This window comes from Miniopterus natalensis, chromosome 20, assembly GCF_054644295.1.
Source record: "Miniopterus natalensis isolate mMinNat1 chromosome 20, mMinNat1.hap1, whole genome shotgun sequence".
Taxonomy (NCBI): Eukaryota; Metazoa; Chordata; class Mammalia; order Chiroptera; family Miniopteridae; genus Miniopterus; species Miniopterus natalensis.
In genome coordinates this window covers 14,413,425-14,548,699 of record NC_142100.1, presented here as the reverse complement: position 1 = coordinate 14,548,699, position 135,275 = coordinate 14,413,425, and the positions used below count along the sequence as shown (strand labels likewise).

General features: G+C 50.6%; 2 protein-coding genes, 7 pseudogenes and 3 gene segments (V, D, J or C); all 12 read left to right on the top strand.

Moving 5' to 3' along the window:
• The first annotated feature begins 59,906 nt into the window (after positions 1–59,906).
• LOC107545219 (immunoglobulin lambda-1 light chain-like) lies at positions 59,907–112,350 on the top strand. Its single transcript, XM_087828785.1, has 5 exons — positions 59,907–59,952; positions 60,056–60,274; positions 69,670–69,761; positions 110,702–110,741; positions 112,028–112,350. The coding sequence occupies exons 1-5, from the start codon at positions 59,907–59,909 to the stop codon at positions 112,348–112,350; spliced, it is 720 nt and encodes a 239-aa protein (XP_087684911.1).
• On the top strand, positions 75,366–98,623 carry LOC107545189 (immunoglobulin lambda-1 light chain-like). The gene is given in 4 exon segments (XM_087828511.1): positions 75,366–75,411; positions 75,775–76,088; positions 96,981–97,020; positions 98,301–98,623. Coding segments are annotated over 4 exon segments (723 nt in total).
• LOC107545184 (immunoglobulin lambda constant 3-like) lies at positions 87,718–95,186 on the top strand (annotated as a pseudogene).
• Positions 99,164–102,090, top strand: LOC107545187 (immunoglobulin lambda constant 3-like). The segment is given in 3 exon segments: positions 99,164–99,181; positions 100,425–100,464; positions 101,768–102,090. Coding segments are annotated over 3 exon segments (381 nt in total).
• LOC148090798 (immunoglobulin lambda constant 3 pseudogene) lies at positions 103,749–105,514 on the top strand (annotated as a pseudogene).
• On the top strand, positions 107,146–108,929 carry LOC107545220 (immunoglobulin lambda constant 3 pseudogene; annotated as a pseudogene).
• A 770-nt stretch (positions 112,351–113,120) lies between the features above and the next one.
• LOC148090797 (immunoglobulin lambda constant 3 pseudogene) lies at positions 113,121–115,795 on the top strand (annotated as a pseudogene).
• Positions 115,796–116,983: 1,188 nt separating this feature from the next.
• Positions 116,984–119,241, top strand: LOC107545218 (immunoglobulin lambda constant 3-like). The segment is given in 5 exon segments: positions 116,984–117,024; positions 117,132–117,138; positions 117,343–117,383; positions 117,604–117,638; positions 118,919–119,241. Coding segments are annotated over 5 exon segments (447 nt in total).
• Positions 119,242–119,757: 516 nt separating this feature from the next.
• Positions 119,758–122,645, top strand: LOC148090796 (immunoglobulin lambda constant 3 pseudogene; annotated as a pseudogene).
• Positions 122,646–124,302: 1,657 nt separating this feature from the next.
• On the top strand, positions 124,303–126,108 carry LOC148090795 (immunoglobulin lambda constant 3 pseudogene; annotated as a pseudogene).
• Positions 126,109–127,563: 1,455 nt separating this feature from the next.
• LOC107545217 (immunoglobulin lambda constant 3 pseudogene) lies at positions 127,564–129,547 on the top strand (annotated as a pseudogene).
• A 539-nt stretch (positions 129,548–130,086) lies between these two features.
• Positions 130,087–133,013, top strand: LOC107545216 (immunoglobulin lambda constant 3-like). The segment is given in 3 exon segments: positions 130,087–130,104; positions 131,348–131,387; positions 132,691–133,013. Coding segments are annotated over 3 exon segments (381 nt in total).
• The last annotated feature ends 2,262 nt before the right edge of the window (positions 133,014–135,275 follow it).

Genomic DNA, 135,275 nt, shown 5'->3' with positions numbered 1-135,275 from the left:
AGGAGGGGGGTGGGGTGGGGATGAGGAGGGGGTGGGGATGAGGAGGGGGGTGGGGTGGGGATGAGGAGGGGGGTGGGGTGGGGATGAGGAGGGGGGTGGGGTGGGGATGAGGAGGGGGGTGGGGTGGGGATGAGGAGGGGGGTGGGGTGGGGATGAGGAGGGGGGTGGGGTGGGGATGAGGAGGGGGGTGGGGTGGGGATGAGGAGGGGGGTGGGGTGGGGATGAGGAGGGGGGTGGGGTGGGGATGAGGAGGGGCGTGGGATGGGGATGAGGAGGGGGGTGGGGTGGGGATGAGGAGGGGGTGGGGATGAGGAGGGGGGTGGGGTGGGGATGAGGAGGGGGGTGGGGTGGGGATGAGGAGGGGGGTAGGGATGGGGATGAGGAGGGGGGTAGGGATGGGGTGGGGATGGGGTTGGGAGAAGAGGGAGGCCCGGAGCATCCCTACTCCCAACTTACCCCGCCCCCTCCACCCCGGGTCTGTGTTTCGCACCCTTCCCTCTGCCCCTTTCCCTCTGCGGGGTGTGGGGAGCCAGAGTCACCTCCTGGGTTCCCTGAGCGAGCCCCCCCGCCCGTCTAGAAAAGATGTCCCTGCCCTTGGCTAGGCCAATGTCCTTGCTCCCTGGAGCGGACCATCGTCGTAACCCCTGGGGCAGAGGGGAGCCGGCCACAGTCCGGGAGGCGGCCCTCTCTGGGCGGGAGCTGCTCTCCGCCGCCCCCTCGGGGCTGGTTCCCCGGAGCCTTTTAAGCCCCAGACCCCGCTCCGGCCTTCGCTCTCCTCGCCTCCCCCGATCCTCGAGGCGGATTTCTCTCCTCACCAACAAATGCCTCTGGACGAAGCCACAGCTGGGCCTGAAAACTGAAAATGCGGGCGGGAGGCTCCTGAGCAGGGAGCGGGCGCCACCTCCCGGCGCTGCGCCCGTACCCCCGGGCTCTCGGGAGGGCCACCAGGGGGCACCCGTACGGGCTCTCGGGAGGGCCACCAGGGGCACCCGGGCCCGGAATCCTCCGCGGGTCAGGCTTTGGTGCCCCCTTTTCGCTAGTGTTGTTAGGGGAGAAAAGTGGGGCTTCTGGAGGCCTCCTTCCCGGGTGAGGAGCGAGGGGGAGGTTACGCGCAAAGCGGAGGCCCCAGCCCCGTCTTGTCATTCGAGCGGACGCCTGAGGGGTCTCCTTGGGGTCTTTCGAAATCAGCTACCTCTCTCAGACCTGGGAAATATTCAGCCTTCTCAAACTGTGAGATTTTTTTTTCTGAAAGGGGTAGTGGGCAGTGGGCACTGTGTCCCTCTCATCCAAGTGACCCTGAATCTCTTTGCCACAGGCTATAGGAAGGCCGTGGTGGCTGAGAGTAACAGGCAGGGTGGCAAAGCTGGATATTTTTTGTGGCTCTACCCTGCCATTCCTCCAGACACATCCCCCCTGACTATGAACTAGCAGAGTTTAAGATTTCCAGCTACATAGATGAATGAATGAATGAATGAACGAATGAGTACACATGAGGTCATTGCATTGATCCTCAGTGGATCTGAGACTGTCACCTAGAACAGAGCTGATTAAAACTCAGTTTTTTTTACCTTGGAACTGGAGGTTCAGCCTTCCTCTCCCTCCTTTCCTCTAGACTCATTCTGTAAATATTTGTCCTTGAGTGGCTGCTAATGCAACGCTCAGAGATACACACAGTCTCTCTGTCACAAGGTTTAGGGTGAAAAATAGAAAAAAAGAAACCCACGAAAAAACCCCAAGAAAACAACTGTCTTAAAGCGGCGACTTGGAATTAATTCTCTGAAGAATAGAAAGGGGCTGGTATGGAAAGCTCCAAAGGCAGGCAGACTCCTGTCTGAGGCCTGAGCAAGAAGCAGCCACTGGGGGGCTTGAGAGGATCCTGTTCTGGGCCTGAGGACAGGCCACACAAATCCTGAGAGAGGAAAGTGCTTGGCCAACTTGAGAAGGTAAAAGAGACTGGGGCAGAGGGGAGGGTGGTGAGAGTGACAGGGAGGGAAGCAGCGGATGTGCCTGTGGGATGTGAAATGAAAAGGGAATCCATTTGAAGATTAGCCGTCCTTATTTTCATGCTCTGGCTGCTTGTCATACTCGCTGAGATAGAGACACTAAAAAGATGAGCGCTGTAATATTTGAAAGCAAAATGCAGGTCACCAGACTGGTTATATAATGCAACCCTTTTCATGTAAAATTAAACATGAACTATACCATTGGAATATAACATTATAAAATATAAACATGGAATATAACATTCACTTATTTCATTGCTTCAAGTAATGCTTCACAATGTTTATCATATTCCTGGGCCTGGATATGGGAGAGGGACTGAAAGTTCCAGGGCACCACCCTCCTGGGATATATGTAATTCATATTTGTGAACAGCTTAGATAAACAGGTCAACATGTCCAAAAGATGGTCACTAAAATGATAATGCTGGTTATCGTAAAATACTTTCCTGTATTTTTTAAACGTTTTCTATCATAATTGTTTTTCCTTGGCTAGTGATGAAAATAGAGCTATTTTCATCTTGGAAATATTAAAAAATTCATTCCACCTGCACTGCATTATAGTGATCACCATGGAGACTTTAAAAACCTTCAGAGAGAGAAGAAAGGGAGGGGGGATGCTTTTGAAGGAGTATTTGTGTGTGTGCGCAGCTGAGAGAGGCCGGGTCTCAGCTGACCTGAGAGGGCGAGAGAGAGATGAACTGAAAGAGGAAAAGACATTTTTCTATGATCACCTAAAGTAAGCCTGAAGGAGAAAAAACCTGGATTCTCAGCCTAACCATGCTTGACTTGGGATAAAAGTCACAGAGTGCTTACCAATTAATGGAAACTTAGCCTTTTGATTTTCTAGTGAGACTCATTAAAGTGTGCTGTGAACTTTAATGCTGTCTTAAGTTTTGTTCAAAGGCAGGCAGACTGAGGTGAGAAAGGACAAGCCACTGGTCCAAAGCAGAGTGGACGAATCAGGAAGGAATTTGGGGCTGTGGAGTCCTGGCGTGGGGCTCCTTGCCCCCAGAGTGGGGCTTCTCTGAGTTGTGCTTCCATGACACCCAGTGCACAGTTGGCTTCTGATTTAATAACATGCGCCAGAAATGGCCTCTGGCCCCCCAGTCTGCTGCAGGATTAAGCTGATGTGAAAGGTCTTGGAGAGAATCACGGTGGCTGGTGTGCGCTCCCTAGGCTGTGTGTCCTGATGTGGGTGAAACACCACTTTTGAAAATTCTTTTGGGGTAGCTATGAATGAGCCCAGAAGGAAAGGCAGGAATGCTCAGGCAGCAGGCAGCATCCTTTCATCCCAGATTCAGGCCTCTGAGAGACTGGGCTTGCAGAGGGTAGGACCCTCCCCAGGTGTGTAAGGGTTGGGAAAGAGGCTAGGTGTGTGGAGAGCAGAACGCACCAGAAGGCCAGCTGCTCACTAACAGGTGGTGCTTCCAGAGCTCCAGAACCTTGGACCAGCTTCAAAGCAACTTCTTAGGAAGAAAACTTAGGCTGCCCCACTAGTCCTGCCTGGGACAGGGTGTCTACATGCTCTCCTGGGTGCTAAGCCTCAGACTGTGGAACGAAAGAACTTAGAATCCTCAAAACTCAGGAGCAAATTTGCATGAGTTCCCTCCTGCACCTTAGAACCTGGGGAGGGACAAGAAGGGCTTGAGTGTCCTTTACAAGTGCCAGAGTTTCAGGAGGCAGAGCTCTGAGATGTCTCCACCATGGCCTGGGTTCCACTCCCCTCTTGCTCCTCACTCAGCACAGGTGACAGTCCCCAGGGAAGAGGTGATGTGGGTTCCTGGACTGATTCTTCTCTCTGTCCCTTCCAAGTTCACCTGAGTCATCCCTCTCTGTATTTCTCCCTTTTTTCCAGGTCCTGGGCCCAGCCTGCCCCGACCCAGCTTCTGAGTGTCTGAGGCGAACTGCCACGGTCTCCTGCACTGGAAAAAGCAGCCACATGGGAATTTATAACCCTTCTCCTGGTACCAACTATGTCTGGGAACTACCCCCACACTCCTGATTGATGTTGTCAGTTCTCTGTCCTCAGGGCTTGCAGCTTAATTCTCAGGCTCCAGGTCTGGCGACATAGCCTCATTGACTACCTCTGGACTCCAGCCTGAGGAAGAGGCTGATTATCACTGACTGTCCTGGGACAGTCATGACTTTTACTTACGGTTCTCCAAGTCCACGAGGAACTGAGACAAAACCTGCTGTGGGCCCTCAGTGTCTGGAGCTCCACGCCAGCCAGGCAGTCAGACTGTGGTGTCTGGTGTCCTTTCTGCTCATCGCTCCAGGGGTGTAAGTGCCTTAGGAATGGGATCCCATGCAATTCCTGGTACTCTTTTTTAAGATGTGGGAAAGAGAAATAGTCTCCCAGGGCATATGCTTTTGAAAAATGAAAATAAAAGCTCCTTTTTTCCTCTGTGTGGTGGCCTTGGAATGGGAATTCACTCTCTCCCTTCAGTGGCAAAATGGGGGGAAGAGCAGTGTGCTCAGTTCACCTCAGCACAGGGCCACCTCAACCTAAGATGTCCCACTGTACCTCAGTGTGGGTTCACGTATTCCTGTACTCGGCGGCCCAGGTCTCCCTCTTACCTTGTCCCCACCTGGGTCAAACCAAAGTGACCCAGATGATCCGGGCATTAATTTTCTGTTGCTATGTCACAAATTGCCACAAATACTGTGGTTTTAAACAACCAAGGCTCCATGTTTCTCATCCAGTCTTCTTATTTAAGTTGGTTTTATTTAATGTTTGCTCAGCCTTGAGCCAAGAGCTGCTTCACAAGCAATAACTTTGCACCAAGTCTATGGTGGGACATGCTAAATAGTCCTGAGATGAGCATCTGCGCCTCTGGTGTGGCAGGTGACACATTCCATTCTAGAGGAAGTTAATGGACTAGTAAAGGGAAAGTAAAGGGGAATGGGCTTAGAGGGAAATAGGAGGGATCAGGGGGCCTGGTACTGAGCTGAACGGGGAAGGACAGAAGGTGAGAAGGAAGCAAACGGCGATTTCCTGCTCCCACTCAGCTGCTTTCCAGGGTGCTTGGGATGCACCACCTTAGGCCACCAGGGGGCAGCAAGGGCCTGGGGAACATATTTGCTATGGTTTATGCTATCCCAGGCTGAACTTTGAAGCACTGCTTCCCTCTGAGCCCCTTGTGTCCCAAAACAGTTGTGCCCAATAAATCATATTTTAAAATGGCTAATATGTCTAAGGGCTCAGCATTGGGCTTCAGTCTCAAATCACTGAAGAGACAGGATGGAGCCATGTGGAGGACCATCCTAATTAAGGGAAATAAGGAGTTGAGGGCAATATGCAGTCCCCAGCTCTGCCATCAACACCTGAGAAATGGAGCAATTGGATCTTTGTAGCCAGCCTGGGACCCTGTCCTCACCTCTGCCCATAAAACTCAGAGGGGAAGTCCTGGGATGTCTCACCCCGGAACCACCATGACTCCCACAACAGAAAAGGTAGGTATCCCCCGGGCTGGCTTCATTTCTGCACGCTGTCCTGAGCTCAGCCTGATCTTACTTAGAACATGTTAAAGAGTTTGCTTCTTTTTTTAAAATTTTATTTATTGATTTTAGACAGAGGGGGAGAGAGTGAGGGAGGGAAAGAGAGACATTCATCAATTTGTTGTTTCACTTACTTATGCATTCACTGGTTGATTCTTGGACGTGCATGACGGGATAGAACCCACATTGGCACATTGGGGTGGAGCTCTAACCAGCTAAGATACCTGGCCAGGGCAAGTTTAATTCTTGAGAAAGCTCTTCTTTCCAGGGTTGCAGGTATATCTAGACTCCAGGTCAGGCCAGGGTGGGGTGAGGAGAGGCAGGTGCAGGAAGCAGATTTGCATGGAGGCCACGCCCACCCCTGAGGCAGGGGTGGGGATAAGAGAGGCCTGGGGGAGCCAGGCTCAGGGTTGGGGTCTCAGAAGGCAGCACTCTTGGGGCATCTCTGCTATGGCCTGGGCTCTGCTCCTCCTCACGCTCCTCACTCAGGGCTCAGGTGAGGCCTCCAGGGAAGGGAAATGGGGCGCCTGGGCTGATCCTTTGCCTCCCCCTCAGGCTCACCCGGGGCCCAGCACTGAACTCACCTGAGTGTGTTTTTGCTCTTTCAGGGTCCTGGGCCCAGTCTCCCCTGACTCAGCCTTCCTCCGTGTCTGACACACTTGGAAAGTCAGTCACCATCTCCTGTGCTGGAAGCAGCAATGACATTGGGGGATATAACCGTGTATCCTGGTACCAACAGCGCCCAGGCACAGCCCCTAAACTCCTGATTTATGAGGTAAATAAACGGCCCTCAGGAATCCCTGAGCGCTTCTCTGGCTCCAAGTCTGGCAACACGGCCACCCTGACCATCTCTGGGCTCCAGGCTGACGACGAGGCCGATTATTACTGTTGCTCATATAGGAGTGGTAACACTCTGCACAGTGACTCAAGTTCATGGGGAAGTGAGACCAAAAGCTGCCCTGTGCTCACTGTTGCTCTGAAGATGTTTCTCAACCCTGTGCAGGGGGCTCAGGCACCATGGCCTGGAGAATTCAATCTCTGTCTGCTCCTCTCTCCTCCCCAAAGCTTTGAGGATGCACTTTTGTTGTTTTCAGGGCTTCTCCTCTCCCACATGAAATCCCAAAAGAAACTCTCTCTGGTTTATTGTCCTTGCTTTGTATTGTGGATCCAGAAGGCCACTCATTCGAAACCCTTCATTGTAGCAGCCACGGGGAGGCCCCTGCTCTGCCTGTTGGGCAGATTTCCCACAGTCCCCTGGGAAGTCCCCACTTTAAATCCCGTGGCCTCCACGCCTGGAAGATCCACCTGGGTTCGGTTCTCCACAAATGAGGTGGGAATGAGAATAAAGGACATATTCTTTTCTTTTTTCTTTTCTTTCCTGTTGTGCTCCTAATATTTCCCATAAGCAAGGAAGTTTTGAGGTTGAAACTTGAGATCCTATGCTCTCAGAATTGCCCCCAACTCAGTACCTGAAGGAGTCTCCTGGAAGCGCCCTGCATGGGAGCTGCCATCCCATCACATGGGATCTTTCCAAATGGCTCTTTGGTTCTTCAAGAAACCTGTTGGATGTGGCCCCATTCCTCATGGATCCTCAAAGTATGGGATTTTCATGAAGATCCAAGTCATTTCCACCTGTAATCCCAGTTACAAGGAATCACTAAGTACAAATACAGGCCAGGAATTCTCTGACCAGTGAACGAAGCTGGGCTTAGGTGTTATAAGACCTGGTGCAGTGACCTCCTTAGCCCGGGATACAAGAACTCTCCCCGCTGCAGCCCTGAACATGCCAGGCCTTGGAAAGGACTTCACTCCCTGACAAATCAGGGTGCAGGGCCATCCTACAGGAAGTTCAATCTTTGTTATAATTCTCCACGTTGATGTTATTTGTTCAAAAATTCCCGTAACTGATTTCTTTCCCTGGAACCAGTCAGTACCTTCATGCTTTAATCATCCAGGCTGCAACAGGGACACTGTGGACCCTCCCCAGCTGGGTCACAGCATGGGACCTTTCACATGTGCACAGAATCTCTGTGTCAGGTGGCACTATCTTTATACTGTACCTCTCCTGGATATTTAATCTTTGATTTTCTTACTTTCAATTTTTTAAAGGAATCATTATATTCATTTTGACCTAAAAGCATGGACCTGGGAATAAATATTTGTGTATTTCAATTTATTTGCTTGGCTTTTTTGGTAATTAATTGTAGTTGCAAGTTGTCATTTTGCTTACTGTGGTGGCCGCCTTGATTAGTATTTCTACATCACGCCTTCTCACGTGGGCACACATATACAGAAGGATTTTGAATGGGAATGGGGACCCTGCAGCAGGGGGGCTCTGAGTTGTTCCTGCTACTAACAGAACACGGGACGAGGAAAGGTGGAAGCCAGAGCAGATCAGAGGTTGGCTTCTTGCAGGAAGGATGAGGTCAGTGTTATGGGCCCAGGAGGCCTCTCCATGGTTTTCCAGGAGACAAGGGTCCAGTCTGCTTGATCCACAGGTCCAGCTGATGCCCTTCTGAACAGGTCATTGATTACTGCCATTGCACTGTTACTTCACACTAAATAAGTTATTATCTAACAGGCAGAAGACGAGCCCATAAATGCTCAGAGCACCTGCCCTGAAACAACTGTATCAAATAGAAAATCGTCACCTCCTCCCACATCCCATTTCCTCTCCCCAGTCCCCAGGCTGCCATTAATCTCTGCCCTCCCTTGACCAGGGTGTCACCTCTCTTTGATCTTCAGAATGTCTGTGCTGTGTGTGGTATGAAGGATGACTCTAAAGTCGTTTGCTCAGAGCATTGTGAACCATAGATCTTCCAGTCATTTCATGAGGACATTTCCATTTCTATCTGGCCAGGTTCTATCAGTCCTGATTTGTCTGATCTCCAAGCCCAACTCTTTCCAGAAAAATATACCAGGCCGAGCATCTCTCTGTGGATGAAGCAGATTTTGCCTCAAGAAGTCATGTAGCTCTGAGGTGAGGTCATCTCAATGGACTATGTAGGGGGCACAATGAAGAATATTGTGCTTCCCTTGTGACAGCTGGGGACACTCTGAGGACAAGTCCTGGAGCTGGACGCTTTGCCCATCCTGACTTGTCATCTCCCAGAATCTAAAATACAAGAACCCCTGCTGGTCTCCACTCGGTGGTAATCAGTCCTCCTGAATTCTCGCTCCTTCATGGGAACAGTGACTTTCAACATTGTGGGAAGTCACTCTGTCTTCCCTTGATCCCATTTTTACTTCTGCAATTGATTTCATAGCACATCTAATGTTCCTCATTAGAGGGCCAAGAACTGTCTCAGGAGCACTAACCCTGTGACAAGGCTGCTTAGGGACAAGCATGTGGTCCTAATGGGAGGGTCTGGATTACCTGAGCGGCAGGTGACACTCCATTTTAAACAAAGAGGGATACAAAGATCAATGAGCTCAGGTGGATGTAAGAGATACCTAGGGACCTGGTACTGAGCTGGATGGCAGTGACAAAGGCAAGGACAAGAGATCAGAGCTGATTTTCCCATTCCCACTGAGTGGCTTTCTGGGGTTGAATCATCTGAGGCCACCAGGGGGCAGCGTTGTCTGAAGTTGGGGAAGGTACTTGCTGTGGTTGACCCTGACCTGTAGGAAGCCTTAAGGGTGTTTCCCATGAGATTCTCCTGAGGGGATTGGGAAGGGAGGGCGATGCCCTGTAGCTGTTGCATCCCAATATCTCTGCTTCTAGATGTGGCAATAAATGTTGCTGAGCCTCAGACTCTATAGAGATTGGGGCAAGGGGTACGTGATCCTTCATTTCACCTGTTGAGCAAGGAGAACAGGTTAAGGAGTGAGACGCTCCAGCTTTGCCTGGGGCCCTGGGGGACGGGGCACTCGGGTTTTTCTAGCTAAGCTCAGACCCTGTCCTCAGCCTCGTCCAGCATCTCGGAGGGGAAGTCCCTGTATTCCTCAGCAGAGGACCACCTTGATCCCCACAATAGGAGCACAGGGACACCCAGGGTTGGCTCCAGCTCCTAGGCACCTATGAATGGTCTCAGCGTGTCCTGAGTGAGACTCCTGTCAAACAATTGTCATTCTCTCAGGTGAGCTCTGCTGTGTGTGGTGCAGCAGCAGGGAGGTCAAGGGTGAGGTCAGGGTGGGGTGAGGAGAGGCAGGTGCAGGAAGCAGATTTGCATGGAGGCCACGCCCACCCCTGAGGCAGGGGTGGGGATAAGAGAGGCCTGGGGGAGCCAGGCTCAGGGTTGGGGTCTCAGAAGGCAGCACTCTTGGGGCATCTCTGCTATGGCCTGGGCTCTGCTCCTCCTCACGCTCCTCACTCAGGGCTCAGGTGAGGCCTCCAGGGAAGGGAAATGGGGCGCCTGGGCTGATCCTTTGCCTCCCCCTCAGGCTCACCCGGGGCCCAGCACTGAACTCAACTGAGTGTGTTTTTGCTCTTTCAGGGTCCTGGGCCCAGTCTCCCCTGACTCAGCCTTCCTCCGTGTCTGACTCACTTGGAAAGTCGGTCACCATCTCCTGTGCTGGAAGCAGCAATGACATTGGGGGATATAGTTATGTCTCCTGGTACCAACAGCGCCCAGGCACAGCCCCTAAACTCCTGATTTATTATGTAAATACACGGCCCTCAGGAATCCCTGAGCGCTTCTCTGGCTCCAAGTCTGGCAACACGGCCACCCTGACCATCTCTGGGCTCCAGGCTGACGACGAGGCCGATTATTACTGTAGCTCATATAGGAGTCCTAACACTGTGCACAGTGACTCAAGTTCATGGGGAAGTGAGACCAAAACCTCCTTTGAACTCACTCAAGTCCCTTCACTCTTCAACACAGGCTTTCATTGATTTATCCTTTGTTATTATTTTAATTTTAAATAATTGCAAACTTAAACAAAAATTTAAAGATAATATAAAGAAATCCTATATAACCTTTTCCCTGATTCACTAGTTTGTAACACTGTATACCATATTTGCTTTTCATTATATTTCCTTATTTTTTCATCTGTCTCAGCATATATATTTTTATGTATGTGTATAAGTATAGGTATATACACATACAGAGATCTACATACATAACACATGCAAGCACATAACATACATTTTCTGAATCACTTGAGAGTAAGTGATTCAGCACCACCAGCGCCGATTTTTAATCTTTTTTTCTAGAATTTACATTCAATAACATACATCATTTCAGTGTGTATGATTTAGTGGTTTTTATTATATTCACAAGCACGCTCATCCATTGCCCTCTATAATTCCCCCCGAGGTGACACCTCATTCATTAGCAGTCACCCTGCATTCCCTCTTCTTTCAACTCTATGGATTTGCACATTCTGGACATTGCGCACAGATGGACTCACATACCACGTGGACTTTTGTGTTTGATTTTTATTATTTATCAACACGCTTTCCAGGTCAGTTCTTGTCAAAGCATATACCAGGACTTCATCCCTTATCATGGCCAAATAATATTGCATTGTATGGATATACCTCATTTTATTTATCAATTAATCAACTGATGGAATCCTATTACCTTATCTTTCTCTTCTGTCACAGCCCAAGGGCAGAGTGGTCCTTTCGGGATCTAGCGCATGAAAACTCTAAGTTCACATCACTTCACATGAGGAAATAAAAATATAATACTCATTCTCAGGGAAATCTTTAGGAGGCAGACTAGGCTCATTTTTCTCTCATTCTTAGAGCCCTAAGGATTGCCTGTTGAGGAGCATCTTTCCTTCTTTCGAACTGATTTTTGAACATGTCCTGGATGAACTGGAGAGGCCAGGGAGGGGCCTGGGCCTCAACCTCATCAACTGAACAAGGGGGCTTCATCCTTGTACTGGCTCTTTCTTTCTCTCTTCCAGCGTCTTTGTCGAACGTTCTAGGCAACTTTCTACCACCTCCAAAAGGCTAACAGGACAGGTTTTTCATCTTCTACTTGTGGTTTGTCATAAAAATTTAGTCCTTGTCTGCATTTGCTCTGAGGCTTTGTCTATGGAGCTGAGGAAAGGAAAAGAATTCAGGTATATTTCAGTTTATTTTTCTAAATTCCTTCTATTATAAAATGCATCATTCCCAAAGAAGAGTGTGTGAGATGAACATTCACAATTTAAGCAGGACTAATAAGGTGACATCACATCTACCCACGGCTAGATCTACCCACCCAAAGCATATCCGTCTATCCCGCTCCCCAAAGAGCCACTGTGCTGACTTCGGTGTTAATCCTTCTACTGCTTCACTTGTCTTTCCATCCCTGTATCTTCCTGGAACTGCACCCACAAGCAACGTAGTTTTGAAACAGTGAGGATAAGATACAAACCAGCTGAGTGAGGAAAGGACAATGCATCCATCAGGCGAGGCTCCAGGGTGGATTCACCCCAACAGAGGCTCAAGTTCAGTCTTGGGCAGAGCTCCCCCCAGATTTATTGGAGCCTCTCCCAAAGAGGACAGACACGGCCCCGGAGGAAAGAGAGGGGATCCTAGAGTTGGGTCTGGTCTTGCTAGATGTGAGCCAGGTCTTGGCTCTCTAGTAGGAATATTGGCGGGGGGTTAGGGGCTGCACATTTTCTGTTGCCTAGTTTTAAGCCTGGACTCCAGGGGTAGTCTGAAGCACTCTCTGGGAGGAACAGAAGACATTAATCTTGGCTGGTTGGGACATGGGCAGTGGCTCATGTGAAGACAAGTTTGGCACAGACAAGAAAGTACAAATAAGAATCCAGGCCACACACTCCCAAACATTACAGGATGCCAGAGCCGTTTGCACCTTGGATATGTCAGCTTCCACATCGATGCCTCTTTCCATGTATTGCCCAGTGGGGAAAGGCATGAGTGGGAGATGAGCATTGGAACACGGTGGGCAGAGGAAACAATATTCATGAGGCGCACAGGGTTCTCGTCACGATACCCTCAGACTCAACTCCGCCTGGCCTCTCATCCGGAGAAGTGTGTTCCACCTCTGCCAAGGACAAACTTGTGCAGGGAGGGGCTGGTGGGCAGCGGTCTACCAGCCTCACTAGTAGGAGGGAGAGAGGATTCGGACACCCACCTGCTTCTGTAATAGTTTCCACTTCTTCTAATCTGTCATTTATCTCAGCTCATCACTTCCATACAGCTGATTGAGAATAAAATATGGCATTTGAGGTTGGAACCTTTGCAGACTTGAGACTGGGCTCTGTCAGGTCTAAGTCAGTTACCACTTGTCAACATGCAGCCTGGCTTTCAAGTTTGTGTTGTCATTTTTTTCTCTGTTTTTTGGTCTCCTACATGAAACTCTGACACATGGCAATAATGCTCAATCTAATTTTAGTGGGTTTAGAAAGAGAACTAACAGTGGTATATTCACTCAATTCCACCCACATTCATTGCATTCATTGGTTGCTCCTTGTATGTGCCCTGACTGGAGACTGAATCTGCAACCTTGGAGTATTGGGACAACATGCTAACCAACTGAAATACCCTGCCAGGGCTTCCAATAAGTTCTTTATACAAAGTCCAATAGATGCACCCCAGGGCTCAGCCTCAGGACCAGTGCCCAGGCAAGGGACAGATCAGTGCATAAAAAACCCATCCTATGAGAAGAACCAGGGAGGTTTGAAGAATGAGAAGTCCACAGCTTTGCCTGTGGTCCCTAGAAACTAAGCAACTGAATCTCTTCCAGCCTGCCTCGGACCCTGTCCTCACCTGCATCCCTCAGAGCAAGAAGTGGAAGTCCTAAGATTCCTTAGTCAGGAACCACGGTGACCCTTGCAATAGGAAGAAAGGGACATCCAAGATTGTCTCCATTTCCTAGGCACTGTCATGGGCTCAGCCTATCCTGACTCAGAAAATACAGATCAAAGACTTTTAATCCCTCAGCCCAGCTCTCTGCCCAGCGTGCAGGGTATCTAGACTCAAGCACCAGGTCTTCAGGGGGGGTAGGGAGAGGCAGGTGCAGGAGGCAGATTTGCATGGAGTCCCCTCCCTCCTCTGAGGCAGGGGTGGGGATAAGAGAGGCCTGGGGGAGCCAGGCTCAGGGTTGGGGTCTCAGAAGGCAGCACTCTTGGGGCATCTCTGCTATGGCCTGGGCTCTGCTCCTCCTCACGCTCCTCACTCAGGGCTCAGGTGAGGCCACCGGGGAAGGGACCACAAGGACATCTGGGCTGATCCTTTGTCTCCTCTTTTAGGCTCACCTGAGCCCAGCACTAAACTTACCACAGTGTGTTTTTGCTCTTTCCAGAATCCTGGGCCCAGCCTGCCCTGACTCAGCTTCCATCATTGTCTAGGAATCTGGGAGAGTCGGTCACCATCTCCTGTGCTGGAAGCAGCAATGACATTGGGCGTTATAATTATGTCTCCTGGTACCAACAGCGCCCGGGCGCAGCCCCCAAACTCCTGATTCACCATGTAAATACTCGGCCCTCAGGGATCCCTGAGCGCTTCTCTGGCTTCAAGTCTGGCAACACGGCCACCCTGATCATCTCTGGGCTCCAGGGTGACGACGAGGCTGATTATCACTGTTTCTCATACGTGGGCAGTAACACTTACCACAGTGGTACAAGTTCATGGGGAAGTGAGACCAAAAGCTGTCCTGGGCTCACAGGCTCCCTGGTTGCTCTGAAGATGCTTCTCCACCCTGAGCAGAGGGCTCAGGAAGCATGGCCTAGAGTTCACTTTCCTCTCATCTCTTCTCTCCTGCCATGAAGTTCAAAAGAAAAACACCCATGAATTTTCTGGGTATCATGACAGCTTCCTCTTGCCCTGTGTAAAGTGTCCCCAGAGATAAACCTATCTCTTGATTGTTAGGGGCAGAGGGAGAAGCACACACCTGCTTTGTGCGCCTCCTGCTGTTCTCAGGGAAACCGGACCTTAAATTCCTCCACTCCACAGAGCTACTCACCGCCCTCGATGGATTCAGTTCTCCAGAAATGACTGTCAGATTCAACTCTGCGGCCACCATGCTCTGGTCAGGATAGTTCCCCGGGGTGGGTCTGTTCCCAAAGCAACAGCACCTGAGGGAATATCTGAAGACATTGCTGGGACAATGAGGGCAAACAGAGTATATTTTTCTCTTTATTGTCTCTCATCTTTGACCCATGCCCTTGGGAGCTGAGCTTGGAGAAGTGGAGTAAGAGCTCTGTGGTCTAAGATCTCTGCCCTTAGCCACCCCCACCCCCCAGGTGCCTGAACCACTGTCCTGGATGTTGCTCTGTATGTGGATTGTCTCCCCATTAGAATGGGCTCTTTTTAAAATGAGTTCTTTGTTCCACAAGAGAAGAAATACCAGGCTGTCCTCAGTTCTTCTGGGATCTTCATGTGTGTCCAGTTTCCATGGTGAATCAACCAGGTTTCTACCTGATTCTCACTTACAATGAAAACCTAGGTACACACACCTAACTATCTATGCAAGATTTTGCTTAACTCCTTTGAAAATAGGCTTAAATTTCAGAATGCCTGAGAGGGTGACTCTGTCTTCCCAGTTCTAGAACTTTTCCAGTTTTAACACTCTAAAGTGTCCCCCCCAGGCAATGGCCTCATTCTTGGGCAAACCAGGATGGTTTTATTTTGAATAATTTCTATCAAAAAGCTATGCCTTTATAGTTATAGAAGATTATCTGCAATGGAAAAATGCCATTCATACCACCTAGTGCAGTTATCACTTTTAATAGTTCCATTTGTTGTCTTTATTACCTTCTATTTCTTTCGTGACACTTTCTTTCACTCATTTCGAGAGGGTTTTCTATACGTAGGTCATTTTGGTAATAACAGCTTATTTTTCAGTCTTTTCTCAAGTAATTACATCTGAGTCACCGTGGTTATCAGCCACTGATTGTCTTTCCCTGCAATTGAGGTTATGCCTTTCTTTATATGTCCAGTAACTTAGGATTCTATTCTGCACCTATTTTATATTATGCTGTGAAAACAGTGGATCTTGTTTAAACGTTATGTGGACTTTTTATTTTAGAAGGTAACCTGCCAATTGGGTTTGGCCAACAAGTTCCATCCAGCCATCTGTGGATGGGGTTTAAATGTCAGCTCAATTTTAAATCTTGGCAGCATTATGTGGATCTACAACCAATGTGCACCACTAAGTGGTCCATGTGGGAACTAGGCATTGGGCTACCTCTTAATTCTGTACTGAAATCTGCCCTTGCTCTTTGGGATCCAATCCACGCAAGCACACATCAGAGGTGGCCCCAGGAGTTCATGAGCAATTTGGAAGGTTGCTTTCTCAAGGTTTTTCTTACCGCTTTCTCCCCAGTCCCTAGATCTTGCCCTTAGCTCATTCTGTCCTTGGCCAGGACCTTACCCTTCCTTGCGTTCTTGGACAGAATATTCACACTCCATAAAACTCTTAACCATTTCCTGAGCGGACATTGCTGTTTCCATTCTGGGTAGAATAAGTTAGCCCTGCTTGGAGTCTGTACCCCAAACCCATCTTTTCCTAGAAAAGCATAGCATGTCTGTGTGGATGGAAGAGATGTTGCCTCAGGAAGGGGCACAGCTCTGAGGTGAAGTTGCTTCAATGTGCACAATGCCAACAATGGAAAGAAAGTTTCTTATCCCCTGAGGCAGGCGGACACTCCTTGAAGACAGGTCCCTGAGCTGGGAACCTTGGAGAAATCCTAACCCCACTCTCCTTACCCTCAGGCCCTGGAATTCCACTCCTGCTGTTTATTAGATTGCTTTCAATCCTAGTGAATTTGCTCTTCTCCTTTATGGAATATTTTTTCATCATTTTGAGAAGGCAATCCGTCTTCTCTTCATCTCCTTTATCTCACCTAGCCTTCCTACTGGAGTTGGTATTATTTCACGTCTACTGTTCCCTCAACCCTGAGACATCTGCCTCAGGAGCACCGATTCTGTGTCAAGGTCATCCAGACAAGCCCAGTGGTCCTGAGGGGCTGGGGGTGGGGTCTGGACCATCAGGTATGGGCAGGTTACACATTTCATTCTGGAAGAAGCTGGTGACAAAGTGAAAGGACTATAAAGGGGATTAGAAGTGTTAAAGAACATCATTCCACCGTGAATTTGAAGATCTAGTTGGCTTTATTACATGATTCATGAATTGAGCAGCATCCGATCTAGCAGCTGGAAGGGCTTTCTGAGGGCTGTACAAAATGGAAGGGTTTTATAGGCAGAAAGAGGGTGGGACTAAGACGTTAAAAGAGTAGATTATTTCAGACGGCGACACCTTCCCTCAGGGGAAGGCAGGGGTCTCATCAAGCAGATTATCTCACTAGTGCTGACCAGGAAATCCCAGGCTGCTTGGTTTAAAACTCCACTCCTGGGGCAGCTGAAACTGCAATTAGGTTAGGTATTAAGTTTTGGCTTGGTGATGTAGTTTAGCAAAAGTGAGTCCATTGTGGTCAGTTATTTCTTTTCTTTTCTTTTTTTAACAGAAAGAATCAGGGAGCCTGGTAGTGAGCTGGGATGAGTAAGAAGGAGGCAGGGAGGGCAGCAGAGCAAGGGTTTTCAGCTCTGAGTCAGCTGCCTTCCTGGCGCCACATCTCCAAGTTGGTCACTCCAGTGTTTGCCACCAGGTGGCAGCGAGGGCCTGGATTTGGGACAGGTCATTGCTGTGCTTTGCTCTGGCCTCTATGGGGTCCTAAGATCTGTTTCCAATGGAAATACGTTTAAGGGAGAATTTGGGGTGCAATGTCCCCAGTGTGCATTGCTTCAAAATCCTTTGCAAGGAAGGATCATAAATGTCCCCAGGTCTCAGCTTCGGAGCAGAGCAGAGGCAGGGGACAGGTAGGATGAGGGCCCATCCTGCTGAGGATAGGGAAGGGGTATGGGTGTGGACAACCACAGCTCTGTCCTCAGTGCCTGGGAAGAAAACCAATTTGATTCTTCTACTCCCAGCCATTCCCAACCCTGTCCTCACCCTCCACCCATGCAGACTACAGAGTAAGTACAGGGACTGTTTGGCCAACCGACCATATCCTGACACCCACAGTGGGAAGGATGGGGGCCTCTGAAGCCTGACTACATTTTCTGGGAACTTTCATGGGCTCAGTCTTAGAAAGCCCATGTCAAAGAGATTTAATCTCTCAGATTAGTTCTGCTCTGCATGGATGCAGAGCATCTAGACTCCAGGTCAGGCCAGGGTGGGGTGAGGAGAGGCAGGTGCAGGAAGCAGGTTTGCATGGAGGCCACGCCCACCCCTGAGGCAGGGGTGGGGATAAGAGAGGCCTGGGGGAGCCAGGCTCAGGGTTGGGGTCTCAGAAGGCAGCACTCTTGGGGCATCTCTGCTATGGCCTGGGCTTTGCTCCTCCTCACGCTCCTCACTCAGGGCTCAGGTGAGGCCTCCAGGGAAGGGAAATGGGGCGCCTGGGCTGATCCTTTGCCTCCCCCTCAGGCTCACCCGGGGCCCAGCACTGAACTCACCAGAGTGTGTTTTTGCTCTTTCAGGGTCCTGGGCCCAGTCTCCCCTGACTCAGCCTTCCTCCGTGTCTGACACACTTGGAAAGTCGGTCACCATCTCCTGTGCTGGAAGCAGCAATGACATTGGGAAATATAGCCTCGTATCCTGGTACCAACAACGCCCAGGCACAGCCCCTAAACTCCTGATTTATGGTGTAAATACACGGCCCTCAGGAATCCCTGAGCGCTTCTCTGGCTCCAAGTCTGGCAACACGGCCACCCTGACCATCTCTGGGCTCCAGGCTGAGGACGAGGCTGATTATTACTGTTGCTCACATACCAGCAGTAGCACTTTGCACAGTGACTCAAGTTCATGGGGAAGTGAGACCAAAAGCTGCCCTGTGCTCACAGGCTCCCTGTTGCTCTGAAGATGCTTCTCAACCCTGTGCAGGGGGCTCAGGCACCATGGCCTGGAGAATTCATTCTCTGTCTGCTCCTCTCTGCTCCCCCAAAGCTCTGAGGATGCACATTTGTTGTTTTCAGGGCTTCTCCTCTCTCACATGAAATCCCAAAAGAAACTCTCTCTGGTTTATTTTCCTTGCTTTGTTTTGTGGGCCCAGAAGGCCACTCATTTGAAACCCTTCATTGTAACAGCCAGGGGAGGCCCCCGCTCTGCCTGTTGGGCAGGTTTCCCGCAGTCCCCCGGGGAGTCCCCACTTTAAATCCCGTGGCCTCCAAGCCTGGAAGATCCACCTGGGTTCGGTTCTCCACAAAGGAAGTGGGAATGAGAATAAAGGACATTTTCTTTTCCTTTCTTCTTTCTTTCTTTTCTTTCCTGTTGTGCTCCTAATATTTCCCATAAGCAAGGAAGTTTTGAGGTGGAAACTTGAGATCCTGTGCTCTCAGAATTGCCCCCAACTCAGTACCTGAAGGATTCTCCTATAAGCTCCCTGCATGGGAGCTGCCATCCCATCACATGGGATCTTTCCAAATGGCTCTTTGGTTCTTCAAGATACTTGTTGGATGTGGCCCCCATTCCTCATGGATCCTCAAAGTATGGGATTTTCGTGATGATCCAACTCATTTCCAGCTGTAATCCCAGTTACAAGGAATCACTAAGTACAAATAGACATAACTATCAGGCCAGGAATTCTCTGGCCAGTGAACGAAGCTGGGCTTAGGCGCTCGAAGACCTGATGCAGTGACCTCCTTAGCCCGGGATACAAGAACTCTCCCCGCTGCAGCCCTGAACATGCCAGGCCTTGGAAAGGACTTCACTCCCTGACAAATCAGGGTGCAGGGCCATCCTACTGGAAGTTCAATCTTTGTTATAATTCTCCACGTTGAAGTTATTTGTTCAAATTTTCCCATAACTGATTTCTTTCCCTGGAACCAGTCAGTACCTTCATGCTTTAGTCATCCAGGCTGCAACAGGGACACTGTGGACCCTCCCCAGCTGGGTCACAGCATGCCACCTTTCACATGTGCACAGAATGTCTGTGTCAGGTGGCACTCTCTTTATACTATACCTCTTCTGGATATTTAATCTTTGATATTCTGACTTGCAATTTTTTAAAGGAATCATTATATTCATTTTGACCTAAAAGCATGGACCTGGGAATAAATATTTGTGTATTTTCATTTATTTGCTTGGCTATTTTGGTTATTAATTGTAGTTGCAAGTTGTCATTTTGCTTACTCTGGTGGCCTCCTTGCTTAGTATTTCTATATCATGCCTTCTCACGTGGGCACACATATACAGAAGGATTTTGAATGGGAATGGGGACCCTGCAGCAGAGGGGCTCTGAGTTGTTCTTGCTACTAACAGAACACGGAACGAGGAAAAGTGGAAGCCAGAGCAGATCAGAGGTTGGCTTCTTGCAGGAAGGATGAGGTCAATGCTATGGGCCCAGGGGCCCTCTTCATGGTTTTCCAGGAGACAAGGGTCCAGTCTGCTTGATCCACAGGTCCAGCTGATGCCTTTCTGAACAGGTCATTGATTACTGCCATTGCACTGTGACGTCACACTGAACACGTTATTATCTAACTGACAGGAGAGGAGCACATAAATGCTCAGAGCACCTGCCCTGAAACAACTGTATCAAATAGAAAATCGTCACCTCCTCCCACATCCCATTTCCTCTCCCCAGTCCCCAGGCTGCCATTAATCTCTGCCCTCCCTTGACCAGGGTGTCACCCCTCTTTGATCTTCAGAATGTCTGTGCTGTGTGTGGTATGAGGACGACTCTAAAGTCGTTTGCTCAGAGCATTGTGAACCATAGATCTTCCAGTCATTTCATGAGGACATTTCCATTTCTATCTGGCCAGGTTCTATCAGTCCTGATTTGTCTGATCTCCAAGCCCAACTCTTCCCAGAAAAATATACCAGGCCGAGCATCTCTCTGTGGATGAAGCAGATTTTGCCTCAAGAAGTCAAATAGCTCTGAGGCGAGGTCATCTCAATGGACTATGTAGGGGGCACAATGAAGAATATTGTGCTTCCCTTGTGACAGCTGGGCACAGTCTGAGGACAAGTCCTGGAGCTGGACGCTTTGCCCATCCTGACTTGTCATCTCCCAGAATCTGAAACACAAGAACCCCGCTTCCTGCTGGTCTCTACTCCGTGGTAATCAGTTCTCCTGAATTCTCGCTCCTGCATGGGAACAGTGACTTTCAACATTGTGGGAAGTCACTCTGTCTTCCCTTGATCCCATTTTTGCTTCTGGAATTGATTTCATAGCACATCTAATGTTTCCTCATTAGAGGGCCAAGAAGTGCCTCAGGAGCACTAACCCTGTGACAAGGCTGCTTAGGGACAAGCATGTGGTCCTAATGGGAGTGTCTGGATTACCTGAGTGGCAGGTGACACTCCATTTTAAACAAAGAGGGATACAAAGATCAATGAGCTCAGGTGGATATGAGATATCTAGAGACCTGGTACTGAGCTGGATGGCAGTGACAAAGGCGAGGAGAAGTGAACAGAGCCGATTTTTCCATTCCCACTGATTTGCCTTCTGGGGTTTGAATCATCGGAGTCCACCAGGGGGCAGTGTTGTCCGGAGTTGGGGAAGGTACTTGCTGTGGTTGACCCTGACCTGTAGGAAGCCTTAAGGGTGTTTCCCATGAGATTCTCCTGAGGGGGTTGCGAAGGGAGGGCGACGCCCTGTAGCTGTTGCATCCCAATATCTCTGCTTCTAGATGTGGCAATAAATGTTGCTGAGCCTCAGACTCTATAGAGATCCGGAAAGGGATACGTGATCCTTCATTTCACCTGTTGAGCAAGGAGAAGAGGTTGAGAAGCAGTGAGAAGCTCCAGCTTTGCCTGGGGCCCTGGGGGAGGGGGCACTCGGGTTTTTCTAGCTAAGCTCAGACCCTGTCCTCAGCCTCGTCCAGCATCTCGGAGGGGAAGTCCCTGTATTCCTCAGCAGAGGACCACCTTGATTCCCACAATAGGAGCACAGGGACACCCAGGGTTGGCTCCAGCTCCTAGGCACCTATGAATGGTCTCAGCGTGTCCTGAGTGAGACTCCTGTCAAACAATTGTCATTCTCTCAGGTGAGCTCTGCTGTGTGTGGTGCAGCAGCAGGGAGGTCAAGGGTGAGGTCAGGGTGGGGTGAGGAGAGGCAGGTGCAGGAAGCAGATTTGCATGGAGGCCACGCCCACCCCTGAGGCAGGGGTGGGGATAAGAGAGGCCTGGGGGAGCCAGGCTCAGGGTTGGGGTCTCAGAAGGCAGCACTCTTGGGGCATCTCTGCTATGGCCTGGGCTCTGCTCCTCCTCACGCTCCTCACTCAGGGCTCAGGTGAGGCCTCCAGGGAAGGGAAATGGGGCGCCTGGGCTGATCCTTTGCCTCCCCCTCAGGCTCACCCGGGGCCCAGCACTGAACTCACCAGAGTGTGTTTTTGCTCTTTCAGGGTCCTGGGCCCAGTCTCCCCTGACTCAGCCTTCCTCCGTGTCTGACTCACTTGGAAAGTCGGTCACCATCTCCTGTGCTGGAAGCAGCAATGACATTGGGGGATATAACCTCGTATCCTGGTACCAACAGCGCCCAGGCACAGCCCCTAAACTCCTGATTTATGGTGTAAATACACGGCCCTCAGGAATCCCTGAGCGCTTCTCTGGCTCCAAGTCTGGCAACACGGCCACCCTGACCATCTCTGGGCTCCAGGCTGACGACGAGGCCGATTATTACTGTAGCTCATATAGGAGTCCTAACACTGTGCACAGTGACTCAAGTTCATGGGGAAGTGAGACCAAAACCTCCTTTGAACTCACTCAAGTCCCTTCACTCTTCAACACAGGCTTTCATTGATTTATCCTTTGTTATTATTTTAATTTTAAATAATTGCAAACTTAAACAAAAATTTAAAGATAATATAAAGAAATCCTATATAACCTTTTCCCTGATTCACTAGTTTGTAACACTGTATACCATATTTGCTTTTCATTATATTTCCTTATTTTTTCATCTGTCCCAGCATATATATTTTTATGTATGTGTATAAGTATAGGTATATACACATACAGAGATCTACATACATAACACATGCAAGCACATAACATACATTTTCTGAATCACTTGAGAGTAAGTGATTCAGCACCACCAGCGCCGATTTTTAATCTTTTTTTCTAGAATTTACATTCAATAACATACATCATTTCAGTGTGTATGATTTAGTGGTTTTTATTATATTCACAAGCACGCTCATCCATTGCCCTCTATAATTCCCCCCGAGGTGACACCTCATTCATTAGCAGTCACCCTGCATTCCCTCTTCTTTCAACTCTATGGATTTGCACATTCTGGACATTGCGCACAGATGGACTCACACACCACGTGGTCTTTTGTGTTTGATTTTTATTATTTATCAACACGCTTTCCAGGTCAGTTCTCGTCGAAGCATATACCAGGACTTCATCCCTTATCATGGCCAAATAATATTGCATTGTATGGATCTACCTCATTTTATTTATCAATTAATCAACTGATGGAATCCTATTACCTTATCTTTCTCTTCTGTCACAGCCCAAGGGCAGAGTGGTCCTTTCGGGATCTAGCGCATGAAAACTCTAGGTTCACGTCACTTCACATGAGGAAATAAAAATATAATACTCATTCTCAGGGAAATCTGTAGGAGGCAGACTAGGCTCATTTTTCTCTCATTCTTAGAGCCCTAAGGATTGCCTGTTGAGGAGCATCTTTCCTTCTTTCGAACTGATTTTTGAACATGTCCTGGATGAACCGGAGAGGCCAGGGAGGGGCCTGGGCCTCAACCTCATCAACTGAACAAGGGGGCTTCATCCTTGTACTGGCTCTTTCTTTCTCTCTTCCAGCGTCTTTGTCGAACGTTCTAGGCAACTTTCTACCACCTCCAAAAGGCTAACAGGACAGGTTTTTCATCTTCTACTTGTGGTTTGTCATAAAAATTTAGTCCTTGTCTGCATTTGCTCTGAGGCTTTGTCTATGGAGCTGAGGAAAGGAAAAGAATTCAGGTATATTTCAGTTTATTTTTCTAAATTCCTTCTATTATAAAATGCATCATTCCCAAAGAAGAGTGTGTGAGATGAACATTCACAATTTAAGCAGGACTAATAAGGTGACATCACATCTACCCACGGCTAGATCTACCCACCCAAAGCATATCCGTCTATCCCGCTCCCCAAAGAGCCACTGTGCTGACTTCGGTGTTAATCCTTCTACTGCTTCACTTGTCTTTCCATCCCTGTATCTTCCTGGAACTGCACCCACAAGCAACGTAGTTTTGAAACAGTGAGGATAAGATACAAACCAGCTGAGTGAGGAAAGGACAATGCATCCATCAGGCGAGGCTCCAGGGTGGATTCACCCCAACAGAGGCTCAAGTTCAGTCTTGGGCAGAGCTCCCCCCAGATTTATTGGAGCCTCTCCCAAAGAGGACAGACACGGCCCCGGAGGAAAGAGAAGGGATCCTAGAGTTGGGTCTGGTCTTGCTAGATGTGAGCCAGGTCTTGGCTCTCTAGTAGGAATATTGGCGGGGGGTTAGGGGCTGCACATTTTCTGTTGCCTAGTTTTAAGCCTGGACTCCAGGGGTAGTCTGAAGCACTCTCTGGGAGGAACAGAAGACATTAATCTTGGCTGGTTGGGACATGGGCAGTGGCTCATGTGAAGACAAGTTTGGCACAGACAAGAAAGTACAAATAAGAATCCAGGCCACACACTCCCAAACATTACAGGATGCCAGAGCCGTTTGCACCTTGGATATGTCAGCTTCCACATCGATGCCTCTTTCCATGTATTGCCCAGTGGGGAAAGGCATGAGTGGGAGATGAGCATTGGAACACGGTGGGCAGAGGAAACAATATTCATGAGGCGCACAGGGTTCTCGTCACGATACCCTCAGACTCAACTCCGCCTGGCCTCTCATCCGGAGAAGTGTGTTCCACCTCTGCCAAGGACAAACTTGTGCAGGGAGGGGCTGGTGGGCAGCGGTCTACCAGCCTCACTAGTAGGAGGGAGAGAGGATTCGGACACCCACCTGCTTCTGTAATAGTTTCCACTTCTTCTAATCTGTCATTTATCTCAGCTCATCACTTCCATACAGCTGATTGAGAATAAAATATGGCATTTGAGGTTGGAACCTTTGCAGACTTGAGACTGGGCTCTGTCAGGTCTAAGTCAGTTACCACTTGTCAACATGCAGCCTGGCTTTCAAGTTTGTGTTGTCATTTTTTTCTCTGTTTTTTGGTCTCCTACATGAAACTCTGACATATGGCAATAATGCTCAATCTAATTTTAGTGGGTTTAGAAAGAGAACTAACAGTGGTATATTCACTCAATTCCACCCACATTCATTGCATTCATTGGTTGCTCCTTGTATGTGCCCTGACTGGAGACTGAATCTGCAACCTTGGAGTATTGGGACAACATGCTAACCAACTGAAATACCCTGCCAGGGCTTCCAATAAGTTCTTTATACAAAGTCCAATAGATGCACCCCAGGGCTCAGCCTCAGGACCAGTGCCCAGGCAAGGGACAGATCAGTGCATAAAAAACCCATCCTATGAGAAGAACCAGGGAGGTTTGAAGAATGAGAAGTCCACAGCTTTGCCTGTGGTCCCTAGAAACTAAGCAACTGAATCTCTTCCAGCCTGCCTCGGACCCTGTCCTCACCTGCATCCCTCAGAGCAAGAAGTGGAAGTCCTAAGATTCCTTAGTCAGGAACCACGGTGACCCTTGCAATAGGAAGAAAGGGACATCCAAGATTGTCTCCATTTCCTAGGCACTGTCATGGGCTCAGCCTATCCTGACTCAGAAAATACAGATCAAAGACTTTAATCCCTCAGCCCAGCTCTCTGCCCAGCGTGCAGGGTATCTAGACTCAAGCACCAGGTCTTCAGGGGGGGTAGGGAGAGGCAGGTGCAGGAGGCAGATTTGCATGGAGTCCCCTCCCTCCTCTGAGGCAGGGGTGGGGATAAGAGAGGCCTGGGGGAGCCAGGCTCAGGGTTGGGGTCTCAGAAGGCAGCACTCTTGGGGCATCTCTGCTATGGCCTGGGCTCTGCTCCTCCTCACGCTCCTCACTCAGGGCTCAGGTGAGGCCACCGGGGAAGGGACCACAAGGACATCTGGGCTGATCCTTTGTCTCCTCTTTTAGGCTCACCTGAGCCCAGCACTAAACTTACCACAGTGTGTTTTTGCTCTTTCCAGAATCCTGGGCCCAGCCTGCCCTGACTCAGCTTCCATCATTGTCTAGGAATCTGGGAGAGTTGGTCACCATCTCCTGTGCTGGAAGCAGCAATGACATTGGGCGTTATAATTATGTCTCCTGGTACCAACAGCGCCCGGGCACAGCCCCCAAACTCCTGATTCACCATGTAAATACTCGGCCCTCAGGGATCCCTGAGCGCTTCTCTGGCTTCAAGTCTGGCAACACGGCCACCCTGATCATCTCTGGGCTCCAGGGTGACGACGAGGCTGATTATCACTGTTTCTCATACGTGGGCAGTAACACTTACCACAGTGGTACAAGTTCATGGGGAAGTGAGACCAAAAGCTGTCCTGGGCTCACAGGCTCCCTGGTTGCTCTGAAGGTGCTTCTCCACCCTGAGCAGAGGGCTCAGGAAGCATGGCCTAGAGTTCACTTTCCTCTCATCTCTTCTCTCCTGCCATGAAGTTCAAAAGAAAAACACCCATGAATTTTCTGGGTATCATGACAGCTTCCTCTTGCCCTGTGTAAAGTGTCCCCAGAGATAAACCTATCTCTTGATTGTTAGGGGCAGAGGGAGAAGCACACACCTGCTTTGTGCGCCTCCTGCTGTTCTCAGGGAAACCGGACCTTAAATTCCTCCACTCCACAGAGCTACTCACCGCCCTCGATGGATTCAGTTCTCCAGAAATGACTGTCAGATTCAACTCTGCGGCCACCATGCTCTGGTCAGGATAGTTCCCTGGGGTGGGTCTGTTCCCAAAGCAACAGCACCTGAGGAAATATCTGAAGACATTGCTGGGACAATGAGGACAAACAAAGTATATTTTTCTCTTTATTGTCTCTCATCTTTGACCCATACCCTTGGGAGCTGAGCTTGGAGAAGTGGAGTAACAGCTCTGTGGTCTAAGATCTCTGCCCTTAGCCATCCCCACCCCCCAGGTACTTGAACCACTGTCCTGGATGTTGCTCTGTACGTGGATTGTCTCCCCATTAGAATGGGCTCTTTTTAAAATGAGTTCTTTGTTCCACAAGAGAAGAAATACCAGGCTGTCCTCAGTTCTTCTGGGATCTTCATGTGTGTCCAGTTTCCATGGTGAATCAACCAGGTTTCTACCTGATCCTCACTTACAATGAATCCCTAGGTACACACACCTAACTATCTATGCAAGATTTTGCTTAACTCCTTTGAAAATAGGCTTAAATTTCAGAATGCCTGAGAGGGTGACTCTGTCTTCCCAGTTCTAGAACTTTTCCAGTTTTAACACTCTAAAGTGTCCCCCCCAGGCAATGGCCTCATTCTTGGGCAAACCAGGATGGTTTTATTTTGAATAATTTCTATCAAAAAGCTATGCCTTTATAGTTATAGAAGATTATCTGCAGTGGAAAAATGCCATTCATACCACCTAGTGTAGTTATCACTTTTAATAGTTCCATTTGTTGTCTTTATTACCTTCTATTTCTTTCGTGACACTTTCTTTCACTCATTTCAAGAGGGTTTTCTATACGTAGGTCATTTTTGTAATAACAGCTTATTTTTCAGTCTTTTCTCAAGTAATTACAACATCTGAGTCACCGTGGTTATCATCCACTGATTGTCTTTCCCTGCAATTGAGGTTATACCTTTCTTTATATGTCCAGTAACTTAGGATTCTATTCTGCACCTATTTTATATTATGCTGTGAAAACAGTGGATCTTGTTTAAATGTTATGTGGACTTTTTATTTTAGAAGGTAACCTGCCAATTGGGTTTGGCCAACAAGTTCCATCCAGCCATCTGTGGATGGGGTTTAAATGTCAGCTCAATTTTAAATCTTGGCAGCATTATGTGGATCTACAACCAATGTGCACCACTAAGTGGTCCATGTGGGAACTAGGCATTGGGCTACCTCTTAATTCTGTACTGAAATCTGCCCTTGCTCTTTGGGATCCAATCCACGCAAGCACACATCAGAGGTGGCCCCAGGAGTTCATGAGCAATTTGGAAGGTTGCTTTCTCAAGGTTTTTCTTACCGCTTTCTCCCCAGTCCCTAGATCTTGCCCTTAGCTCATTCTGTCCTTGGCCAGGACCTTACCCTTCCTTGCGTTCTTGGACAGAATATTCACACTCCATAAAACTCTTAACCATTTCCTGAGCGGACATTGCTGTTTCCATTCTGGGTAGAATAAGTTAGCCCTGCTTGGAGTCTGTACCCCAAACCCATCTTTTCCTAGAAAAGCATAGCATGTCTGTGTGGATGGAAGAGATGTTGCCTCAGGAAGGGGCACAGCTCTGAGGTGAAGTTGCTTCAATGTGCACAATGCCAACAATGGAAAGAAAGTTTCTTATCCCCTGAGGCAGGCGGACACTCCTTGAAGACAGGTCCCTGAGCTGGGAACCTTGGAGAAATCCTAACCCCACTCTCCTTACCCTCAGGCCCTGGAATTCCACTCCTGCTGTTTATTAGATTGCTTTCAATCCTAGTGAATTTGCTCTTCTCCTTTATGGAATATTTTTTCATCATTTTGAGAAGGCAATCCGTCTTCTCTTCATCTCCTTTATCTCACCTAGCCTTCCTACTGGAGTTGGTATTATTTCATGTCTACTGTTCCCTCAACCCTGAGACATCTGCCTCAGGAGCACCGATTCTGTGTCAAGGTCATCCAGACAAGCCCAGTGGTCCTGAGGGGCTGGGGGTGGGGTCTGGACCATCGGGTATGGGCAGGTTACACATTTCATTCTGGAAGAAGCTGGTGACAAAGTGAAAGGACTATAAAGGGGATTAGAAGTGTTAAAGAACATCATTCCACCGTGAATTTGAAGATCTAGTTGGCTTTATTACATGATTCATGAATTGAGCAGCATCCGATCTAGCAGCTGGAAGGGCTTTCTGAGGGCTGTACAAAATGGAAGGGTGTTATAGGCAGAAAGAGGGTGGGACTAAGACGTTAAAAGAGTAGATTATTTCAGACGGCGACACCTTCCCTCAGGGGAAGGCAGGGGTCTCATCAAGCAGATTATCTCACTAGTGCTGACCAGGAAATCCCAGGCTGCTTGGTTTAAAACTCCACTCCTGGGGCAGCTGAAACTGCAGTTAGGTTAGGTATTAAGTTTTGGCTTGGTGATGTAGTTTAGCAAAAGTGAGTCCATTGTGGTCAGTTATTTCTTTTCTTTTCTTTTTTTTCTTTTTAACAGAAAGAATCAGGGAGCCTGGTAGTGAGCTGGGATGAGTAAGAAGGAGGCAGGGAGGGCAGCAGAGCAAGGGTTTTCAGCTCTGAGTCAGCTGCCTTCCTGGCGCCACAACTCGAAGTTGGTCACTCCAGTGTTTGCCACCAGGTGGCAGCGAGGGCCTGGATTTGGGACAGGTCATTGCTGTGCTTTGCTCTGGCCTCTATGGGGTCCTAAGATCTGTTTCCAATGGAAATACGTTTAAGGGAGAATTTGGGGTGCAATGTCCCCAGTGTGCATTGCTTCAAAATCCTTTGCAAGGAAGGATCATAAATGTCCCCAGGTCTCAGCTTCGGAGCAGAGCAGAGGCAGGGGACAGGTAGGATGAGGGCCCATCCTGCTGAGGAGGATAGGGAAGGGGTATGGGTGTGGACAACCACAGCTCTGTCCTCAGTGCCTGGGAAGAAAACCAATTTGATTCTTCTACTCCCAGCCATTCCGAACCCTGTCCTCACCCTCCACCCATGCAGACTACAGAGTAAGTACAGGGACTATTTGGCCAACCGACCATATCCTGACACCCACAGTGGGAAGGATGGGGGCCTCTGAAGCCTGACTACATTTTCTGGGAACTTTCATGGGCTCAGTCTTAGAAAGCCCATGTCAAAGAGATTTAATCTCTCAGATTAGTTCTGCTCTGCATGGATGCAGAGCATCTAGACTCAAGGGCCAGGTCAGGGTGGGGTGAGGAGAGGCAGGTGCAGGAAGCAGATTTGCATGGAGGCCACGCCCACCCCTGAGGCAGGGGTGGGGATAAGAGAGGCCTGGGGGAGCCAGGCTCAGGGTTGGGGTCTCAGAAGGCAGCACTCTTGGGGCATCTCTGCTATGGCCTGGGCTCTGCTCCTCCTCACGCTCCTCACTCAGGGCTCAGGTGAGGCCTCCAGGGAAGGGAAATGGGGCGCCTGGGCTGATCCTTTGCCTCCCCCTCAGGCTCACCCGGGGCCCAGCACTGAACTCACCAGAGTGTGTTTTTGCTCTTTCAGGGTCCTGGGCCCAGTCTCCCCTGACTCAGCCTTCCTCCGTGTCTGACTCACTTGGAAAGTCGGTCACCATCTCCTGTGCTGGAAGCAGCAATGACATTGGGAGATATACTGATGTCTCCTGGTACCAACAGCGCCCAGGCACAGCCCCTAAACTCCTGATTTATAATGTAAATACACGGCCCTCAGGAATCCCTGGGCGCTTCTCTGGCTCCAAGTCTGGCAACACGGCCACCCTGACCATCTCTGGGCTCCAGGCTGACGACGAGGCCGATTATTACTGTAGCTCATATAGGAGTCCTAACACTGTGCACAGTGACTCAAGTTCATGGGGAAGTGAGACCAAAAGCTGCCCTGTGCTCACAGGCTCCCTGTTGCTCTGAAGATGCTTCTCAACCCTGTGCAGGGGGCTCAGGCAGCATGGCCTGGAGAATTCATTCTCTGTCTGCTCCTCTCTCCTCCCCAAAGCTCTGAGGATGCACTTTTGTTGTTTTCAGGGCTTCTCCTCTCTCACATGAAATCCCAAAAGAAACTCTCTCTGGTTTATTGTCCTTGCTTTGTTTTGTGGATCCAGAAGGCCTCTCATTTGAAACCCTTCATTGTAACAGCCAGGGGAGGCCTCCGCTCTGCCTGTTGGGCAGGTTTCCCACAGTCCCCTGGGGAGTCCCCACTTTAAGTCCCGTGGCCTCCACGCCTGGAAGATCCACCTGGGTTCGGTTCTCCACAAATGAAGTGGGAATGAGAATAAAGGACATTTTCTTTTCCTTTCTACTTTCTTTCTTTTCTTTCCTGTTGTGCTCCTAATATTGCCCATAAGCAAGGAAGTTTTGAGATGGAAACTTGAGATCCTGTGCTCTCAGAATTGCCCCCAACTCAGTACCTGAAGGATTCTCCTGGAAGCTCCCTGCACGGGAGCTGCCATCCCATCACATGGGACCTTTCCAAATGGCTCTTTGGTTCTTCAAGATACCTGTTGGATGTGGCCCCCATTCCTCATGGATCCTCAAAGTATGGGATTTTCATGAAGATCCAACTCATTTCCAGCTGTAATCCCAGTTACAAGGAATCACTAAGTACAAATAGACATAACTATCAGGCCAGGAATTCTCTGGCCAGTGAACGAAGCTGGGCTAAGGCGCTAGAAGACCTGATGCAGTGACCTCCTTAGCCCGGGATACAAGAACTCTCCCAGCTCCAGCCCTGAACATGCCAGGCCTTGGAAAGGACTTCACTCCCTGACAAATCAGGGTGCAGGGCCATCCTACTGGAGGTTCAATCTTTGTTATAATTCTCCACGTTGAAGTTATTTGTTCAAATTTTCCCATAACTGATTTCTTTCCCTGGAACCAGTCAGTACCTTCATGCTTTAGTCATCCAGGCTGCAACAGGGACACTGTGGACCCTCCCCAGCTGGGTCACAGCATGGCACCTTTCACATGTGCACAGAATGTCTGTGTCAGGTGGCACTCTCTTTATAATATACCTCTTCTGGATATTTAATCTTTGATATTCTGACTTGCAATTTTTTAAAGGAATCATTATATTCATTTTGACCTAAAAGCATGGACTTGGGAATAAATATTTGTGTATTTCAATTTATTTGCTTGGCTTTTTTGGTAATTAATTGTAGTTGCAAGTTGTCATTTTGCTTACTCTGGTGGCCTCCTTGCTTAGTATTTCTACGTCACGCCTTCTCACATGGGCACACATATACAGAAGGATTTTGAATGGGAATGGGGACCCTGCAGCAGAGGGGCTCTGAGTTGTTCTTGCTACTAACAGAACACGGAACGAGGAAAAGTGGAAGCCAGAGCAGATCAGAGGTTGGCTTCTTGCAGGAAGGATGAGGTCAATGTTATGGGCCCAGGGGCCCTCTTCATGGTTTTCCAGGAGACAAGGGTCCAGTCTGCTTGATCCACAGGTCCAGGTGATGCCCTTCTGAACAGGTCATTGATTACTGCCATTGCACTGTGACGTCACACTGAACACGTTATTATCTAACTGACAGGAGAGGAGCACATAAATGCTCAGAGCACCTGCCCTGAAACAACTGTATCAAATAGAAAATCATCACCTCCTCCCACATCCCATTTCCTCTCCCCAGTCCCCAGGTTGCCATTAATCTCTGCCCTCCCTTGACCAGGGTGTCACCCCCGTTTGATCTTCAGAATGTCTGTGCTGTGTGTGGTATGAGGACGACTCTAAAGTCGTTTGCTCAGAGCATTGTGAACCATAGATCTTCCAGTCATTTCATGAGGACATTTCCATTTCTATCTGGCCAGGTTCTATCAGTCCTGATTTGTCTGATCTCCAAGCACAACTCTTTCCAGAAAAATATACCAGGCCGAGCATCTCTCTGTGGATGAAGCAGATTTTGCCTCAAGAAGTCAAGTAGCTCTGAGGCGAGGTCATCTCAATGGACTATGTAGGGGGCACAATGAAGAATATTGTGCTTCCCTTGTGACAGCTGGGCACAGTCTGAGGACAAGTCCTGGAGCTGGACGCTTTGCCCATCCTCACTTGTCATCTCCCAGAATCTGAAACACAAGAACCCCGCTTCCTGCTGGTCTCTACTCCGTGGTAATCAGTTCTCCTGAATTCTCGCTCCTTCATGGGAACAGTAACTTTCAACATTGTGGGAAGTCACTCTGTCTTCCCTTGATCCCATTTTTGCTTCTGGAATTGATTTCATAGCACATCTAATGTTTCTTCATTAGAGGGCCAAGAAGTGCCTCAGGAGCACTAACCCTGTGACAAGGCTGCTTAGGGACAAGCATGTGGTCCTAAGGGGAGGGTCTGGATTACCTGAGTGGCAGGTGACACTCCATTTTAAACAAAGAGGGATACAAAGATCAATGAGCTCAGGTGGATATGAGATATCTAGAGACCTGGTACTGAGCTGGATGGCAGTGACAAAGGCGAGGAGAAGTGAACAGAGCCGATTTTCCCATTCCCACTGATTTGCCTTCTGGGGTTTGAATCATCGGAGTCCACCAGGGGGCAGTGTTGTCCGGAGTTGGGGAAGGTACTTGCTGTGGTTGACCCTGACCTGTAGGAAGCCTTAAGGGTGTGTCCCATGAGATTCTTCTGAGGGTGTCCTTGACTGAGGGCGATGCCCTGTAGCTGTTGCATCCCAATATCTCTGCTTCTAGATGTGGCAATAAATGTTGCTGAGCCTCAGACTCTATAGAGATTGGGGCAAGGGGTACGTGATCCTTCATTTCACCTGTTGAGCAAGGAGAAGAGGTTGAGAAGCAGTGAGAAGCTCCAGCTTTGCCTGGGGCCCTGGGGGACGGGGCACTCGGGTTTTTCTAGCTAAGCTCAGACCTCGTCCTCAGCCTCGTCCAGCATCTGGTCAGGGAAGTCCCTGTATTCCTCAGCAGAGGACCACCTTGATTCCCACAATAGGAGCACAGGGACACCCAGGGTTGGCTCCAGCTCCTAGGCACCTATGAAGGGTCTCAGTGTGTCCTGAGTGAGACTCCTGTCAAACAATTGTCATTCTCTCAGGTGAGCTCTGCTGTGTGTGGTGCAGAAGCAGGGAGGTCAAGGGCCAGGTCAGGGTGGGGTGAGGAGAGGCAGGTGCAGGAAGCAGATTTGCATGGAGGCCACGCCCACCCCTGAGGCAGGGGTGGGGATAAGAGAGGCCTGGGGGAGCCAGGCTCAGGGTTGGGGTCTCAGAAGGCAGCACTCTTGGGGCATCTCTGCTATGGCCTGGGCTCTGCTCCTCCTCACGCTCCTCACTCAGGGCTCAGGTGAGGCCTCCAGGGAAGGGAAATGGGGCGTCTTGGCTGATCCTTTGCCTCCCCCTCAGGCTCACCCGGGGCCCAGCACTGAACTCACCAGAGTGTGTTTTTGCTCTTTCAGGGTCCTGGGCCCAGTCTCCCCTGACTCAGCCTTCCTCCGTGTCTGACACACTTGGAAAGTCGGTCACCATCTCCTGTGCTGGAAGCAGCAATGACATTGGGAGATATAGTTATGTATCCTGGTACCAACAGCGCCCAGGCACAGCCCCTAAACTCCTGATTTATGATGTAAATAAACGGCCCTCAGGAATCCCTGAGCGCTTCTCTGGCTCCAAGTCTGGCAACACGGCCACCCTGACCATCTCTGGGCTCCAGGCTGACGACGAGGCCGATTATTACTGTTGCTCATACACCAGCAGTAGCACTTTGCACAGTGACTCAAGTTCATGGGGAAGTGAGACCAAAAGCTGCCCTGTGCTCACAGGCTCCCTGTTGCTCTGAAGATGCTTCTCAACCCTGTGCAGGGGGCTCAGGCAGCATGGCCTGGAGAATTCATTCTCTGTCTGCTCCTCTCTCCTCCCCAAAGCTTTGAGGATGCACTTTTGTTGTTTTCAAGGCTTCTCCTCTCTCACATGAAATCCCAAAAGAACCTCTCTCTGGTTTATTGTCCTTGCTTTGTATTGTGGATCCAGAAGGCCTCTCATTTGAAACCCTTCATTGTAACAGCCAGGGGAGGCCCCCGCTCTGCCTGTTGGGCAGGTTTCCCACAGTCCCCTGGGGAGTCCCCACTTTAAATCCCATGGCCTCCAAGCCTGGAAGATCCACCTGGGTTCGGTTCTCCACAAAGGAAGTGGGAATAAGAATAAAGGAGATTTTCTTTTCCTTTCTACTTTCTTTTCTTTCCTGTTGTGCTCCTAATATTTCCCATAAGCAAGGAAGTTTTGGGATGGAAACTTGAGATCCTGTGCTCTCAGAATTGCCCCCAACTCAGTACCTGAAGGATTCTCCTGGAAGCTCCCTGCACGGGAGCTGCCATCCCATCACATGGGATCTTTCCAAATGGCTCTTTGGTTCTTCAAGATGCCTGTTGGATGTGGCCCCATTCCTCATGGATCCTCAAAGTATGGGATTTTCATGAAGATTTAACTCATTTCCAGCTGTAATCCCAGATACAAGGAATCACTAAGTAGAAATACACATAACTATCAGGCCAGGAATTCTCTGACTGTTGAACGAAGTTGGGCTTAGGTGTTATAAGACCTGGTGCAGTGACCTCCTTAGCCCGGGATACAAGAACTCTCCCCGCTGCAGCCCTGAACATGCCAGGCCTTGGAAAGGACTTCACTCCCCAACATATCGGGTTGCAGGGTCATCCTACTAGAAGTTCAATCTTTGTTATAATTCTCCACGCTGAAGTTATTTGTTCAAATATTCCCATAACTGATTTCTTTCCCTGGAACCAGTCAGTACCTTCATGCTTTAGTCATCCAGGCTGTAACAGGGACACTGTGGACCCTCCCCAGCTGGGTCACAGCATGGCACCTTTGACATGTGCACAGAATGTCTGTGTCAGGTGGCACTCTCTTTATACTGTACCTCTCCTGGATATTTAATCTTTGATTTTCTTACTTGCAATTTTTTAAAGGAATCATTACATTCATTTTGACCTAAAAGCATGGACCTGGGAATAAATATTTGTGTATTTTCATTTATTTGCTTGGGTTTTTTGGTTATTAATCGTAGTTGCAAGTTGTCATTTTGGTGACTCTGGTGGCCGCCTTGCTTAGTATTTCTACATCATGCCTTCTCACGTGGGCACACGTATACAGAAGGATTTTGAAGGGAATGGGCACCCTGCAGCAGGAGGGCTCTGAGTTGTTCCTGCTACTAACAGAACACGGGACGAGGAAAGGTGGAAGCCAGAGCAGATCAGAGGTTGGCTTCTTGCAGGAAGGATGAGGTCAATGCTATGGGCCCAGGAGGCCTCTCCATGGTTTTCCCGGAGACAAGGGTCCAGTCTGCTTGATCCACAGGTCCAGCTGATGCCCTTCTGAACAGGTCATTGATTACTGCCATTGCACTGTGAGGTCACACTAAACACGTTATTATCTAACAGGCAGAAGACGAGCCCATAAATGCTCAGAGCACCTGCCCTGAAACAACTGTATCAAATAGAAAGTCGTCACCTCCTCCCACATCCCAATTCCTCTCCCCAGTCCCCAGGCTGCCATTAATCTCTGCCCTCCCTTGACCAGGGTGTCACCCCCGTTTGATCTTCAGAATGTCTGTGCTGTGTGTGGTATGAAGGACGACTCTAAAGTCGTTTGCTCAGAGCATTGTGAACCATAGAACTTCCAGTCATTTCATGAGGACATTTCCATTTCTATCTGGCCAGGTTCTATCAGTCCTGATTTGTCTGATCTCCAAGCCCAACTTTTTCCAGAAAAATATACCAGGCCGAGCATCTCTCTGTAGATGAAGCAGATTTTGCCTCAAGAAGTCATGTAGCTCTGAGGCGAGGTCATCTCAATGGGCTATGTAGGGGGCACAATGAAGAATATTGTGCTTCCCTTGTGACAGCTGGGGACACTCTGAGGACAAGTCCTGGAGCTGGACGCTTTGCCCATCCTCACTTGTCATCTCCCAGGATCTAAAATACAAGAACCTGCTTCCTGCTGGTTTCCATTGAGTGGTAAAAATTCCTCCTGAATTCTCGCTCCTGCATGGGAACAGTGACTTTCAACATTGTGGGAAGTCACTCTGTCTTCCCTTGATCCCATTTTTACTTCTGGAATTGATTTCATAGCACATCTAATGTTTCCACATTAGGGGGCCAAGAACTGCCTCAGGAGCACTAACCCTGTGACAATACTGCTTAGGGACAAGCATGTGGTCCTAAGGGGAGGGTCTGGATTACCTGAGCGGCAGGTGACACTCCATTTTAAACAAAGAGGGATACAAAGATCAATGAGCTCAGGTGGATGTAAGGGATACCTAGAGACCTGGTACTGAGCTGGATGGCAGTGACAAAGGCAAGGACAAGAGATCAGAGCTGATTTTCCCATTCCCACCTAGATGCCTTCTGGGGTTGAATCATCTGAGGCCCCCAGGGGGCAGCGTTGTCTGAAGTTGGGGAAGGTACTTGCTGGGGTTGACCCTGACCTGTAGGAAGCCTTAAGGGTGTGTCCCATGAGATTCTCCTGAGGGGGTCGTTGAGGGAGGGCGACGCCCTGTAGCTGTTGCATCCCAATATCTCTGAGTCTAGATGTGGCAATAAATGTTGCTGAGCCTCAGACTCTGTAGAGATCGGGAAAGGGATACGTGATCCTTCATTTCACCTGTTGAGCAAGGAGAAGAGGTTGAGAAGCAGTGAGAAGCTCCAGCTTTGCCTGGGGCCCTGGGGGACGGGGCAGTCGGGTTTTTCTAGCTAAGCTCAGACCCTGTCCTCAGCCTCGTCCAGCATCTGGGAGGGGAAGTCCCTGTATTCCTCAGCAGAGGACCACCTTGATTCCCACAATAGGAGCACAGGGACACCCAGGGTTGGCTCCAGCTCCTAGGCACCTATGAAGGGTCTCAGCGTGTCCTGAGTGAGACTCCTGTCAAACAATTGTCATTCTCTCAGGTGAGCTCTGCTGTGTGTGGTGCAGAAGCAGGGAGGTCAAGGGCCAGGTCAGGGTGGGGTGAGGAGAGGCAGGTGCAGGAAGCAGATTTGCATGGAGGCCACGCCCACCCCTGAGGCAGGGGTGGGGATAAGAGAGGCCTGGGGGAGCCAGGCTCAGGGTTGGGGTCTCAGAAGGCAGCAGTCTTGGGGCATCTCTGCTATGGCCTGGGCTCTGCTCCTCCTCACGCTCCTCACTCAGGGCTCAGGTGAGGCCTCCAGGGAAGGGAAATGGGGCGCCTGGGCTGATCCTTTGCCTCCCCCTCAGGCTCACCCGGGGCCCAGCACTGAACTCACCTGAGTGTGTTTTTGCTCTTTCAGGGTCCTGGGCCCAGTCTCCCCTGACTCAGCCTTCCTCCGTGTCTGACTCACTTGGAAAGTCGGTCACCATCTCCTGTGCTGGAAGCAGCAATGACATTGGGGGATATACTGATGTCTCCTGGTACCAACAGCGCCCAGGCACAGCCCCTAAACTCCTGATTTATGATGTAAATAAACGGCCCTCAGGAATCCCTGGGCGCTTCTCTGGCTCCAAGTCTGGCAACACGGCCACCCTGACCATCTCTGGGCTCCAGGCTGACGACGAGGCCGATTATTACTGTTGCTCATATAGGAGTGGTAACACTCGGCACAGTGACTCAAGTTCATGGGGAAGTGAGACCAAAAGCTGCCCTGTGCTCACAGGCTCCCTGTTGCTCTGAAGATGTTTCTCAACCCTGTGCAGGGGGCTCAGGCACCATGGCCTGGAGAATTCATTCTCTGCCTGCTCCTCTCTGCTCCCCCAAAGCTCTGAGGATGCACATTTGTCGTTTTCAGGGCTTCTCCTCTCTCACATGAAATCCCAAAAGAAACTCTCTCTGGTTTATTTTCCTTGCTTTGTTTTGTGGATCCAGAAGGCCTCTCATTTGAAACCCTTCGCTGTGACAGCCACGGGGAGGCCCCCGCTCTGCCTTTTGGGCAGGTTTCCCGCAGTCCCCTTGGGACCCCCCAGTTTAAATCCCGTGGCTTCCACTCCTGGAAGATCCACCTGGGTTCGGTTCTCCACAAATGAAGTGGGAATGAGAATAAAGGACATTTTCTTTTCCTTTCTTCTTTCTTTCTTTTCTTTCCTGTTGTGCTCCTAATATTTCCCATAAGCAAGGAAGTTTTGAGGTGGAAACTTGAGATCCTGTGCTCTCAGAATTGCCCCCAACTCAGTACCTGAAGGATTCTCCTGGAAGCTCCCTGCACGGGAGCTGCCATCCCATCACATGGGATCTTTCCAAATGGCTCTTTGGTTCTTCAAGGTACTTGTTGGATGTGGCCCCCATTCCTCATGGATCCTCAAAGTATGGGATTTTCGTGATGATCCAAGTCATTTCCTGCTGTAATCCCAGTTACAAGGAATCACTAAGTACAAATAGACATAACTATCAGGCCAGGAATTCTCTGGCCAGTGAACGAAGCTGGGCTTAGGCGCTAGAAGACCTGGTGCAGTGACCTCCTTAGCCCGGGATACAAGAACTCTCCCAGCTCCAGCCCTGAACATGCCAGGCCTTGGAAAGGACTTCACTCCCTGACAAATCAGGGTGCAGGGCCATCCTACTGGAGGTTCAATCTTTGTTATAATTCTCCACGTTGAAGTTATTTGTTCAAATTTTCCCATAACTGATTTCTTTCCCTGGAACCAGTCAGTACCTTCATGCTTTAGTCATCCAGGCTGCAACAGGGACACTGTGGACCCTCCCCAGCTGGGTCACAGCATGGCACCTTTCATATGTGCACAGAATCTCTGTGTCAGGTGGCACTCTCTTTATACTGTACCTCTTCTGGATATTTAATCTTTGATATTCTGACTTGCAATTTTTTAAAGGAATCATTACATTCATTTTGACCTAAAAGCATGGACCTGGGAATAAATATTTGTGTATTTTCATTTATTTGCTTGGTTTTTTTGGTAATTAATTGTAGTTGCAAGTTGTCATTTTTCTGACTCTGGTGGCCTCCTTGCTTAGTATTTCTATATCACGCCTTCTCACGTGGGCACACATATACAGAAGGATTTTGAATGGGAATGGGGACCCTGCAGCAGGGGCCTCTGAGTTGTTCCTGCTACTAAGAGAACACGGGACGAGGAAAGGTGGAAGCCAGAACAGATCAGAGGTTGGCTTCTTGCAGGAAGGATGAGGTCAATACTATGGGCCCAGGGGCCCTCTTCATGGTTTTCCAGGAGACAAGGGTCCAGTGTGCTGGATCCATAGCTGCAGGTGATGCCCTTCTGAACAGGTCATTGATTACTGCCATTGCACTGTGACGTCACACTAAACACGTTATTATCTAACTGACAGGAGAGGAGCACATAAATGCTTAGAGCACCTGCCCTGAAACAACTGTATCAAACAGAAAATCGTCACCTCCTCCCACATCCCATTTCGTCTTCTTAGTCCCCCAGGCTGCCATTAATCTCTGCCCTCCCTTGACCAGGGTGTCACCCCTCTTTGATCTTCAGAATGTCTGTGCTGTGTGTGTGGTATGAAGGACGACTCTAAAGTCGTTTGCTCAGAGCATTGTGAACCATAGGACTTCCAGTCATTTCATGAGGACATTTCCATTTCTATCTGGCCAGGTTCTATCAGTCCTGATTTGTCTGATCTCCAAGCCCAACTCTTCCCAGAAAAATGCACCAGGCTGAGCATCTCTCTGTGGATGAAGCAGATTTTGCCTCAAGAAGTCATGTAGCTCTGAGGCAAGGTCATCTCAATGGACTATGTAGGGGGCACAATGAAGAACATTGTGACAGCTGGGCACAGTCTGAGGACAAGTCCTGGAGCTAGACGCTTTGCCCATCTTCACTTGTCATCTCCCAGAATCTAAAACACAAGAACCCCACTTCCTGCTGGTCTCCACTTGGTGGTAATCAGTCCTCCTGAATTCTCGCTCCTTAATGGGAACAGTGACTTTCAACATTGTGGGAAGTCAGTCTGTCTTACCTTGATCCCATTTTTACTTCTGGAATTGATTTCATAGCACATCTAATGTTTCCTCATTAGAGGGCCAAGAAGTGCCTCAGGAGCACTAACCCTGTGACAAGGCTGCTTAGGGACAAGCATGTGGTCCTAAGGGGAGGGTCTGGATTACCTGAGTGGCAGGTGACACTCCATTTTAAACAAAGAGGGATACAAAGATCAATGAGCTCAGGTGGATATGAGATATCTAGGAACCTGGTACTGAGCTGGATGGCAGTGACAAAGGAGAGGACAAGAGATCAGAGCTGATTTTCCCATTCCCACTGAGTGGCTTTCTGGGGTTGAATCACCTGAGGCCCCCAGGGGGCAGCGTTGTCTGAAGTTGGGGAAGTTACTTGCTGTGGTTGACCCTGACCTGTAGGAAGCCTTAAGGGTGTGTCCCATGAGATTCTCCTGAGGGGGTCGTTGAGGGAGGGCGACACCCTGTATCTGTTGCATCCCAATATCTCTGAGTCTAGATGTGGCAATAAATGTTGCTGAGCCTCAGACTCTGTAGAGATCGGGAAAGGGATACGTGATCCTTCATTTCACCTGTTGAGCAAGGAGAAGAGGTTGAGAAGCAGTGAGAAGCTCCAGCTTTGCCTGGGGCCCTGGGGGACGGGGCAGTCGGGTTTTTCTAGCTAAGCTCAGACCCTGTCCTCAGCCTCGTCCAGCATCTGGGAGGGGAAGTCCCTGTATTCCTCAGCAGAGGACCACCTTGATCCCCACAATAGGAGCACAGGGACACCCAGGGTTGGCTCCAGCTCCTAGGCACCTATGAAGGGTCTCAGCGTGTCCTGAGTGAGACTCCTGTCAAACAATTGTCATTCTCTCAGGTGAGCTCTGCTGTGTGTGGTGCAGAAGCAGGGAGGTCAAGGGCCAGGCCAGGGTGGGGTGAGGAGAGGCAGGTGCAGGAGGCAGATTTGCATGGAGGCCACGCCCACCCCTGAGGCAGGGGTGGGGATAAGAGAGGCCTGGGGGAGCCAGGCTCAGGGTTGGGGTCTCAGAAGGCAGCAGTCTTGGGGCATCTCTGCTATGGCCTGGGCTCTGCTCCTCCTCACGCTCCTCACTCAGGGCTCAGGTGAGGCCTCCAGGGAAGGGAAATGGGGCGCCTGGGCTGATCCTTTGCCTCCCCCTCAGGCTCACCCGGGGCCCAGCACTGAACTCACCAGAGTGTGTTTTTGCTCTTTCAGGGTCCTGGGCCCAGTCTCCCCTGACTCAGCCTTCCTCCGTGTCTGACTCACTTGGAAAGTCGGTCACCATCTCCTGTGCTGGAAGCAGCAATGACATTGGGGGATATAACCGTGTATCCTGGTACCAACAGCGCCCAGGCACAGCCCCTAAACTCCTGATTTATGATGTAAATAAACGGCCCTCAGGAATCCCTGAGCGCTTCTCTGGCTCCAAGTCTGGCAACACGGCCACCCTGACCATCTCTGGGCTCCAGGCTGACGACGAGGCCGATTATTACTGTGGCTCATATAGCAGTGGTGGCACTCGGCACAGTGACTCAAGTTCATGGGGAAGTGAGACCAAAAGCTGCCCTGTGCTCACAGGCTCCCTGTTGCTCTGAAGATGCTTCTCAACCCTGTGCAGGGGGCTCAGGCACCATGGCCTGGAGAATTCATTCTCCGTCTGCTCCTCTCTGCTCCCCCAAAGCTTTGAGGATACACTTTTGTTGTTTTCAGGGCTTCTCCTCTCTCACATGAAATCCCAAAAGAAACTCTCTCTGGTTTATTTTCCTTGCTTTGTTTTGTGGATCCAGAAGGCCACTCATTTGAAACCCTTCGCTGTGACAGCCACGGGGAGGCCCCTGCTCTGCCTTTTGGGCAGGTTTCCCACAGTCCTCCGGGGAGTCCCCACTTTAAGTCCCGTGGCCTCCACGCCTGGAAGATCCACCTGGGTTTGGTTTTCCACAAATGAAGTGGGAATGAGAATAAAGGACATTTTCTTTTCCTTTCTACTTTCTTTCTTTTCTTTCCTGTTGTGCTCCTAATATTTCCCATAAGCAAGGAAGTTTTGAGATGGAAACTTGAGATCCTGTGCTCTCAGAATTGCCCCCAACTCAGTACCTGAAGGATTCTCCTGGAAGCTCCCTGCACGGGAGCTGCCATCCCATCACATGGGACCTTTCCAAATGGCTCTTTGGTTCTTCAAGATACCTGTTGGATGTGGCCCCCATTCCTCATGGATCCTCAAAGTATGGGATTTTCGTGATGATCCAACTCATTTCCAGCTGTAATCCCAGTTACAAGGAATCACTAAGTACAAATAGACATAACTATCAGGCCAGGAATTCTCTGGCCAGTGAACGAAGCTGGGCTTAGGCGCTAGAAGACCTGGTGCAGTGACCTCCTTAGCCCGGGATACAAGAACTCTCCCAGCTCCAGCCCTGAACATGCCAGGCCTTGGAAAGGACTTCACTCCCTGACAAATCAGGGTGCAGGGCCATCCTACTGGAGGTTCAATCTTTGTTATAATTCTCCACATTGAAGTTATTTGTTCAAATTTTCCCATAACTGATTTCTTTCCCTGGAACCAGTCAGTACCTTCATGCTTTAGTCATCCAGGCTGCAACAGGGACACTGTGGACCCTCCCCAGCTGGGTCACAGCATGGCACCTTTGACATGTGCACAGAATCTCTGTGTCAGGTGGCACTCTCTTTATACTATACCTCTTCTGGATATTTAATCTTTGATATTCTGACTTGCAATTTTTTAAAGGAATCATTACATTCATTTTGACCTAAAAGCATGGACCTGGGAATAAATATTTGTGTATTTTCATTTATTTGCTTGGTTTTTTTGGTAATTAATTGTAGTTGCAAGTTGTCATTTTTCTGACTCTGGTGGCCTCCTTGCTTAGTATTTCTATATCACGCCTTCTCACGTGGGCACACATATACAGAAGGATTTTGAATGGGAATGGGGACCCTGCAGCAGGGGCCTCTGAGTTGTTCCTGCTACTAAGAGAACACGGGACGAGGAAAGGTGGAAGCCAGAACAGATCAGAGGTTGGCTTCTTGCAGGAAGGATGAGGTCAATACTATGGGCCCAGGGGCCCTCTTCATGGTTTTCCAGGAGACAAGGGTCCAGTGTGCTGGATCCATAGCTGCAGGTGATGCCCTTCTGAACAGGTCATTGATTACTGCCATTGCACTGTGACGTCACACTAAACACGTTATTATCTAACTGACAGGAGAGGAGCACATAAATGCTTAGAGCACCTGCCCTGAAACAACTGTATCAAACAGAAAATCGTCACCTCCTCCCACATCCCATTTCGTCTTCTTAGTCCCCCAGGCTGCCATTAATCTCTGCCCTCCCTTGACCAGGGTGTCACCCCTCTTTGATCTTCAGAATGTCTGTGCTGTGTGTGTGGTATGAAGGACGACTCTAAAGTCGTTTGCTCAGAGCATTGTGAACCATAGGACTTCCAGTCATTTCATGAGGACATTTCCATTTCTATCTGGCCAGGTTCTATCAGTCCTGATTTGTCTGATCTCCAAGCCCAACTCTTCCCAGAAAAATGCACCAGGCTGAGCATCTCTCTGTGGATGAAGCAGATTTTGCCTCAAGAAGTCATGTAGCTCTGAGGCAAGGTCATCTCAATGGACTATGTAGGGGGCACAATGAAGAACATTGTGACAGCTGGGCACAGTCTGAGGACAAGTCCTGGAGCTAGACGCTTTGCCCATCTTCACTTGTCATCTCCCAGAATCTAAAACACAAGAACCCCACTTCCTGCTGGTCTCCACTTGGTGGTAATCAGTCCTCCTGAATTCTCGCTCCTTAATGGGAACAGTGACTTTCAACATTGTGGGAAGTCAGTCTGTCTTACCTTGATCCCATTTTTACTTCTGGAATTGATTTCATAGCACATCTAATGTTTCCTCATTAGAGGGCCAAGAAGTGCCTCAGGAGCACTAACCCTGTGACAAGGCTGCTTAGGGACAAGCATGTGGTCCTAAGGGGAGGGTCTGGATTACCTGAGTGGCAGGTGACACTCCATTTTAAACAAAGAGGGATACAAAGATCAATGAGCTCAGGTGGATATGAGATATCTAGGAACCTGGTACTGAGCTGGATGGCAGTGACAAAGGAGAGGACAAGAGATCAGAGCTGATTTTCCCATTCCCACTGAGTGGCTTTCTGGGGTTGAATCACCTGAGGCCCCCAGGGGGCAGCGTTGTCTGAAGTTGGGGAAGTTACTTGCTGTGGTTGACCCTGACCTGTAGGAAGCCTTAAGGGTGTGTCCCATGAGATTCTCCTGAGGGGGTCGTTGAGGGAGGGCGACACCCTGTATCTGTTGCATCCCAATATCTCTGAGTCTAGATGTGGCAATAAATGTTGCTGAGCCTCAGACTCTGTAGAGATCGGGAAAGGGATACGTGATCCTTCATTTCACCTGTTGAGCAAGGAGAAGAGGTTGAGAAGCAGTGAGAAGCTCCAGCTTTGCCTGGGGCCCTGGGGGACGGGGCAGTCGGGTTTTTCTAGCTAAGCTCAGACCCTGTCCTCAGCCTCGTCCAGCATCTGGGAGGGGAAGTCCCTGTATTCCTCAGCAGAGGACCACCTTGATCCCCACAATAGGAGCACAGGGACACCCAGGGTTGGCTCCAGCTCCTAGGCACCTATGAAGGGTCTCAGCGTGTCCTGAGTGAGACTCCTGTCAAACAATTGTCATTCTCTCAGGTGAGCTCTGCTGTGTGTGGTGCAGAAGCAGGGAGGTCAAGGGCCAGGCCAGGGTGGGGTGAGGAGAGGCAGGTGCAGGAGGCAGATTTGCATGGAGGCCACGCCCACCCCTGAGGCAGGGGTGGGGATAAGAGAGGCCTGGGGGAGCCAGGCTCAGGGTTGGGGTCTCAGAAGGCAGCAGTCTTGGGGCATCTCTGCTATGGCCTGGGCTCTGCTCCTCCTCACGCTCCTCACTCAGGGCTCAGGTGAGGCCTCCAGGGAAGGGAAATGGGGCGCCTGGGCTGATCCTTTGCCTCCCCCTCAGGCTCACCCGGGGCCCAGCACTGAACTCACCAGAGTGTGTTTTTGCTCTTTCAGGGTCCTGGGCCCAGTCTCCCCTGACTCAGCCTTCCTCCGTGTCTGACTCACTTGGAAAGTCGGTCACCATCTCCTGTGCTGGAAGCAGCAATGACATTGGGGGATATAACCGTGTATCCTGGTACCAACAGCGCCCAGGCACAGCCCCTAAACTCCTGATTTATGATGTAAATAAACGGCCCTCAGGAATCCCTGAGCGCTTCTCTGGCTCCAAGTCTGGCAACACGGCCACCCTGACCATCTCTGGGCTCCAGGCTGACGACGAGGCCGATTATTACTGTGGCTCATATAGCAGTGGTGGCACTCGGCACAGTGACTCAAGTTCATGGGGAAGTGAGACCAAAAGCTGCCCTGTGCTCACAGGCTCCCTGTTGCTCTGAAGATGCTTCTCAACCCTGTGCAGGGGGCTCAGGCACCATGGCCTGGAGAATTCATTCTCCGTCTGCTCCTCTCTGCTCCCCCAAAGCTTTGAGGATACACTTTTGTTGTTTTCAGGGCTTCTCCTCTCTCACATGAAATCCCAAAAGAAACTCTCTCTGGTTTATTTTCCTTGCTTTGTTTTGTGGATCCAGAAGGCCACTCATTTGAAACCCTTCGCTGTGACAGCCACGGGGAGGCCCCTGCTCTGCCTTTTGGGCAGGTTTCCCACAGTCCTCCGGGGAGTCCCCACTTTAAGTCCCGTGGCCTCCACGCCTGGAAGATCCACCTGGGTTTGGTTTTCCACAAATGAAGTGGGAATGAGAATAAAGGACATTTTCTTTTCCTTTCTACTTTCTTTCTTTTCTTTCCTGTTGTGCTCCTAATATTTCCCATAAGCAAGGAAGTTTTGAGATGGAAACTTGAGATCCTGTGCTCTCAGAATTGCCCCCAACTCAGTACCTGAAGGATTCTCCTGGAAGCTCCCTGCACGGGAGCTGCCATCCCATCACATGGGACCTTTCCAAATGGCTCTTTGGTTCTTCAAGATACCTGTTGGATGTGGCCCCCATTCCTCATGGATCCTCAAAGTATGGGATTTTCGTGATGATCCAACTCATTTCCAGCTGTAATCCCAGTTACAAGGAATCACTAAGTACAAATAGACATAACTATCAGGCCAGGAATTCTCTGGCCAGTGAACGAAGCTGGGCTTAGGCGCTAGAAGACCTGGTGCAGTGACCTCCTTAGCCCGGGATACAAGAACTCTCCCAGCTCCAGCCCTGAACATGCCAGGCCTTGGAAAGGACTTCACTCCCTGACAAATCAGGGTGCAGGGCCATCCTACTGGAGGTTCAATCTTTGTTATAATTCTCCACATTGAAGTTATTTGTTCAAATTTTCCCATAACTGATTTCTTTCCCTGGAACCAGTCAGTACCTTCATGCTTTAGTCATCCAGGCTGCAACAGGGACACTGTGGACCCTCCCCAGCTGGGTCACAGCATGGCACCTTTGACATGTGCACAGAATCTCTGTGTCAGGTGGCACTCTCTTTATACTATACCTCTTCTGGATATTTAATCTTTGATATTCTGACTTGCAATTTTTTAAAGGAATCATTATATTCATTTTGACCTAAAAGCATGGACCTGGGAATAAATATTTGTGTATTTTCATTTATTTGCTTGGCTATTTTGGTTATTAATCGTAGTTGCAAGTTGTCATTTTTCTGACTCTGGTGGCCTCCTTGCTTAGTATTTCTATATCATGCCTTCTCACGTGGGCACACATATACAGAAGGATTTTGAATGGGAATGGGGACCCTGCAGCAGAGGGGCTCTGAGTTGTTCTTGCTACTAACAGAACACGGAACGAGGAAAGGTGGAAGCCAGAGCAGATCAGAGGTTGGCTTCTTGCAGGAAGGATGAGGTCAATGCTATGGGCCCAGGGGCCCTCTTCATGGTTTTCCAGGAGACAAGGGTCCAGTGTGCTGGATCCATAGCTGCAGGTGATGCCCTTCTGAATAGGTCATTGATTACTGCCATTGCACTCTGACGTCACACTGAACACGTTATTATCTAACTGACAGGAGAGGAGCACATAAATGCTCAGAGCACCTGCCCTGAAACAACTGTATCAAATAGAAAATCGTCACTTCCTCCCACATCCCATTTCCTCTCCCCAGTCCCCAGGCTGCCATTAATCTCTGCCCTCCCTTGACCAGGGTGTCACCCCTCTTTGATCTTCAGAATGTCTGTGCTGTGTGTGGTATGAGGACGACTCTAAAGTCGTTTGCTCAGAGCATTGTGAACCATAGATCTTCCAGTCATTTCATGAGGACATTTCCATTTCTATCTGGCCAGGTTCTATCAGTCCTGATTTGTCTGATCTCCAAGCACAACTCTTTCCAGAAAAATATACCAGGCCGAGCATCTCTCTGTGGATGAAGCAGATTTTGCCTCAAGAAGTCATGTAGCTCTGAGGCAAGGCCATCTCAATGGACTATGTAGGGGGCACAATGAAGAATATTGTGCTTCCCTTGTGACAGCTGGGCACAGTCTGAGGACAAGTCCTGGAGCTAGACGCTTTGCCCATCCTGACTTGTCATCTCCCAGAATCTGAAACACAAGAACCCCGCTTCCTGCTGGTCTCCACTCAGTGGTAATCAGTCCTCCTGAAGTCTTGTTCCTTCATGGGAACAGTGACTTTCAACATTGTGGGAAGTCACTCTGTCTTCCCTTGATCCCATTTTTACTTCTGCAATTGATTTCATAGCACATCTAATGTTTCCTCATTAGAGGGCCAAGAAGTGCCTCAGGAGCACTAACCCTGTGACAAGGCTGCTTAGGGACAAGCATGTGGTCCTAAGGGGAGGGTCTGGATTACCTGAGTGGCAGGTGACACTCCATTTTAAACAAAGAGGGATACAAAGATCAATGAGCTCAGGTGGATATGAGATATCTAGGAACCTGGTACTGAGCTGGATGGCAGTGACAAAGGCGAGGAGAAGTGAACAGAGCCGATTTTCCCATTCCCACTGATTTGCCTTCTGGGGTTTGAATCATTGGAGTCCACCAGGGGGCAGTGTTGTCCGAAGTTGGGGAAGGTACTTGCTGTGGTTGACCCTGACCTGTAGGAAGCCTTAAGGGTGTTGCCCATGAGATTCTCCTGAGGGAGTCGGTGACGGAGGGCGATGCCCTGTAGCTGTTGCATCCCAATATCTCTGCTTCTAGATGTGGCAATAAATGTTGCTGAGCCTCAGACTCTATAGAGATTGGGGCAAGGGGTACGTGATCCTTCATTTCACCTGTTGAGCAAGAACGGGTTATGGAGTGAGACACTCCAGCTTTGCCTGTGGCCTTGGGGGAGGGGGCACTCGGATTTTTCTAGCTAAGCTCAGACCCTGTCCTCAGCCTCGTCCAGCATCTGGTCAGGGAAGTCCCTGTATTCCTCAGCAGAGGACCACCTTGATTCCCACAATAGGAGCACAGGGACACCCAGGGTTGGCTCCAGCTCCTAGGCACCTATGAAGGGTCTCAGCGTGTCCTGAGTGAGACTCCTGTCAAACAATTGTCATTCTCTCAGGTGAGCTCTGCTGTGTGTGGTGCAGAAGCAGGGAGGTCAAGGGCCAGGTCAGGGTGGGGTGAGGAGAGGCAGGTGCAGGAAGCAGATTTGCATGGAGGCCACGCCCACCCCTGAGGCAGGGGTGGGGATAAGAGAGGCCTGGGGGAGCCAGGCTCAGGGTTGGGGTCTCAGAAGGCAGCAGTCTTGGGGCATCTCTGCTATGGCCTGGGCTCTGCTCCTCCTCACGCTCCTCACTCAGGGCTCAGGTGAGGCCTCCAGGGAAGGGAAATGGGGCGTCTTGGCTGATCCTTTGCCTCCCCCTCAGGCTCACCCGGAGCCCAGCACTGAACTCACCAGAATGTGTTTTTGCTCTTTCAGGGTCCTGGGCCCAGTCTCCCCTGACTCAGCCTTCCTCCGTGTCTGACTCACTTGGAAAGTCAGTCACCATCTCCTGTGCTGGAAGCAGCAATGACATTGGAGGAACTAGTTATGTCTCCTGGTACCAACAGCGCCCAGGCACAGCCCCTAAACTCCTGATTTATTACGTAAATAGACGGCCCTCAGGAATCCCTGAGCGCTTCTCTGGCTCCAAGTCTGGCAACACGGCCACCCTGACCATCTCTGGGCTCCAGGCTGACGACGAGGCCGATTATTACTGTTGCTCATATAGCAGTGGTAGCACTCGGCACAGTGACTCAAGTTCATGGGGAAGTGAGACCAAAAGCTGCCCTGTGCTCACAGGCTCCGTGTTGCTCTGAAGATGCTTCCCCATCCTTCACACACAGCTTCCTGGAGAATCATCCTCTCAGTGCCTTTTTCCTCTCTCACTGTAACATGCAAAGTCCCTCTCTGGTTAGTGTTTTGGGACCATGACAGTTTCCTTTCTGCCTGTGTGCCTTAATCCCACAATATGCAACTGTTTCCAGCTCCCCAGTTGCAGTAATAGAGAGGGGAGGAGATTCATTCTTGGGGCAGCTTTACAGCCCTCTGGAGAATCTTCCCTTTCAAGCCTTCGTGTCCACACCAGAGCAGACCGTGTTGCATTTCGTTCTACAGAAATGACATTGTCTTAGTCTGTTCCATATCCCCCATGCTCTCTTGTCAGGATGGCCCTCCTCAGTGGCTTCTTCCTCTACACATCTGTTGTTGATAGAAGAGCAACTGAGAAACGGTGACGATGTTGCTGGGGGACTGAGGCCAAAGAGGTAGAAGCTCCTTTTCTTTTAGGGTGCCTCATTTTGACACCATGTCCAAGGAAGCTGAACAGTGAGGGATTTGAGTTGTAATTCTCTTTTATGTAGAATTTCCACTCCTTTCGATCAATGAACTCCTGATCCTGAGGCAGCTCTGCACAGTGCTCACCTCGCCGTCAGCCTGGGCTCTTCCCAAAATGCCTCCTTTTTTCAAGGGAAGAGATATCCGGTGGGTGTGTCCCCCCTTTTCCAAGAATCCTCAGTGTATCTGTTTTCTATGATGAGCCAATCCAGTTTCTACCTGGCACACATATATTTCTGGTGTGCATATACAATGCCAAGAATTGTTTGAACATCTCAGTGAACCTAAGCTTAGGCAGAAAAACTAGACTGTGACCAACTTTCCCCATTTTGTCAGAATTTTCCCAGGTTAACACTACAAGTGCTTAGCAAGGTCCTCCTCATCAGGCAAATTAGGAGAGATGTTCACTGTGATGATTAGTTTTAGGGTTAACTTGAGTGGGCTACTGGGTGCCCAGATTAAACAGTATTTCTGGGTGTGCCTGTGAGGGTGTTCCTGGATGAGACTAGCATTTGAACTGGGGGACTCAATATAGTAGACAGATTGCCCTCCCCATGAGATTGGGCTCATACAGCCCACTGAAGGCCTGAGTAGAACAAAAGGCAAAGGAAGTAGGAATCCACCGCTGTTTTTGTCTCACTGATTGAATGGGGACATCTCATGTCATCTTCCCCTGCCCTCACAGAGAAATTTACATTATCAGCTCCCCTGGTTCTCAGTCTTTGGACTGAAACTGAATTGCAACACCAGCTTTACTGGCTCTCTAGCTTGCAGATAGCAGATTTAATATGGATTTGGGTACCCAGAGTCATTCTAAAGAAATAGAATTTTAATGATGAGTTTTCTGTCTTGATTCAGAGGTTTCTTCTGAAGTGGCTGTTTAATCTGATTAGATTTAATGATGTTAATGGCTCTAGTTCCCTTAGTAAAGAGAGCCCTGATAGTTCATGTCTTGAACTGTTTATAAACATAAGCAATATATCTGCACTGGCTATCTCTAATCAACCACTTATAAGAAACATGGAGCCAAACGATTCTGTATACGATGCTTTCAAACATTGTTGGGACACGAAGGAACATCACGACGTTGGTTGCTTGCCCCTAATGTTGCTGGACAAAGTAGTGAGAGAAGAAGATGAGCTTGGGGATTTTAATTCCCAGCTCAAGAGGCCTATAAATGACTTCAGAGCTTCTAGGTATGCCACAAAGGAAAGCCTCAGCTCATGTAACAGCTGGACTGAAATTGCTGAAAATCAAATGCAGAACCTTATCTTTTGATTGGCTAAAGTACAACACAAGATAAACTTTCAGATTTGCTAAGTGTCTCCTGTTCAAGTGAGAACACTGACTTGGGTAGCATGGGATCCTACAGGTCGGGATGGGGACGTGTGGGGAGACCCTGATGAAGCTGGGAACACTGAGCCCTCACTTCTGAGTCTTCTTTGCCAGTGGAAGAGGTCCCCTCTCTTCAGTGGAAGTAACCTCTTCACACCCAGTGGTATAGCTCTTCCCATTTCTGTCCGAGGGCATTAACTCTGCATTACCTGAATAGGTATGACCTCTCTGAGGTAGTCACTATGCAAGGCAATGCTGATTATCCTCAAGACCCGCTCACACCACCCTCTTTGCTACTAGATCCGTAATTAGACACAAGTCCCAGCAGGTCCCTCCAAAGGTGAGGTACAGAGTGTGACCCACAAGGAGGTACATTACACTCCAAAAAGACTACTTGATTCTTGTAATTTATACAGTCAGAAATCCTAAGAGCATGTGTGGGAATGGATGCTAAGGGTGTGGGATAATGGTGGGAGGAGCAAAAAGTTGGATCAGGTTGAATTTATTGATATTTTATGCAGAATCAGGGAGTTAGAAAGAGCTCTAACAGTTTGGTTGGTTGCCTGGAACATAGACCAAAGAAGATGGCTCATAGTGAATTGGAAAAGCCAGACCTGCCTTGGTTTAGGGTCACTCCACCAGGTCAGGAACCATAAACCACTGAGGTGCTTATTGATGGCAAAGGAATATAGAACAGGTAGTAAAAGAAGGTAGTTATAAATACCAGCTATGACCACATGACCGGTTATAGAAATGAGGGCTGTAACTTTCATAAGTATGTTCTCTTTGTTATGAATATATTTGTGTATATATAGACATATATTAAGCAAGCAACTCTGCTTTTCCCCTCTCTTATTCCCTTATCATGTAACTGAAAGTCATTGTCACTTCTTGAGGAGTGCTTGGGTTCCATTTAGGGTTCAAACCTTCAGGAGGCAAGTAATCCCGAGACTGATTGGTGCCTCAGCCTTTCAGGTTCCAAATCCCTGAAGCTGACTGAGCTGCAGTACAGTGTGGAGGCCACCAGCTAATTGAATGGAAGAGAGCACTGACTTATCTAAAATATCCAACGCAGTCCCAAAAAACAGGGCCACACCCACCACTCCACCCTCCTTCCTTCAGTTGCTCCCCTGAAGATTGGAAAGAGTCTTATAAACACTCAACGTCAAGTTCCAGGTTCACTGATTCCTCTAGTCCATAAATGACCAGGCTTCTGGTGGGTCAAATAAAGTCTCCAAATGACCACATGCACCCCTTTCTGTCAGAAGGCACCACGGGACACAGATGGTATTTGATACAGTGTCCGGCTGGGCTCTAGGACTTCCAAGCTCAGGTAGACCCAGCGAGGGCAATTTGGACTTGAAATGAAACAGCTTTACTTGGAGGCGTTCAAAAAAGGGCTGAGATTTGTTTTAGAAGAAATCAGTCAGAGATCCAAAGTTGACTCTGTCGGGCCTGAGTATCTTTCAGGAAAGGAGACTTTTGGATGTGCGAGAAGCAGGGGACACTGTGGGCCTATGTCTCTGTTTGTGGGGAGCTGGGCCCAGCTGTGAAGTTTTTCAACTGACAGCATTTGCATTTTCTATCGGTGCTCACCAAGCATGACCCTCACACTCAGGGAGGACAGGGGACAGGAGACCAGAAGAAGGAAAACAGAAACAAGCCCTCATCACCCCTCCCCCCTTTCCAGCCACCCTTTACCTAGCAGGGCGTTTACCCAGCTGGGACTCAGCCCTGGCCCAAGGAGAAAACTGGCGGGGGATTTGCATGAAGACCACTCTTCATTGAAGAGATGAAGAAGGTAGGGAATTAAAGTTGAAGGAGTCCAGCCCCAGCTGCAAGGTCCTCAGGAAGCAGTGTCTGCAGGAGCATCACCAGCATGTCCTGGACCACTGTCCTCGTCCTGAGCTTCTGCACAGGTCCTGCACACCTCCCTCACAGTGATGCCTGGACTCTCAGCCACCCTCACCTGCTCTGTGAGTACGAGGCCTGTCACTACTGAGAATGCTCCAGGATGGTACCTGAGGAAGCCTGGCCAAGTTCCTCTGCAGCTCATATACCAGGTGGACAAACGCCTGGCATCCGTCCCCCACCGCTTTTCAGGCTCCATCCTCGGGGGCCGAGCTGCCCTCACCGTCGCCGGGCACAGCCTGAGGCTGAGGCCGGGTACTTCTGTATAGCCTGGTACACAGTGCCAGCTTTGAACGGGGAGCTGCCTCAAAACCATCAACCTGGGTGCTGCTCGGCCTGGAGTAGCAGCGCTGTGAGCAGAGAGAAAACTCCCCCCACCCTGAGCAAGGGCTGAAACCCACCCAAAGCCCAGCTCTGCTCGCTCGGCCAGTGGTCGGATGGGACAGAGGGTTCTTGGGGCAAATGCGTCTCCTCCAGAGCGCTGTGGATGCTGCCTCGCTGCTCTGTTCTCATTCCGTGCAAAAGGGAAGAGGTGTGAAGGTGGCCTGGTTTTCATTCTTTTGGGTCACAGGACTTTTGTTTGGGGAATTCTTTAGAATAAATTTAATTCACTTGAATTTGAACACTAGATCATGTATGCACATCAACAGAACATTTTCCATTGGTACCAGTAGTGGATGCTATTGGCGCTGTACGTGACTCGGGGTGCCCATCTCCCAGCAACAGAGGGTGCTCTGGCTAGTGGCTCACACAGTGCGTGACTCGGGGTGCCCATCTCCCAGCAACAGAGGGTGCTCTGGCTAGTGGCTCACACAGTGCGTGACTCGGGGTGCCCATCTCCCAGCAATAGAGGGTGCTCTGGCCAGTGGCTCACAGCCAGCCTCCTCTGAAGATGTGCATGTGAGCCTCTGAAGACGGAAGCTTCCTTGGAGAGAGGTGCCTAGAAGCTCCCCACTCCCTTCTGTAGCCAATGACTAACGGGTGCAGGGGTGCACAGGCCCCAATCCCTTCACCTTAAAGGGGCCCCACCTCCTGGAGTGCAACTTCTGTTCCAGAGCTCCCGATAGGCTTAGGCAGAGGCCAGATGTACCTTCACACCTTCCCTACCCAGCTCCCCAGTCTCCCTCTTTGGCTTCTCTTAAGAATACTCTTCAATAAATCACATGGGCCCTCAGTCCTCTCTCAGGCTCTGCCTCCAAGGAGCCCACATCAGGCTTTACAGAGGGTAGAGTGCCCTGGTTCTCCATGTCAAAGACTATCACATGTAGCATGTCTTGCAAATCCTTCCAGAAAGAGCTGAGGCCAATATCGCTGCCCCCATTCTCTATAAGGCTGCAGAGTATCCCACACTAGAGTTTTAGCCAACTGGATCCCAATGATCATCACCAAGACTTTGACCTTCCAAATAACGCTGAAACAAATCAACGTGAACACACCTTTGGGTTCCTGTGGGAAAATGACCATAGGATACATTTTTAGCAGTACAATCGCTTGGTAAAAGAGACATGTGTTTGTAATGCCCATCTGTTATCGGCAGGCTCTCCTCCACAGGGGTTGTGTTGATTCACAAAGCCAGAGACAAATATTTGATGCTTGCCAAACCTTAGATGAAAAATGACATCTAGGTATAGTTTTATTTTATATTTCTCCTGTTATTTTGAGGTTGAGTATCTTCTCAAATATTTCAAGGTTCTTTATATCTTAAGAGTTGGTGCTTTTTCTTAAGGGACCAGGGAGTAAGTATTTTAGGTGTTGTGGCCTGAGAGTAAAATTTGAGGATATTATGTAGGTACTTATAAAGCAATTTAAAATGTAACTATTTAAAAGTAAAACAAACAAACAAAACCCAAAATATTCTCTGCTTGAAAACCATACAAAAACAGGTGAAGGGTCAGGGCTGGCTCACAGGATGTGATTTAATGATTCCTGTTTTATAGGATTATTTGAAGTTTGAAAGTCCTGCCAGCCTATGTTCTCAGTGCAGATCTCTTTGCTAGAAAGGCTGTATTTTACCTCATACAGTGGCTAGAGGTGTTTCTTTGGGTAAGGAAGCACTGTTACCATTTATTTGATTAGATTTTGGGTCTGTCTAAGATAGCCCTATGCCACAATCTCATAGATTTTATGTCTGTCCTTTTGCCCTGAGTTTTGGAAATATTTCAGTATCATAAGCAGGCTCCTCCTGGATGAAAATTAGATGGAGGGAAAGGGGCAAATGGGCAAGGTAAGCTTGTACCAAAATCTGGAATAGTCGAGTGTAGGCTCAGAACTGTCCCTAAGAAGAGAGTCACAATGTCAGAATTGTTCCTGAGGCCGAAATTGAACTAGATCACTGAAGTTTGGAGGAATTATTTAAAACATAAAAAGTAAGTTTTCAGTGCATTGGATATTTATGTAAACAATGGAAATTCTAAAACTTGGAACTTAACATGGGACTGAAGAAGAGAGCTTGAGACTGTAAACTATGAAGATGCCCCCCAAAACAAGTCGCCAGTAAAAGAACAGGAGGCTGTTAGTAGAAATGTGTTTATATCGCAAATGATTCTTTTCTGTAAATGTTGAAACATTTCCTTTCTCTGAGGTATAGGGAAACATCTCACAGAACGGCCTCTTCCCTAGGGTCAAGAACACCCCCTCCCTGCAAGAGCACCTGATGTCAAGTACGGAAAATGTGCACTGTTGTGGAATGATTGGAACGTTCCTTTATTTGTACATCAAAATGTTGATGCCAGATTGCTAAAATTGAAAGTTAATGTGCACCCAAGAGATTAATTTTCTTTTCACTATACCGTTTCTGTCTATGATTTATCAGAGTTAATTGGGAGATATTCTGCTCTTAAAGCAATTCGACTTTTTGGTATTCTTGTTTTATTTTCTGTAGCAACTATAGTTTTTCCCCCAAACGCAGCCAAAGACATCACATGATACTGATTATTAAATCCAATTGTATGGGCATTTAAATGACGGATTTAAATTATTTTAAGAGTGGACAGAAATAATCTCCCTCATATCTAACTCACAAATGCTGTTTATGCTCTTGGGCTCCATCTCTCTGAATCTTGGCAGGCAAAGTGGGAGATATGAATTTCCTGGGCACCCAGATGATAACAAGAAAGGGGAAGAGAAACTCCCTAAAGCTCTTATTTTTAAAGACCTAATGGGTTTCAGTGAGGTGTCTGCCTCAGTGTGACAGGTCATGGCCCTGGGAGAAATTCTCAGTACAGCATTAGAGGGAATGCTTTCTCCTCACTAGTGAATTAAAGTGACTTTTTAACATTGGGAGTGTTTGTTTCAGTGGTTGGGAGACATATTCTGTTTTTCTTTGGGATGAAAATATTTAAAAGTGGAGGAAACATATTATAATGCATTTAATGACATGATTTATAATAAATCGAGCTGTACATGTCAGTTACCATGACATAAAAGAATCCCAAGAATCAATGGCTCAAAGAATAATTATTGCAAGGCAGCTTCCAGAATGGTGGCACGAGGAGCTCTGCTCACCCTCTACTCGGTGAAACAACCCCAAATGGCAAAAATAATTTTAAAATAACCACCCCAAAACCACTTAAAGTTTCCAGAAATTAGTGTAAAACAGTATATGTAAATATTATTTTATAATAGAAACACAAAGTAAGTGAGTGGGGCAAAGCTCGATTGCAGTAGTGTCCTGCTATAGAAATGACACAAGACAGTCACTCCAAATTGAAGGAACAAATGAAAAGAATCATAAATGGTGAAAAACAGAAGGTAACTAGAACCGAGTCCATGGATAGGTATTTACTGTCCTTTTTTCTCTCACATTCTTCAAAAGACATAAAATTACACAAAGTAATGACAGAAACAATGCATGGTTGAGTTTGTAACCTACATGGACGTAAGGTTGATAGCAATATAATGTCATCTTAACAAGACAGGAAAAAAGAAGAATATAGGAGTTACGCTTCTGTACCTCACTATAATTACGTTTATATAAATCTAAAGTAGGTTTTATTATGTTAAGGTACTGCTAATAAAATAACTAAAAATAGTGAAAAGAATCTTTAAAAAGTTGAAGTGATAAACTAGAAAACTTTCACTTAGTGCAAAAGAAAGTAGAGAGGAGTAAAGGAGGAACCGAAAATCATAAAAACCATGAGATGTAGAAATCAGAAGTAAGACGGTAGATGTAGATTCAACTAGAGCAAAAACAACGTTAATGTCACTGAATTAAGCGATCCAATTAAAATGTAGGGATTGGCCCGGCTGGGTGTGGCACAGCGGTGGAGCATCAACCTAGGATCCAGGAGATGGAGGTTTGATTCCTGGTCAGGGCACATGCCTGGGTTGCGGGTTCGATCCCCAGTCGGGGGCGTGCAGGAGGCAGCCGATCAATGACTCTCTCATCATCGATGCTTCTCTCTCTCTCCCTTCCTCTCCCTGAAATCAATAAAGATATATTTAAATAAAATAAAATAAAACATAGAGATTGTCAAACTGGATCACAAATAGACAATTATATGTTGTCTAGAAAAAATACACTTTAGATTCAAATCTACAAATTAGTGGAAAGTAAAAGGAAGAAAATATATATCATGCAAACAGCAATCATAAGACTTTAAAACAAAAAAATGTTACTAGAGATAAGGGGGGACATTTTATAATTATCAAAGAGTCAAGCTATAGGAAAGATTTAACAAGTTTAAACATATATGCACTTAACAACAGAGTCCCAATATACGTGATGCAAAAACAGACAGAATTGAAGGAAATCATTTTAAATAATGATATTTAAAATAGTACTTAGAGACTTCATATGCTACATTCAGTAATGGTGAAACAATATACCTAAGATTAACAAGAAAATAGAAGATGTGCACACTATAGAACAACTGGACATAACAGGCACCTCTAGAACATCCAACAACATCAGAGTATAGAGTCTTCTCAAATCCACAAGAGACAGTCTTCAGAACAGATCAATTACCCACCATAAACTATGGGTCAATAAATTTACAAAGATGGAAATATGTAAAATATGTTCTCTGAACACATAATATTAAAGTAGAACTTAATAGCAGAAACAACTCTGAACAATTTATAAATATGTGGAAATTTTAAAAAATTCTTCTAAATGGCCAATGGGTCAATGAAGAAATCGAAAGTAAATTAGAGGGTAATTTGGGACAGATGACAATGAAGGCACAACATACTAGGACTTATGAGATCCTTCTATCAGTGCTGGGTGCAAAACTTAGAACTCACGTACATACGCATATAAATTGTTTAAATATTTATTTAAACTCTAATTAATAAATATTATAAAGTATATAAATACACATTTTTCAACTCAATTCAATAACCTAATCTTTCATCTTAAGACAAAATTAAAAATTAAAAAAAGCAAACAGGACCTGAAACAAGCAGAAAGAAGGAACTTATAAATATTAGAGTGGAAATTAACAAATAAGAAAAGAAAAACTTTACCGAAAATCATCAAAACAAAATGTGCTTTTTAAAAAAAGTATTTATTGATTTTAGAGAGAGGAAGGGAGAGGGAGAAAGAGAAATAGAAACACCAGTGATGAGAGTCATTGATCGGCTGCCTCTTGCACGCCCCCTTCTGGGGATCGAGCCCGCTACCCGGGCCTGTGCCCTGACCGAGAACTGAACAGTGATCGCCTGGATCCTAGGTCGATGGTCAACTGCTGACCATGCTGGTGGGACAAAATGTGCTTCTTTTAAATCATCAGCAAAATTAACAAAGTTTTAGTTAGATTGACCAAAATAACTTATTAAATCAAGAATTAACAAGGGGCCATTACCACTAACATTAAACAAAAAGTACTAAAAGGAAATACTGTGAACAAGTGCATTCCAAAATAAGAAAAAAAATAGATTAGATGGTACAAACTACTCACTCAAGAACAAATAGAAAACCTGATTAAACCTATAACAAGTAAAGGGGTTAAATTAGTAGCCAAAAAGTCCCACCAAGTTCTGTGCACAGAGAGACCATGTATCACTGGAAAATGCAGATTCCAACACTGTGAAGAAGGGACACAGTGAGGACAGAACACCTGGGAACAGAAGATAGGGTGGGGACTCAGGGACTCAGGAGGCCTGGGATGGGGGAGGAAGGAGGGCATGGGGCATGGAGAGGTGAGGGCAGGGCGGGGACTGAAAGGTCAGGCTCTGAGATCAGTCTCCTGGACTGGAGTCCTGATACAACATCACTGTCTTGGGGACTTTGGAAAAATTATTAACCTAGCAATGATGGCTCCTTCCTCATTAGACGGTGCCTTTAGCACAGGGATCATGTTGGATTACTGTGATGTGCGGTGAGGGTGTGCATGCAAAACACTCCCCGAGGGTCTGGCATCTATTAAGGGCTCAAAAATGGTCGCTAGGTTGAATTAGCTCCACACGGAGGATGACATTCACCCTTTGGGCACCAGAGGGCCCTGTGGATCTTGCCTCCGGAACTCTGATAGGTCTAATTCCCCTGGGCTGTGCTCAGTGCAAAGGGTGTTCTTTTTGGTAAAATTAACCCTCCACTCTGAAACCAACACCTGGACCCTCTTCTGATCTCAGGAGATTACCATCAGGAGGCCCTTAGGCTCAAAGTTGAGATAGGAGCTGAGACAGACAAGTGGGGAACAGAGACCAGATTTGCATTCAAGCTCCTCCCCTTGAGCTGCAAGAGGGACAATAAGACAGGAGCTGGGACAGGCCAGTGCCAGCTGGGCAGCCTCAGGACACAGCTCCCAGAGCGCCTCCCACCATGGACAGGCTTCCCTTCTACCTCCTGCCCCTGGTTTTCTCCACAGGTCAGTTTGTCCCTGGGCACGCAGGGGGCCTGCCCCTGATATTTCCCTCCAGGCGCAGTCCAGGCTGGGTGCACTCAGGTCGTCCTGTGTTTTCTGTTTGCAGGGCTCTGTGCTCTGCCTGTGCTGACCCAGCCCCCATCTGCTTCTGCCTCCCTGGGAGCCTCGGCCAAGCTCACCTGCACCCTGAGCAGTGAGCACAGCACCTACACCATTGCGTGGTATCAGCAACAGCCCGGGAAGGCCCCTCGGTATTTGATGTACGTTAGGAGTGATGGAAGCCACGGCAAGGGGGCCGGGATCCCCGATCGCTTCTCAGGCTCCAGCTCTGGGGCTGACCGTTATGTAACCATCTCCAACCTCCAGCCTGAGGACGAGGCGGAGTATATCTGTGGTGAGAAACATATAATTGATGGGCAGGTCGGTAAGCCACAGTGACACAGACAAAGGGGAATTGAGACTGAAGCCTCCCTTCCCCTGTCCCCAACTCCCCACAGGTCTGAATGATGTGCTCCCTGCCCGTCCCCAGAACCCTAAGATCATGACTCTTTTCCTTGCAAATCCCATCATCACACACCTCCTCCTGGTGATACAACTAAAAAGAGACAGATGCAGGTCATAATTTAGGTCATTTTGGTAAGACAACATTCTGTTTCTTCAATCATAGGCCTGTGGGAACAAAGTTGGGAAAGACACACCTAGCCAAGAAGGGAAAACATCCTGAGAGAGTGGCTGGGCTGAAATGACTGTGTCCCCAAGCGCCATCAGGCCTGTGATCCAATTTGGGGCTCTTGTCAGGGAAGAAACCTAGATCTTGGGGTTCCAATGGTGACTATGGAAGACATAGCAGTGAACGTCTTCACTCTGGGTGCAGCACAGTCTATGACGGGTCCTGTCAGGACTGAGGTTCAGCAGGAAACAGTTGGCTCTCAGGGAGGGCAGGACAGAGTTTGAAAGGGGTGCAGAGCTGGATCCAGTAGGGAGGTGGGTGCATGTTAGGAGGTCTGTGCAGGATCAACATGGAGCACAGCCCGAGGTAGATTCTCAGCTTGTGGTGCCAAGAAAAGCTCCACATCTGCGCACAGAACTTTTCTAGGGACAGACCAGGACCATGTCCACTGGGACAGCAGCAAGGCATGGGGGACAGTGGAGACTCACGTGGAAAACATGTGGACTCCTTTCCACTGGCGTCTCAAATACATTTTAAGGGAAAAACAGATTAGTGCACAGGTTGATTTTCTGCCAAGCTATTCTGGAATCTGAAATACCAGCAGCTTTCACACATGCCCATACCACTGAGTCAACATGGAGCAGCTGTATTCACCAACGAACCCGGACGCCTGGGCACTGGCATGACCAGGGTGGGAAGGACCTCAGGGCTGGTCCCCGGTAACTGATTCTGAGATGAAAGTCCTGGAGCTGACTGTGACCTGTGTGATTCCCAAGGGGACAGGAAAGAAGGAAGACACTGGTGTCTAGGGATGAAGGGACAGGGAGAGAGACTGACTCAGGGCTCGGACCTGCAGTGACCTCTGTCAGCCAAGGCAGCTGAAGTCACAGGGTCACAGGGCCATCGCCGCCCTGCCCACTCCAGTGAAGGGGTGTTCTCTACAGGGGCTGCAGAGACTTCGTCCCAAACACGGCTCCGCGGGCCCCTCTAGTGGGAGTTTCCTCCACCACTTACACTGCAGGAAAGGGCGTCGGGAGGACTGTAGGGAATTAGACCCAACCTCAGTGAGGACCACACCTTCCCCATGTCACCCGGGGCCTGTGGTGCCAGTAACGTGGAAGAAAGTCAGCAGTGGCCTCAGATGGACAGACAGAGGGACCACGTGTGTCAGTGAGGACACTGAGTGGAAGGGAGCAGATGCAGGTCATCCCTGCTGTGCTTAGATGCTGACCAGCCCGTGAGGGCGCTGCCACCACACATCCCAGGGCGCAGAGGGACCAAGGGACCAAGGGACAAGGATGAACCATTTCTTGAGGTCAGGGTTATGACAGGGTCAGGGTCTCAGTGACACCCCTGTCAGCGCTATCTCGTGAAAAGAGACTAATGAACCGTGTGAAGAACCATCCCTTACATTGTCTGTTTCTCACCTGTGGCTTTGGCGTCACAGCTACCAGGTGATCCTGAGACTAGAAAGTAAAGTTTACAGCAAAAGTTCTTGTGTGATATCGCTGGACCCCAATCTAGCTGGTAGAAGAAAAAGTAGTGCTTGTCTTGCCTGTGGCCTCAGCAGAGCCTCCAGAAGCAGCGGCTGAAGCAGGTCACAGGACCTGCCCACCAGGCCAGATGCAGCTGATGTGGCTGCGCATGGGACAGGGAGGCGGGGCAGGGCCCAGTGCCCTGAGGAGGTTGTGGGCCCCCTGCCTCCCTCTGCATCTCCCTCCCTCTCCCTCTGCATCTCCCTCCCTCCCTCCCTCCCTCCCTCCCTCCCTCCCTCCCTCCCTCCCTCCCTCCCTCCTTCCCTCCCTCCCTCCCTTCTCTCCCTCCCTCTCCTTCCCTCTCCTTCCCTCTCCCTCCATCTCTCTCTCTGGATTTTCTATTCTTACTGTCCCATTTAATCCTTCAGTTTATCTCTGTCGTCTGCTCTGTGTTTCTTTCTCATTAAGTCTGCCTTTAATTTTCGTCTTCACGGCATGTTTGTGAGAGTATCTGGCTCAATGTGATTTTATCCCAGGGGTAGGTTCATGTATCCACAACAGCGTCACGACACAAAAATCGTCCATCGCCACAAGGGCCCCTCGCCTTGTCCTGCTATATTTATAACAACACCCACCTCCTCCCTCTGAGGTGCCCGTTCCTGCCCCTAACCCCTGGCACCACTAATTAATTCCCCCTTTTGAAAACGTATTCTTTGCAGAAATGATCTACTGAAATAAAAAATGGAATCCTGCAGTCTGCAGCCCCTGGGACATGCTCTGGGGCGTATATATGTTCATGGCGTTGCCCGAAGAGCCTCTTCCTTCCCACCGCCGAGCAGATTGCCGACCCCGGGGCTCAGGGCCTAAGCGTCCCCCGGGAAGGGCATCTGGATGGTTCTACCTTTGCAGTGTCGTGCACGCGGTGCCGCGAACACGTCTGCGCAGTTTCTCTGCGCACATACGTTTTCACTTGTCTGAAATAAATGCCCAAGAGCGCAATTGCTGGGGCACATGTGTAACCACTGGTTTAGCTCCTTAAGAAGCCGCCAAACCCTTCCCCGAGCGTCTGTACCGTTTCAATCCCCATCAGTGATGCGCCAGCGCCCCTGTCCCTCCATGTCCTTGCCGTCACTGGGGGTGTCGCTCTGTTTCCTCTAGCCATTCTGACAGGTGCGTGACCATATCTCCTCGTTACTTCAACTTCCGTTTCCCTGATGGTTACTGAGGGACATCGTTCTGTGCCCTTCTTGCCATCTCTCTGGCCTCTTCCAGGGCATGTCTCTTCTTGCCCAATCTCCATTTTCTACACGCACTCTTTTACTTTTGTTATCCTTTTACCCTTTGGTGTTGAGAGTTCTTTTTCTATTTCAAGAGTAATGTTTCACTTGCTATTCAGTTTGCAAATCATTCCTCCCAGTCTACTGCCTGCTCTCGGCGTCCCCTTTAGACAGTTTCCCGAAGCAAAATATTAAGTTTAGTGTGGCCCAGTGTGGTCTAATTAATATTTCCCGTTAGGAATGATGTGCCTGGTGTCAGCAAGATTTTTTGCATCACTCTAGATGCCCATAAACCTTCTATGGGTTTTACTTTGCCCCCGAAAGAGAATGGAAAAAAATACAACTCCTGAGATGTCCATGACCGATTTCAGTGCGACTGACAGTGGAATCTGGCCTCTCACACACCAGCATGACCACTGTCCACTGACCTATAAGCACGCCCACCCCCATGGATGAGCGGGTCACCAGAGCAGGGCTGAGGGTTCTCCCCGAGCCCAGAGAGGCCCAGGGCTCAGCCTGAGGTGCGTGTGCAGCTGCTGGGTCAGGGTCAGCCCTGGCTCACTCGACACCACAGACAGTTCTGGGGAACCTGGGCACAGGCCTGGAGGGAGGACCCCGATTTGAATTCTCCATAAGCCCAGCTGTTCTCTGCTCAGCTGGAGCCAGTCAACAAGGTCACAGCAGGAAGGAGGAGATTTGCATGAGGAGCCCCTTGCAGAGGATAAGAGAGGCCCAGAGACCACATCCCCAGCTGTGGGCTCAGAGGCAGAACCTGGGGCATCTCCACCATGGCCTGGACCCCTCTCCTGCTCCCCCTGCTCACTTTCTGCACAGGTGCTGCCCCTAGGCCCTGCCTGTAGGCTCAGCCCCCACTGGAGCCTGAGCTGGACCTGCACAGACCCTGAGCACAGTCCAGGCACAGCCTTGGGATGGAGCCTACTAGGCTTGAGACCTTATGCTCAAGCCCCCTCTCCTCTCCTCTCTTCTCTTACAGGCTCTGTGGCCTCCTATGAGCTGACCCAGTCACCTTCTTTGTCAGTGGCCCCGGGAGAGACGGCCAGCATCAGCTGCACTGGAGATTTACTGGATAAAGAATATACTTACTGGTACCAGCAGAAGCCAGGCCAGGTCCCTGTGCTGGTCATTAGAAAGGACAGCGAGCGGCCTTCGGGGATCCCTGACCGATTCTCTGGCTCCAGCTCAGGGAAGACAAACACCCTGACCATCAGCGGGGTCCTAGCTGAGGACGAGGCTGACTATTACTGTCAGTCATGGGACAGCAGTGGTAATGCTCACAGTGACACAGACAGATGGGGAAGTGAGACACAAACCCCCTGCGCCTTCTGTTTCACACTTTCCTCCAGCCCTAGGTGGACTATACCCGAAGCCAGGAGCAGGTCTGTCCAGGTCCCCAGGTCTGGGATGCCCAGCCTGCCCCCTCCTCCAGCCCTAGGTGGACTATACCCGAAGCCAGGAGCAGGTCTGTCCAGGTCCCCAGGTCTGGGATGCCCAGCCTGCCCCCTCCTCCAGCCCTAGGTGGACTATACCCGAAGCCAGGAGCAGGTCTGTCCAGGTCCCCAGGTCTGGGATGCCCAGCCTGCCCCCTCCTCCAGCCCTAGGTGGACTATACCCGAAGCCAGGAGCAGGTCTGTCCAGGTGCCCAGGTCTCGGATGCCCAGCCTGCCCCCTCCTGCAGCCTCAGGCAGCTCTGCAGAGGGTGGCTCAGGAATGGGTTCAGTCCACACGACAGGCTGTCCTGCTATTCCCTGGGCCTGGGTATGAGTTGGAGACAGAGGGCCTCAGTGGAAGGACACACAGAGGGAGACGTACAAACAGTGGTAATGGACCCTGAATGTCCTTTTAATGTTCACTGGGCCACACGTTGGTCAAATGTCCTGAATTTCTCCCGAGATCTACCCAGATCATCTGAGCTCATGAAGCCCCAGGATCTTGGCAGCCTGGGTTCTGAACAGACCAAGGCCAGGCACTGGACACTGAGGAGCCCTCCCAGCTCCCTCCTCAGGGCTCGCCCCTCCCATGCTTGGTGGGACCTGGCAGCTCACGGCTGTGCCCTCCCTGGGAGGTGCTGCTGTGGTAGAGGACTGCCTGCCCCAAGGCCATGCCCCTGTCAGAGTGAAGCTCAGGCCTAATGACCACCTGAGGCCAGGATCCCAAACCCCTACCTCAGCTCAGGATGACCTTGCAGGTCTTTCCAGCTGAGTCCTCAATTGTCACAACATGGCAGGTCACCCATTCCTGCCTCTCACATTTACTTCCAGAGAGATCACTCCCAAAGCCTCCTGCATGCAATTCTTCACCTCCCAGTTGTTTTTTGGGAACTGCAAATTTGATCACCACATTGTGGGAGCAAGATCCCCGGGGCCAAAAAAGAACCAAAAGTGTTCTAATTTCCATGAAACCTGGGATCCCACAGATCCAACAACCTCAACAAATCCCCCCTCCCACAAAAACATACAGGAGACATCAACACAGTCATAATCAAATTCCTTAAGTCCAGCCTGGGAGAGAAAATCATAAAAGCATCTGAGAGAAGAGACACGTTCTCTAGAGGGAAAGAAACAGCAACATTAGGGCAGGTCTCTCCTCAAAAGCAACACACACGAGGGGAGAGTGGAGCGATGTCCTTAGAAAACTAAAAGGAAAGACAAAGTAACAAAACCCGTCCACTTTCAAGTCTATACCCAGTGAAAATGTCTTTCAAAAGAGAAGGAGAAGAAAAGTTTCTCAGACACACGAAACTGAGAGAATCGATCAGCTGCAGACCCTCAGGGTGGGAATGAACAAGGACAGGCCTCAGACGGGAAGGGAATCCAGGCAAAGAAGTGCTAACTACGTGGATGAGTATAGAAACTTTCATCAGATTAAACCCTATAGACAATATCACTGTTAAAGCGGAAAACACAATAACAAGGCATGTTGTGGTTTATAATGCAGGTCAGGGCCAAGGGAGGACAGCGGGCCCTCACAGGATTGAGAGGAAGAACCTGTTCTGATAAACAGAGGTGTCCATCACTCAAAAGGATGTCGGGTCCAACGTGAGCTTTTCTCCCAAGTTCACAATTTAGGGAGCAGGAGCGCCCTGCTGTCAGAATTCCCCGAGTCACACAGAGGCTCCTGGGCGCCTTGCTGTGCAAACCCGCAGGGAAGCAGCAGCCCCTGTGCACAGACAGTCCTGAGGCTCCCCTGCTTGCTCACCTCACTGACCCAGGACAGCGGCCACATCGCAGGGCCTCCACCTTCCCCTGGGCCCTCCTCCAGCTCCTCTGACTCCCGGGCCCGTGTGTGTTCAGTGGGGCGCCAAACCCTGTGCCACATCCCTTCACGTTGTAAGTTTGCACCACAGGGGACCTGAACTGGTTTAGGATCACAAGCCCCTTAGCTTCTCCCTGCCCTTCATCCACAGACAAACCAGACCCTCCCCACAGGGCACTGACTCTGCTGGCCCCAAACTCACTTCCTGTTGCTGGTTCCATCCCCCCACCCCGAGGGCAGCGTCAGGGTCACCTCAGGAGAGGCCGCCTCCCTCTCCCCATGTGTGAGCACTCGCCCAGTCTCAGCTAATTATCAGCACAGCACCAACAGCTGCACAAGAGCTTCCCTCGAATTATTTTCATTGATCGATGGATTGATTTGTGCTGATTATTTCCCTCCCTAGTCTGGAATTTTTAAATGCAAGTCATACACGTGACAGTCAGGGGCATGAACAGACAGGGGCCAATGATTCTCCTACAGCAGGAAGTCTGGGCTCACATGGTTGTTCCCCAGATGCTCACACATCCCAGATCTTTCTGTTTCTGTTCCTCCATCCCCACTCTAGAGGCTCCACTTGCACTCTCCCATCCAAGTACTAACCAGGCCCGATCCACTTGCATTCTTGTTGCAGACACACCTCCGATGGCTGCTGCAGCTCCAGCTGTCACAGCCAGGTTCAAGAGGACAGACACCGCATAAGCCCAGTCTGTGTTTTTCCTTCAGAAGAGAGAAAGTTCCTCGGGGATAAGCCCAGCTGGGTGACACACCCATGGGCCAATGCTGTGCCACAAGGTCAATTCTGGCCAAGGGGGACCTGAGAATAGCGATTGTCAGGCTTTCAAATAAGTATAGAGAAGAAGATACAGCTAGAGGATGGTGATGAACATCTGCAGTGTCGCCAGTGCAAGTGTGTTCACTATGTTGCCACCCACAGGATGGAAACTCTGAGACGGGGATGGTGTCTGGTTCACACTGGTTTCCCAGGATGGGATGTCGGCCAGGCAAGGTGGGCCTGAGTCAGTGTGTGTTGGGTGAATGTTCTCCTGTCTTGGTCTCTGGAGCAGTATCTCCCATGTTCTGTTTTGACCCTGAACCAGCAGCCAGCACAGGGAGAGTCAGTCCCTGAGTCCTGTGTCCCCCAGTCCAAGCCACAGAACCCACCACCCCAGAGATGTCTGCCGTGATGCTTCAGGTGGCCACTGCCCCTCCTCCAAATGAATCTGTTGGGATTATCCGAGGTGCTCTGAGGCTCTTGTGCCAGGTCTTGAGGCAGGCAGTGCAGTGGCCATGTGGGGAACAGCAGTTGTTCCCTGGGACCAGCAGTTCATGGATCATGGAGTTACCACCTAAGTAGTGGGTTCAGAATCTGCACCTGGACAGAGGACACACCTGCACCTCCAGCAGCCACTGTTGACAGCCACCAGGGGGCAGCAGAGACCACCTGGCCAAGCCTCCTGGAGACTGGGTGGGCCTGGAGCGTGAGCTACTCTAACATTCACGGAGATAGCTCACCACCACCCCACAAAAAGTCGTAGGTTTTCTGCGGTATCACCTTTGACCCGATGTGACACTCCGACTGTCTCTCTCAGCCTTGGTTCTTGTAGAATTTGCCTAATTCTCTAGCACAGGTCCAGGTACTTCATTCCTCTGCAGACCACTTCATTTCTGCTAAAACAATGTAACTGTCACACCTTTCCAGGCACTGAATCTGTCCTTGGAACTAGCACACACTGGGGACACTTAGACACAGCATCTCTGACCTGCCCCGGAGCTCTCACCAAGCATAGAAACACACAGCACCTCAGTGGGTCCTATAGACTGTGGCTCAATAAAAAAATGAGTAAAAGACAGGCTAAAAACACCATGTGCCATTAGCAAGGTGGGAATTTTCTTCAGGTCCGATGCTCACAACCAGGGACTGGGTGGGACACTGCCCTGCCCTCAGGCTCCCGTGCTCACCTCTCCAGGTAACATTCTCTAGTGTGTGCAGAACATGCAGACAGACCACCTCTGAGCTCTGCTGTGGATAGGCCAGGCCAGCCCAGGAGTGAGGCCATGAACAGCCTGGGGTGGACAGGTCTGCCCCACATAGGGCACCAGAATGAATCAGAATCCCCACAGCTGAGGGTGGACCTCCAGGGCCTCCCCTCCCCTCCCCTCCCCTCCCCTCCCCTCCCCTCCCCTCCCCTCCCCTCCCCTCCCCTCCCCTCCCCTCCCCTCCCCTCCCCTCCCCTCCCCTCCCCTTCCCTCCCTGTGTCCCTTGAGACTGAGTCTTTCTCTGACCACAAAGCCCCTCAGGCAGGCCCTGCACCCTGGCTGATTTGCATCCCCGCAGCTCTCTCCACTAGAGGATAAGAGAGGCCTGGGAGGAAACCTGCCCAGCCTCGGCCTCAGGGAGCAGAATCGGGCACCCCTACCATGGCCTGGACCCCTCTCCTCCTGGGCCTCCTGGCTCACTGCACAGGTGCCGCACCCAGGCTCACACCCACCCCAGCCCAGGGCCCTGGACAAGCCTGGCCCTGACTCTGAGCTCAGCAGGGCGCTGCCTGTGGGGGCAGGATGCTCCTGACCCTGCTGCTGGCTGTGGGGCTGGTGGGGTGAACCCCCACTGTGCTCACTGGCTCTGAGGGAGCCTGAGGCACAGGGGTTTTCGCCTTGTTCAGTGGGGCCATCCACCAGCCAGGCCCACAGGCTGCTGAGGCTGAGACTGATGAGAGGGCTGCCCTGAGGACAGAGACTGCCTGGAGCTCAGGCCAGGCCAGGCAGGGGGGTTTCCTAGACATGAGCCCCTCAGCCACAATCTAACCTCTCCTGCCCCCTCTTGCAGGCTCTGTGGCCTCCTATGAGCTGACACAGCCATCCTCGGTCTCCGTGAGCCTCGGGGAGACGGCCAGGATCTCCTGCGGTGGAAACAGCATTGGAAGTAAAAGTGTTCACTGGTACCAGCAGAAGCCAGGCCAGGCCCCCGTGCTGGTCATCTATAATGATAACAACCGGCCCTCGGGGATCCCTGACCGATTCTCAGGCTCCAACTCGGGGAACACGGCCACCCTGACCATCAGCGGGGTGCAGGCCCAGGACGAGGCCGACTATTACTGTCAGGTGTGGGATAGCAGTGCTAAAGCTCACAGTGACACAGGCAGATGTGGAAGTGAGACAAAAACCTCCTTCTCTGTCACACTCTCCTTCAGCCCCAGGGGACAGAGACAAAGCCATGAATAGGCTCTGCCCAGGTCCCATTTCTGAGGTCTCTGAGCTGTCCCCTCCTTCAGCCTCAGGCAGCTCTGCAGAGGGTGGGACAAAACTGCATTCAGGGCTGGCGGGACTGAGGTTCCTGGAGTGTCTGGGCCGCAGTGTCATTTCTGGAAAGAGGGCCTGAATAAAGGACCGACTGACGGAATTCCGAGTCCATAAGCAACAGCCCTTGAATTTCTACACAACGGTGACTGGGCCCCTCCTTGGAAGAGTTTTCTGGATTAATCCCCAGAAACTCCCAGCTCAGCTGAGCTCCTCGGGCCCAGGCTCCATGGCAGCCCAGCACTCTGCATGGAGCAAACTAGCGTCTGACACCCCCTCCCACAGCTGCTGGGTCCCCTGGTGATCCCAGCTGTGCCCTCACTGGGAGGTACCATTGAGCCTGAGAATTGCCTCCCGCAACATTATGCCCTTTCCCTGAGAGTGACTGAGGCCCAGTGACAGCCTGCTGCCCACCCAGATGCCAAGGCCCTGCCTCAGTTCACAGTGACCTTGCAGCCTCTAGTCGAGTCCTCAATTGCCACCACATTGCCGGTCTGCCCAGTGTTGCCTCCCAAGCTTCCTTGCAGAGAGATCACCCCAAAGCTTCTTGCACGTGGCTCTCCAAGTCGCGGTGTGCTTCCAAGGGAACCAAAGACAAAAGAAAAGTCTAGAAGGCAGAGATCGAAGAGGCCAGAGCTGCACACAGAGCTCTCTGGGGGTCTGCAAATGTTCCTAAAAGGACTGATGAACACATGTGGGAGGAAACCATGTGAGAATGGGGAAAAAACCACCCAGGACATTAGAGGGAACATTCCACAGAGTCAACACACTATCACATCGCCAGTGTGCCCCAGTCGGAGGGGAGAAGCTCCTCATTAAGGTCAGTGAGTCAGGAGAGCTTTCCTCAGTGGCTGGAAAACTAGCCCCAGACTAGAATCTGCTCTGGTGCCATGGAAAAGAGTAACAGTAAGTTGAGGAAGAATAGAAAGGTGTCCAAGTAACTTCATTGAATCCAAAAATGAAAACAAGCAAAAGTATCACAACACCTGGAAACCTATCAAAAATTTCCTACAAAGAATCAGCAAAACATGAGCCATTACAATGACAAAACTCAGTTCATCCAACCTGGCCCTGAAATTGCCCCTGGGATGTAATTTGCAGACACGGGTACAAGGATGTTATTTATAAGTATACATCACTTGTTCATGAGGGTAGAGGAAACACTGAGCATGTTAAATGGAGACACGGAACATTAAAAAGCCATACAGATTTAAACTTCTACAAACAAAAACTACCATATCTGAGATTCAAAAACACACCGTTTGAGGTTCACAGCAGATTAGATGCTGCAGAGGAAAAGATTAGTGAACTTGACAAAATGCGATGGAAGATACTCAACATGAAACACAAAGATAAAATGACAGAAAAACAACCTGAACATCTTTGAGTTATAGGACAACATCAAATGGCCCGAATGTGTATAATTTGGGGCACTGAACGGGAAAAGTTGTGGGGTGTGGCGGGATGACTAGAAACACTATTTGAAGCAATAAAGAACACAATATTCCATACTGGATAAACTATAAATTCACACACCCACGAACCTCACAAAGTCAAGCATGGAAAAGAGAGAGAGAGAGAAAGAGGGAAGACCAAGACATTTCATTGTAAGATTGCTTGAAGGGAAGACGATCTTTCAAGCAGCCAGGGAGAAACTGCCGAGGAGCAGACGGAGTGGGGAGAGGAGATTGCTCGTGTAAACCAGTGCAAGCAAGAGGCGCGGGAAATATCTTTCAAATGATAACAGAAAAGAACCCTGAGTTCCTTGTGCAGGTCAAATCTCTCTCAGAGTTGAACTTGAAAACAACAGCAACTGTCTCAGACATAAAACTCACAGAATTAATCACCCACAGACATTTGCCACTGAAAATAGTCAGACACTGTCAGACGGAAGGAAAATGACCCAGCCAGATGGAAAGGGTCAGCCAAGAAGGAAAGGAAGAGCCTCAGATATGGGACCTATGTGGGTAAAGGTTGACATAGAAGATAGGATATCAAAAGTGAGGAAAAAGAAGGTGGAATATAGATAGAAATATGTATTTCTAGAGATCAAAATATAACCGACCTAGAATATATTGAACCACATTATAGAGCAATCAGAACGCAGACAGACAAAACAGCCCCTTAATAGCAGAATCCACATCCTCAAGGACACACGGAACGTTCCCCAAGATACATCATATTCTACGACATAAAAAAGATCAATACATTGAAAAAGATAGATAGAAATAACACAACGTATTTTCTCCGAACAAAATGGAATAAAATTAGAAATCAATTTAAAAATTTAGAGCCCTGGCCGGTGTGGTCAGTGGTTAGAGAGCCGGCCTGCTCGCCAATGGTCTGGGGCTTCTGTTCCAGGGCAGGGGCGCCAACCTGGGCTGTAGGCTCGGTCCCTAGTCCGGGGGCCAGGGGGCAGCCGATCGATGGTTTCCTCTCCCATTGTTCCTTCTCTCTCCCTCTCCCTTCCTCTATCTCTAAAAAAAAAAAAGTCAATTAAAAAATAATTATTTTATTATTTTATTATTTTATTTTATTTTATTTTAAATATGTCTTTATTGATTTCAGAGAGAGGAAGGGAGAGAGAGGGAGAGAAACATCCATGATGAGAGTCACTGATCGGCCGCCTCCTGCACGCCCCCCACTGGGGATGGAGCCCCCAGCCCGGGCATGTGCCCCGACTGGGAATCGGACCCTGACCTCCTGGATCATAAGCCGATGCTCATCTGCTGAGCCACAGTGGCCGGGCAAAATTTGTTTACTTTTATCTGCCAGTGGACAGCAAATTTTCACTTTAGTCAGATGATTTTTTAAAAATTAGTTTTTGTGCAAACATAAAGGTAGCAATTATGTGATTTTGCACAGTCAAGTTTTTAGATTAGTGGTAAAAAGTATTAGAAAACAAATTGATCAACTATAAAGGTTACTTAGAACTCAATACATTTGATGTAGTTATCACACAGTTTAATATGTAGCAAAAATGTACGCTTGATATTTCTGAACTGTTGTTAATTTTTCTCCTGTGTTCTACCAACTAAAACAACGTTAGAAATGCATCTTTATAAATGGGCACTAATTGATCTTCGAAATAGCTTAGTAAGGGACTATATAGAATGTTTATAATAAAGCCATATGTTTATGTGTGGATTTAAAATTTTTAAACAATCATTTAATGACTCATTTTATTTTACCTTGGTGGATATAAACTGCTCTTTCAGTTATACAAATCAGATCTGAGGTATGGCAAGAGAGATTCCGTTGAACTGTTGTGCTGAACTGTGGGGAAATGTAAATCTTTTCCACGGTGTCTATCAATGTGAAATAAAATTTAATTCTGGAAAAAAAAAGAATGGTTTCAGTGCAAGAACACACATAAGACCATCAGAGGCAAGAACAGGCAGGGGCCTCTCTTCATCCTGCAGCAATAAGTCGGGTCAGAGGGCTGCTCCCGGACACTCCCCAGTTCCTTGAGCTCCCAGGTCTTTCTCACTTTCTGTTTCACCATCCCTACCGTTGAGGTTTTGCTTCCTTCCTCTTAACACCTCCCAATGGCCATGGCAGCTCCAACTGTCACACTCACATTCAAGAGGGAAGGAGCTGCACGCATCCACTCTGTTTCTTTCCTTCACTAGAAAATTAATTTCTTGAAAGAAATCACCCAACAGAACCTTACACCCCTTGGGCCACGGCTGGGTCACATGGTCAACCCGCCACCCTGGGAACTGGAAAGGGTGTCCAGCTTTTCAATAAGTAGAGGGGGCAATGCACAGGTGGAAGGTGGTGGGAACTGCCTACTGTGACTGCAAACCCAGCGTGTCACTGAACTGCCCCACCCACAGGAAAGGGACTCCATTCAAGCAGGGACTGTGTCTTTTCATGCTGAACTCCCAGGACAAAATGTGTCGGCCCAAGTGGGTCTGAATAAGCATTTGCTGGATGGACGTTCTCCTGTCTCTGTCTTTGGTGGAGTAGCCACAGCTGCCCCGCGTTAGCCCTGTGCCCTCAGCCGGCACCAAGAAGACCCATCCCAAGTTCCGTGTCCCCAGTGCCAAGTCCCAGGATCCCCCTGATGACTACCCAGGACCCTCAGGTACCTGCAGATTGCCTCAGGTGAACCCTGCCCTTGTACTGAAGTGCCTGACATTAAGCGTTTCCTTACCGAGGCATCCATTTCTGAAGACTTCCACCTCGAATACACATTACCAGCTGTGTGACCCAGCTACTCGCAAAACCACCAGAGGAGCTCCTAGCAGAGCAACCCAGCCACGAAGGCCCCTCTTTCAGAAAGCCCTGGGTAACCTAGATGACTGCCAGTTTAAGTGACCCTGCTTCTCCCTTCCTTAGCCCTAATTCCTGCTTTTCTGCTTCAGTTTAGCCAATAACAGTGAACCCCCAAAAACCTGGGCACCCCACCCTGGGACTCTAATAAAGAGCCCCAGGTTCTCTCTTCTCTCACCCTCCCCCCCCCCCCCATGACCTCACTGTGTGTGTGCCCTCCAGGACTTGTGAGAACTAATACATCTTGTTCCAGAAAGTTCCCTGGTGGTTTTTGCTGAAGTGCGTCCTGAAAACATAAGAACCACAGGGCCTGTCCAGCGACAACAGTGATCCTGGTGGGGGAAATGTCTCTGCTGGATCCTACAAGTAATATGGGCTGGGCAAGGCCTCAGGGTCTCCTGGCTCATGGCATCGCCATCCATAGGCTGGACCCACACAGCCCCCCTCCTCCCAACGGGCAGGTTCAGGTTTCCATGAGTGCTCTGAGCCCCTTGTGCGTGGTCAGGGACAGGCAGGAGTCACAGAGAGAAGAGCAGGTCCTCCCCTGGGCCAGCAGTCCACGGATGAGGGAATCGCCTGAGCAGTGGGCTCGGAATCTACCCCTGGACACGGGATGATGCCCCTGAGCCTCCAGTGTGGAGGGACCACCAGGGGGCAGCAGAGAGTCACCCGCCAAAAGCATGGCCATCAAGGTTTTTAGAGCAGTCCTGGAGATTGTCACATGCAGGCAGCGTTAACCTTGTTGCTGGAACCAGGACGTAGCACCTGAAGGAAAAAATGTCACTATGTCACTGTCCCGATCTAAGATTCATAGTGTCACATGTAGAATGGCTTCAGAAAATGCAGAAAGACTTGACCCCTGAGGTCTGCTGTGACCAGCCCAGGAGTAAGGAGAGAACATAGTCTGGGGTGCAGATGTCGGCCCCAGGCTATTGGACCCACAGAAGAGAGAGGATCCCCTGGAGGGAGGGCGGGGCCAAGGGCCCATGGGGCTGAGTTCTTCTCTGAAACCACAAAGCCCCTCAGGCAGGCCCTGCACCCTGGCTGATTTGCATCCCCTCTGCTCTCTCCACTAGAGGATAAGAGAGGCCTGGGAGGAAACCTGCCCAGCCTCGGCCTCAGGGAGCAGAATCGGGCACCCCCACCATGGCCTGGACCCCTCTCCTCCTGGGCCTCCTGGCTCACTGCACAGGTGCCGCACCCAGGCTCACACCCACCCCAGCCCAGGGCCCTGGACTAGCCTGGCCCTGACTCTGAGCTCAGCAGGGCGCTGCCTGTGGGGGCTGGATGCTCCTGACCCTGCTGCTGGCTGTGGGGCTGGTGGGGTGAACCCCCACTGTGCTCACTGGCTCTGAGGGAGCCTGAGGCACAGGGGTTTTCGCCTTGTTCAGTGGGGCCATCCACCAGCCAGGCCCACAGGCTGCTGAGGCTGAGACTGATGAGAGGGCTGCCCTGAGGACAGAGACTGCCTGGAGCTCAGGCCAGGCCAGGCAGGGGGGTTTCCTAGACATGAGCCCCTCAGCCACAATCTAACCTCTCCTGCCCCCTCTTGCAGGCTCTGTGGCCTCCTATGAGCTGACACAGCCATCCTCGGTCTCCGTGAGCCTCGGACAGACGGCCAGGATCTCCTGCGGTGGAAACAGCATTGGAAATAAAAATGCTCACTGGTACCAGCAGAAGCCAGGCCAGGCCCCCGTGCTGGTCATCTATAATGATAAAAACCGGCCCTCGGGGATCCCTGACCGATTCTCAGGCTCCAACTCGGGGAACACGGCCACCCTGACCATCAGCGGGGTGCAGGCCCAGGACGAGGCCGACTATTACTGTCAGGTGTGGGATAGCAGTGGGAGCAGCTGGCATTGACTCACAGTGACACAGGCAGATGTGGAAGTGAGACAAAAACCTCCTTCTCTGTCACACTCTCCTTCAGCCCCAGGGGACAGAGACAAAGCCATGAATAGGCTCTGCCCAGGTCCCATTTCTGAGGTCTCTGAGCTGTCCCCTCCTTCAGCCTCAGGCAGCTCTGCAGAGGGTGGGACAAAACTGCATTCAGTGCTGGCGGGACTGAGGTTCCTGGAGTGTCTGGGCCGCAGTGTCATTTCTGGAAAGAGGGCCTGAATAAAGGACCGACTGACGGAATTCCGAGTCCATAAGCAACAGCCCTTGAATTTCTACACAATGGTGACTGGGACCCTCCTTCGAAGAGTTTCCTGGATTAATCCCCAGAAACTCCCAGCTCAGCTGAGCTCCTCGGGCCCAGGCTCCATGGCAGCCCAGCACTCTGCATGGAGCAAACTAGCGTCTGACACCCCCTCCCACAGCTGCTGGGTCCCCTGGTGATCCCAGCTGTGCCCTCACTGGGAGGTACCATTGAGCCTGAGAATTGCCTCCCGCAACATTATGCCCTTTCCCTGAGAGTGACTGAGGCCCAGTGACAGCCTGCTGCCCACCCAGATGCCAAGGCCCTGCCTCAGTTCACAGTGACCTTGCAGCCTCTAGTCGAGTCCTCAATTGCCACCACATTGCCGGTCTGCCCAGTGTTGCCTCCCAAGCTTCCTTGCAGAGAGGTCACCCCAAAGCTTCTTGCACGTGGCTCTCCAAGTCGCGGTGTGCTTCCAAGGGAACCAAAGACAAAAGAAAAGTCTAGAAGGCAGAGATCGAAGAGGCCAGAGCTGCACACAGAGCTCTCTGGGGGTCTGCAAATGTTCCTAAAAGGACTGATGAACACATGTGGGAGGAAACCATGTGAGAATGGGGAAAAAACCACCCAGGACATTAGAGGGAACATTCCACAGAGTCAACACACTATCACATCGCCAGTGTGCCCCAGTCGGAGGGGAGAAGCTCCTGATGAAGGTCAATGAGTCAGGAGAGCTTTCCTCAGTGGCTGGAAAACTAGCCCCAGACTAGAATCTGCTCTGGTGCCATGGAAAAGAGTAACAGTAAGTTGAGGAAGAATAGAAAGGTGTCCAAGTAACTTCATTGAATCCAAAAATGAAAACAAGCAAAAGTATCACAACACCTGGAAACCTATCAAAAATTTCCTACAAAGAATCAGCAAAACATGAGCCATTACAATGACAAAACTCAGTTCATCCAACCTGGCCCTGAAATTGCCCCTGGGATGTAATTTGCAGACACGGGTACAAGGATGTTATTTATAACTATACATCACTTGTTCATGAGGGTAGAGGAAACACTGAACATGTTAAATGGAGACACGGAACATTAAAAAGCCATACAGATTTAAACTTCTACAAACAAAAACTACCATATCTGAGATTCAAAAACACTCCGTTTGAGGTTCACAGCAGATTAGATGCTGCAGAGGAAAAGATTAGTGAACTTGATAAAATGCGATGGAAGATACTCAACATGAAACACAAAGATAAAATGACAGAAAAACGACCTGAACATCTTTGAGTTATAGGACAACTTCAAATGGCCCGAATGTGTATAATTTGGGGCACTGAACGGGAAAAGTTGTGGGGTGTGGGGGTGTGACTAGAAACACTATTTGAAGCAATAAAGAACACAATATTCCATACTGGATAAACTATAAATTCACACACCCACGAACCTCACAAAGTCAAGCATGGAAAAGAGAGAGAGAGAAAGAGGCAAGACCAAGACACTTCATAGTAAGATTGCTTGAAGGGAAGACGATCTTTCAAGCAGCCAGGGAGAAACTGCCGAGGAGCAGACGGAGTGGGGAGAGGAGATTGCTCGTGTAAACCAGTGCAAGCAAGAGGCGCGGGAAATATCTTTCAAATGATAACAGAAAAGAACCCCGAGTTCCTTGTGCAGGTCAAATCTCTCTCAGAGTTGAACTTGAAAACAGCAACTGTCTCAGACATAAAACTCACAGAATGAATCACCCACAGACATTCGCCACTGAAAATAGTCAGACACTGTCAGACGGAAGGAAAATGACCCAGCCAGATGGAAAGGGTCAGCCAAGAAAGAAAGGAAGAGCCTCAGATATGGGACCTATGTGGGTAAAGGTTGACATAGAAGATAGGATATCAAAAGTGAGGAAAAAGAAGGTGGAATATAAATAGAAATATGTATTTCTAGAGATCAAAATATAACCGATCTAGAATATATTGAACCACATTATAGAGCAATCAGAACGCAGACAGACAAAACAGCCCCTAATAGCAGAATCCACATCCTCAAGGACACACGGAACGTTCCCCAAATTACATCATATTCTATGACATAAAAAAGAGCAATACATTGAAAAAGATAGATAGAAATAACACAACGTACTTTCTCTGAACAAAATGGAATAAAATTAGAAATCAATTTAAAAATTTTGAGCCCTGGCTGGTGTGGTCAGCGGTTAGAGAGCCGGCCTGCTCGCCAATGGTCTGGGGCTTCTGTTCCAGGGCAGGGGCGCCAACCTGGGCTGCAGGCTCGGTCCCTAGTCGGGGGGCCAGGGGGCAGCCGATCGATGGTTTCCTCTCCCATTGTTCCTTCTCTCTCCCTCTCCCTTCCTCTATCTCTAAAAAAAAAAAAAAAATCAATTAAAAAATAATTATTTTATTATTTTATTATTTTATTTTATTTTATTTTAAATATGTCTTTATTGATTTCAGAGAGAGGAAGGGAGAGAGAGGGAGAGAAACATCCATGATGAGAGTCACTGATCGGCCGCCTCCTGCACGCCCCCCACTGGGGATGAAGCCCCCAGCCGAGACATGTGCCCCGACTGGGAATCGGACCCTGACCTCCTGGATCATAAGCCGATGGTCATCTCTGAGCCACACTGGCCGGGCAAAATTTGTTTACTTTTATCTGCCAGTGGACAGCAAATTTTCACTTTAGTCAGATGATTTTTTAAAAATTAGTTTTTGTGCAAACATAAAGGTAGCAATTATGTGATTTTGCACAGTCAAGTTTTTAGATTAGTGGTAAAAACTATTAGAAAACAAATTGATCAACTATAAAGGTTACTTAGAACTCAATACATTTGATGTAGTTATCACACATTTTAATATGTAGCAAAAATATACGCTTGATATTTCTGAACTGTTGTTAATTTTTCTCCTGTGTTCCCAGCAACTAAAACAACATTAGAAATGCATCTTTATAAATGGGCACTAATTGATCTTGGAAATAGCTTAGTAAAGGACTATATAGAATGTTAATAATGAAGCCACATGTTTATGTGTGGATTTAAAAATTTTAAACAATCATTTAATGACTCATTTTGTTTTACCTTGGTGGATATAAACTGCTCTTTCAGTTATACAAATCAGCAAGATCTGAAGTATGACAAGAGAGATTCCGTTGAACTGTTGTGCTGAACTGTGGGGAAATGTAAATCTTTTCCACGGTGTCTATCAATGTGAAATAAAATTTAATTCTGGAAAAGAAAAAGAATGCTTTCTGTGCAAAAACACACATAAGACCATCAGAGGCAAGAACAGGCAGGAGCCTCTCTTCATCCTGCAGCAATAAGTCGGGTCAGAGGGCTGCTCCCGGACACTCCCCAGTTCCTTGAGCTCCCAGGTCTTTCTCACTTTCTGTTTCACCATCCCTACCGCTGAGGTTTTGCTTCCTTCCTCTTAACACCTCCCAATGGCCATGGCAGCTCCAACTATCACACTCAGATTCAAGAGGGAAGGAGCTGCACGCGTCCAGTCTGTTTCTTTCCTTCACTAGAAAATTAATTTCTTGAAAGAAATCACCCAACAGAACCTTACACCCCTTGGGCCACGGCTGGGTCACATGGTCAACCCGCCACCCTGGGAACTGGAAAGGGTGTCCAGCTTTTCAATAAGTAGAGGGGGCAATGCACAGGTGGAAGGTGGTGGGAACTGCCTACAGTGACTGCAAACCCAGCGTGTCACTGAACTGCCCCACCCACAGGAAAGGGACTCCATTCAAGCAGGGACTGTGTCTTTTCATGCTGAACTCCCAGGACAAAATGTGTCGGCCCAAGTGGCTCTGAATAAGCATTTGCTGGATGGACGTTCTCCTGTCTCTGTCTTTGGTGGAGTAGCCACAGCTGCCCCGAGTTAGCCCTGTGCCCTCAGCCGGCACCAAGAAGACCCATCCCCTGAGTTCCGTGTCCCCAGTGCCAAGTCCCAGGATCCCCCTGATGACTACCCAGGACCCTCAGGTACCTGCAGATTGCCTCAGGTGAACCCTGCCCCTGTACTGAAGTGCCTGACATTAAGCCTTTCCTTACCGAGGCATCCATTTCTGAAGACTTCCACCTCGAATAAACATTACCAGCTGTGTGACCCAGCTACTCGCAAAACCACCAGAGGAGCTCCTAGCAGAGCAACCCAGCCACGAAGGCCCCTCTTTCAGAAAGCCCTGGGTAACCTAGATGACTGCCAGTTTAAGTGACCCTGCTTCTCCCTTCCTTAGCCCTAATTCCTGCTTTTCTGCTTCAGTTTAGCCAATAACAGTGAACCCCCAAAAACCTGGGCACCTCACCCTGGGACTCTAATAAAGAGCCCCAGGTTCTCTCTTCTCTCTCTCCCCCCCCCCCGGCCGCCCCCCATGACCTCACTGTGTGTGTGCCCTCCAGGGCTTGTGAGAACTAATACATCTTGTTCCAGAAAGTTCCCTGGTGGTTTTTGCTGAAGTGCGTCCTGAAAACATAAGAACCACAGGGCCTGTCCAGCGACAACAGTGATCCTGGTGGGGGAAATGTCTCTGCTGGATCCTACAAGTAATATGGGCTGGGCAAGGCCTCAGGGTCTCCTAGCTCATGGCATTGCCATCCATAGGCTGGACCCACACAGCCCCCCTCCTCCCAACGGGCAGGTTCAGGTTTCCATGAGTGCTCTGAGCCCCTTGTGCGTGGTCAGGGACAGGCAGGGGTCACAGAGAGAAGAGCAGGTCCTCCCCTGGGCCAGCAGTCCACGGATGAGGGAATCGCCTGAGCAGTGGGCTCGGAATCTACCCCTGGACACGGGATGATGCCCCCGAGCCGCAAGTGTGGAGGGACCACCAGGGGGCAGCAGAGTGTCACCCGCCAAAAGCATGGCCATCAAGGTTTTTAGAGCAGTCCTGGAGATTGTCACATGCAGGCAGCTTTAACCATGTTGCTGGAACCAGGACGGAGCACCTAAAGGAAAAAATGTCACTATGTCACTGTCCCGATCTAAGATTCATAGTGTCACATGTAGAATGGCTTCAGAAAATGCAGAAAAACTTGACCCCCGAGGTCTGCTGTGACCAGCCCAGGAGTAAGGAGAGAACATAGTCTGGGGTGCAGATGTCGGCCCCAGGCTATTGGACCCACAGAAGAGAGAGGATCCCCTGGAGGGAGGGCGGGGCCAAGGGCCCATGGGGCTGAGTTCTTCTCTGAAACCACAAAGCCCCTCAGGCAGGCCCTGCACCCTGGCTGATTTGCATCCCCTCTGCTCTCTCCACTAGAGGATAAGAGAGGCCTGGGAGGAAACCTGCCCAGCCTCGGGCCGCACGGAGCAGAATCGGGCACCCCTACCATGGCCTGGACCCCTCTCCTCCTGGGCCTCCTGGCTCACTGCACAGGTGCCGCACCCAGGCTCACACCCACCCCAGCCCAGGGCCCTGGACAAGCCTGGCCCTGACTCTGAGCTCAGCAGGGCACTGCCTGTGGGGGCTGGATGCTCCTGACCCTGCTGCTGGCTGTGGGGCTGGTGGGGTGAACCCCCACTGTGCTCACTGGCTCTGAGGGAGCCTGAGGCACAGGGGTTTTCGCCTTGTTCAGTGGGGCCATCCACCAGCCAGGCCCACAGGCTGCTGAGGCTGAGGCTGATGAGAGGGCTGCCCTGAGGACAGAGACTGCCTGGAGCTCAGGCCAGGCCAGGCAGGGGGGTTTCCTAGACATGAGCCCCTCAGCCACAATCTAACCTCTCCTGCCCCCTCTTGCAGGCTCTGTGGCCTCCTATGAGCTGACACAGCCATCCTCGGTCTCCGTGAGCCTCGGACAGACGGCCAGGATCTCCTGCGGTGGAAACGGCATTGGAAGTAAATATTCTTACTGGTACCAGCAGAAGCCAGGCCAGGCCCCCGTGCTGGTCATCTATAGTGATAACAACCGGCCCTCGGGGATCCCTGACCGATTCTCAGGCTCCAACTCGGGGAACACGGCCACCCTGACCATCAGCGGGGTGCAGGCCGAGGACGAGGCCGACTATTACTGTGCAGTAGGTGATGGCAGTGGGAGCAGCTGGCATTGACTCACAGTGACACAGAGAGATGGGGAAGTGCGACATAAACCTCCTCACCCCGGCCTGGTGCTCACTCTCGCCTGCTGTCTGAGCAGCTGTGGGCCAGGCCTCAGGGTCTGTCATCGCCTGGCCCTGGCCGGGCCCCTCCAGGGCTGGGAGACGCTGAGCAGGTTCTGTCCTCCCAGCACCTCTGTTTATCCAGCTGAGAAATGTCAGGTGGGATCTCCTCTGAGTTAGGGAGACTGTTGTCAGCACTGGTGGATCCAGAGGTCCCCCTGCTAACTGAGCTGGGGGACAGTCGTATCCCCTCTCCAGGCTCAGCTCCTTCACTCCCTTCTCTCAGAAGTGGTGAGAAGTTTCGAGATGCCAAAAGGCAAGTGCCCGGCCGGAGCTGGCCCCTGACCCGTGGCGGCCATTCTTGCTGTTGGTTTATAACCTCCCTGTGCCAGAGACACTCGGCCAGCTGGTGAGGAGGGGGAGCGGGCGCAGCCAAGGCCTGGCCGCCACCACCAGCCTCCCTCTAAAAGACCTGGGGTTCGCCAGGGCCCACGCGGCCTTGTAAGGTGACATCTGTCATAACATCACTCCTTTACATATATGAAATGGAAGCGAATGCATCGTGGTCTTTCTCTGACATCAAACATCTGGGAGTTTTCCTCTGTCTTCTCCTTGAACTGTTTCCATTCCATGTCCCTTACAAAGCCAATCTGCTCATATATTTTTAGACCTGAAAGACCTCTTATTTGTTATCCTGTCATCCATCTCTGTTGTAAAAATATACACTAAATTTACATTTTAAACTTGAAATTTGACTTTGTTATATGATTTTCTTCCATCATTCGTGGCAATATTTGATCAAAACAACATACATGTATTAAAATGTTCATAAGTAATTTTTAAACAGTGTTGACTCAAGGATCCATCAATGAACACCACTTACTGCTAGAATGAAGCCTTGTCCTGGGTCAACTCTGTTCTTTCACTTTTATGTGAAACAGAGAAAGTTTGGTCATAAATAGAAGTTTTGTAATGCAGTGTCACTCACTGATCTGAACTCCTTTGTAGTTATATATCAACAATCACTAGTGATTGATTGTCAAAAAATTATTTTTTAGTGATTTATCAGCCGACAGTTCTATCTCATACTCTTTTAATTTTGGGGGGAAGCAAAGAGTCGGAGACCACCTGACATAAGAGGATTCGTTTGATGGACTGTTTTCTACACCATCTTCTGGAATAAAAGGCTTGTGGCCCCATCTGCTGGGTGTGATGCCTGCAGACAGCTCTGCCCTCATCTATCAGCTCCCTTGATGGAGACACCTCACCCTGTGCGTGCTCCTGCCCTGGGCAGCTGGCCTCTGAAGCCTGATCAACGTGAGGGTCCGAAGGCCTGGCCCCTCAGCCCACCAGGGGGAGCTGGGAAGGGCCATTCCAGCAGCAGGGCTCCCCGAGGAGTCACTGAGAGTGAGCCTGTGCTGCAACTGGTTCCTCCCTATGCCCATCGCTTGCACAGGAGTTGGTCCCAAGCACTCTCCCTAATGAACCTACAAGCTGACTCCTTCCTCGAGTCAGCTTCTTGGGGAACCACCTTCCGAGAGGTGTCACCCAGTCATTTGTGATCAACCTTCTCAGTTTCTGGGATAGGCACCCAGAAGGCCTGACCAGAACTTATTAGCTAAATTTGCTACTCCTCCACAGAAGCCCCTGTGTAAGGCATATATTTAAAAGATTGGGAAAAATTAGAATATCTATAATTACAGTGCATCATTGCCAATACAATATCTCTCAAGAAAAGTGCTTTTATCCCATAATGAGCTTTAACTATATTTTTCCTCCAGAACTTGGGACTGCCGATTTGTGTCACTCAATCTATGGAAAAGTCCCACTGTGTAACCTAACTGGCAAATCCAGTCTACACTGTCAAAGATACTGTTCAGGTACATTTCTGTTAGAACCTGTCTGACTCTATTTTTCAATACAAGTTAACATGTTAATGGGCATTTTGAGGACTATCATTAAAATCACTGAAAATTAAAGGCATTTCTGGTGAGATCAACATTAAAATAAGGCGACTTTATGTGATCATTTATTTATTTTATATTTACTTTTTAAAAAACAAGGTAAGTCACTAGACTGTTTGCAATCATTTAATTTGCAACATGCAATACAATAGTACTGTATGCCACGTACAGTTCTAAATAGACGTGAAGGCGTGTGGGCTTTTTGCAATAATAAAATAAGAATTTAATAGAAATCACGTTGGCTTTGGCAATCGAAGCGCTTCCTGTGAGTGGAATAAGGGAGACTGGACCACCGGGGGCCCCAGTTAGGTATCACTAGGCTGATTGCTGCTGGTGGAACAGCTAAAGGAGCTGTGGCTGCTAGAAAGCCACCACCTGCCGGGCAGTCTCCTCATGATGGGCCTGTGCCCTTCCCAGGTGTCAATCAAGCATTTGGCAAGGGCCTGGAAAATAAGGTTCAGCTACGCAAATGAAAGCCACCTGGTCAGGTGGAGCAGGATCTGCAGGGTGCTGACCACACCCATTCCAGCAGCACCCCCTATCCCCCCCAAGCTGGAAATAGCAGGTGTCCTGAGTTCCAGACCCAGCCAGGACTAGAGTGAGGCATGAGGCGAGTAAGACATTGTCCTTGCATGCGAAATTTAAGGCAGTGTCTCAAAACTCACTAATCAACATAAATAATAGTTAATGCAAAATTTTTTGAAATCAAAATTAATACAAAAAATATTCTATAATGAATGAAATATCGAAACTGTTAAGTAAAGTCAGGATCCCACCCTAGGCAGGCACAGGTCGCCTCACTTGCCTCTCCAAGACCTGGTGCTGGTTTGGGTTCCAGTTCCAGGGGTGAGGTGGGTGCCGGGGAAGATGCAGGACCAGAGTCCTGATCCAGCTCCGGCCCCCTCCAGTGGAGCCCTCACCTGGTCTCCCGGCTGCCTTCCCCTTGGAGCTCCAGTCCTTTCTGGGGCGTTGCCTCCCTCTACTGCTGGTCTCTGCTGTCCCCTACTGGACTCTTTCCTTCCGGCTGCACTCCAGGCAGCTGGACTGGGAGAATTAGAAGTTAAAGCACTGAAATTTCCCAAAGCTCCCCAGTTCCAGGCTGGCCCTACCCCATGTCCAAAAAGGCTGGTCCTCCCAGGTCTCGCTGGTCCTGGTAAGGCCCAGGATATGGTCTTTACCCCAAGTTGCAGTGTGTCTTAGGAAAGAAACTCTCCCTCTCTGTGCCCGTTTCTCATCAGTAGAAGGAGCTGGAAGATACCCACCAGGGTGGTGAGTCTGTGTTATCTGGAGAACCAGCAGTATTCTCTCCCCATCTGCTAGAGAGGGCTATACTCCCAGGATCACCAGAGGAGCCAGGGTCTTCAGGGTTCCTGGAGACCCCTCAGAGGGACTCAGGAGCTGCAGAGCCAGACCCTGGCTCTAAGGACTCTGAGAGAGTCCAGAACCCTTATTATATCCCTAGGTGGATACTTTGTCACCCTCTGCCTCGGACCTCCCTTCCTCCCATAGGAAAGACAATGAAATGCTCAAGATGAGATGAGAAGGACCAGTGGCTTGAGTTTGGGAATGGAGGGGAATGAAGAGTTGGGGAGACCTGGGCCAGGGGAGAGGAGTCCATGCCTCGGGCAGGGTCTCTCGGGCCTGTGGGATGGAGAGTGGGCAGGAGACTGATCAGCGGTAGGCAGGGGGTGCCTTCTGACACAGGGAGCAGGGCAGAAGTGACTGGGCAGGGTTACACCCCTCCACTCCAGGAAAGGGCAGGGGCGGGATGCAGAGGAGCCAGAAACCCTGAGCCTCTAATCATCCAGACAGCTGGGCCCAGACTCCTTTGGCCCACCCTGAATCCAGCCCTCAGCACATCTGAGACTAGGGAGGGGGTGGGGAGCAGGCCTGGATGGGCCAGAGCTGCAGCTGTATCAGCTGGAAGGCCCAGCCCATCCCACAAGGGTCCCCAGGGTCCAGCCAGACCCAGATTTCCAACCGCAGCCACCACAGGAGGATGTGGCCTGTGGTGGTGTCTGCCCAGAGGTCTTGTCGGTGCAGGGCTGGGGGAGGAGGGCCCTGAGGATGCTGCATTGGGGGCAGCTCCCCTTCTTCCCAAGACCTGGGGCTGTCCCTGGGAGAAGCGCACCTTCTGGGTCCTGGGCAGGGGGTGAGTGTCACACCCACAGAGGGGTGATGAGAGAGGAGCAGCTTCAGCCTGAATCCCTGGGCCAGACTCTGTCCCAACCCCCAAGGTACCAGGAGCCCAAGGTCAGAGGCTGGAGTGGGCCAAGCACCCCAATGGGGAGAAGCTGGACTGGATCAGGAGCCCCCAGGGCACCCATAGTTTGTTACTCTTCAGGGCCTTGACTGTCCCCAAGGCCAGGGGTGTGTATGTTGTGTAATCCAGCCCTCAGCACTCGATATTCGATCTTTTCCCTCAGAAGTTGCCTAAGCAGTGTTTGTGGGGTGGGAAGATCCGGCTGGAGAGCCTTGGAAGCTACTCTGATAAGTTTGGTCAAGCCATTAAGTCCTGACCACCATCATCAGCTTCCCTCTTTCTTCCTGCTCTTTATGGTCATTGTCAAGAACAGCAGAGGGTCTGAGAATTTTCACTCTACTTGCAAGCTGAGAAGTAAACCTGCCACAGACTCCTGGGTGCTGGCAGGAGACACAAGACTCCTGGATCAGAGGCAAAGGTATAGATCACGCCCCCCAGGACCCTTGGCTAGCTGAGGAGCTGAGTGAGGAGCTGACCAAACCTACCGGGCTTGACCAAACCAGCCACGTAGGGGCCAGGCTTGACTGGCAGGAGTGGAGTGCGCAGGGACCCAGCCTGGGGCCCAGCCTGGGGCCCTGGTCAGAAAAGGACCCCCAGGCCCACCCCTAGAGAACTTAATTCCTCATCCAGTGGGAGCTTGGCTGCCCTCCACAGCCCCACCAGGCCCCAGGGAAATGCTCCACATACCACAGGCACCCTTGGGGACCTGGGGAAAGAAGGCAGGAGTGGGTGTGCCCCACCCAGCGTCCAGGGGGTGGGGCCAGCTGGGGTTGTGGTGGGGGATGGTTGAGCTCTGGATCCCAACCACAGCAGGGCAGGTGGCAGATGCCACTCTAAGGGGTAACAACCCTGGAGAGGACCAGGCACTGGGGACAGGCACCAGAGAAGGCCCAGGCAGAAGATGGGGCCATTCAGTCCAGGGCATACTGGGATGGCCACTCAGTGAGGACCAGGGGCACCTGCCAACAGCACTCGCCCCACCAGGGAGCTCACGCTGAAGGTCAGGCTGGAGGTGCCTTTGACCCTGAAGGCAGATGAGGCCCAGGACGGGCCAAGTGGGCCACGAGGACTCCGCGGGGCAGAGCCCTGGCTCCAAGCAGTGCTGGCCCCTGATGCTGCTGGACCTGGCCATGGCCTGCTGTCCTTGGCAGCAGCGCTTCAGAGCAGGGCTCCAGGCCCCCAAGACCCAGCAGGAAGCAGCCGTCGGAGCCTGAAGGACAGGTAAGGAGCCCAGCGTCGTGGGGGGAAGATGTGGAAGAAGGGCGAGTCAGCAGGAGAGCAGGCCTGGGCAGACATTAGCTTTATTTAAAGAGGTGGCATTTCTGTCCATTGTGGATTTATTTGCATTGATTTTTACCTTTAATATTTTATTAAAATATTTTTATCTTTATGACTGAGCTTCTGCACCCCTTAAATTTTTGCACCTAAGACTTGCCTCACTCTCTTCACCCTGCTCCTCTGGGTAGGGCAGAAAAAAGGAGGCAGGGGTAAGATGTACCTACCCAGCAGGTAGTAATCAATTTAGGGGCAGACCCTCCCTCTCTGGGTCCCCATAAGGTCTTGGTGTCATCCCCGTCTTACAGACAGGGATAGAGGCCCAGAGAGGTGGCCACAGCCCTAGGACTGGAAGAAGTCCCAGGACTGAGCCCTGTGACCTCAGCAGGGTGTCCTGTGTTTTAGAAAAATGGTCCAGGAGAGGGGAGTGAGGGCTTGGCTCGGTCTCCCCCAAGGCTCTGGCTCCCCAACTCGTTCATAAATGTTTACTGGGATGCAGCGCGGGTGGACCTGAACCCAGGCTGACACGTCCAGTCCGGGGGACAGACCAATGGACACATTAGGAGCAGTAAGGTGGGAGGAGGGATGCCCAAGCTGGCCTTACATATGGAGGGGCAATGGCCAGTGATGGGAGCGCTCAAGGCTGGGCACTGCAAGAATGAAAACATGGGACACTTGACTATTCAGTCAGGGGCACTGGCCTCTTTTCCCTGAGAGTGTCAAGTTTAAAAAATCACAACAGCCGACACAGCAGTAGCCGTCCAGTGGGAATGGTCCAAAAATTGTACCTACTTTTGTGCGTGTCAGATCGTGATGAAAAACACTTTCTGGCGTGCTGCGGAATTTGAGCAGTTAGCTCTCGGGCCAGGAGGTGAAATGTTGGAAATCGCTGCGAGAATGAAGTGCGCGGGCCGCAGGGCCTGGGGCCGAGCTGCTGGGGGGACCAGCCGCGTCCTGCGCTCCAGCCTTTTGTCTTGGGGTCCGGGAGGAGCTGCTGAGAGATTTCAGCAGGGGGCTGTCAGGGCAGGTTCGCGGTTTGGAAAAAGGGCTTCAGATCAGAGACGTGTGCGAAGGCCATTTAGATGGAGCGGGGCAGCCGCCAAAGCCCGCGCCTTGGGGATGCGGAGGGCGCTGGGGTCCGCGCCGCCACCGGGACCCAAACCTCCGGGACTCTGGCAAGTGAACTGGAAGTTGGGTTGATGGGGAGGAAAGGGCACTCTCAGGGACTCTTCAGAGGAGTCTGCAGTGTACAGTGTACAGTGTTCTAGCGATATATGTCATAAAAGAAAGTGTATTTATTTAAATTGCGTAATTCCACTTCTAGGAATTCATCCTCTGGTGGTGGTGGTGGTGGGGAATAATCTAAGATATAACCAAAGGTTTGCAAACAAAAATGCTTAGCCCCACATTATTCCTATGGGAGAGAACTGGAAATCACCCAAACATCCCACAGAAAGGGTGTGAATAGCTATAGCACAGAACACCCATCAGGAAGGATCTTACACAAACCTCCAAAATTACGTTTCTGAAGCATCTTGAGCAATACAGCAAATCCCAGTTGTAAAAGGGTGTGTAAGGTGCCAAATACACAGAATGCTTCCAGTTGGGCTTTTTAATATGTGTGCATTTTCAAAAGCTTGTCAGAAAATATAGAAAATTGTCAATGATATGTCTCTAGCTGGTGGGATTTCATCTAATTTTAATTTTTCTTTAATAATTACCTGTAGTAATGAAAATATTCAGAAAAAGATTCATTTCATTTTTATCTTCTAAAATAATTTTAATACAAGACTAACATGTTGTAAAAAAGATTAAGCACAGAATTAGATAATGGGCGTTTCTGCCTATCATTTCTCTACTTCTTACCCTAAAACCCAATAGACGGCCACTGTCAGGCTGGTCTGTACGCTTCCAGCCCTTCTCCTGTGTGTGTATGTCCCTGAAAACCCACGCAGACACATCCAGTAGGCTTGGGGGATTTTGTTTTTCAAGAACGGAATCATACTCTGCATGTTAGCCTGCAACCAGTTTTTTCAACAACCTGTTATTGACATTTTCTATATCAATCCATAGGGATGTCCCATGGTCTCATCATGGCTTTGTAACACTTCCAAGTTTGGATAAACTGGATCATATTCAAGCATTCCCCTGTGAATGGACATTTAGGTTGTTTTCCACTTAAAAATATACATTACAAGCAATGCCCTGTTGACATCCCACATGCATGTACATGTGCTATGTGTGTGTACAAGGTATTTCCAGAGGATAGAGGCCTGAAAGTGGAATTGCTGGATCAGAGAGAATTTTCATAGGTAATGGTGCCCAGTTGTCTTCCCAAAAAGCTGCTCCAACGTACATTGACTATAGTGATGACGGTGCCCTTTCCTCTGCATCTCTGCCAAGAATGTGATCTTGTGGATCTTTTTCTATTTTATCCCATCTGATGAGCAAAAATGAGAGTATGTCTGTTGTTTGTTTATTTGATCAATGATAAAACTTATTTTCCTTTGCTATTTTTATGGACTGGTTTTATTTCTTTTGTGAATTTACCGATCATGATTTTGTCTGTTTTTTCCTTTAGTTGGTTGTGTTTTCTTATAGATCTATAGACACTCCTCATATGTTTTAGATATCACCCCCTTTCCCTGATCTGTTTTAATGCCTTTTGTTAATGGGGTCTTTTGCCATAAAGCCATTTTAATTTTTATTTGTTAGATTGGTTTAATTTTTTTTATGGTTTCTGCGATCTGTGATAAACATGGGAGAGACATTTTAATTTCAATATTATAAGGTCCTTTTTCCATTTTATTCTGGTGTTTTCATTGTTTTGGTGTTTGTTTGCTCGTTTTCACTTCTCCTGGAGTTTATTTTTGTACAGGCAAGGATATAAACCTTATTTATTTTCCAAATGGAGAGCCAGTTGTCACATATTTGTTGAATATAAACGAGACTTCTATCAAAACTAAATTATTCATTTATCACATTCTCGCTATGGTTCTAATGAGCTAATGATCTTGTCCTGTATGTGTTCCACCTGGTTTTAATTGTTTTAGCTTTACAGTATGTTTTGGTATCTGCTAGAGAAAGAAACATATCATTATAACTTTTTTTTCCAAAATAGCTCTCTATTCTCTGTCATCATTTACCGTTGGACTTCAGAATCAATTTATTCATGTTCATAAATCAGTTTTTGGCATCTGTTTGTAATTTCATGGACTAAATGGATTAATTTGAGAAGAACCAACATCTTTGCAGAGCTCAGCATTCTCCTCAAGGAACTCAATTGGCCCCCTACTCACCCACTTTCCTATTATGTCTCTTAGCCAACTTGTTTCATATTTTACCCCTGCAAAACCTGCACATTTTCTGTTTAAGTTTATTCCTAGGGGTTTTTAATATAATTTTTATTGAAGCTGTAAAATTTTCCCCAATTTCATGTCCTAAATGGTTATTGCTTTTGTAGAAGGGAAAGCTACTGATTTTTGCATGTTTCTCTTGTATTTAGTCACTTCATTTAACTCATATTAGTTCTAATGGTTCTTCAGCTGACTGTCTTGGGCTTTTTAAAAAAAGTAGACTATCATATCATCTACAAAGAACAACGTTCTCTCTTTGTTCCTATTACTTACACCTTTCCCCATCTCATCTCATTTCATTGGTTGAGTCTGCAGAATGTGTTGAAAAATAAAAGTGAGAGTGGGTAACCTGGCCCTTAAGAAGCTTTTGCCTTTAAATGTGAAGGTTACTGTAAATTTGGGGAGACACACTTTCTTGAGTTGAGGATGTTTACTTAGATAATTAACCTAATGACAGGCTGGGTGTGTGCTTTCTTGAAATCAGAAACAAGTGTTGAATTTATATTAATATTATATTAAATTTTGTTTCAAAAATCTTATGTGCACATCTTAAATACACCCATGACCAAATGACCCTGCTGCTCAGGTGAAAAATATTGGCTCCGATCAAGTAGGTTAGCTTCCAAGTTAGATCAACCATATTGGGAGATAAAATCAGTTTAGGCAAAGCTGGAGGATTCTTGCCATCATAAACTCGTAAAGTGTGACTTGGGTGTTTCTGTTTATTTGTGTAAATATTTTAATGGTCTTTTTGCTTTATGGTAGGATATCTAAAACATAGAGGATGATTCAATGAAGGGAAAGCATTCTGAGATGACTTTAGGTCTCTGCTTGGAGAGAAATCTGCTGAGTGTGGGGGAAGTGTGAGGAGTTTCTATGGGGCCTGTTGAGTGTGAGTGCCTGTAGGGCACCCAAGAAGAGTTCAGGAGGCAGAGTGCATCTGAATCTAGAGCCAAAAAGAGAGCTCAGGGCTGTAAATAGGGATGGGAGGGCCTTGAACAATCATCAGAGTGCATAGTGTGTGGGTCAGAGGCAAAGAGAGAGGGAGAAGACAGGCAAAACAGGATTCTGGGGGTCTAGGGGGTCAACAGTCATGGGAGAAAGGGGGAGCGAGAGCGGGTAGTGTCAGAAGTCAAGGGGCAGGTAGACATCAGAAAGAGGAACCTCTTGCAAAGATGTCAAGGAACTGAGGATGGACCTTGGATTTGATCAGGATGAGGGTCAGGGAAAGATGGGGTGAAAACCAGAAGGGTCCCCATAATGTCCCAGCACATGAAACAGTTGGGAGCCATTGTTGGATAGATGAACAGATGATGGTTGGATGGATGGACAGAAAATGGATGTGTTGGTGAATTGATGGATGGACGGATGGATGGATGGATGGATGGACGGACGGACGGACGGACGGACGGACGGACGGATGGATGGATGGACTGATGAAAAGACAGTAGTCTGAGAGATCAGAAAATGCTTCGTGAAAGAGGTGGAACTAAACTTTGTCTCAGTGTGTGGAGACAAAGGAGAGGGGATCGCCACATGAAAGCACCATTAGTCAGGAATGAGCTGGTGCCCATAGGCTCAGGGATAGGTTCACCTGGCTGAAAGATGGGAAACTGTGAGAAGGAACACCCAGAGGCCCCAGGATGAGGCCAGGAGAGGTCAGGCAGGTCTGAGCTACACCACACAGCTGCTCAAGGGGCCAAGGCGCTCAGAATCTTTGTTAGCACTGAGGATTGGATGGTGACCGGGAAAGCCTTAGGGGGAAGGGGAACATACTGGATCACTCCAATGTACGAGTGGCACCTGTCCTGGATGGGGGGGCTGGGCACAGGATGCCTCTGGGCAATGGACCCACCAGGGATGCCCCAGCCTCTGGGTGGCTGACTGCCCACCCACCCCACCCCAGAACACAGCTGCAGCCCTGCATCAGTCATGCCCGGCAGGTTCCAGATTGGCCCCCGGGGGACAGGACCCAGGTGCTGGCCCAGCCGGTTTTAGTCCGAGCATCAGTCACCGTGGTATGTTTTCGGCGGCGGGACCTACCTCACCGTCCTAGGTAAGTGGCTCTCACCACCTTTTCCAATCCATCCCACTCCTCTGCTATCTTGGGAAAGTCATTCTTCTCTCTGGGGGCTGCTTCCCTCTGCTCTGCCAGCCTTGCAGACCGACCTCCACTTTTTCCATGGGGTCTGGGGAAGGCAGGTTGGTCTCCGGGCAGCCAGCAGGAAGGACCCCAATAGCCACTCCAGAGTCTGACAGTCAGACATGACCAAATCCTAGAGGCCTGGGCTGGGGTGTTGGCCTAGGAAAGGGGCTCCTTACCCTCTCCCAGGGCAGATGCTCGCATAGGGACCAGAGACCAGTTCTGACAAGGATCCCTGGGGCAGCCTTAGAGACAGTCCCAAGTGCCGAGGGTCTGGGCCGAGGGCTAGATGCCCATCCAACCTGGGAGAGTCACAGGGGGTGGGGGCAAGGCCAGGGCTATGACCCAGCCTTCGGGGACACAAAGTGCAGCCAGAGCAGAAGCCCATGGACAGGGGAGAGAAGGGTTGGCTCACTCTAGGCTGAAGCTCTCAGAGCCTCTGCTGGGCCTTGAAAATGTGGGGTCACAGAGACACAGGTGAGATGGGGCTAGCTAGCCAGAAGCCTGACAGTCTCAGAACAGTGGTCAGGAAAGAACAGGTCCCATGGGCAGAGACTCATCTGACCCTGGAGCTGTGTAACTCCAGGGGCCCAGGTATCTCATCTGTCCAAGGGCCAGCCTCCTGCAGGGTGTTAGACTCAGGAGATGATGAAGGGGGAGGTGAACGGGGAACTCAGAGCTATTGGGCTGCTGTGTAAATCTTGGGTCATCAGAGGTACTGAGGTGGTGGTGGGGCCTCTGTGCTCATCATCTGGGGGAGCAGTGCCAAGAACACAGAGAGATTAAGGGTACTGGAATCAGGGCATGAGGTACAGGGAGACAGGCAGAGCCAGAAGGAGCCCTCAGGCTTTGGCTACAAGGACCGAGCCTTCCCTGGAGAGCTGAGGCCTGACTGGGGCAAAGGCAGGTGCCGAGGGGAGACAGGGGGCCCCAGGCCCAACTGTGTGTTGGCTCAGGCTTGGGTCCTCTCCACACGCTCTCAGGACTATCCTGGCTGGTTGGGTGCCCGACCTCAGGTCACAGAGGAGGCACCAGGCTCCAGAGGAATGCAGTGAGGTGGGGCCTGATGCTGGGCTGAGGCCTGGGAGGTCAGGGGCAGACTGCACTCAGACTCTGGAGACCAGGAGGAGGGAGGCCCTGGTTACACTTGAGGAAACTGAGGCTACAGGTAGAAGGGCTTGGTCAGGTCACCTGGGAGAGGTGACTAGGAAGGGCTTCTGGTGGGGTGGGGACTGTCTGATGTTCAGAGGCTGAGTAGAAAGATTGAGCAAAGACGGAAGGAGGGTCCCCTGGGTGAAAAAACACAAACAGCACAAGATGGGTCACAAAGGCTTTAGATTAGTGGGGGGGCTGCACCAACACCTGGACTCTCCTCTGAATCTCACACCCCTTCCCTGTCCTCACAGGTCAGCCCAAGTCCGCACCTTCAGTCACCCTGTTCCCGCCATCCAGTGAGGAGCTTGACAAGAACAAGGCCACACTGGTGTGTCTGGTCAGTGACTTCTACCCCGGCAGCGTGACAGTGGCCTGGAAGGCAAATGGCAAGCCTGTCACCCAGGGCGTGGAGACCACCAAGGCCTCGAAACAGAGCAACAACAAGTACGCGGCCAGCAGCTACCTGAGCCTGCGCTCGAAAGCAGAGTGGAGCTCTGTCAGCAGCTTCAGCTGCCAGGTCACGCACGACGGCAACACTGTGGAGAAGACAGTGGTCCCCTCAGAGTGTTCGTAGGACCCTGAGTCCCCCACGTCGGGGGGCTCCCCTCAGCCGGACACTCCATTCCCCGGCTCTCCCTCTGCCCTGAGACCCCTGCCTGGTCTGCTCAGACTGGGCAGGTCTTGCTCCCTCCCCGTTTCTACTTCTCCTAAATAAATTCTAATCATTTATCATCTGACATTTCTCATGTGTGTGCTGTGTTCTGGAAGGGTCTCTAGGTTAAAGGTCAGTAACAAAGGACAGGAGAGCAGTGACATGGGATGGATCTACCTCTGGTCCCCTCAGCCTGATTCAGGGTCAATGTTTGTGGGAGCCTTGACTCAGAGCAAGAACCTTTGCTGGGGTGACTCATGGGACACAGTTTCAGCTGGAAAGGGACAAGGGCTGAGTAAGAGACATCCAAGCCCTTCGGAGAAATCAGGGAAAAATGGAGAGGGTCTAAGGAGGACACCAGTGGCTACACATGAAAATATTGGGAAAGAAAACACTGAGCCAAGGCCAAGGTCTTTGGGAAGGACATTGAACTTCCCTGTTCCATTAAGGAACCCAATGGGGAGTCGCATTACCAGGTGAGGGGTGTGTGGTTGTCCCGTCACCTTGGAGCCCTGAAAAGCTTTGAACAATGCATCCCATAGTATATTTGTCAAACTTTGACACTGCATGTCAGCTAAGTCATGACACTAAGACTGGGAGGAGAGAAACTATTTAATATCTTACAGCCTAAAAATTGTTCACATCCCTGAGCAACTCAGGAAGCCTGGAACAGTCTTTGAGACATGGCTAATGGTGCTGGGAACATGGGGTGAGGCTGAGGCACAAAGACACTCACTTTCTGTTCTCATAGGCCTGGGCAAGGTCAGGCTCATAGTGACCCTAAAATTGGTCTGGGACTTTCATCATTAAGAACCTCAACAAGTGAAGTCAGGTCAGGGTGAGACATTTTATGGTTGATTTATGGATGGAGCAGGTGATGTCAGCCCCCAGGATGTGAAGGACAGTGGAGGGAACTTGATGACTTGGAGAACACTGCGACCTGGACACACAATAGGCATCCAGTGATGTCTCAGGGAGGGCATGTCAACTGGATTTCAGGAGTAAAGTAAGGGCAGGTCAGACTAGCTCAGAGCAGGGTGAGTGTGGCCTGTGGGTTATAGCAAGGTCATGCTTCCCTGGTGACACAGCACACACAGACCACTCTACCCATGGCAGGGATGGCAGGTTATATTCCCAAAGTCACCTTAAAGTAAATGCTGGCAGTTCATAAACGACCACCCTGACATCACCCAGTATAGACCCAAACTAGACTGTCCCTGGGGAAGATAAGCCTGGGCCCCTGATTCCATCCTTTAGGACACAGGTAGGTACCAGTGACTCGGTAACCTGGCCAGCCTGCCTCTCCCTGGAAAGGGAGGGCCTGGGAGCTTAGGGAATACAAGCTGTCCCACCTTCATGCTCTCACCGAAGTTAGGGTTGTTAGGATATAAGAGAGGAGTGGCTTCCATTTCCATGGAGGCTCAGTGTCAATAACACAAATGCCCTCTAAACTGAACCCAAATCCCAGGAGACAATAGGAGATTTATGGATGGAGTGAGCTTGGGGAAAATTGCTTCCCACAATCCTGTTGCTGTACAAAGCTCTGTGTCATCTATCCTGTAATCTGGGGGGTGGGGACAGTGAGTGTGCCCCTTGTAGGGCAGACATCACATTTGGGCACTTACCCAGGCTTCCTCCATCACAGCTGCAGGAGGGGGGCTCAGGGGTGGGGCAGGGCCTCCCAGAGACAGGTTTTTGTATGAGCCTGTGTCACAGTGTGCTGTGTTCGGCGGAGGGACCCAGCTGACCGTCCTAGGTGAGTCTCTCCTTCCCCTCCTTCCCTGCTCTTTCAGACATCCTGGAAATTTTCTGCTAATTTGCTCTTTTTCTGGGTCTTGTCTCAGCTGTGGCTGAGCTTTCACCGAGAAACCCAGCCCTTGGGGCCATGAGCGCTTTCCATGTCTGATCTTACTGTCCTTTTGCCTCTGCTGGTCACCATAAGCCCTTTGCCTCTGGCCCCAGGGAAGGAGGAATGGACAGGGTGACCTATGAACTCTTCTGTCTGTCTGCCTGGGTCAGGCTGGATGCTGGACAGATTCTGCTCTGTCTCCCCTTATGGGCTCTTATGGGGCCAGATTTCTTTCTGGGGGTAACTAGTGGCCCCCACCCTAAGGGGAAGAGGGGTAAGAAGCAGTGAGGGGGTCACCATGAGAATATTTTAAAGTGACCTAAACTTTCTGGTCCAGGATAGAGATGCCCGGGTCAGAGTGCAGGGAAGGTCTCAGGACCTTGGGGCTCATGAGCAAGCACCAGGAGTGTGCAGGGTGGAGGGACCCCGGGGCCTGCATAGAGCTCCATGCAGAGTCCTGAGCCAGCCTGGGCCCAGGGAGCCCTGCAGGAGGAAGTCACAGGGGAGGAGATGGGGCTAGAGGAAGGGTCAGGGAAGGACAGGGCATAAGGACAAGGGGAGCTCCTGGGTCTCTGCAGGAAAAACATCCTCAACAGGGAGATGCAGAGTGTATGGCATGAAAGCTCTAGTGATGATATTTTGAGGGGATGGCATTAACTGTGGAGTGAGAGAAATAGAAGGACAAACAGACAGACTTGTGTTGATCATCAAAACCCTATCCAGTTCGAGATGGTTCAGGAGAGATAGATTTGGCAGGGGGGGACTGACCCCTTAAGTCTAATAAACTACAGCCAAGAGCACAAATGGGTCACTTCAAAAATGTTCATAGATTTCCCCAATAGCAGGTCAGAGAGCTCAGATCATCCTCTGTTGGGACAAACAGAGAAGACAAGAACAGACCCTGTCAGAATACCAGGTAGAGGCAGAGCCTAAAGGATGACAGTCAGCTATGTGTGGCTGAAAGGGGTCCAAAAGGAGAGGGGATGGCAGGTGTTTCTCAGGAAAATAGAGAGGTGCTTTTGGAACACCCCAAATTGTACTTCATGGCATGGCTTTTAGACCCAGAGTGGTCCCTGACCTAGGGATCCTGACAGGATCAGGACGCTGCACCCACATTGAGACTGAGGTCAGGGGCTTTCAGGGCGGATACTGAGCCTCTGACCTCCTTTCCCTCCCGCACCCCACAGGTCAGCCCAAGTCCGCACCCTCAGTCACCCTGTTCCCGCCATCCAGTGAGGAGCTTGACAAGAACAAGGCCACACTGGTGTGTCTGGTCAGTGACTTCTACCCCGGCAGCGTGACGGTGGCCTGGAAGGCAAATGGCAAGCCTGTCACCCAGGGCGTGGAGACCACCAAGGCCTCGAAACAGAGCAACAACAAGTACGCGGCCAGCAGCTACCTGAGCCTGCGCTCGAAAGCAGAGTGGAGCTCTGTCAGCAGCTTCAGCTGCCAGGTCACGCACGACGGCAACACTGTGGAGAAGACAGTGGTCCCCTCAGAGTGTTCGTAGGACCCTGAGTCCCCCACGTCTGGGGGCTCCCCTCAGCCGGACACTCCATTCCCTGGCTCTCCCTCTGCCCTGAGACCCCTGCCTGGTCTGCTCAGACTGGGCAGGTCTTGCTCCCTCCCCGTTTCTACTTCTCCTAAATAAATTCTAATCATTTATCATCTGACATTTCTCATGTGTGTGCTGTGTTCTGGAAGGGTCTCTAGGGTAAAGGTCAGTAACGAAGGGCAGGAGAGCAGTGACATGGGATGGATCTACCTCTGGTCCCCTCAGCCTGAATCAGGGCCAATGCCAGTGGGAGCCGAGACCCAGAGCAGGAACCTCTGCTGGGCTGAACCTTGGGACACAGTTCATTTCAGCTGGGAAGGGACAAGGGCTGACTAAGCGGCATCCGGAGCCCGGCGGCAAATGAGGGAACAATGAAGAGGCTCCCAGGAGGGCACCAGTGGCTACACATGGAAATAATGGGCCAGGAAAACATTGAGTCAAGACCGTGGTCTTGGGGAACAGACATTGAACTTCCCTGTTTCATCAAGGAACCCAATGGGGCCCCATTACCAGGTGAGGGTCTTGTGGTTGCCCCTCACCTCAGAGACCTAGAATGTTCTGAACAGTGCATCCCATACTACATTTTTCAAACTCTGACAATGCATGTTTGCTAAGTGAAGAACCTGACAAGTCTTTAAGCAGAGAAAATGTTTATTATCACATAGCCTAACAATTCCCTGTCATGTTCACGCCCCTGAGCAACCCAGGGAGCCTGGAGCACTTTATCACATGGTTAATTGTGCCAGCAACATGGGGTGAGGCTGAGCCACAAGGACACTCAGTTTCTGTTCCGATAGACCTGGTCATAGTCAGGGTCAAGGTGACCCTAGCAGTGGCCTGGGACCTCCATCACAAAGAATCTCAGCACCGGAAGTCAGGACCGGGTGAGACCATTTTTGGTTGGTTTATGGATGGAGCAGGTGATGTCAGCCCCCAGGGTAAGAAGGACATGAGAGTGAACTTGATGAATTAGAAAGGCCGCCATTCTGGGCATAGAATGGGCCTCCAGTGATGTCTGGGTTGGGGGAGCATATCAGCGGGATTTCAGGAGTAAGTTAAGGGCAGGTCACACTAGTTCACAACAGAGGAGTGTGGCCTGTGGGTTCAAGCAAGGTCATGCTTCCCTGGTGACACAGCACCCCCAGACCACTCTACCCATGAGAGGGGTGGCACTCCACCCATGGTCACCCTACAGTACATGCTGGTAATTCGTATAGGACCACCCTGACAACAGACCCCAACTAGGCTCTCACTGGGGAAGATAAGCCTGGACCCTGATTTGATTTTTTAGGACGTAGGAAGTTGCCAATGGTCTGTACACAGGCCAGCCTGCGTCCCCCTGGAAGGGGCAGGGGGGTCAGGGAGTACATGCTGCCCTCTCCTATGATTTCACCGAGGAGATGGAGTTGTTTGGACATACAGGAAGCATCATATCCATTTCCATGGACCCTCACTTGCAGTGACACAAATGCCCTCCAAACTCATCCCAAATCCCAGGAGACAAGAGTACAAGCAGCATATCAGACACCAAATTCCTTTGGGAAATTTGCTTCCCACAATCCCGTTGCTGCACAAAGCCCTGTGTCATCTATCCTGCAATCTGCTGGGGGGCGGGGCCAGTGAGTGTGTCCCCTGCAGGGCCTTTGCCAGCCTGGGAAATTGGCCCAGGCTCCCACCATCACAGCTGCAGGTGGAGGGGCTCAGGGGTGGGGCAAGACCTCCCAGAGACAAGTTTTTGTAAGAGCTTGTGTCACAGTGTTATCCTTTCGGTGGAGGGACCCAGCTGACCGTCCTAGGTGAGTCTCTCCTTCCCCTTCCTTTCCTACTCTGCCAGCTGTTGGGGCAACTTTCTGCTATTTTTGCTCTTTTTCTGGGTTTTGGGTCAGCTTATAGCCTAGTTTTCACCTGGGATCCCAGATTTTGGGACCCCAAGGTCTTCTCCCTCTTAATGTCCAATTTGCCTCTGCTGGTCAACATCAAGCCTTCACCTCTGACCTCAGACACAAAGGCATGAACAGGTTCACCTGTGGACTCTTCTGTCTGTCTGCCTGGGTCATGCTGGATTCTAGACAATTCTGTTCTGTCTTCCCTTATGGGCTCCTGTGGGACCAGATTTATTTCAAGGGGTCACTCGTGGCTCCTATCCTAAGGGGAAGAGAGGAAAGGGGGCACTGAGTGGGTGACCATGTGAATATTTTGTAGTGACCCAGAACCCTCTGGGCCAAGGCTAGAGACGCATGGGTCAGAGTTCAGGAAGGTCTTGGGACTGTGGGGCTCATGACCAAGGACCAGGAACTTTGCAGGGCGCAAGGGTTCCCCGGGGACTGCATAGAGCTGCCATGCAGAGTCCTGAGCCAGCCTGAGACACAGGGAACCCTGCAGGAGAAAGGGCACAGGGGGAGGAGATGGTGCTAGAAGGAGGGCCAGGGAAGGACAGGGTATGAGGACAAGGTGCACTCCTGGGTCTCTGCAGGACAAACATCCTCACACAAGGAAACAGGATCTATGGCAAAAAGCTCTAGTGATATGACAAATTTGCAGGGATGGCATTAATTGTAGAAATGAGAGAGACCCAAGGACAGACAGGCAGACTTCTGTTTGCTCAGCACAAAAGGTACCCAGTTAAGGACAGTGCAGGAGAAATAGACTTGGGGGTGTAGGGAAAAACTTACCGATTAGGGCAAAGACCCTAAAGCCCCCAGCACAATAGGATCAGGTCAGAAATGTCCTATATTCACCCAACAGGAAGGCAGAGAGCTCAGATCATCCTTTGTGGGGAGAAAGAGACAGACAGACAAACACAGACCTTGTCAGAATACAAGGAAAAGGCAGAGCCAAGAGGGTGGCAGTCAGATGTGTGTGTGGGTCCAAAAGGACAGGTGATGGCAGGTGTCCAGGCTCAGGGTTTCTCAGGAAAATAGGGAGGTGCTTTTGGAACACTCCAAATTGCACTTCATGGCATGGCTTTTAGACCCAGAGTGGTCCCTGACCTAGGGATCCTGACAGGATCAGGACGCTGCACCCACACTGAGACTGAGGTCAGGGGCTTTCAGGGCGGATACTGAGCCTCTGACCTCCTTTCCCTCCCGCACCACACAGGTCAGCCCAAGTCCGCACCCTCAGTCACTCTGTTCCCGCCATCCAGTGAGGAGCTTGACAAGAACAAGGCCACACTGGTGTGTCTGGTCAGTGACTTCTACCCCGGCAGCGTGACAGTGGCCTGGAAGGCAAATGGCAAGCCTGTCACCCAGGGCGTGGAGACCACCAAGGCCTCGAAACAGAGCAACAACAAGTACGCGGCCAGCAGCTACCTGAGCCTGCGCTCGAAAGCAGAGTGGAGCTCTGTCAGCAGCTTCAGCTGCCAGGTCACGCACGACGGCAACACTGTGGAGAAGACAGTGGTCCCCTCAGAGTGTTCGTAGGACCCTGAGTCCCCCACGTCTGGGGGCTCCCCTCAGCCGGACACTCCATTCCCCGGCTCTCCCTCTGCCCTGAGACCCCTGCCTGGTCTGCTCAGACTGGGCAGGTCTTGCTCCCTCCCCGTTTCTACTTCTCCTAAATAAATTCTAATCATTTATCATCTGACATTTCTCATGTGTGTGCTGTGTTCTGGAAGGGTCTCTAGGGTAAAGGTCAGTAACGAAGGGCAGGAGAGCAGTGACATGGGATGGATCTACCTCTGGTCCCCTCAGCCTGAATCAGGGCCAATGCCAGTGGGAGCCGAGACCCAGAGCAGGAACCTCTGCTGGGCTGAACCTTGGGACACATTTCATTTCAGCTGGGAAGGGACAAGGGCTGACTAAGTGGGATCCAGAGACCTGAGGGGAAATCAGGGAACAATGAAGAGCCTCCCAGGGGGTACCAGGAGGTTTCCAGTGGCTACACATGGAAATAATGGGCCAGGAAAACACTGAGCCAAGGCCATGGTCTTGGGGAACAGACATTGAACTTCCCTGTTTCATCAAGGAACCCAATGGGGTCCCATTACCAGGTGAGGGTCTTGTGGTTGCCCCTCACCTCAGAGACCTAGAATGTTCTTAACAGTGCATCCCATACTACATTTGTCAAGCTCTGACAATGCATGTTTGCTAAGTGAAGAACCTGACAAGTCTTTAAGCAGAGAAAATGTTTATTATCACATAGCCTAACAATCCCCTGTCATGTTCACGCCCCTGAGCAACTCAGGGAGCCTGAAGCACTTTATGACATGGCTAATCGTGCCAGCCACATGGGATGAGGCTGAGCCACAAAGAAGCTCTGTTTATGTTGTGATAGACCTGGGTCAGGGTCAGACTCAAGGTGACATTAGCAGGGGTCTTGGGCTTTCATCGTGAAGAGTCTTAACACCAGAAGTCGGAAAGGATGAGACATTTTTATGGTTGGTTTATGGATTGAGCAGGTGATGTCAGCCCCCAGGATGTGAAGGACAGGGGAGAGACCTGATGAATTAAAGCTGGCACTTTTTTGGGCACACAATGGGCATCCAGTGATATCTCAAGGAGCGCATATCAACTGGAATTCTGGAGTTAAGTAAGGGCAGGGCAGGCTAGCTCGGAGCAGGATGAGTGTGGCCTGTGGGTTCCAGCAAGGTCATGCTTCCCTGGTGACACAGCACCCCAAGACCACTCTACCCATGGGTGGGATGGCAGTGGGTATTCTTATGGTCACCTGAAAGTCTGGTTGGCAATCCGTACACGACCACCCTGTAATCAGCCAGTACAGGCCCAAACTAGGCAGTCACTGGGGAAGATAAGCCTGAGCCCCTGACCGGATCCTTTCCAACAGGAAGCTGACAGTGACTCCATACACGAGAAACCTGCCTCTCCCTGGAAGGGGGGAGTGGGGGGGAAATACATGGCGCCCTCCCCTCCTGGTCTTACCAAGGAGTTAGGGTTGTTTGGACATAAGAGAGGTGTGCCTTCCATTTCACAGAACCTCAGTGGCAGTGACACAAGTGCCCTCCAAACTCATCCCAAATCCCAGGACACAGTAGTAGAAACAGCACATCAGGCAGCAAACGCCTTGTATCACAGTCTGTGTCTTCTACCTTGTAATCTGCTGGGGTGGGTGAGCAGTGAGCATGCCCCTTGCAGACCTCAAACAGCCAGAGGCCATGCCCAGGCTTCCCCATCACAGCTGCAGGTGGGGGCTCAGGGGTGGGGCAGGGCCTCCCAGAGACAGGTTTTTGTATGAGCCTGTGTCACAGTGTCGGGTGTTCGGCGGAGGGACCCAGCTGACCGTCCTAGGTGAGTCTCTCCTTCCCCCTCCTTCCCTGCTCTCCCAGACATTCTGGCCATTTTCTGCTAATTTGGTCTTTTTCTGGGTCTTGCCTCAGCTGTGGCTAAGCTTCCACCCAGGATCCAAGCCCTTGGGACCCTGAGCTCTTCCCATGTCTGATCTTACTGTCCTTTTGTTCTGCTGGTCACCATAAGCCCTTTGTCTCTGACCCCAGGGAAGGAGGAATGGACAGGGTGACCTATGAACTCTTCTGTCTGTCTGCCTGGGTCAGGCTGGATGCTGGACAGATTCTGCTCTGTCTCCCCTTATGGGCTCTTCTGGGACCAGATTTCTTTCTGCGGGTCACTAGTGGCCCTGACCCTAAGGCGAAGAGGAGTAAGGAACAGCGAGGGGGTCACCGAGAGAATATTTTAAAGTGACCTAAACTTTCTGGTCCAGGATAGAGATGCCCGGGTCAGAGTGCAGGGAAGGTCCAAGGACCGTGGGGCTCATGAGCAAGCACCAGGAGTGTGCAGGGTGGAGGGACCCCGGGGCCTGCATAGAGCTCCATGCAGAGTCCTGAGCCAGCCTGGGCCCAGGGAGCCCTGCAGGAGGAAGTCACAGGGGAGGAGATGGGGCTAGAGGAAGGGTCAGGGAAGGACAGGGCATGAGGACAAGGGGAGCTCCTGGGTCTCTGCAGGAAAAACATCCTCCCTCAAGGAAACGCAGAATCTATGGCATGAAAGCTCTAGTGATGACCAGTCTGGGGAGATGCCATTAACTGTACAGTGAGAGAACCAAAGACAGACAGACAGACTTCTCCAGTCAGCAAAAATCCTACCAGTTAGAGAGGGTGCAGGAGAGTTGGATATGTGGGGGCGACCCTTTAAGGAAAATACTCAAAACCCTGTAGCACAAATGGATCAGCACAGAAATGCCCACAGATTGACCGAATAAGTAGTTACAGAGCTCAGATGATCCTTTGTGGGAACAAACAGACAAATAGACAAAGACAGACCCTGTCAGAATACCAGGTAGAGGCAGAGCCTAAAGGGTGACAGTCAGGTGTGTGAGACTGAAGGGGGCCGAAAAGGAGAGGGGATGGCAGGTGTTTCTCAGGAAAATAGGGAGGTGCTTTTGGAACACCCCAAATTGCACTTCATGGCATGGCTTCTTAGACCCAGAGTGGTCCCTGACCTAGGGATCCTGACAGGATCAGGACGCTGCACCCACACTGAGACTGAGGTCAGGGGCTTTCAGGGCGGATACTGAGCCTCTGACCTCCTTTCCCTCCCACACCCCACAGGTCAGCCCAAGTCCGCACCCTCAGTCACCCTGTTCCCGCCATCCAGTGAGGAGCTTGACAAGAACAAGGCCACACTGGTGTGTCTGGTCAGTGACTTCTACCCCGGCAGCGTGACGGTGGCCTGGAAGGCAAATGGCAAGCCTGTCACCCAGGGCGTGGAGACCACCAAGGCCTCGAAACAGAGCAACAACAAGTACGCGGCCAGCAGCTACCTGAGCCTGCGCTCGAAAGCAGAGTGGAGCTCTGTCAGCAGCTTCAGCTGCCAGGTCACGCACGACGGCAACACTGTGGAGAAGACAGTGGTCCCCTCAGAGTGTTCGTAGGACCCTGAGTCCCCCACGTCTGGGGGCTCCCCTCAGCCGGACACTCCATTCCCCGGCTCTCCCTCTGCCCTGAGACCCCTGCCTGGTCTGCTCAGACTGGGCAGGTCTTGCTCCCTCCCCGTTTCTACTTCTCCAAATAAATTCTAATCATTTATCATCTGACATTTCTCATGTGTGTGCTGTGTTCTGGAAGGGTCTCTAGGGTAAAGGTCAGTAACAAAGGACAGGAGAGCAGTGACATGGGATGGATCTACCTCTGGTCCCCTCAGCCTGATTCAGGGTCAATGTTTGTGGGAGCCTTGACTCAGAGCAAGAACCTTTGCTGGGGTGACTCATGGGACACAGTTTCAGCTGGGAAGGGACAAGGGCTGAGTAAGAGACATCCAAGCCCTTCGGAGAAATCAGGGAAAAATGGAGAGGGTCTAAGAAGGACACCAGAGGCTACACATGAAAATATTGGGAAAGAAAACACTGAGCCAAGGCCAAGGTCTTTGGGAAGGACATTGAACTTCCCTGTTCCATTAAGGAACCCAATGGGGAGTCGCATTACCAGGTGAGGGGTGTGTGGTTGTCCCGTCACCTTGGAGCCCTGAAAAGCTTTGAACAATGCATCCCATAGTACATTTGTCAGACTTTGACACTGCATGTCAGCTAAGTCATGACACTGAGACCAGGAGCAGAGAAACTATTTAATATCTTACAGCCTAAAAATTGTTCACATCCCTGAGGAACTCAGGGAGCCTGGAACACTCTTTGAGACATGGCTAATGGTGTTGGGAACATGGGGTGAGGCTGAGGCAAAAAGACACTCACTTTCTGTTCTCATAGGCCCGGGCAAGGTCAGGGTCCTAGTGAACTAGCAGTGCCCAGAGACTTTCATCCTGAAGAGTCTCAACACCTGAAGTCAGGTCAGGGTGAGACATTTTATGGTTGGTTTTGGATGGAGCAGGTGATGTCAGCCCCCAGGATGTGAAGGACAGTGGAGGGAACTTGATGACTTGGAGAGGACCGTGACCTGGACACACAATAGGCATCCAGGGAGGGCATATCAACTGGATTTCAGGAGTAAAGTAAGGGCAGGTCAGGCTAGCTCAGAGCAGGGTGAGTGTGGCCTGTGGGTTATAGCAAGGTCATGCTTCCCTGGTGACACAACACACCCAGACCACTCTACCCATCGCAGGGATGGCAGGTTATATTGCCAAGGTCACCCTAAAGTACATGCTGGCAGTTCATAAACGATCACCCTGACATCACCCAGTATAGACCCAAACTAGACTGTCCCTGGGGAAGATAAGCCTGGGCCCCTGATTCCATCCTTTAGGACACAGTGACTTGGTAACCTGGCCAGCCTGCTTCTCCCTGGAAAGGGAGAGCCTGGGGGCTTAGGGAATACAAGCTGTCCCACCTTCATGCTCTCACCGAAGTTAGGGTTGTTTGGACATTAGAGAGGAGTGCCTTCCATTTCCATGGAGGCTCAGTGGCAATGACACAAATGCCCTCCAAACTGACCCCAAATCCCAGGAGACAATAGGAGAAACAGCATATCTGACATCTAATCCCTTGGGGAAAATTGCTTTTCACAAACTTGTTGCTGTACAGAGCTCTGTGTCATCTATCCTGTAATCTGGGGGATGGGGACAGTGAGTGTGGCCCTTCCAGGGCCTACCCCAGATTTGGGCAGTTACCCAGGCTTCCCCCATCACAGCTGCAAGTGGGGGCTCAGGGGTGGGGCAGGACCTCCCAGAGACAGGTTTTTGTATGAGCCTGTGTCACAGTGTGGTGTGTTCGGCGGAGGGACCCAGCTGACCGTCCTAGGTGAGTCTCTCCTTCCCCCTCCTTCCCTGCTCTCCCAAACATCCTGGAAATTTTCTGCTAATTTGCTCTTTTTCTGGGTCTTGCCTCAGCTGTGGCTAAGCTTTCACTGAGAAACCCAGCCCTTGGGGCCATGAACTCTTCCCATGTCTGATCTTATTGTCCTTTTGATCTGCTGGTCACAATAAGCCCTTTGCCTCTGACTCCAGGGAAGAGGAATGGACAGGGTGACCTATGAACTCTTCTGTCTGTCTGCCTGGGTCAGGCTGGATGCTGGACAGATTCTGCTCTGTCTCCCCTTATGGGCTCTTCTGGGACCAGATTTATATCTGCGGGTCACTAGTGGCCCTGACCCTAAGGGGAAGAGGGGTAAGGAGCAGCGAGGGGTCACCACGAGAATATTTTAAAGTGACCCTAAACTTTCTGGTCCAGGCTAGAGATGCCCAGGTCAGAGTGCAGGGAAGGTCCCAGGACCGTGGGGCTCATGAGCAAGCACCAGGAGTGTGCAGGGTAGAGGGACCCCCGGGGCCTGCATAGAGCTCCATGGAGAATCCTGATCCAGCCTGGGCCCAGGGAGCCCTGCAGGAGGAAGTCACAGGGGAGGAGATGGGGCTAGAGGAAGGGTCAGGGAAGGACAGGGCATGAGGACAAGGGGAGCTCCTGGGTCTCTGCAGGAAAAACATCCTCCCTCAAGGAAACGCAGAATCTATGGCATGAAAACTCTAGTGATGACCAGTCTGGGGAGATGCCATTAACTGTACAGTGAGAGAACCAAAGACAGACAGACAGACTTCTCCAGTCAGCAAAAATCCTACCAGTTAGAGAGGGTGCAGGAGAGTTGGATATGTGGGGGCGACCCTTTAAGGAAAATACTCAAAACCCTGTAGCACAAATGGATCAGCACAGAAATGTCCACAGATTGACCGAATAAGTAGTTACAGAGCTCAGATGATCCTTTGTGGGGACAAACAGACAAATAGACAAGGACAAACCCTGTCAGAATACCAGGTAGAGGGAGAGCATAAAGGGTGACAGTCAGGTGTGTGAGACTGAAGGGGGTCCAAAAGGAGAGGGGATGGCAGGTGTTTCTCAGGAAATTACGGAGGTGCTTTTGGAACACCCCAAATTGCACTTCATGGCATGGATTCTTAGACCCAGAGTGGTCCCTGACCTAGGGATCCTGACAGGATCAGGACGCTGCACCCACATTGAGACTGAGGTCAGGGGCTTTCAGGGCGGATACTGAGCCTCTGACCTCCTTTCCCTCCCACACCCCACAGGTCAGCCCAAGTCCGCACCCTCAGTCACCCTGTTCCCGCCATCCAGTGAGGAGCTTGACAAGAACAAGGCCACACTGGTGTGTCTGGTCAGTGACTTCTACCCCGGCAGCGTGACGGTGGCCTGGAAGGCAAATGGCAAGCCTGTCACCCAGGGCGTGGAGACCACCAAGGCCTCGAAACAGAGCAACAACAAGTACGCGGCCAGCAGCTACCTGAGCCTGCGCTCGAAAGCAGAGTGGAGCTCTGTCAGCAGCTTCAGCTGCCAGGTCACGCACGACGGCAACACTGTGGAGAAGACAGTGGTCCCCTCAGAGTGTTCGTAGGACCCTGAGTCCCCCACGTCTGGGGGCTCCCCTCAGCCGGACACTCCATTCCCCGGCTCTCCCTCTGCCCTGAGACCCCTGCCTGGTCTGCTCAGACTGGGCAGGTCTTGCTCCCTCCCCGTTTCTACTTCTCCAAATAAATTCTAATCATTTATCATCTGACATTTCTCATGTGTGTGCTGTGTTCTGGAAGGGTCTCTAGGGTAAAGGTCAGTAACGAAGGGCAAGAGAGCAGTGACATGGGATGGATCTACCTCTGGTCCCCTCAGCCTGAATCAGGGCCAATGCCAGTGGGAGCTTTGCCCCAGAGCATGAACTTTTCCTGGGGTGACCCCTGGGACACAGTTCATTTCAGCTGGGAAGGGACAAGGGCTGACTAAGTGGCATCCGAAGCCCGGCGGCAAATGAGGGAACAATGAAGAGGCTCCCAGGAGGGCACCAGTGGCTACACATGGAAATAATGGGCCAGGAAAACATTGAGTCAAGACCGTGGTCTTGGGGAACAGACATTGAACTTCCCTGTTTCATCAAGGAACCCAATGGGGCCCCATTACCAGGTGAGGGTCTTGTGGTTGCCCCTCACCTCAGAGACCTAGAATGTTCTGAACAGTGCATCCCATACTACATTTTTCAAACTCTGACAATGCATGTTTGCTAAGTGAAGAACCTGACAAGTCTTTAAGCAGAGAAAATGTTTATTATCATATAGCCTAACAATCCCCTGTCATGTTCACGCCCCTGAGCAACTCAGGGATCCTGGAGCACTTTATCACATGGCTAATCGTGCCAGCAACATGGGATGAGGCTGAGCCACAAAGAAGCTCTGTTTATGTTGTGATAGACCTGGGTCAGGGTCAGACTCAAGGTGACAGTAGCAGGGGCCTGGGGCTTTCATCGTGAAGAGTCTTAACACATGAAATTGGAAAGGGTGAGAGATTTTATGGCTTGTTTATGGATTGAGCAGGTGATGTCAGCCCCCAGGGTGTGAAGGACAGGGGACTGACCTGACGAATTAGAGAGAGCTCTCCTCTGGGCACAGAATGGGTATCCAGTGATGGCTCAGGGAGGGCATATCAACTGGAATTGTGGAGTTAAGTAAGGGCAGGTAAGGCTAGCTCAGAGCAGGATGAGTGTGGCCTGTGGGTTCCAGCAAGGTCATGCTTCCCTGGTGACACAGCACCCCAAGACCACTCTACCCATGGGTGGGATGGCAGTGGGTATTCTTATGGTTACCTGAAAGTCTGGTTGGCAATCCGTACACGACCACCCTGTAATCAGCCAGTATAGGCCCAAACTAGGCAGTCACTGGGGAAGATAAGCCTGAGCCCCTGATCGGATCCTTTCCAACAGAAAGCTGACAGTGACTCCATACACGAGAAACCTGCCTCTCCCTGGAAGGGGGGAGTGGGGGGGAAATACATGGCGCCCTCCCCTCCTGGTCTTACCAAGGAGTTAGGGTTGTTTGGACATAAGAGAGGTGTGCCTTCCATTTCACAGAACCTCAGTGACAGTGACACAAATGCCCTCCAAACTCATCCCAAATCCCAGGACACAGTAGTAGAAACATCACATCAGGCAGCAAATTCCTTGTTTCACAGTCTGTGTCTTCTACCTTGTAATCTGCTGGGGTGGGTGAGCAGTGAGCATGCCCCTTGCAGACCTCAAACAGCCAGAGGCCATGCCCAGGCTTCCCCCATCACAGCTGCAGGTGGGGGCTCAGGGGTGGGGCAGGGCCTCCCAGAGACAGGTTTTTGTATGAGCCTGTATCACAGTGTTGGGTGTTCGGCGGCGGGACCCAGCTGACCGTCCTAGGTGAGTCTCTCCTTCCCCCTCCTTCCCTGCTCTTCCAGGCATCCTGGTCATTTTCTGCTAATTTGCTCTTTTTCTGGGTCTTGTCTCAGCTGTGGCTAAGCTTCCACCCAGGATCCTAGCTCTTGGGAACCTGAGCTCTTCCCATGTCTGATCTTACTGTCCTTTTGTTCTGCTGGTCACCATAAGCCCTTTACCTCTGACCCAGGGAAGGAGGAATGGACAGGGTGACCTATGAACTCCTCTGTCTGTCTGCCTGGGTCAGGCTGGATGCTGGACAGATTCTGTTCTGTCTTCCCTTATGGGCTTTTGTGGGACCAGATTTCTTTCTAGGGGTCACTAGTTATCCCCTTTTTTAAGGGGAAGAAACAATAAGGGTGCACTGAGAGGGGAACCACCTGAATATTTTGGAAGGACGCAGAGCTTTGGGCCAAGGCTAGAGATGCGTGTGTCAGAATTCAGGGAAGCTCCTGGGGAACTTGGCGGTCATGAACAGAGACAGGAATGTTGCAGGAGTGGAGGGACCCCCGGGGCCTGCATAGAGCTCCATGCAGAGTCCTGAGCCAGCCTGGGACCCAAGGGATGTTGCAGGAGGAAGGACACAGGGAGGGGAGGAGATGGTGCTAGAGGAAGGGTCAGGGAAGGACAGGGCATGAGGACAAGGGGAGCTCCTGGGTCTCTGAAGGAAGAACATCCTCCCCCAAGGAAACACAGAATCTATGGCATGAAAGCTCTAATGATGACCAATTTGGGGAGATGTCATTAACTGTAGAATGAGAGACCCAAGGACAGACATATAAACTTCTCCCATCAGCAAAAATCCTAACCAGTTAGAGAGGGTGCAGGAGAGTTAGATATGTGCGGGCGACCGTTTAAGGAAAATACTCTAAACCCTGTAGCACCAATGGATCAGGTCAGAAATGTCCACAGATTGACCCAGTAAGTTGTTAGAGAGGTCAGATGATCCTTTGTGGGGACAAACAGACAAACAGACAAAGACAAACCCTGTCAGAATACCAGGTAGAGGCAGAGCCACGAGAGTGACAGTCAAGTGTGTGACTGAAGGGGGTCCAAAAGGAGAGGGGATGGCAGGTGTTTCTCAGGAAAATAGAGAGGTGCTTTTGGAACACCCCAAATTGCACTTCATGGCATGGTTTTTAGACCCAGAGTGGTCCCTGACCTAGGGATCCTGACAGGATCAGGACGCTGCACCCACATTGAGACTGAGGTCAGGGGCTTTCAGGGCGGATACTGAGCCTCTGACCTCCTTTCCCTCCCACACCCCACAGGTCAGCCCAAGTCCGCACCCTCAGTCACCCTGTTCCCGCCATCCAGTGAGGAGCTTGACAAGAACAAGGCCACACTGGTGTGTCTGGTCAGTGACTTCTACCCCGGCAGCGTGACGGTGGCCTGGAAGGCAAATGGCAAGCCTGTCACCCAGGGCGTGGAGACCACCAAGGCCTCGAAACAGAGCAACAACAAGTACGCGGCCAGCAGCTACCTGAGCCTGCGCTCGAAAGCAGAGTGGAGCTCTGTCAGCAGCTTCAGCTGCCAGGTCACGCACGACGGCAACACTGTGGAGAAGACAGTGGTCCCCTCAGAGTGTTCGTAGGACCCTGAGTCCCCCACGTCTGGGGGCTCCCCTCAGCCGGACACTCCATTCCCCGGCTCTCCCTCTGCCCTGAGACCCCTGCCTGGTCTGCTCAGACTGGGCAGGTCTTGCTCCCTCCCCGTTTCTACTTCTCCAAATAAATTCTAATCATTTATCATCTGACATTTCTCATGTGTGTGCTGTGTTCTGGAAGGGTCTCTAGGGTAAAGGTCAGTAACAAAGGACAGGAGAGCAGTGACATGGGATGGATCTACCTCTGGTCCCCTCAGCCTGATTCAGGGTCAATGTTTCTGGGAGCCTTGACTCAGAGCAAGAACCTTTGCTGGGGTGACTCATGGGACACAGTTTCAGCTGGGAAGGGACAAGGGCTGAGTAAGAGACATCCAAGCCCTTCGGGGAAATCGGGGAAAAATGGAGAGGGTGTCAGGGGGGCACCAATGGCTACACATGAAAATATTGGGAAAGAAAACACTGAGCCAAGGCCAAGGTCTTTGGGAAGGACATTGAACTTCCCTGTTCCATTAAGGAACCCAATGGGAAGTCGCATTACCAGGTGAGGGGTGTGTGGTTGGCCCGTCACCTTGGAGCCCTGAAAAGCTTTAAACAATGCATCCCATAGTACATTTATCAAACTTTGACAATGCATGTCACCTAAGTCATGACATTGAGAAGACTGGGAACAGAGATACTGTTTAATATCTTACAGCCTAAAAATTGTTCATATCCCTGGGCAATTCAGGGAGCCTGGACCACTGTTTGAGATATGGCTAATGGTGCTGGGAACATGGGGTGAGGCTGAGGCACAAAGACACTCACTTTCTGTTCTCATAGGCCTGGACAAGGTCAGGGTCCTAGTGACCCTAGCGTGCCCGGAGATTTTCATCCTGAAGAGTCTCAACACCTGAAGTCAGGTCAGGGTGAGACATTTTATGGTTGATTTATGGATGGAGCAGGTGATGTCAGCCCCCAGAATGTGAAGGCCTATGGAGGGAACTTGATGACTTGGAGAGGACTGCGACCTGCACACACAATAGGCATCCAGTGATGCCTCAGGGAGGGCATGTCAACTGGATTTCAGGAGTAAAGTAAGGGCAGGTCAGACTAGCTCAGAGCAGGGTGAGTGTGGCCTGTGGGTTATAGCAAGGTCATGCTTCCCTGGTGACACAGCACACACAGACCACTCTACCCATCGCAGGGATGGAAGATTATATTTCCAAGGTCACCCTAAAGTAAATGCTGGCAGTTCATAAACGACCACCCCGACATCACCTAGTATAGACCCAAACTAGACTGTCCCTGGGGAAGATAAGCCTGGGCCCCTGATTCCATCCTTTAGGACACAGGTAGGTACCAGTGACTTGGTAACCTGGCCAGCCTGCCTCTCCCTGGAAAGGGAGGGCCTGGGGGCTTAGGGAATACAAGCTGTCCCACCTTCATGCTCTCACCGAACTTAGGGTTGTTTGGACATTAGAGAGGAGTGCCTTCCATTTCCATGGAGGCTCAGTGGCAATGACACAAATGCCCTCCAAACTGACCCCAAATCCCAGGAGACAATAGAAGAAACAGCATATCTGACATCTGATCCCTTGAGGAAAATTGCTTCCCACAATCCTGTTGCTGTACAAAGCTCTGTGTCATCTATCCTGTAATCTGGGGGATGGGGACAGTGAGTGTGGCCCTTGCAGGGCAGACATCAGATTTGGGCAGTTACCCAGGCTTCCCCCATCACAGCTGCAGGAGGGGGGCTCAGGGGTGGGGCAGGGCCTCCCAGAGACAGGTTTTTGTATGAGCTTGTGTCACAGTGTATTGTGTTCGGCGGAGGGACCCAGCTGACCGTCCTAGGTGAGTCTCTCCTTCCCCCTCCTTCCCTGCTCTTTCAGACATCCTGGAAATTTTCTGCTAATTTGCTCTTTTTCTGGGTCTTGCCTCAGCTGTGGCTAAGCTTTCACTGAGAAACCCAGCCCTTGGGACCCTGAGCTCTTCCCATGTCTGATCTTACTGTCCTTTTGCCTCTGCTGGTCTCCATAAGCCCTTTACCTCTGACCCCAGGGAAAAGGAATGGACAGGGTGACCTATGAACTCTTCTGTCTGTCTGCCTGGGTCAGGCTGGATACTGGACAAATTCTGCTCTGTCTCCCCTTATGGGCTCTTGTGGGACCAGATTTATATCTGCGGGTCACAAGTGGCCCTGACCCTAAGGGGAAGAGGAGTAAGGAGCAGCAAGGGGGTCACCGCGAGAATATTTTAAAGTGACCCTAAACTTTCTGGTCCAGGCTAGAGATGCCCAGGTCAGAGTGCAGGGAAGGTCCCAGGACCGTGGGGCTCATGAGCTAGCACCAGGAGTGTGCAGGGTGGAGGGACCCCCGGGGCCTGCATAGAGCTCCATGCAGAGTCCTGAGCCAGGCTGGGCCCAGGGAGCCCTGCAGGAGGAAGTCACAGGGGAGGAGATGGGGCTAGAGGATGGGTCAGGGAAGGACAGGGCATGGGGACAAGGGTAACTCCTGGGTCTCTGCAGGAAAAACATCCTCCCTCAAAGAAATGCAGAGTGTATGGCATGAAAGCTCTAGTGATGACCAATTTGGGGAGATGCCATTAACTGTAGAGTGAGAGAACCAAAGACAGTCAGATAGACTTCTCCAGTCAGCAAAAATCCTAACCAGTTAGAGAGGGTGCAGGAGAGATGGATTTTTGGCAGCGACCCTGTAAGGAAAATACTCTAAACCCTGTAGCACAAATGGATCAGCACAGAAATTTCCACAGATTGACCCAGTAAGTCCTTACAGAGCTCAGATGATCCTTTGTGGGGACAAACAGACAAATAGACAAAGACAGACCCTGTCAGAATACCAGGTAGAGGCAGAGCCTAAAGGGTGACAGTTAGGTGTTTGAGACTGAAGGGGGTCCAAAAGGAGGAGGGATGGCAGGTGTTTCTCAGGAAAATAGGGAGGTGCTTCTGGAACACCCCAAACTGCACTTCATGGCATGGCTTCTTAGACCCAGAGTGGTCCCTGACCTAGGGATCCTGACAGGATCAGGACGCTGCACCCACACTGAGACTGAGGTCAGGGGCTTTCAGGGCGGATACTGAGCCTCTGACCTCCTTTCCCTCCCGCACCCCACAGGTCAGCCCAAGTCCGCACCCTCAGTCACTCTGTTCCCGCCATCCAGTGAGGAGCTTGACAAGAACAAGGCCACACTGGTGTGTCTGGTCAGTGACTTCTACCCCGGCAGCGTGACGGTGGCCTGGAAGGCAAATGGCAAGCCTGTCACCCAGGGCGTGGAGACCACCAAGGCCTCGAAACAGAGCAACAACAAGTACGCGGCCAGCAGCTACCTGAGCCTGCGCTCGAAAGCAGAGTGGAGCTCTGTCAGCAGCTTCAGCTGCCAGGTCACGCACGACGGCAACACTGTGGAGAAGACAGTGGTCCCCTCAGAGTGTTCGTAGGACCCTGAGTCCCCCACGTCTGGGGGCTCCCCTCAGCCGGACACTCCATTCCCCGGCTCTCCCTCTGCCCTGAGACCCCTGCCTGGTCTGCTCAGACTGGGCAGGTCTTGCTCCCTCCCCGTTTCTACTTCTCCAAATAAATTCTAATCATTTATCATCTGACATTTCTCATGTGTGTGCTGTGTTCTGGAAGGGTCTCTAGGGTAAAGGTCAGTAACGAAGGGCAGGAGAGCAGTGACATGGGATGGATCTACCTCTGGTTCCCTCAGCCTGAATCAGGGTCAATGTTTGTGGGAGCCGAGACCCAGAGCAGGAACCTTTGCTGGGGTGACTCATGGGACACAGTTTGTTTCAGCCGGGAAGGGACAAGGGTGAGTAAGAGACATCCAAGCCCTTCGGGGAATTCGGGGAACAATGAAGAGGGTCTCAAGAGGGCACCAGAGGCTACACATGAAAATATTGGGAAAGAAAACACTGAGCCAAGGCGAAGGTCTTTGGGAAAGGCATTGAACTTCCCTGTTCCATTAAGGAACCCAATGGGGCCCCATTACCTCGTGATGGGTACCTGGTTGGCCCGTCATCTTGGATCCTTGAAAAGCTTTGAACAATGCATCCCATAGTACATTTGTTAAACTTTGACACTGCATGTCAGCTAAGTCATGACACTGAGAAGACCAGGAGCAGAGAAACTGTTCAATATCTTACAGCCTAAAAATTGTTCACATCCCTGAGCAACTCAGGGAGCCTGGAACACTCTTTGAGACATGGCTAATGGTGCTGGGAACATGGGGTGAAGCTGAGGCACAAAGACACTCACTTTCTGTTCTCATAGGCCTGGGCAAGGTCAGGGTCTTAGTGAACTAGCAGTGCCCAGAGACTTTCATCCTGAAGAGCCTCAACACCTGAAGTCGGGTCAGGGTGAGACATTTTATGGTTGATTTTGGATGGAGCAGGTGATGTCAGCCCCCAGGATGTGAAGGCCTATGGAGGGAACTTGATGACTTGGAGAGGACTGCGACCTGCACATACAATAGGCATCCAGTGATGCCTCAGGGAGGGCATATCAACTGGATTTCAGGAGTAAAGTAAGGGCAGGTCAGACTAGCTCAGAGCAGGGTGAGTGTGGCCTGTGGGTTATAGCAAGGTCATGCTTCCCTGGTGACACAGCACACACAGACCACTCTACCCATGGCAGGGATGGAAGATTATATTCCCAAGGTCACCCTAAAGTAAATGCTGGCAGTTCATAAACGACCACCCCGACATCACCCAGTATAGACCCAAACTAGACTGTCCCTGGGGAAGATAAGCCTGGGCCCCTGATTCCATCCTTTAGGACACAGGTAGGTACCAGTGACTCGGTAACCTGGCCAGCCTGCCTCTCCCTGGAAAGGGAGGGCCTGGGGGCTTAGGGAATACAAGCTGTCCCACCTTCATGCTCTCACCGAAGTTAGGGTTGTTTGGACATTAGAGAGGAGTGGCTTCCATTTCCATGGAGGCTCAGTGGCAATGACACAAATGCCCTCCAAACTGACCCCAAATCCCAGGAGACAATAGGAGAAACAGCATATCTGACATCTAATCCCTTGAGGAAAATTGCTTTTCACAATCCTGTTGCTGTACAAAACTCTGTGTCATCTATCCTGTAATCTGGGGGATGGGGACAATGAATGTGGCCCTTGCAGGGCAGACATCAGATTTGGGCAGTTACCCAGGCTTCCCCCATCACAGCTGCAGGTGGGGGGGCTCAGGGGTGGGGCAGGGCCTCCCAGAGACAGGTTTTTGTATGAGCCTGTGTCACAGTGTGCTGTGTTCGGCGGAGGGACCCAGCTGACCGTCCTAGGTGAGTCTCTCCTTCCCCCTCCTTCCCTGCTCTCCCAGACATCCTGGCCATTTTCTGCTAATTTGCTCTTTTTCTGGGTCTTGCCTCAGCTGTGGCTAAGCTTTCACTGAGAAACCCAGCCCTTGGGGCCATGAGCTCTTCCCATGTCTGATCTTACTGTCCTTTTGATCTGCTGGTCACCATAAGCCCTTTACCTCTGACCCCAGGGAAGGAGGAATGGACAGGGTGACCTATGAACTCTTCTGTCTGTCTGCCTGGGCCAGGCTGGATGCTGGACAGACTCTGCTCTGTCTCCCCTTATGGGCTCTTGTGGGGCCAGATTTCTTTCTACGGGTCACTAATGGCCCCCACCCTAAGGGGAAGAGGGGTAAGAACCAGTGAGGGGGTCACCACGAGAATATTTTAAAATGACCCTAAACTTTCTGGTCCAGGCTAGAGATGCCCAGGTCAGAGTGCAGGGAAGGTCTCAGGACCGTGGGGCTCATGAGCAAGCACCAGGAGTGTGCAGGGTGGAGGGACCCCCAGGGCCTGCATAGAGCTCCATGCAGAGTCCTGAGCCAGCCTGGGCCCAGGGAGCCCTGCAGGAGGAAGTCACAGGGGAGGAGATGGGGCTAGAGGAAGGGTCAGGGAAGGACAGGGCATGAGGACAAGGGGAGCTCCTGGGTCTCTGCAGGAAAAACATCCTCTCTCAAGGAAACGCAGAATGTATGGCATGAAAGCTCTAGTGATGACCAGCCTGGGGAGATGCCATTAACTGTACAGTGAGAGAACCAAAGACAGTCAGATAGACTTCTCCAGTCAGCAAAAATCCTAACCAGTTAGAGAGGGTGCAGGAAAGATGGATTTGTGGAGGCGATCCTTTAAGAAAAATACTCTAAACCCTGTAGCACAAATGGATCAGGGAAGAAAGGTCCACAGATTGACCCAATAAGTAGTTAGAGAGCTTAGATGATCCTTTGTGGGGACAAACAGACAAATAGACAAAAACAGACAATGTCAGAATACCAGGTAGAGGCAGAGCCACAAGGGTGACAGTCAGGTGTGTGAGACTGAAGGGGGTCCAAAAGGAGAGGGGATGGCAGGTGTTTCTCAGGAAAATAGGAAGGTGCTTTTGGAACACCCCAAATTGCACTTCATGGCATGGATTCTCAGCCCCAGAGTGGTCCCTGACCTAGGGATCCTGACAGGATCAGGACGCTGCACCCACATTGAGACTGAGGTCAGGAGCTTTCAGGGCGGATACTGAGCCTCTGACCTCCTTTCCCTCCCGCACCCCACAGGTCAGCCCAAGTCCGCACCCTCAGTCACCCTGTTCCCGCCATCCAGTGAGGAGCTTGACAAGAACAAGGCCACACTGGTGTGTCTGGTCAGTGACTTCTACCCCGGCAGCGTGACGGTGGCCTGGAAGGCAAATGGCAAGCCTGTCACCCAGGGCGTGGAGACCACCAAGGCCTCGAAACAGAGCAACAACAAGTACGCGGCCAGCAGCTACCTGAGCCTGCGCTCGAAAGCAGAGTGGAGCTCTGTCAGCAGCTTCAGCTGCCAGGTCACGCACGACGGCAACACTGTGGAGAAGACAGTGGTCCCCTCAGAGTGTTCGTAGGACCCTGAGTCCCCCACGTCTGGGGGCTCCCCTCAGCCGGACACTCCATTCCCTGGCTCTCCCTCTGCCCTGAGACCCCTGCCTGGTCTGCTCAGACTGGGCAGGTCTTGCTCCCTCCCCGTTTCTACTTCTCCTAAATAAATTCTAATCATTTATCATCTGACATTTCTCATGTGTGTGCTGTGTTCTGGAAGGGTCTCTAGGGTAAAGGTCAGTAACGAAGGGCAGGAGAGCAGTGACATGGGATGGATCTACCTCTGGTCCCCTCAGCCTGAATCAGGTCTCACTGCCAGTGGGAGCCGAGACCCAGAGCAGGAACCTCTGTTGGGCTGACCCCTGGGACACAGTTCATTTCAGCTGGGAAGGGACAAGGGCTGACTAAGTGGGATCCGGAGCCCGGAGGCAAATGAGGGAAAAATGAAGAGGTTCCAAGGAGGTAAGCAGGGGCTACAGATGGAACCAAGGCCAAGGTCTTTGGGAAAGACATTGAACTTCCCTGTTTAATCAAGGAACCCAATGGGGCCCCATTACCAGGTGAGGGGTTTGTGGTTGCCCCTCACCTTAGAGACATGGAAATTTCTGAACAATGCATTTCAAAGTACATTTGTCAAACTCTGACAGGCATGTTTGCTAAGTAATGGACCTGACAGTCCTAGAGCAGAAAAACTGTTATCACATAGCCTAACAATTCCCCTATAACGGTCACACCCTTGAGCTACCTAGGGAGCCTGGAGCACTTTATCACATGGATACGGTTGCTGGGTACGTGGCCGAGGTTGAGGCACAAAGAATCTCTGTTTATGTTCAGATAGCCCTGGGTCAGGGTCAGACTCAAGGTGACAATAGCAGGGGCCTGGGGCTTTCATCATGAAGTGCCTTAACACCAGAAGTTGGAAAGGATGAGACATTTTTATGGTTGGTTTATGGATTGAGCAGGTGATGTCAGCCCCCAGGATGTGAAGGACAGGGGAGTGACCTGATGAATTAAAGTTGGCACTTTTTTTGGCACAGAATGGGCATCCAGTGATATCTCAAGGAGCGCATATCAACTGGAATTCTGGAGTTAAGTAAGGGTAGGTCAGACTAGCTCGGAGCAGGATGAGTGTGACCTGTTGGTGACAGCAAAGTCATGCTTCCCTGGTGACACAGCACCCCAAGACCACTCTACCCATGGGTGGGATGGCAGTGGGTATTCTTATGGTCACCTGAAAGTCTGGTTGGCAATCCGTACAGGACCACCCTGAAATCAGCCAGTACAGGCCCAAACTAGGCAGTCACTGGGGAAGATAAGCCTGAGCCCCTGACCGGATCCTTTCCAACAGGAAGCTGACAGTGACTCCATACACGAGAAACCTGCCTCTCCCTGGAAGGGCCGGGGGGGGGGGGGGGGGGGAGAAATACATGGCGCCCTCCCCTCCTGGTCTTACCAAGGAGTTAGGGTTGTTTGGACATAAGAGAGGTGTGCCTTCCATTTCACAGAACCTCAGTGACAGTGACACAAATGCCCTCCAAACTCATCCCAAATCCCAGGACACAATAGTAGAAACAGCACATCAGGCAGCAAATTCCTTGTTTCACAGTCTGTGTCTTCTACCTTGTAATCTGCTGGGGTGGGTGAGCAGTGAGCATGCCCCTTGCAGACCTCAAACAGCCAGAGGCCGTGCCCAGGCTTCCCCCATCACAGCTGCAGGTGGGGGCTCAGGGGTGGGGCAGGGCCTCCCAGAGACAGGTTTTTGTATGAGCCTGTATCACAGTGTTGGGTGTTCGGCGGCGGGACCCAGCTGACCGTCCTAGGTGAGTCTCTCCTTCCCCCTCCTTCCCTGCTGTCCCAGAATTTTGGGCAATTTTCTGCTATTTTTGCTCTTTTTCTGGGTCTTGTCTGAGTCTGTGGCCAAATTTCAACCAAGGGTCCTAGCCCTTGGGACCCTGAGTTCTTTCTATCCCTCTTCTTACTGTCCTACTTCCTCCACTGGTCACTATTATTCCTCCACTGGTCACCTCTGATCAAGAGATAGAGGATTGGACACGACCTACTATCTGTCTGCTGGGTCATGCTGGATTCTAGACGTGCTCTGTGCTGTCTTTCCCTATAGGCTCCTGTGGGACCAGATTTAATTCTGGGGGTCACTAGTTACCCCCTTTTTAAGGGGAAGAGACGATAAGGGTGCACTCGGGAGGGGGAAGACCTGAATATTTTGGAGGGACCCAGAGCTTTGGGCCAAGGCTAGAGATGCACGTGTTAGAGTTCAGGGAAGGTCCTGGGGACTTTGGGGCTCATGAACAAGGACCAGGAATGTTGCAGGAGTGGAGGGACCCCGGGGCCTGCATAGAGCTGCCATGCAGAGTCCTGAGCCAGCCTGGGACCCAGGGAATGTTGCAAGAGAAAGGACTCGGGGGGCGGGGGAGATGGGACTATTGGAAGGGTCAGGGAAAGACAGGGCATGAGGACAAGGGGAGCTCCTGGGTCTCTGAAGGAAGAACATCCTCCCTCAAGGAAATGCAGAATCTATGGCCTGAAAGCTCTACTGATGACCAGTTTGGGAAGATGCCATTAACTGTAGAGTGAGAGACCCAAGGACAGACAGACAGACTTCTCCCGTTAGCAAAAAATCCTAAACAGTTAGAGAGGGTACAGAAGAGTTGGATATTGGGGGCGACACTTTAAGGAAAATACTCTAAATCATGTAGCACAAATGGATCAGGTCAGAAATGTCCACAGATTGACCCAATAGGTCATTAGAGAGCTCAGATGATCCTTTGTGGGGACAAACAGACAAATAGACAAAAACAGACAATGTCAGAATACCAGGTAGAGGCAGGGCCTAAAGGGTGACAGTTAGGTGTTTGAGACTGAAGGGGGTCCAAAAGGAGGAGGGATGGCAGGTGTTTCTCAGGAAAATAGGGAGGTGCTTCTGGAACACCCCAAACTGCACTTCATGGCATGGCTTCTTAGACCCAGAGTGGTCCCTGACCTAGGGATCCTGACAGGATCAGGACGCTGCACCCACACTGAGACTGAGGTCAGGGGCTTTCAGGGCGGATACTGAGCCTCTGACCTCCTTTCCCTCCCGCACCCCACAGGTCAGCCCAAGTCCGCACCCTCAGTCACTCTGTTCCCGCCATCCAGTGAGGAGCTTGACAAGAACAAGGCCACACTGGTGTGTCTGGTCAGTGACTTCTACCCCGGCAGCGTGACGGTGGCCTGGAAGGCAAATGGCAAGCCTGTCACCCAGGGCGTGGAGACCACCAAGGCCTCGAAACAGAGCAACAACAAGTACGCGGCCAGCAGCTACCTGAGCCTGCGCTCGAAAGCAGAGTGGAGCTCTGTCAGCAGCTTCAGCTGCCAGGTCACGCACGACGGCAACACTGTGGAGAAGACAGTGGTCCCCTCAGAGTGTTCGTAGGACCCTGAGTCCCCCACGTCTGGGGGCTCTCCTCAGCCGGACACTCCATTCCCCGGCTCTCCCTCTGCCCTGAGACCCCTGCCTGGTCTGCTCAGACTGGGCAGGTCTTGCTCCCTCCCCATTTCTACTTCTCCAAATAAATTCTAATCATTTATCATCTGACATTTCTCATGTGTGTGCTGTGTTCTGGAAGGGTCTCTAGGGTAAAGGTCAGTAACGAAGGGCAGGAGAGCAGTGACATGGGATGGATCTACCTCTGGTCCCCTCAGCCTGAATCAGGGCCAATGCCAGTGGGAGCTTTGCCCCAGAGCACGAACTTTTCCTGGGGTGACCCCTGGGACACAGTTCATTTCAGCTGGGAGGGGACAAGGGCTGAGGAAGAGACATCCAGAGCCCTGAGGGAAAATCAGGGAACAATGAAGAGGGTCTCAGGAGAGCACCAGTGGCTAGAGATGAAAATATTGGGAATAAAAACATTGACCCAAGGCCAAGGTCTTTGGGAAAGACATTGACCTTCCCTGTTCCATTAAGGAAACCAATGGGGCCCCATTACCAGGTGAGGGGTGCATGTTTGGCCCGTCACCTTGGAGACATGGAAAGCTTTGAACAATGCATCCCATAGTACATTTGTCAAACTTTGACACTGCATGTCAGCTAAGTCATGACACTGAGAAGACCGGGAACAGAGAAACTGTTTAATATCTTACAGACTAAGAATTGCTCACATCACTGAGCAACTCAGGGAGCCTGGAACACTCTTTGAGACATGGCTAATGGTGGTGGGAACATGGGGTGAGGCTGAGGCACAAAGACACTCACTTTCTGTTCTCATAAATTGGGGTAAGGTCATGCTCATAGTGACCCTAGCAGTGGCCTGGGACTTTCATCATCAAGAACCTCAACAAGTGAAGTCAGGTCAGGGTGAGACATATTATGGTTGATTTATGGATGGAGCAGGTGATGTCAGCCCCCAGGATGTGAAGGACAGTGGAGGGAACTTGATGACTTGGAGAGGACCGTGACCTGGACACACAATAGGCATCCAGTGATGCCTCAGGGAGGGCATGTCAACTGGATTTCAGGAGTAAAGTAAGGGCAGGTCAGACTAGCTCAGAGCAGGGTGAGTGTGGCCTGTGGGTTATAGCAAGGTCATGCTTCCCTGGTGACACAGCACACACAGACCACTCTACCCATCGCAGGGATGGAAGATTATATTTCCAAGGTCACCCTAAAGTAAATGCTGGCAGTTCATAAACGACCACCCTGACATCACTCAGTATAGACCCAAACTAGACTGTCCCTGGGGAAGATAAGCCTGGGCCCCTGATTCCATCCTTTAGGACACAGGTAGGTACCAGTGACTCAGTAACCTGGCCAGCCTGCTTCTCCCTGGAAAGGGAGAGCCTGGGGGCTTAGGGAATACTGTCCCACCTTCATGCTCTCACCGAAGTTAGGGTTGTATGGACATAAGAGAGGAGTGCCTTCCATTTCCATGGAGGCTCAGTGGCAATAACACAAATGCCCTCCAAACTGACCCCAAATCCCAGGAGACAATAGGAAAAACAGCATATCTGACATCTAATCCCTTGGGGAAAATTGCTTTTCACAAACTTGTTGCTGTACAAAGCTCTGTGTCATCTATCCTGTAATCTGGGGGATGGGGACAGTGAGTGTGGCCCTTCCAGGACCTACCCCAGATTTGAGCAGTTACCCAGGCTTCCCCCATCACAGCTGCAGGTGGGGGGCTCAGGGGTGGGGCAGGGCTTCCCAGAGACAGGTTTTTGTATGAGCCTGTGTCACAGTGTTTATGTGTTCGGCGGCGGGACCAAGCTGACCGTCCTAGGTGAGTCTCTCCTTCCCCTCCTTCCCTGCTCTCCCAGACATCCTGGCCATTTTCTGCTAATTTGCTCTTTTTCTGTGTCTTGCCTCAGCTGTGGCTAAGCTTTCACTGAGAAACCCAGCCCTTGGGACCCTGAGCTCTTCCCATGTCTGATTTTACTCTCCTTTTGCCTCTGCTGGTCACCATAGGCCCTTTGCCTCTGACCCCAGGGAAGGAGGAATGGACAGGGTGACCTATGAACTCTTCTGTCTGTCTGCCTGGGTCAGGCTGGATGCTGGACAGATTTTGCTCTGTCTCCCCTTATGGGCTCTTGTGGGACGAGATTTCTTTCTGCGGGTCACTAGTGGCCCCCACCCTAAGGGGAAGAGGGTTAAGAACCAGTGAGGGGGTTACCATGTGAATATTTTAAAGTGACCCTAAACTTTCTGGGCAAGGCTAGAGATGCCCGGGTCAGAGTGCAGGGAAGGTCTCAGGACCTTGGGGCTCATGAGCAAGCACCAGGAGTGTGCAGGGTGGAGGGACCCCGGGGCCTGCATAGAGCTCCATGCAGAGTCCTGAGCCAGCCTGGGCCCAGGGAGCCCTGCAGGAGGAAGTCACAGGGGAGGAGATGGGGCTAGAGGAAGGGTCAGGGAAGGACAGGGCATGAGGACAAGGGGAGCTCCTGGGTCTCTGCAGGAAAAACATCCTCACACAGGGAGATGCAGAGTGTATGGCATGAAAGCTCTAGTGATGATATTTTGACGGGATGGCATTAACTGTGGAGAGAGAGAAATAGATGGACAAACAGATAAACTTCTGTTGATCATCAAAACCCTATCCTGTTAAAGACGGTGCAGGAGAGATAGATTTGGCAGAGGGGGGACTGACCCCTTAAGCCAAATAATCTACAGCCCCCAGCACAAATGGGTGAGGTCAGAAATGTCCATGGATTGGCCAAAAAGGAGGTCAGAGACCTCAGATGATCCTTTGTGGGGACAAACAGAGAAGACAAGAACAGACCCTGTTAGAATAATAGGTAGACGCAGAGCCACAGGGGTGACCGTCAGGTGTGTGTGGCTGAAGGGGGTCCAAAAGGAGAGGGGATGGCAGGTGTCCAGGCTCAGGGTTTCTCAGAAAAATAGGAAGGTGCTTTTGGAACACTCCAAATTGCACTTCATGGCATGGCTTCTTAGACCCAGAGTGGTCCCTGACCTAGGGATCCTGACAGGATCAGGACGCTGCACCCACACTGAGACTGAGGTCAGGGGCTTTCAGGGCAGATACTGAGCCTCTGACCTCCTTTCCCTCCCGCACCCCACAGGTCAGCCCAAGTCCGCACCCTCAGTCACTCTGTTCCCGCCATCCAGTGAGGAGCTTGACAAGAACAAGGCCACACTGGTGTGTCTGGTCAGTGACTTCTACCCCGGCAGCGTGACAGTGGCCTGGAAGGCAAATGGCAAGCCTGTCACCCAGGGCGTGGAGACCACCAAGGCCTCGAAACAGAGCAACAACAAGTACGCGGCCAGCAGCTACCTGAGCCTGCGCTCGAAAGCAGAGTGGAGCTCTGTCAGCAGCTTCAGCTGCCAGGTCACGCACGACGGCAACACTGTGGAGAAGACAGTGGTCCCCTCAGAGTGTTCGTAGGACCCTGAGTCCCCCACGTCTGGGGGCTCTCCTCAGCCGGACACTCCATTCCCCGGCTCTCCCTCTGCCCTGAGACCCCTGCCGGGTCTGCTCAGACTGGGCAGGTCTTGCTCCCTCCCCGTTTCTACTTCTCCTAAATAAATTCTAATCATTTATCATCTGACATTTCTCATGTGTGTGCTGTGTTCTGGAAGGGTCTCTAGGGTAAAGGTCAGTAACGAAGGGCAGGAGAGCAGTGACATGGGATGGATCTACCTCTGGTCCCCTCAGCCTGAATCAGGGCCAATGCCAGTGGGAGCTTTGCCCCAGAGCATGAACTTTTCCTGGGGTGACCCCTGGGACACAGTTCGTTTCAGCTGGGAGGGGACAAGGACTGAGGAAGAGACATCCAGAGCCCTGAGGGAAAATCAGGGAACAATGAAGAGGGTCTCAGGAGAGCACCAGTGGCTAGAGATGAAAATATTGGGAATAAAAACATTGACCCAAGGCCAAGGTCTTTGGGAAAGACATTGACCTTCCCTGTTCCATTAAGGGGCCCCATTACCAGGTGAGGGGTGCATGTTTGGCCCGTCACCTTGGAGACATGGAAAACTTTGAACAATGCATCCCATAGTACATTTGTCAAACTTTGACACTGCATGTCAGCTAAGTCATGACACTGAGAAGACCGGGAACAGAGAAACTGTTTAATATCTTACAGACTAAGAATTGCTCACATCACTGAGCAACTCAGGGAGCCTGGAACACTCTTTGAGACATGGCTAATGGTGGTGGGAACATGGGGTGAGGCTGAGGCACAAAGACACTCACTTTCTGTTCTCATAAATTGGGGTAAGGTCATGCTCATAGTGACCCTAGCAGTGGCCTGGGACTTTCATCATTAAGAACCTCAACAAGTGAAGTCAGGTCAGGGTGAGACATATTATGGTTGATTTATGGATGGAGCAGGTGATGTCAGCCCCCAGGATGTGAAGGACAGTGGAGGGAACTTGATGACTTGGAGAGGACCGTGACCTGGACACACAATAGGCATCCAGTGATGCCTCAGGGAGGGCATGTCAACTGGATTTCAGGAGTAAAGTAAGGGCAGGTCAGACTAGCTCAGAGCAGGGTGAGTGTGGCCTGTGGGTTATAGCAAGGTCATGCTTCCCTGGTGACACAGCACACACAGACCACTCTACCCATCACAGGGATGGAAGATTATATTTCCAGGGTCACCCTAAAGTAAATGCTGGCAGTTCATAAACGACCACCCTGACATCACCTAGTATAGACCCAAACTAGACTGTCCCTGGGGAAGATAAGCCTGGGCCCCTGATTCCATCCTTTAGGACACAGGTAGGTACCAGTGACTCGGTAACCTGGCCAGCCTGCCTCTCCCTGGAAAGGGAGGGCCTGGGGGCTTAGGGAATACAAGCTGTCCCACCTTCATGCTCTCACCGAAGTTAGGGTTGTATGGACATAAGAGAGGAGTGCCTTCCATTTCCATGGAGGCTCAGTGGCAATGACACAAATGCCCTCCAAACTGACCCCAAATCCCAGGAAACAATAGGAGAAACAGCATATCTGACATCTAATCCCTTGGGGAAAATTGCTTTTCACAAACTTGTTGCTGTACAAAGCTCTGTGTCATCTATCCTGTAATCTGGGGGATGGGGACAGTGAGTGTGGCCCTTCCAGGGCCTACCCCAGATTTGGGCAGTTACCCAGGCTTCCCCCATCACAGCTGCAGGTGGGGGCTCAGGGGTGGGGCAGGGCCTCCCAGAGACAGGTTTTTGTATGAGCCTGTGTCACAGTGTTAATGTGTTCGGCGGCGGGACCCAGCTGACCGTCCTAGGTGAGTCTCTCCTTCCCCTCCTTCCCTGCTCTCCCAGACATCCTGGCCATTTTCTGCTAATTTGCTCTTTTTCTGTGTCTTGCCTCAGCTGTGGCTAAGCTTTCACTGAGAAACCCAGCCCTTGGGACCCTGAGCTCTTCCCATGTCTGATCTTACTGTCCTTTTGATCTGCTGGTCACCATAAGCCCTTTGCCTCTGACCCCAGGGAAGGAGGAATGGACAGGGTGACCTATGAACTCTTCTGTCTGTCTGCCTGGGTCAGGCTGGATGCTGGACAGATTCTGCTCTGTCTCCCCTTATGGGTTCTTGTGGGACGAGATTTCTTTCTGCGGGTCACTAGTGGCCCCCACCCTAAGGGGAAGAGGGTTAAGAACCAGTGAGGGGGTTACCATGTGAATATTTTAAAGTGACCCTAAACTTTCTGGGCAAGGCTAGAGATGCCCGGGTCAGAGTGCAGGGAAGGTCTCAGGACCTTGGGGCTCATGAGCAAGCACCAGGAGTGTGCAGGGTGGAGCGACCCCGGGGCCTGCATAGAGCTCCATGCAGAGTCCTGAGCCAGCCTGGGCCCAGGGAGCCCTGCAGGAGGAAGTCACAGGGGAGGAGATGGGGCTAGAGGAAGGGTCAGGGAAGGACAGGGCATGAGGACAAGGGGAGCTCCTGGGTCTCTGCAGGTAAGACATCCTCAACAGGGAGATGCAGAGTGTATGGCATGAAAGCTCTAGTGATGATATTTTGAGGGGATGGCATTAACTGTGGAGTGAGAGAAATAGAAGGACAAACAGACAGACTTGTGTTGATCATCAAAACCCTATCCAGTTCGAGATGGTTCAGGAGAGATAGATTTGGCAGGGGGGGACTGACCCCTTAAGTCTAATAAACTACAGCCAAGATCACAAATGGGTCACTTCAAAAATGTTCATAGATTTCCCCAATAGCAGGTCAGAGAGCTCAGATCATCGCTGTTGGGACAAACAGAGAAGACAAGGACAAACCCTGTCAGAATACCAAGTAGAGGCAGAGCCTAAAGGGTGACAGTCAGCTATGTGTGACTGAAAGGGGTCCAAAAGGAGAGGGGATGGCAGGTGTTTCTCAGGAAAATACGGAGGTGCTTTTGGAACACCCCAAATTGCACTTCATGGCATGGCTTTTAGACCCAGAGTGGTCCCTGACCTAGGGATCCTGACAGGATCAGGACGCTGCACCCACACTGAGACTGAGGTCAGGGGCTTTCAGGGCGGATGCTGAGCCTCTGACCTCCTTTCCCTCCCGCACCCCACAGGTCAGCCCAAGTCCGCACCCTCAGTCACCCTGTTCCCGCCATCCAGTGAGGAGCTTGACAAGAACAAGGCCACACTGGTGTGTCTGGTCAGTGACTTCTACCCCGGCAGCGTGACGGTGGCCTGGAAGGCAAATGGCAAGCCTGTCACCCAGGGCGTGGAGACCACCAAGGCCTCGAAACAGAGCAACAACAAGTACGCGGCCAGCAGCTACCTGAGCCTGCGCTCGAAAGCAGAGTGGAGCTCTGTCAGCAGCTTCAGCTGCCAGGTCACGCACGACGGCAACACTGTGGAGAAGACAGTGGTCCCCTCAGAGTGTTCGTAGGACCCTGAGTCCCCCACGTCTGGGGGCTCCCCTCAGCCGGACACTCCATTCCCCGGCTCTCCCTCTGCCCTGAGACCCCTGCCTGGTCTGCTCAGACTGGGCAGGTCTTGCTCCCTCCCCGTTTCTACTTCTCCAAATAAATTCTAATCATTTATCATCTGACATTTCTCATGTGTGTGCTGTGTTCTGGAAGGGTCTCTAGGGTAAAGGTCAGTAACGAAGGGCAGGAGAGCAGTGACATGGGATGGATCTACCTCTGGTCCCCTCAGCCTGAATCAGGGCCAATGCCAGTGGGAGCCGAGACCCAGAGCAGGAACCTCTGCTGGGCTGACCCTTGGGACACATTTCATTTCAGCTGGGAAGGGACAAGGGCTGACTAAGTGGCATCCGAAGCCCGGCGGCAAATGAGGGAACAATGAAGAGGCTCCCAGGAGGGCACCAGTGGCTACACATGGAAATAATGGGCCAGGAAAACATTGAGTCAAGACCGTGGTCTTGGGGAACAGACATTGAACTTCCCTGTTTCATCAAGGAACCCAATGGGGCCCCATTACCAGGTGAGGGTCTTGTGGTTGCCCCTCACCTCAGAGACCTAGAATGTTCTGAACAGTGCATCCCATACTACATTTTTCAAACTCTGACAATGCATGTTTGCTAAGTGAAGAACCTGACAAGTCTTTAAGCAGAGAAAATGTTTATTATCACATAGCCTAACAATTCCCTGTCATGTTCATGCCCCTGAGCAACCCAGGGAGCCTGGAGCACTTTATCACATGGTTAATTGTGCCAGCAACATGGGGTGAGGCTGAGCCACAAGGAAACTCAGTTTCTGTTCCGATAGACCTGGTCATAGTCAGGGTCAAGGTGACCCTAGCAGTGGCCTGGGACCTCCATCACAAAGAATCTCAGCACCGGAAGTCAGGACCGGGTGAGACCATTTTTGGTTGGTTTATGGATGGAGCAGGTGATGTCAGCCCCCAGGGTAAGAAGGACATGAGAGTGAACTTGATGAATTAGAAAGGCCGCCATTCTGGGCACAGAATGGGCCTCCAGTGATGTCTGGGTTGGGGGAGCATATCAGCGGGATTTCAGGAGTAAGTTAAGGGCAGGTCACACTAGTTCACAACAGAGGAGTGTGGCCTGTGGGTTCAAGCAAGGTCATGCTTCCCTGGTGACACAGCACCCCCAGACCACTCTACCCATGAGAGGGGTGGCACTCTACCCATGGTCACCCTACAGTACATGCTGGTAATTCGTATAGGACCACCCTGACAACAGACCCCAACTAGGCTCTCACTGGGGAAGATAAGCCTGGACCCTGATTTGATTTTTTAGGACGTAGGAAGTTGCCAATGGTCTGTACACAGGCCAGCCTGCGTCCCCCTGGAAGGGGCAGGGGGGTCAGGGAGTACATGCTGCCCTCTCCTATGATTTCACCGAGGAGATGGAGTTGTTTGGACATACAGGAAGCATCATATCCATTTCCATGGACCCTCACTTGCAGTGACACAAATGCCCTCCAAACTCATCCCAAATCCCAGGAGACAAGAGTACAAGCAGCATATCAGACACCAAATTCCTTTGGGAAATTTGCTTCCCACAATCCCGTTGCTGCACAAAGCCCTGTGTCATCTATCCTGCAATCTGCTGGGGGGCGGGGCCAGTGAGTGTGTCCCCTGCAGGGCCTTTGCCAGCCTGGGAAATTGGCCCAGGCTCCCACCATCACAGCTGCAGGTGGAGGGGCTCAGGGGTGGGGCAAGACCTCCCAGAGACAAGTTTTTGTAAGAGCTTGTGTCACAGTGTTATCCTTTCGGCGGAGGGACCCAGCTGACCGTCCTAGGTGAGTCTCTCCTTCCCCTTCCTTTCCTACTCTGCCAGCTGTTGGGGCAATTTTCTGCTATTTTTGCTCTTTTTCTGGGTTTTGGGTCAGCTTATAGCCTAGTTTTCACCTAGGATCCCAGATTTTGGGACCCCAAGGTCTTCTCCCTCTTAATGTCCAATTTGCCTCTGCTGGTCAACATCAAGCCTTCACCTCTGACCTCAGACACAAAGGCATGAACAGGTTCACCTGTGGACTCTTCTGTCTGTCTGCCTGGGTCATGCTGGATTCTAGACAATTCTGTTCTGTCTTCCCTTATGGGCTCCTGTGGGACCAGATTTATTTCAAGGGGTCACTCGTGGCTCCTATCCTAAGGGGAAGAGAGGAAAGGGGGCACTGAGTGGGTGACCATGTGAATATTTTGTAGTGACCCAGAACCCTCTGGGCCAAGGCTAGAGACGCATGGGTCAGAGTTGAGGAAGGTCTTGGGACTGTGGGGCTCATGACCAAGGACCAGGAACTTTGCAGGGCGCAAGGGTTCCCCGGGGACTGCATAGAGCTGCCATGCAGAGTCCTGAGCCAGCCTGAGACACAGGGAACCCTGCAGGAGAAAGGGCACAGGGGGAGGAGATGGTGCTAGAAGGAGGGCCAGGGAAGGACAGGGTATGAGGACAAGGTGCACTCCTGGGTCTCTGCAGGACAAACATCCTCACACAAGGAAACAGGATCTATGGCAAAAAGCTCTAGTGATATGACAAATTTGCAGGGATGGCATTAATTGTAGAAATGAGAGAGACCCAAGGACAGACAGACAGACTTCTGTTTGCTCAGCACAAAAGGTACCCAGTTAAGGACAGTGCAGGAGAAATAGACTTGGGGGTGTAGGGGAAAACTTACCGATTAGGGCAAAGACCCTAAAGCCCCCAGCACAATAGGATCAGGTCAGAAATGTCCTATATTCACCCAACAGGAAGGCAGAGAGCTCAGATCATCCTTTGTGGGGAGAAAGAGACAGACAGACAAACACAGACCTTGTCAGAATACAAGGAAAAAGCAGAACCAAGAGGGTGGCAGTCAGATGTGTGTGTGGGTCCAAAAGGACAGGTGATGGCAGGTGTCCAGGCTCAGGGTTTCTCAGGAAAATAGGGAGGTGCTTTTGGAACACTCCAAATTGCACTTCATGGCATGGCTTTTAGACACAGAGTGGTCCCTGACCTAGGGATCCTGACAGGATCAGGACGCTGCACCCACATTGAGACTGAGGTCAGGAGCTTTCAGGGCGGATACTGAGCCTCTGACCTCCTTTCCCTCCCGCACCCCACAGGTCAGCCCAAGTCCGCACCTTCAGTCACCCTGTTCCCGCCATCCAGTGAGGAGCTTGACAAGAACAAGGCCACACTGGTGTGTCTGGTCAGTGACTTCTACCCCGGCAGCGTGACGGTGGCCTGGAAGGCAAATGGCAAGCCTGTCACCCAGGGCGTGGAGACCACCAAGGCCTCGAAACAGAGCAACAACAAGTACGCGGCCAGCAGCTACCTGAGCCTGCGCTCGAAAGCAGAGTGGAGCTCTGTCAGCAGCTTCAGCTGCCAGGTCACGCACGACGGCAACACTGTGGAGAAGACAGTGGTCCCCTCAGAGTGTTCGTAGGACCCTGAGTCCTCTCACCCTCAGGGAGCTAGAGCCTCAGGACCCCCAGAATGATCTTCCTGCCCCAACACCCATTATTTTTGTTCCCTGCACCTAATCAACTCTCAATAAAATGTTCTTATTGTCAATCAGATATCATACTCCGCTCATTTTTGTTTATGCCCTTTGGCCTTGAACTCAACTATCCCCAAAGGTGAACACAATCCTTTTGAACCTGTGGGAAAGGGTCCAGTGAAAGAGTCTTTATGTTTCCCTGAAGGGGTTCGCTCTCACCCAGAGTTGCCCAGACAGTGTTCCAGAACCCGATAGGTGGAGCACAACCCAGGAGAGTGCACTTCTCTCACCTTCATTAATATTGCTTTTCTCCTGTGGCCCATGTCCAACCCCAAGACCCATTCCCCTTGGTCCCCATGAAAACCAGGGTAGTGCCTGAGCTCCCTTCCCCAGAATCCTTACCCTTCCCATGTACATGCCTCCCATGGCTTCCTACCCCATCTGCAAACTCTCCATCTTCCCAGTCTAGAGCATTCCTCCTTTTTTAGGCCCCCTTCCCCCTGCTCCTGCTCACCAAGGACACTACTGTGTGCCCTGTTCCTTGAACCATCACTGTTACACTCACTACAGAACCCCCAGTCCCTGGACCTGGGTCACTCGCCTCCACAATTTCCCCGGGACCACTCCTCCCCACTGTGTCACAAGGGTCTCAGCTGTAGTCAATGCCCATGGGAGTTAGTGGCCAACTGTGCTCTCTTTTAGCTGCTTAGAGGGCAGCTCACCACTGACCCCACCACAAACGCTAATGTCACTGTAGCCATGGTTGGCGAATGGGGCCATGAGTTTAAAATCAAAAATGTGATTCTGGGAATGAGCCACAAACACATCTCTGAACTGACTCATCTTCTTGGGAAGCTAGAATGGGACCTGAGAACCTGGGAGGTTATTGTCCTAGAAGCTAGCACAAAATGGGGATCTAAGCTACCATACATGCAATCACGCACACACATTCTCACTAACTGCCCTCACATGCACACATGTAATGCACACACACACACACACACACAGTTGTCACTGCAAACACGGCCCCATAGATCATGTGTCCAGGACATGTGTGGCATCCAGAACCCTCCCATGGGCCTCACAGGCTCCATCATCTCTGGATTGTAAACCAGACTCACTTCTTCCATCTGACATTCCCCAAGGAGCCAGAGACACAGCTCCTTCCAGGACTGTAAGGTCCCTTGGATATGAGGGACATTCAGACACTCCCTCCAAACCCCTCCACGACTGGGGATGGATGGAAGGAAGGTCACCCCCAAGGAAGTGAAGTTGCAGGTGGGGAGGGGGCCATTCTCCCTCACCCTCCCATCAGCCAGATCAGCCCCCATGACAAGGAGGCTGGACTTTGGGCCCCCCATGCAGCTGCAGGTGGGCCTGGGTGGGGGGGAGGGGGTGACAGGGGGTTTGTGTTCGAGGCTGTATCACTGTGTGCTGTGTTCGGCGGAGGGACATATCTGAGCATCCTAGGTGAGTCTCTTCCTTTCCCTCCCCCTTGGAGTCAAGCAGAATTTGGGTCAGTTTTTCTCCGCTTTCCATCCAGTGTGGGCCTAGGCTCTGGCTGCTCTGGCATTCTGTAACCTTCACCTTTTTTGTCTGCCCATCTCAGCCCCCTGCACCCTGTCTGGCTTCTGAGGCATGTGGTGAGGACAAGATTAAAGGATACCAGGGACCCCTTTCTGCCCCTTCTCACTGTGAATCGGAGCTCTCTCTCCAGGGGATCTTCTCTTCTGGACTCTGGGTTTGAAGGAATTTCCATTTTTCCTTGAGGGGGAGTTTACTCTCACCCAGAAATACCCAGAGAATATAGCAGAATAGAAGGTCAGGCAGAGGACCCAGGATAGTTGTCCTGGGCCCCTTCTCTCTGATTACTATTCCTTTGTTTTATTTTGTTTTGGTTTTTTCTTTAGATTTTATTTTGTATTGGTTTCAGGTGTACAGCTTAGTGGTTAGACAATCATATACTTTACAGTGTTGCCCTTGATATTTTCAGTACCCCAGTTGGCACCATGCATAGTTATCTCAATGTTATTGACCATAATCCCTATGCTGTACTTTACACCCCATGACTATTCTGTAACTGCTAATTTGCACTTCTTAATCCCTTCACCTCTTTCACCTAGTCCCCCAACCCACCTCCCCCCTGGCAGCCACCAGTTCGCTCTCTGTGTCTATGAGTCTGTTTCAATTTTGTTTGTTTCCTTAGAT

Excerpts from the sequence above, each read along its gene's own strand:
- LOC107545219 (XM_087828785.1), top strand. The coding sequence starts at position 59,907 with ATGGACAGGCTTCCCTTCTACCTCCTGCCCCTGGTTTTCTCCACAG. Across the intron at positions 59,953-60,055 it reads GCCCCTGGTTTTCTCCACAG|GGCTCTGTGCTCTGCCTGTG; the intron begins GTCAGTTTGTCC and ends TTCTGTTTGCAG. Across the intron at positions 110,742-112,027 it reads GACCCAGCTGACCGTCCTAG|GTCAGCCCAAGTCCGCACCC; the intron begins GTGAGTCTCTCC and ends CACACCCCACAG.